Here is a 120068-nt window from a genome sequence, read left to right as displayed (position 1 = left end):
GCTGTTTCCTCAGCTAGTACGATAACAAATCCAAGTTGTGACGATAGATCTGAGTTGTTTGCAAATGATCCATCCGTAAAGATGTACATCTTCGCACGATGGAGATCAAGAGGGATATATGTAAGACCTCGTGTAGGGTTATCGATTTGCCACTGAAGTCGTACATTCAAAGCTTCAATATCCTTCTTATCAGGTTCCTTAGTTTGGGCTGCAGTTGACAGGTCGTATGATGCCTCTGGTTGACAGATAGATGCGAGGTATGCTCCTCTTGCCCTTTGGGAAACATACTGCTGATGTGCATCGTGCGCATCAGGATCAACGAGTTTCAGGTGCTTTGCCTGGCCTTTTTGAGTAAAGGTAATATGGTCATCGTGCGATTGAATCCTTCCCCCATTAAAGTCAATTTCACTGTTGGGCGATAAGGTGGTCTTTGGTTTCGCACGAAGTCCTTTCCTTCTCAGCTCTTCTTCTTCTCTCTGGGAGAAGGCAGGTGTAGCAAAGCTAAGTGTATCGTCTGTCTGTATAGCTGTAATCCCGAAGGTATCCGGTCCTTCTGTTGTATACAGCAAGCATGGATCGTACGTTGACTCTGTCATCTTCAGATCTTTCTTGTGATGCTCAGAATAGGTTTTGTACCAGTATAGGCCTGACTCTGCTAGGCCGTATAGTGGTTTCAAGATATGGAGAAGTGTGTTCTTAGGGTATTTGTCTTCTAACTCCTTGGGTAGTCGTGCGATAATCGTCCTGGTTAGACGATCGTCCGATTGTGTATATGCCTGGGTTATGTCTCTGAGTTCCCCTTTGCATTTGTAGTCTCGCACGAGGGTAGGTCCAATCGCAAGTATGAGCCTTTGGCTCATCCGTTGGATAGTAGGTGCCTGGGTTAAGAGTTCTTCTTTCTCCCAGTCCCCATACCCTTGTACGACAAGTCTTGACTTCTCGTACGGCTTAGATGACAAGTTCTTGATCTCTCGTACCATCCGTGTCTTGTAGATACGGAGGTGGTCATGCTCTTTTGGATTGTACGGTACAAAGGTAAAGACTCCCTGGTTAATAAGGTTGTCTATCTCTGTTTGGTCTGACTCTTCGTACGGAGCACCTGGTGTTGTAATCACATTGTCAAGCCGTAACTTTTCTGCTAACTCCTTGTGGTCTTTTTCTTTCTGAGATAGAAATGCCTGATTAGTACGTGGTGATTGTCGTACAGCCCTTCTCTGGCCTTTCTTTGGTCTTCCTCTCTTGTTTGGCTGTTTCTGAGGAATAGGTCGTGCGATATCTGAATCTGACTGTGCTGTGTCTTGATGGTATGGTTTGACATGTGTCGCACGAAACTGTGTAGGACCATTGACCATCTTGACTGTCACCGTATGGCCTTCTATAGCCTGGACTTTGTACGGTCCAGTCCATCCCTTGTTTTCTCTCCATACTAGAACCTCACTCTGGATCGGTAGTGATAGTATGCTCTGGAGGTTAGGGCCATTTCTGGTGTTGATCGCACGATTGATCTCTACTTCTGCACGAATGCTCTGAAGCATTTTCATTGCCTTTTGGATTGCTTCTGCCCTTTGGGTGATTTCGGGCGATGGAGGTGAGTCCTTGTTAATCCTTGGATATGTACCAAAGACAAGTAGTGTAGGTACGATGCCGTGCGGACCAGCTGTGTCGTTCAATGCCTTCACAGCCATCTGGAGGATGGTTTCCTCGTCCGTGTTGTGCCCAAGCTCAGCATACAAGATATCGTACGCACGCCTCAGAGGAGCGTGAGCTCTTTCTATCTTGCCTACTGCCCAGTGGGCTTCTACTGGCATTTCTTCGCACGATATGCCCATGATGTCGGCATAGTTCCTGAATTCTGCTGATGCGAAGTTTGTACCTGGGTCATGTACGATATGGTCTGGTGGACCAATGTACGTGCTGATCCAGCACTTGCAAAGTGCATTCCACGTATCTCGTGCAGATAAGGACTTCAGGAAGGTGGCTCCTTGGAAGCTTGTCTCTGTGTCGATAACGTGTAAGGCGTTCTTGTCTCTTAGTCGTACGACATCCACAACTATCTCATAGTTGAAGTAGCTTTCGTCTTTAAGTGTGAACTTAAACCTCTTCGGTGCTGAGTCGTGCGATTGACAATGATGACAAAACTTCTGGACCTTTTCTAGAATGTTGATGTCAATGTTGTGATGCCCAGCCTTCTTCAGGAGGTGGTAAAGACGGTCCGTACGAGGATGTCCAAATCGTCTGTGAAGCCTTCGGAGTTGTCCTTCTGTGAAGAACATGCTGGCCTCTGTGCGACTAAGGTTGAAGAATGGGTGACCCCATTTCCGTACGACTGGGATAGGTTTTCCATCCTGCCGTACAATCACGTTGTCGACGTTGTTGAAATATGCACCTAACCTGTCTGCATCGTACAATGAAAACAGGAACGGAGTAGGAGCATCAAGGATGTGATACGTAACCTTTCCAAGCTGATTCTCCATTTCCATAGTGCCAACCGATGTGATTGAGTCATTTGCCCCGAATCGTACGTTTGCTGATCCTGGTCCCCAGGATATTGCCGTACAAGGGTTCTCCCGTAGGTATGCAAGCACTTGAGGTTTCCCTACGGTAGAGAACTTCGCTGCTCCTGTATCCCATAGTTCCCCTTGGTACGATGAGATATAAGGATCGTGCAACAAGAATTGACAGGCCTTTGACGTCTTTGGTAATGAAAAAATATCCTCCCCTGTCGTGCGATGGAAGAATGAAGAAGACATTAGGAAAGCTGATGTCTCTTCATCTCCTGTGAATTCTCCCTCCTCATCGCACGATTCGTCCACTGGGTTTTCTCCTTCAAAGTCAAGAAGGTACGAGGCAAAATCTCTCTGTGGTTCTTGTTCAAGTATACCGCATGCCTGAAGGTATTGGTCTTTCGCACGATTACGTTCTTCGTCCGAATGATTCGTAGACCAACAACCCTCCTTCTTGCACACAAAACATCTTTTCTTAGATATTGCACGATTAAACCTAGGTCGTGATGAAGGTTGACCTTTCCAAGGTTGTCGAGAAGATCCTCTGTTGTCTGACGGTCTATTGTACGATGGTCGTGGGTAACTCTTGTTGTTAGAGTATCTTCTATCCACAAAGTTGATGTCGTGCGACATAGACTTCCTGTCTAAAGCGACCTGTAGTGATGCTCTTAGGCTAGAAAAGAATTGCTCGCATGTGTGATGTGCTTTAAGATTGCTTAGAGCAGTTTCTAGCTCTAGTACACCTCTGCACGCTTGGGTGACTTGCGTACGAAGCATAATCTCCCCCTGAAAACCTGGGCCAAGTGCCCGCTGTACGAGGGGTATCTTGTCTAAGAGTATCTCTAATACGTCCATCAGATTCTTGTCTGGATTGTCTTGTCTGACTCGTGCGAAGGATAGACTTGTCCAATCTGTCCAATAGAGAGTGTGGTTGATGTTAGTGTTAAAGTGCATTTCTAACATGTTGTACATCTCGTCCCATCTCCTTGTTGGTCCAATGTGATGGAGATAAAACTCTTCCGCACGATCAGCCAAGATATCAGGAAATACTGCATGGTATTGATCTTCAGTGATCCTGAGGCGTCGACAAAAACTGATAAAGACCTTTGCCTTGTCGTACAGGATATCGTACGGCTTGCCCGTATAATTCCTGTCCTTTCTCCATCCCTTCTGGAAGATTGAGATTGTAGTTGGCTCGCACAATCCATTCTGGACTATTCGTCTTGGTGGTAGGTCATAGATGCTGTCTCCTTGATGTAAAGGTGTTGTACGACCCTGGATTTGTGGGAAACTCTCAACCTCCTGTGTGAATCTTGTTCCAGGAGGCATGTTTCCTGAAGCTGATTGTGACTGCTCTCGTACAATTGATGTTTGAGTTGTCTGTGTATCGTACGGGGGCTTGATTGGCTCTGTTGTCGGTTCAGCTGTGTTTTGGGGTAAAGTTGATTCAGGGTTTCGAACAGGTGTTTGAGTTGTTGTAATCGTACGACTTGGTGTAAGTGCTGTACGAGTAGAAAGCTGTTCTTCTTGCTCATCAAACTTCCTCCCAATCTCCTTGATGAATTCAACTAGCTGTTGATTCACATTTCTTATTGGCGGTAATCGGAATCCCTTTAGCTCAATAAGTCGTATGAACTCTGCCCTGAACGCACGATAGACCTTTTCCCATTGAAAGGTAGACCATTCGTTAAAATCTTCGTACAGTGATATTGTCAGGTTTTCCTGTGATTGCCTAAGATGAAGCATTTCCATGTTGATGTACGCAATGTACGTAGTCATCTCTTCTTCGGACGGTGCCTGTGTAATATCGACTGGATTTCCCCAGCGTCTAGGATTCACAGTCTTCTTCCACGTGTGCAGTGGGACTTCGCTCCTTGCACTTATTTCTTCGTACGTTGGCAGGTATCCATCAATATTGTCATATTGGCTTTGACGATTGTCTTCTGGATCCTCTTGGGAAGCCATGTTGTGTTCGGTAGTCGTTTCGTATCGTACGACGTCAAAATTGGTTTGTTTGGTGCCGTGGCGCACACTTTGTACTCTACGTACAGTACAATAAAGATTCTCGTCCGGTTCAGCTTAGCAGGCGACAACGGGAATCTGTCTTGTACGATAGTAAAGCAAAAGTCGTCTTTATCCTATCTACCCGGTTCAGCTTAGCAGGCGACAATAGGTAGGATTAAGGCTTCTTAGCACAAGAGACTTTCTAGCGTGACCCCTTAGGTATCCCTGAGGATTTCTCGCCTCGCACGAAGTGCAAGACTACCCGGTAGCCCGGCCGTAAAGCCTAAGTCTTGTCTCTTCACTCTTGCTAATCTGTGATTGCACAAAGCAATCGCACGGATTGCCAAGCAACCACTGATCAGTGTTGAATGGATTCTCTCTTCCTGAGAGAACCCGTTTGTACGATCGTACTCGGGTTAAAGTTAGGGTGAACCAAAGATGTATTTTCCGTGATTATCTTCCTAACTACAAGACTTGGCTTTCGTACACAAGATATATGATCTCGTACGTCCCTGAGTCAGTTCGGCATGAATATACTTTTGATCCCCTCAATGGATAACCGAGAGCCGAATATCCAGTCTGTGCCCTCTGCCATGATGTGTGTCCCTGAGTCGTGCGTGTCGTACAACCAGCTGGTGCTGTTATTCCAACATTCCGCAAATATAACAGTTATATTTCACTTTCCTACCCGTAGTTCATATAACAAGTACCCAGGTCAGCATATAACAACAACAAAAAAAAACCCCCAAGAGTTAGGTATTGGTTTCTATAATATCCCGTATCATATTCAAATAGTCAGTTACCTTCCTCATTACTCTAAAGTCAGTAGTCTTTGAGTAGACTCATATCTGCGAGATTATCCTCGTACTTTTTCCGAGGCAAAGCGCGTGGTGTATCGAGCAAGTTCATAGTCTTGACATTGAATTAAAAAAACCCTCCGAGCCGAAATAATTAGTGTACTCGTCCTGCAAAGCGAAAAGAATCCAAACTCACCACCAAAGCTCTATGCATAATCTAAGATTCCCCTTACCTTAACTTACCTAAGCAATAGGTCTATAAAAGCTAGACAAGCCATCAAGATCATACGCCGCCTTCACTTCCTGCAGGCGAGTCATCCGCCACTTCTCATACCTATAACACTGCTCCGGCCCCGGCCCCTCATTTCCAAACGCATAGTTCAGATACACGGGAACAAAATCACGTCCTGTGCCTTCGTGGAGAAGCTGGCGGAACTCGTTCCCTAACCTCGCAATCTCCTTGTCCAGCGCTGCGTCCCCGGGCATGTACGGCAATAAAGACCCGACTAACACAAGCGCAGTGCCTATACGCACTCGAATCATCTGCATTAGCCTTAACCCCTTCTATGGGATAGTTATTAAAGGTGACTAATGAGATACTGAGCGCCGAGTTGGATGCTTCGGTGGAAGTCGGTGTAGGCGGGTGCACCGTACAGGCCCTCACCGAGCTACCGGCTCAAGATGCCTTCCGTATTATTTTGGTGAGGCTGGTGGCATTTGAATGTTGTGGCGCGACGGATGCTGTGATGGATCTCACAGCCCCACCACATTGCTGCACCTTTTGACCGGCCAGCGACAACTCGGCATCGTGCGGTGTCGCCGCCGCTGGTAGGGTGTCAGTCGGGGTTCCACACGTCGTCGGCCATCGGGCATTATTGAGGCTCGACCGTCATTTCGCAGAAGTCGAATTAGGGTTAATTGTGTATGTTGTTATGTCGTGTCTAGCTTCACGCCTACAAGGCGCCCAAAGCGCGTTAGAATAAAGGGAGGGGTCCCCTTGATGCCTTCGGCCCGGAATGAACCGAGGTTCCGCCGACCGCCCGTTCCACACGCTGCTTTTAAGCGCCCGTCAATCTGACAGATGCGCAGATTTGGTGGTTATGCGCAAATACTATTGGTTAATAACTCCAAGCTTTGGTAAAACCGGCGCGTTTATTAGGGAATTTAAAGACCAACCTCCCATTCGATAGAGCCTGAAAACAATGCCAATTACACAAGCAGGTCATCCCAAGTACAAAGTGTTGACATCGTATCTAACAAGTTTACATCGCCGCGCCAAGCTAGACCTAGGTACGTATGTCCCCGCAGGTGTTCCGTACAATTATGAGCCATCAGTTCTGACAAATCGCGATAGCGATAAGAGGGCCGACATCAGCACTAGAGGTAGCTGAACCTTAGTCCACTCTGTCAGACTCGTAGAAAAAGTGAAGCTTTTCTTTCCCAAAAAGACACCAAACCCAAAAAAAACCCCATCTTCCGACGACAGGTCAATTAATCTCTCACCTCGCCCTCACCATCATAAAATCAAACCACCTCACTCAAATGGAACAACTCATACCCTCCTTCACCCGAGTTCAACTCGGCCTGGACCAACCCTCTGACCTCATTGCCCGTTTCCCCCAGCTCGAGTCCGCCGTACTTTCCGGCGACATGAACATGTCCTCATCTGACCTTTTGCTCCTCCTCGACCGCCCCTCACCCGCCTCCATCGCCAGCTCCCTTGCCCAACTCCAATCCTCCTCCACCCCCGACAAAGCCACCCTCCTTCACCGCGCCGTGCACACACCCACCGCCCTATCCTCGGGCGAAATTGACCTCCTCCGCCGCCGGTTCTGGCCCTCCCATGAATATGACGGCTGTCTGGCGGCCTGGGCTGGCGCCCTTGCCAAACTCGAATCGGACACGTCAGAGGAATACATGGTCAGCACGGTAGAGCGGTTGCGCAAAGTGAGAGAGAAGTTGGCGGGAGAGGAGGAAAAGGCGTTTGAGGCGGCGCAGCAGGAGTGGGTTCGGCGGCTGATGTCGGGCACAAGCATGCCAAAGGCGTGTTGGGGATACGCAATCTATTACGATCCGGACGCAGGAGCGGACGATGAGGATTTCCAAGTCCGCGTCAGCGCGTCACTGCAATGGGCACGCGATGTTTCGGCTGCGGCGAAGAATGTGCAGGGGAATTGGACGTTGCATCGAATGGGGTGGCCTGCAGGGGCCACTGATAAGCACAAACGCGGCTTGCTCGAGAGGCTGCGGAGGGACTTCCAAACGGTTCGTGATGCACTGCCTGAAGGGATCCTTCAGAACGTCTTTCTGGTGGTGGACCGGGATTCTGTGCACTCAGTGTTGAACGGGCCGAAAGGGGGAAATGTCTGTGATGACATGTGGGTGTGGGCCGTGGATCCGGAGTATCGCGACGACAAGCAAGAGGGCCAGGACACGGTGCAAGAGCAAGAGGCAGCATACCCAGGCTACGTCCGCGTGCGGCTGCAACAGCTGGTCAACAATTTTTACGTCGCGCGGCGGTCCGACCAAGGCAACGTGGTGCCCCTGGAGACGCTCTGGGCATGCGCGCAGAAGAGCTACCAGAGGGCGTTTGTGTCGGTTCGAGAGGAGGACTTCCAGAAGTGGGTGCCCAATCGCGATGTAGGCAGTTGTTTGAGGCAATGAGAGGCATGGCAATGGGGAAAGCTGGGTCAGAGTTGGGAAAACATGGTTCGCCAGTCTAGATCTAGGTGTGATTAAAAATTACACTGATGATTTGGGCTTGGATCAAATCATGAACACGCACCCCCCTTCGTTCCCACACAATACGCATACCCCGGCCACAAACCCTGGCACTCGCCGGCATCCGTGTTCAGCGCCGGGTTCAGCTCGTACAGGCACGCCAGGCCGATGCCGGCGTTACTGGCCATGTCATAACAATACACACCGTCCTGCTGCAAGATCCACTTGTTGCAATCGGCCGGAATGCCAGCCTGCGTCGGGCCAGGCGGTGCTGGAGCGCCGCTGCTTGTGGTCGTTGCGCTGGTTGTCTTGGTGGTTGCCGTGGCTGTTGAGGCCGAACCATGCGAGACACAGACATAGACATCGAGCTGCAGGAACTGGCAGTTGTCGCCCACGTCGGGGTTCCAAGCGTAGAAGTCGGCAAAGGTGATGGCGAAGCCGTCCAGGATGGCCGCGCACGTTGTGCCGTCGACGACCTTGTAGAAGTCGGTGCAGCCGCTCGCCATCTGGGCCTGGTGCGGCGTGGGCGTCGGCTCGGCGGACTGGGTGACGGGATAGGTGGCGACGGGGGTCACGGGGATCGAAGTCCAGTTGCTGGCCGCCGCGGTGGTGGTGGCAGTGGTGTTGAGGACGGGGAACGTCCACGCATCCGTGGTTGCGTACGTGGTGGCATAACAGCTGGACGCTTCGGCCACAGTTGTGCCGCCCACACAGGGGTTCGTGGGGCCGCTGCCGCCGAGGTAGCCCGAGTAAGTGCTGATATCGCCCACGGCAGCCACGCAGTAGCTGTACCCCAGGAACAGGTTGCTGCACGACGTCGTGTTGAGCTCGGGGTTCAGGAAGTAAAAGTCTTGCAGCGCGATGCCCTGGTTGGTCGACACGGACGCGCACGTGTCGTCGAGCTTGACTTCGTAGTAGCGGCTGCAGCGCGTGTTGGTGCCGTCGACGACGTTGGTTGGGATGGGTGCCACGGTTGCCGACTGCGGCGGGCGTGTCGTGGTCGTGCTGGCTACGTCCCCTGGGAAGCTGACACAGATCCGCGCGCCCACGAGCAGTTCGAGGTTGTCGCAGCCGCGGCTGATGTCGACGTTCCACGCCACGAGTTGTGACTGGGTGAAGACGTATCCGAACTGCTGCACCAACCCCGCGCACGTGTCGTTTTGCTGCACCGTGTACGTCTCGCACGTGTGCGGCATACAGAGCTGCGTCCCGGCCGCGGTGGGGAAGTCGGCGCAGCCTGCCTGGAGGTTGTTGAAGTAGAGCATCTGGTTGAGGGATACGCCCTGGGCCACGGCGATGGAGTGGCAGTCGGCATCGCTGGCTTGGACAGTGTAGGTGCTGACGCAAGACTTCTCCGGCTCCGGACTTGTGCTTGTTGGAGTGGCCGTGCTTGTGGGATTGGCCGTCAGGTAGATGGCCGATGGCGACGTGACGGGATAGCCCGTAGCCCCGCAAGACGACGTCAGGGCACTAAAGCTCGCGGCCAGCTCCTCGTCGTAGCCGTACGCATATCCAAGCTGCAGCTGGTAGGTGCCAAGCACGCAGTCAGAGCAGCTGCTGCCGTCACTTGGCTCGCCTTCGCTGCTGGTGTCGCTGGCCCACGCGTCGAAGATGGGGGCGCAAAAGTCACCCGTTTGCGCGTCACGGCGGCACGTGTAGTTGTACACCCACATCATGGTGTCGACCGAGACGGTCACGAGCGCAGGCTGGCCGTCGACCACCAAGACGTCGTCGGCGCACTGGCTTGTTTGCGCTTGACGCAGCGACTCGAGCGCCTGAAGGCAGTCGGTTTGACACATGTGCGTCAGCTCCTCCGTGTCGGGGAAGTAGCCGCCGTAGGCCATGCGCGGCAGCGTCGTGTCGCATGTCAGGCGCGTGGAAAAGGTCGAGTTGCACTGACTTGAGATTTTCTCGGGCGCCGGGAGCGTGAGCGGAATGCTGCTCTCGTCACTGTTGCTGCCAATAAACACTTGGCCGAGCACCAAGTGGCTCAGCAGCAGTAGCGACGCCGGCCAAGCGCCGGCCAAGGTCTGTAAAGACATGATATCGTTGGCGGCCAGAGGGCTTCAAGAGCAGATGAGGAAGCGAGGGAGCGAGTGGAAGATGGAGCCAGATTGGGAGAGGGGAAGGACGGCGGCAAATATGGTAAGGGCCTTGGATCATGACCCGTGATGCATCAACGCTACTACGTCCTGTCCTATCCTGCCAAGGAGGCCATCAGGGGGTGAGCAGCAAGGCCTAGTTTATCCGTAGGATTGCTCACGACGCTAGATATACCACACCTGTCAGCCACTAGTAGTAGGTGCAAGCCTAGAATCTTATACAAGCTTGTGAGTGTAACCTTAATATCCCTGCTGCTAGCGTTTCATTGCAAAGCTTACGTTGGCTAAAGAGATTATTCTACGGCTTCTGCCTAGCACTTTAGCGCGTGATGATGAAAGCTTATAACACTAAATGTAACCCTACAAGCACTGCTACCAATATCGGTGCCCTGCACTGCATGCTCATGTCGGCTAGAGAAATTATTCCCCGGCTCCTGCCTATTACGGCGACATATCGTTGTACCTTTTGCCATACGGGGTAAGGTGGGCTGCATGGTATAACCCACATGTCAGCAAAGGAAATTATTCAAAGAATCCTTCCCAGGGGTCGGGCCGAACCATGACCACCACGAGACACGCGTCTTTCTTAAGGCTGACATTGAAGGGGCTAGGGGAGGGGAAAGATTACAGCACTACTGTTGGCAAGAAGAAAGGCTGTCAGTCAGTCGATCGCTGAACCAAGGGTCCGCCGTTGATGTGATGTCTCTCGCGCGCTCCCTCGCAGTATTCAAAAGTGCTTGTACTTGGAAGCCCCCTCCATCTTCTCACTCGTTTCTCCTCAGTCGTTCTTTCTTGTCCATCCAGGCCTTGCCTAGCTTCCTCGACACACGTGTGCACTTGATTTCCTCACCGAATCAACCATGGCTCGACCGCCGGCCAAGTCTGGTGGCTCAAGGGCTTGGTCTTGGATCTTGCTTCCACTCCTTGCCGCTGTGGTCATACTTGGCCTCCTGAACAAAAACCAGCGTCACTCTTTGTCGTCCCAGTCTTCTACTTCTTCGAATGGCCTACTCACACATCGACATCAACTTGATGCCGATTTGCTGCCGGTCCGTACCCACAACGGTCCCTCCCCCTCCCTTGGCAATGTCAGTCATCTCCATGCCTTCCAAAAAAGGGACGACTACACGTGCACCAAAGAAAAGCCTTGCAAGAATGGCGCCTGCTGCGGTTCCTTCTTTGGCGGAGACCAGGGCGTCTGCGGCTACGGTGAGACTTTCTGCGGCAGCGACTGCGTGTCCAACTGCGACGCCCACGCCGAGTGTGGGCAGTACGCCCAACCAGCCGGCAAGGAATGCCCGCTCAAGGTTTGCTGCAGTAAGTTTGGCTTCTGCGGCAGCACCGAGGAGTACTGCACAGGTGGCTGCGAGTCCAACTGCGTGGTCAACCCGCCAATCCCCGCCGGCGGAAGCGCCATCCCCGTGCTGGAGAACAAGGTGATCGGGTACTATGAGGCCTGGTCAGCCCGAAGATCGTGCCACTCGTTCCCGCCCGCAGGCCTCCCCGTTGAGGGCCTCACGCACGTCAACTTTGCCTTTGCCTACATCGACCCAGACTCGCTCGAGATCACCACCATGGATTCAGAGACGGACGCCGGGCTGTTCGCGCAAGTGACGGACATCAAGAACTCCAACGCGCTGGGCTCAGACCTGCAGGTCTTTGTGGCCATTGGCGGCTGGACCTTTTCAGACAACGACACCGCAACCCAGCCCGTCTTCCCGGACATTGCCGCCAGCGAAGAGAAGAGCAAGAAGTTCGCAAACAACCTGGTCAAGTTCATGACGCGCTACGGCTTTGACGGCGTCGACCTGGACTGGGAATATCCCGGCGCGCCAGACCGCGGCGGCAACGAGGAAGACGATCGACAAGGCTATGTCTCAATGCTCAAGATCCTGCGGGAGACCTTCCTGGCCTCGGCGCGGGGCAACTACGGCCTGACCTTCACCATTCCGACGTCTTACTGGTATCTGCGCTGGTTTGACGTGCCCGGCCTGCTGGAGTATGCCGACTGGATCAACATGATGTCGTACGATCTGCACGGCGTCTGGGACGAGCACAACCCCATTGGCAACATTGTGCAGGCACACACCAACCTGACAGAGATCAAGCTGGCCGCCGACCTCCTGTGGCGCAACAACGTCGAGCCAGGCAAAGTGGTGCTTGGCGTGGGTTTCTACGGCCGCTCGTTCCAGCTTAAAGACACCAGCTGCAAGACGCCCGGATGTGCGTTTAGCGGCGCGGCCGACAAGGGACCGTGTACCAACTCGGCCGGCACGCTCGGCTACTTTGAGATCATGGACATCATCGCCGACCAGGACCCGGAGGTGGTGCACGACAAAGAGGCCGCAGCCAAGTACATTGTGTTTGGCGACAAGAAGGACCAGTGGGTCAGCTTCGACGATGCCGACACGCTGCAGGCCAAGGTAGAATGGGCGGACAGCGTGGGGCTGGGCGGCGTCATGATCTGGGCAGTCGACCTTGACGACAACGACTTCTCGGCGCTGTCGGGCCTGACGGGCCAGAGCCTGGCGTCCTTCGAGCTCAACCTGAAGCGGACGGCGACGGCCGAGACGGCGCACTGGTCGACGGTCAACGGCCAACAGTGCATCATAAGCGACTGTCTGGAAAAGCCTGACGTCCCGGCCGGCTACGCCATCGCGCCCAACGGCAAGTTCCGGGACAAGTGTTGGTGGAGCAGCCCCGTGACGGGCAATGTGCCGCTGCACAAGTACATCTACTGCCCCGTCAACGCAATGCCGCAGTCGTGCGAGTGGCGCGGGTCAGGATCCTGCCACGGGCAGTGCCACGAGGGCGAAGTCACCGTCACCCACTCCCCGCACGGCAGCGAGTCCTGTCTCGCGCCGGGCCAGCAGGCCTTTTGCTGCAAGAGCAACACATGGAGCGCCCTGGTCGACAAGTGCGACTGGGCCACCAAGTGCGAGGAATGCCCGTCGGACGCGCCTCACGAGGTCAGCAGCCGATCCGTGTATAAGAGCTTCCTGTCGTCGTGCACGCAGCGCTTCTGCTGCCCCTATGCCTTTGAGAACTGCCACTGGATCGGCAAGGGCACGTGCGATGACAACGAGTGCTCGGCCACGGACGTCGAGGTCGGGCTGGACCCCAGCGGTGACACGGGTTCACTATGCGCCAGCGGCTTCAACTCGCGTCAAAAGGTGCTGTGCTGCAACTCGCCGTCGGACCTGAACCCGTTTCTGCCGGCGTCGTTGGAGGACTTGTTCCCGACCCTGCCGCCGGTTGAGGGCTACATGCCGGCCTTTGACCAGGATATCTTGTCCTACAACTCCACCCCGGGGCCCCAGGCCTTCTTCTCCGTCGTCGTGGACGGACCCAAGGGCACTGTATCCAATGTCGACAAGCGTGATGGGAGCCACCTCGAGTTCCTGACACGGGGGAACGATACGGAGCTGGAGGCAGGCCAGACTCATGTGACCCATCTGGTATGTATGGAGGACAATCCGGCCATCAGCAACTGCGATGACATGCACGAGGGCGGACTTGAGGGCACCATCCTCAAAATGCCAGCGGGATTGGGCTTCGCCAAGTATGTCGTCGCCCACTCACTCCATGAGACAAACTACTCGCTGCCTGGTCACGTGGTCAAGCGAGCGCCGCAAGGGGCCCGCATCTGGGAGCTCGCGTACAGCTACGACTTCAGCCGGGTCAAGAAGCGTGATGATGGCGACGTCTACTTCCGTGTCGACTATGCCAGCACCAACAAGTACTACACGGACATTGTGCAGGCCAAGCACCAGAGGAGGGATCTGCAGCCGCGCTTCTGGAGCAAGATCAGCTCCGTGTGGAAGACCATCATGGACAACATCCGCGGCAAGGACAGCGACGACAACGGCAAGACGGGCTCGACCTCGATCAGCAAAAACGACTTCTCCGTGCTCATCGTCGGCGATGACGGGTCCGACAAGGGTTGCGACGGGTCCGGCTTCCTGAAGCTGACGCTGGCCGGGTCCATGAGGAACGAGATGGACTTTGGCTTCACCCTGGTCGGCACGATCCAGCCTTACAAACTCGAGGAGGCCTTTGGCTACTTCGACTCGGACATGTTCATGTCGGCTCAGCTCGACTTTGACGGCCGTGGCGAGCTGGACGTGAGCACGGGCGCGAGCAAGAAGCTGTTCGCCAGCCCCATCACCGGCTACGAGGCCTCGCAGCCGGGCTTTGTATCCTTTAAGCCACAACTCAACGCCGAGGTCTCCCTCGTCGGTAAGGGCGAGATCGACGCCAAGTTCTCCGTCAGCTTTGAGTCGGGCACGTCCAGCACGGCCAAGACCAATGCACCTCCGGGCCTGGGCACTTTTGGCGGTGGCATCTTGACCAACATTGTCAATAATGCCGCCGATGGGGCCGTCTCAGTGGGCTCCTCCTCCTCTTCTTCTTCCAAGAGGGCCGCCACCTCGGACAGCGTGTTCGCCCTGAATGTGATCCTTGAGGCCGTTATGGAGCTCAAGGTATTTGGCTACTCCACGCCGCTGCAGGAGGCCGGTGCCAACTTCCAGGCCCTCGTCCCTCATGCTATCCGTATCGACGCCAACAGTGGCGACGTTATCGACGCCCACCAGGGCGGCCTTCTGGGCGTACTCCAAACCGGCAGCCTGATCCAGGACGGCTGGGAGGACGGCACCTCACACACGTTCGGATCTGTGCCGAGTCCCCGCGTCGTTCTTACGGGAGGCGATACCCCTGAGGACCGCGACGCGCCTGAGATCAACGGCTACGCCCTCTTCGGCGCCAATCAATTCATGAACTGCGGCAGCGGCGGCGGCAACAACACCGGCGAACTGGTGTGCTTCTACGACCTCGTGGCCTATGACGACGAGCTGGTGCAGCCCGACCCGCCCTACAAACTCAAGCGCGAGTACCTCGAGCCCCTCAGCGAGCAGGAGCTCCAACGTCTCGAGCCTCGCGCCGGCCCCTCGGACGGCAACGCGCAGAACTACCCTGCGTATGAATACCCCGCCAACCCCAACGGGCCCACCAACGCAGTCAACTTTCGCACGCCCACCTATCCTAACGGCGACGACGGCGACGCGCTCGACGACGAGACGGGCCGCAACGAGCGCTGGGCACGCGCTAACCCGGGCAACTGCGTCGACACCAGCGTCACCCAGAACGGCGTGCAAGGCGTGCACTGGACACACGTGCAGTCCGAGCACCCCGACGACCGCTCTATCACGCCCAACCACTTTCTCAACTTCGTGCAGAGCGGCACGCTCGACCTCGCCGACGGCAACGGCGGCACCTTCACCACACAGCTGCCACTCTTCACCTGGAACGAAGTTTACAATAACTTCTTCCACGACTACCGCACTTGGGTGCCCGCCACCGTCAACGTCCCCATCCCCGCCGGCTCCGGCGCCGACGACATGGCCGACGCCCTCGGCTCGACCGGCAACCCCACCGTCATGTACAACCTGGAGGAGAACCTCAACGTCATCAAGGGCCGCATCTACACCACCGAGGGCAACCCCATCTCGGACGACCGCATGCGTACCCTGATGCAGAACCCTACCCAGCAGAGCGCCGAGACCGTCCTCTCGGTCCTAGCCTCCACCATTGCCGTCTTCAACGTCATGAACAGCGCCCAAGTGTCGGGCCTGCGCACCCAGGTCAACGACGGGCGCGCCGCCGCCGCCGGCCAGTTCGACACCATGTTCGCTGCCACATTTCCCAACAATCCCGCCCGCATGCGTCCGCTGCTGGCTGAGTTTATCACCCAGTGGAACATTCGCGCCACCAACTTTGCGCGCCGGGCCGTTGACGTGAGGCTGAATGAGCTGCAGAATGCATATGGCCCACTGGCTGCGAATCCGGCGAATCCGGCGAGACAGGCTATGGCGCTGAATGTGCTTAATCAGGTGGCTACGCTGAGAGCGCTCGCTACAGGACAGATCACTTTGTAAAACAAATGAAACTAAATTTTGTATTATGTGGGTGAAGTTGGGTAAGGAGTTGAAATTCTTAGGGTACATTCAATATAGGTTATACAGTGGATACAGTAGGTAGCTGTAATACATAGTACTAGGAAGCTTTAGAATTCTATTAAATGTATGAATGTAACTTAGACAAATAATCATCTTTACGCTTGTACATAACTAGAAGCCTTTCATATGTTTCTTACTATTATATATAAACAAACCTATTCTCAACTACGTAACAACAGCTAAGCTAAGTATGAGATAACCTCAGTTATAGAAACCTGCTACATTATAAAATGATGTTTAAATCCTGAAGAGTATATTCATTTTCTATTTGTGTACACTATAGAGTAGTAAGAAGTCTTACTGTTTCTAAATAGATCTTTTGCGCTTGGGTTAGAGCTGGCGACTCGGTGAGTGATGGCTGAGTTTCAACATATACTCGTGGCGTGAACTTAAGTACCACCCAGCTACTAAACAAAACAAAGCTAAAGTAAGATGCCTCTCTAGGCCAGATATTAGAGGGGAGAAGCATTATACCAAGCACAACTGCAGTAAAGATCTCAAGAACAAAAATCACAAACAGCATCTGATGTCCAATTCGCGCCTCAGTGCTTTTAAGCTCTTGATAAATAGAAAAGAGTTCGTGTTTCCTTGTAATCGGTATGTTGTATGGGGTTGTAACAGTAGTAAACAGATACTTCTTAATGTCAACAAAACAGTAGTCGTAACTTTGTTGCGTCTGATGAAATTGCTCAGTGCCAACTGTATTATTCTCTCGAGAATCAATATTTGCTTCAATGTTACGCTGTTGTGTTTGTCCGGTATTGGTCAACTCTCTCCTGTATTCTTAGGTCTCTCTTAGCGCGCCTGATCTTCTTAACTCTTCCAGTTTGGCATTCTCTTCCTTACCTGTATAAGCTTCGCTACCGGCAAGAAAAGGTAGAAGAAGGAGGAAGACTGCCATGATTTGCCCGAAGCCCATTTCCAGAGATGCTTCAGTCATATCAGGGGCCCAAACCCACCGTCGAAGAATAATCTGTCCCAATCCATAGCAAAGACTGAAGATCAAGATTGGCATTCTGGCCAGAAAGCTCATACTATATCTCCAGTATGCGAAGCTTAATTTTCCAAGATAATTAAGCAAATAAGCAATTATCCTTGAGACTCCGACTGGGGATCCGCATTGTATGTGGTCATACGCCCTTTTAGACATTAAAAGTAAGTTACACCGAGAATGAGCGAGTGACATTGCACGTAGCTCGTCGTAATTCAAAGATGATGTACTTCGATGCCGATCCGAATTTAAAAGTATGCGTAAGAAGTTGGGAGCAACGGATACACCAACTTTCCTCAGGAGATTGTAGATGAGTGTATCCTGTAAGTTGTCGAAGAAAGTGAAAACAGAATGCCCTTGGTACCCCCACATTGTAAGCCACTCAGACCCTTCGAGCTCTGGGAAAGCACGGTAGAAAGCCATGAGAGCCCCAGTCCCACGGAACCAGATGTCATCCAGCCGAGTCATATAACCTTCCCAAATAAGGCCTAACGTCAAACAAAGCTTAGCGACCTCATAACCAGCGGCACAATCCCCGCTGCTAACACAAGCTACGGGTACTTTAGCAGTGGAGCCGGTACACGGAAACACAGTCGAGGTATAGGTGAGTAGGATGAGCAAACAATTCATGCCGAAAACTCTGCACTGCATTATCCAGCGGTTTTGAGATCTCAAAGTCGGTCGTAACACATCAAGTGTTGCTAGATGAGTTATCGAGGAGAACCAGGCTAAACTGTGTGCAACAGTGAACTCGAATCTGGATAGGTGGTCTCTGCCGGAGATCGCAGCCACTAGAATGGCTAGTCCTGTTACGAGCTGCTGATCGCTAAACGCGAGGACGAGGCGAGAAAAAGATTCTACTCGCATTGCGCGCCGTTGATCGTTGCGAGAGCAGTTTACTGATATATTTTGTCCTTCTGTCGCAGATGGCTTCCGTTCGCGAATCCACGCTAGGAACATGTAGTCGAAATCATCCAGGATATCAGTTTCAATAGCATCAAAAACGTATGCTAATAGAACGACAACAATAGTTATTGCCGCAGTGCCTAGAAACGCTACCAATATCTAGGAGATCTTGTGTCAGAGACTTCTAAACAAGCCATTTTCCCAAACAAGCAAACATGAGTGGTAAGTGCATCTTACACCGTAGCCCACAATATCTCCGGACGCATTGAGGCGTTCAGAATCCGGCCACTCCGCGCACTTAGAGTTTAGATTGGAGTTGTTGGTATCCATAGTAACGGGGTTCGGTTTAGCGCTGATGAAGCGTATGTTTATTGCGCGCAGGTAGCAATCCGGATGATAGCTTGATGGATGATAGCTAGCCGTGTGATGTTTTTTTATTTAACCATAAGAACCGCAGGTCCACCCAGAATTCATTTCAACGAATTGCCAATGCCTGGAAAATTGGGCTGGAAAGTTGTTGTTTAGCCATGGTTGGCTGATGTCATGATGAGGATAAGAGTATGCGCCTTAGACGTCGATCAGATTGGGATATAAAGACACCTCATTGGTGTAATCATTATGCAAGCTAATCAGCTTAGCCTAGAGCGAACGAATTTCTTCCTGAGAGCCTAAGAGATGTCTCGGGTGGTGGCTGAGCCATACATAATAGCCTACTCGCTAAATTATTAAGGCTGACAGTGAGGCGTACCCAGTCGTTTCCGCATGTTTCTTATCTCTCGTTTTTCATTGAACCATCCGCTGGAATACCAGTGTGCCAAAATGGTTTGGTGGACGATCTTTATCTTTTCACTCCGCCAAATCCTATCTACATTGTCACCCACGACAGAAACTTCGTCCTAAATCCACATTAGGTATAGGGACTGATCTATGGCCACTTTGACCTCAGCCAAAAGTGAGCAAAGGTAAGCAGAGTATAAGCCTAGGTAAGCTATCCTGAGCCCTACCCTCGGCATTGTTTCAGTCTGCAGATAATCTTGCCGTGAGCGTGGCCAATAGGAGGGACGGCTAAATTGTACTACCCCACAGGTAATTCTAGTCTGGGTAATGAATAGTGCTCTCATCGTGTCCTTCCCGATGTGCTGGGGAGTCTTCGTCAGCCTACAACCAAACTGCATTTTGCCATCTATAACTGGTTGGCCTCTGGATGCCGCAGTAGATCATCGTTCATCGAAAAACTTCTCTCGATTGACCAATTTTGCATCTTCTCCCAGTCTATGCAAATGTATGGCATATGGTCCACCGGCTTGGATTTCTCCTGAATTGACAACCAGCGAAAACGATAGAGCGACATGTCACCGTGGCACATGAGTGCTTGGCGTAGATTAATCACTTTAGTTTTCAATGTCCATCGTATTAAAGACTCTAAACATCCAAGTAGGTAGTCTTACTTGTCAATGCAATGATCCATGTGAGGGCTTATTCCTCCTGGGACGGAAGGCTTGAGAAACTCCCAATCTTCCGGGTAACTTTCTGGGAACAGATAATGCCGGATGGTCTTCTACTAAGACGTTAGGGAAATCATGGGAGCGCATCAGAGTGTCCTACCAGACAATGTAAATTATGAAAGACAGTAGGCATGGCATATACATCACCAGAGCCGTCATCAATTTCAATTGAAGTGAAATTCGCTTGCTTCGCCTCGACCGAACGCACCCGAGTATTCATGCCTAAAGGAGAGGAGTTTCAGTTTTCGAATGCTGTTGGTTTGTGTTTCCGAAATAAAAAAGAAACAACAAACCTCTCAAGAACCCATCCCATCCCTTATCCAGCTCCGGCCTTGGCAGCCCTTTGTATTTTTGGTTTGAAAGCTCTTGAACCTCGAACTCATCGTCAAGTGTTTGGAGTTTTAGTTGAAAGCCTTTAGCGGTAATGGCTAGTAGCATATAAGTGGATATCTGAGCTTACTGAGAAAGCAGGTTCTTACAGTGCGTTGGAAGCTGAGGCGTTTGCTGCAGGCCATGTTGATAGCCTATCCAGTACGTCGCCAAAGACAAAAACAGGCAAATTGTTAGCGCGGCCGCTTGAAGAAGGCAGAACGGGCTGCGAGGCTTATGAAAGTCTGCAAATTTCGGCAGTGGCCAGCTTTCTCTATCTTCGCTGTGTCGTGTGTTACGACCCAAATCCGGTTGGTGACTGGTGCAGCCTGAAGCGAACCCCTGGAACGACCAACAGGGCAGTCAGACTTGACTTGACTTGACTTGATTTCCTACTCGGTTTTGGCCGCTTTAGTCAGCAGCTATGCCCGGATAGCGGGGTTTGGCTAACAGCCGACGCGCTCCGGGTATTAATCCGTCGCGCCCCACTTCGCCAATGCAAAACATCGACCAGCTGTCTCCAAATTTCCCACTTTGCTCTCCAACCTCATCTACTCCTGGCCCCCACCAAGTGTAGTTCGCGGTTCTCTACTAACGTACATATATGCCTAGGCTCTGTCGAGGTTTTATGCCTCTTGCGATGGTTCCGTTTACCTACAGTCTCCCCCCAATGCTCAGCTTTGTCTGGGTTGCGACTCGATCCCATATTGCCCAAGGATCTCGGTCTGTTCTATGAACCTGATTGCCTTGGCGGCTGCTTTGCGCTCGTTCAGTATGACCCGGAGATTGTGTCGTCCTGGGAGGGCTCCGAGTTCCTGACGTCGGAGCTGTCGATACTTGCGGCATCGCAGCAGGATATGCGATACCGTTTGTCGTCCTTCCCGGCACGGGCAGTTGGCGTTGGTGATGCCCGGTACTCTTCGGCTGAAGAGGAAATCCTGGAGTCCGATCTTTTCGGTGCGCATCTGGACCAGAAGCGCGCTCTGTCGTTTGCTGAGCCCTTCGTGAGCTTGAAGGACCTTCTTTGTCGGCTTCGGCGTGAGACGGAACGACGTTCTTCCTCGCGTCTCAGCTTGCCAGTCGGTTTGCCATTTTTGGTGCGACTGCTTGTGTGACCAGGTCCTGATTGTGGACCTAAGCTTGAACAGGGCTCTCGGCTTGTCTGCCTTGGCGCCCGTCTGTCCGTTCTGTCTCCATCCTGTGGCTTCTTTAGCTGCGGCGTCTGCTGCTTCGTTGCCCTGGATGCCGATGTGGGCGGGGACCCATCGGAGCTCGACGTCGAGTCCTTGTTCGCGGAGGGCTTGTGTCTTGTCTGCGATGATCTCGAGGAGATATGCGCCAGACTTCCCTTTCGGTTTGGCTGACGACCTGATTGCGGCTTGGTTGTCGGTGTGGATAAAGACTTTGCTCCTGTGGTTTCCGTTTTCCTTGTCTGCCTGGGCCATTTCGAGGGCTAGGACGATCCCTTGCAACTCTCCCGCATAGACCGTTGATGTTGTGTCGTCTCCCATATATGATTTTCTGGTTTGCTCTGTAGTTGTGCAGACTGCGGCGGCTCCGACTTGGCCGTTAATGCCGCTGCCATCGGTATAGATGTGGACTGCATTGGTGTTCTGTTCTAGACATCGTTGGTGTGCTTTTTCGGCCTGCTCTGCTCCTCCAGCGATAAGGATGCGCGGGCCCTGCCACCATGGGGGTGTAACAAAGGGCGGTATATGCTCAGTCTCCTCGTTGGTTGCCTCTTGTCCGTCAAGCAGTCGTTTCGTTATTCTTTGTCTCGGGCTCCTTTTCGTTCCTCTGCGTGCGGGGGCTTCAGCTGTGCCTACCCTGCTGACGGTGTCGATATTGTGTTTCCATATCTGTTGTTCAACTGGCAGGAGATGCATCTCTACGTCTAGCGCTGGAAACGAGGTTGCTTTGTACGCCCCGCTCATTGCTCTGGCTGCTCTGGCTTGGAGTCTTCGCAATCTGTGAAGTGTCCTTTTGGTGTACCCCTTCTCTCCCCATCCACTGTTCGACCACAGCGAGCACGCGTACATCATCTGTGGTATGGCGACTCCCTTGTAGATTGTTCTCATCTCTCTAGTCCTTACGCCCCATGTGGAGTTGCCTAGGCTGCTGAGTGCTGTGATGGTGTTGGTTACCTTGCGTTCTGTCTCGTCGATGTGCTGCTTCCACTTGAGGGATGAGTCCATGATGAGGCCGAGGTATTTACAGGTTGTCTTGGGCCTGATTTCTCCCCATTGGCTCTGAAGCGTTGTGTCTGTGTTGATTCTGGTTTTCGCTCGTGTGAAGTGGGTGAGCTGGAACTTTTCGGGTGCGAAGACGGACGCGTGAGTGAAGGCCCACCTTTCGGCCTTCCGGAGCGCTTCTTGGAGTTTCTGGCAGGTGTCCTCGGTGTTGTCCCCTACTGCTAGGATCGCCACGTCATCAATGAAGCCGGTGGCTGTTGTGCCTTCAGCTTCGTTGCAGCTGTCTAGGAGGTCCGCATTGTAGAAGAGATAGAGTATGGGCGACAGGGGCGATCCTTGGGGGATGCCGGTGTTGATTCTGTATACTTCGGATCGAAATCCGTCCACGTGGATCTCTGTTTCTCGTGATTCAAGGAAGCTTGCGATCCATCGTACCGTTGCTTCGTCTATTCGTCTTTTTCTTAGGTTGTGCAGGAGTCGGCGATGTGAAACATTGTCGAAGGCACCCGACACATCCAGGAGGAGTAAGCTCGCTACCTTTCCCTTTCCTGAACCCCAGGCATCGTATATCTGGTCGACTATTCGGTGCAGTGCATTTTCCGTGGATCGTTGTTTTCTTCCTCCCATGTGGCTTTCTGGTAGTAATCTGTGTGCTTCAGCGAGGTAGCTTAGTCTTTTTGCGATGATGGCGTCCATGATCTTGCCAATCGTGTTTAGGAGGGCTATCGGTCTGTATGCTTTGGGTACTGTGTAGTTATCTTTGCCTGGTTTCCTTAGCACCACTGTGGTAGACTTTCTGAAGTGTTGCGGGCAGTGTCCGATTCGGAGGCTCTGATTGAATATGCGGGTGAGGTGTGGTGTGATCCACTGTCTCGCTATCTGAAGTGCCTTGTTGGTGACGCCGTCGGGGCCTGGAGCCTTTAGCGGCGCTGCTTCTTGAATGGCCTCTTCCACTTCACTTTCCGATATCAGCGGTAAAATGATCTGGTTGCTGTATGATGCGTTGTCGATATCTCCAAGGTTTGCCTCTGGAGGTGGAGGGAAGAAGGTTTCCTTGAATAGCGCCGCTTTCTCTCCGGGGGTGGTCGCGACCTGAGTCGTGTTGGGTTTCTTGATTTCTGGTGTGACGGTCGGTGACTGATCCTGTCTATACCGGGCCCATTTAGCGATTCTCCATAGCGATGCGGGAGAGCCAGCCGCTGTTTCCACCGCCTCGCGATGGGCTCGTTGTAGTGCTTTCCGTATGACACGGCCTTTTCTGTTTCTCGCCTCCTTATACGCTTCCCAGCTTTCTTCCGTCTGTTGCTCGCTGTATACCCTGCGGAGTCTTTTCGCCTCGGCCAGGGTATACGCGCATTCTTCAGTCCATCCGGTTCTGGATTTCGGCGATGGGGCCTTGGCTGGGACTGATGCCTCGATAGCGGTTGAGATGGCTTCAACCGTTGCCTCTACATACCCATCGAGTGCTGTCTTCGTTCTGGGCCTCTGCAGTTGTGGTAGTGAGGCCGGAATGTCTGAATAAATGTCTTCTCGTCGATGGCTTTCCAGTTCCGCTTCTTCTCCAGGTGTAGTTCTGCTACTGCTAGGTGCAGGGACGTCACTATAGGTAGGTGATCGGAGTCGTGGTTAATGTCGTGGTCTACTTCGCATCTGATTATCCTGTCAACGAGACCGACTGTAACGAGGCATAGGTCGATCGTCGTCCGGCGGTTCCCTTCCTCGTATGTGACAGTTCCCGGTTGTAGTTGGCTCGTAAGATTCATGTCGTCCATGAGGTCTAAGAGTTCTGTTGCTTCGCGGTCTCGCGCCCGGATATTACTGCCTCCCCATAGCTCGTGGTGAAGGTTGAAGTCGCCAGCAACAATTTGCTCGCCGTGTTGGTGTGTTTCTAGCGATTTCCGCAGTTGTTGCAGAACTTGTGGTCGATTGTCCTCCTGGAGTGAGGGGTTGTATATGTTGTGTATGACCGTTGGCGGTTCATTGCCCTCGCCTGTACCAATGCTGACGGTGCAGAGATCTCTGCTACTTTCCTTGAACTGCCATCGAGAGTGGTCGAGCTTTTTGTTAATAAAGAAGCACACCCTAGCCGGCCCTCTTTCCTCGTTGGATGGGTAGCATAGGTGAAAGCGGTCTTTAGCTGGGTGGTGTGTCGTTGCGTTGAATGGGTTCCTCCACGGTTCCTGGATGGCAATAATATCGTAATTGTCGATATTCGGGTCGCGAAGGAGTGTTGCCATGACTGTATCCTTTGATTTTCTTACGTTGTACTGTAGTATTGTAAGTGTGTGTTGTCCGTTCATTCGCTATCGTCGACTACGATCTCCATCGCTGTGCTGTCGTTTGCCATCTGTGTGTTTGGGTCGAGCGCCTCAAGCGCTCTTCGCGACCGTACGATAGTGCGCTTCGGGCGCGTATTCTCCGCAGCCACCGTAATCGTCTCCTCTGATTCCTGGGTATCCGTCGGGTTAGGCCTTTTCTGGACCTTCTTCGTCAGGGACCGGCTCCGGGTTGGTCGGTCTTCCTGAGATTGACGGTCCAGTGTTGGTCGTGTCGTCCTTGGGTTCGGCCGGGTCCGGGCTTCCGGTCCTAGGGCCGGCTGTGGGGCCGCTTGTTCCAGGTGATACCTTGACCGCTGGTTGTAGGCGGTCCTGATCTTGGCCTTTTCGCGTATCCTGGTAGGGCATCTGCCGTTCCAGGCCTCGTGTTCGCCGTGGCATGCAGCGCATTTCCTAGGCGTTTCCATGTCGCTTTTCGAGGGGCAGTCTCGGGTCATGTGTTCTTGCGCGCAGTAGCCGCATGTTGTCGTTGCCTTGCACTGGGTTCCTATGTGGCCGTATGTGTGGCACTTGAAGCATTGCCTCAGACGGCACTTTCTGTCATATCTTTCGCATTGGAATACCTGGCCTTGCCAGATGAGACCCTCATCAATGAGTTTATTGGCGTCTTCCGCTTTTGAGAATTCCACCACGATTGTTGATGCAGTCTTCTTGCTGGCTGATCGGGTCAGCCAGCCGATGTATTTGATCTCTGCGGTAGGAATGAACGCTTTGTTATCCTGCAGCATGTCATCTCTAATCTCGTTGAAACGATCCATATCCATTGAGCTGGTCCTTATGCCATGCGCTAGCACTCCATAGGTTGGGATCCGTACCGCGGCTCCGTTGCCGATGCGGTTTTCCCAGTCCTCGGCAAACTGGCGGAGGGCCTCCATGTCTTTTGTCGTGGCTGTCTTGATGCTGAGGTCGCCGCTCTTGAGCTGATTAGCAGATACTGCCTTGAGTTTGCGGATATGCTCATTACTGCTTTCTTCGATGGCGCGGTCTACGTGCGCCTTAAGGCTACGGGAGTTCATGGCTCTTATGCAGGCAATGGTGATGGGATCTCTAATGTTCACAATGATCTCACGCAGAGTCTGGGTCTGGGACGATCTCTGGTTACGGGGGTTATGCATGCTTCCTGTAAGTCCTCCTCGGGCGGCTACACTAGCATATGACTGTGCGGTGCTCCCCTGATTCATTGGTCCCAGTGCTTTGATGTCCTTTACGACCTTAGCCGCCAGCTCGCTGGCTTTCCAAGCCTCCTTCGCGGCTTCGTTAGCCGCGCGTGTTATGTTGGTGTTCTCCTTAAGTTCGGCTGTGTTCTGCTGTAGAGCGATCTTGATGGTTCTCGTTTCGCGGGTGGTATTCTCGTTGGCTGTTTTGGTTTCCGCTCGCAGGCTCTCGATAGCCTGGTGGAGGTGTCCGACCTCAGGTAGGTTCTGCAATTTAATGATCAGGGAGAGGGCCGCGATAAGCGTGGACCTCACAGCCTGTGGGTTGAGGGGGTTTCCGTTTGCGGTGTCGATAGACTTGACTGCTGTCTGGAGGTGTCTGCTAAGTTCGGTGGCATGCTCTCGGTGGTGCGTTGGCCATAGTTGCTCTGACGGCCATGGGGTTGCCATGGTGCCTACGTCGCTTTGGGCTTTACGACGGGCACCCGGCTATCCAATTGACCTTACAGAGTGTGTTGTGGCGCTGTTTTTGCTCAGATTTCAAAAATTTCGTTCTCGCTTTTGATGGTGTTCCAGGGCAGTCAGACATTCAAGTATGCAGGCCAACGGCACGAACCGGGCTCGGAACGGAAGAACTAGGGAAGGTCACGTGATGGATCATTATGGATCACAGGTGATCCAACATGATCGCTCAGCAAGGATCACTAACTAACAACGCTGATCCTATACCAAGGATCATAAATGGATAAAATAATCCCAACAGCACAACAATAGGATATAAGGACAACCACTTTAATCAAATAGAAACCTTCCATAGCTCTTCCGCAATCAACTTCGTGATTCACTCCACCATAAGTGACTCTCAGACTATCCTTCTGTTATAAAGCTATAAGCTATCTACGCCTAGAGACGCCTGACTGATCACTAGACGCTAACAGATCATCAAGATTACCAACAAGATTTACCTTACTGTTATTGAGTATCGACCTCAGCTATCTATTAGCAGAAAACACCACTGTCGGATATCTGACCGTTACATCGTGATACATTTGCCATGAGCGGCGAATCAGGCCTTGCGTGCATCTTGTAAACTTGGGACTCTTTCTGAGAGGACTTACGAAAGAATCGGTGACTATGACGCTACTTTGTATACAAAGGATCTTTGCACTAGACGTTCCGTAGCCACTTTAGCTTTCTTGTACCCCGTAACGCAGCGTGGGGTATGACGATAAGGTACCAATACAAGAGTCCACCAGTAGATTCTAGAGGGCTCGAACCCTATAGAGGCGGCCAAAGGGGACCAGTGATGTTCTGTCACTCCGGCGGTTTTTGGTATAGGTGATTACTCATGGTATCGGACGTCGGATCAGTGTCATGCTTGTATAGATTGATAAACTAATCAAGATTAGGTGGTCGGAATAACGGCACAAGAAGACGCAATTGGCTTTATCGACATCTCCGCTTTGCCAATACACGGCGGTTCGTAATACAACTAAATATAAAAGAGCTTTTTTAAGGTTCCAGTGGGGTGTCAAAAGTCTGGAGCCATTGCACAGTGCCTCACCTTAAAGCCCTCGAGACTTACAACTTTTGCAGCACTGTATTTACTCATCTTAATCTAAGAAACTTTCTAGTTATCGTTGATTACGCTTTCCGAATCCAGCTATCAGTCTTCAAGTCGTGGGATCCCAGTAGGAAATCATGCTTACAATTCAGTAATCATTCATCAGGTACTATTGCACAATAGACAACGAACTACAACCGCTAGAAAAAAGTAGCTCACGAGCCTGAGGAGAACAACGAGATCATTCAGCATGGACATAAATACAGCTATATCTTTTGGATTCATGAAGAGCCTGGTGTCATCCACATTGAATCTCAGCATTTTCTTTCCAGTTAATTACCTGCACATGCGATACATCTTTCGTCACAACAAGCCTATTGACACAAGCCTCAGTCTTTCACAATGAAATTCATCACCATCCCTTGGATGGCACTCGCGCTCGCCGATGCAGTTCTCGCACTTCCGACTCCAACATCCTCTTCGGAGAACAAATTCAATCGGTTGACCCGTAAGGCTGAAACCAACGCCGCCTATGAAGAAAAGATTTTTGGCGGCCTGTGGAAGAAGGAAGAGCGGATGCTGCCCATGAGGACAAGCTTCTTGGCGGCTTGTGGAAGAACTAACCGGATGGCACATACAAAAGTCTCACCAAAGGATTTCTAACAGTGAGGTCTTGTTCAGTAGGAACATGCAACCGGTTTCTTCGTCCCTTGATCGCAGAAATAAAGTTGCCTGCTGCATTAGCTACCGTCTTTATTGTTTTGATACCAGCCAACGACCACGTTGAAGACCTAGGCGAGGATGCTGGAGCCCTTCAAGTTAAACTTTAGCATTTGGTCGCAGGAGATGAATCTTTGGGGTTTATTGATAATCTTAAGGTTATTGTCATAAGGGCCTGTTAATCTTGTCTAGGGTCACACTTCCCAACTTTCGGATGCCGAGCCTGAGCGGCGTGTCTTGGCACGACACCCTCATCCTTCACAAGATGAAGCGGCCCAAATTGTCACTTCTCCTTATAATTTTGTCGTTCAATAGGAGAGGTCACAGATCCACCAAAGATCACGGAGAGTTTTTCAACAGCAAAGTAAATCAATCGTGTTTACTAACAGCTCTTCGGAGAAGGAAATTTAGCGTGATAAGTAGTGGCGTCCGACATGTTTCTAACTGTTGGATTCACAGGGCAAAGCTGCATACTCGAGTATTAATGTGGGCGACGAGTACTATTAAGGTGGTAATGTTGCTTGCTGGTTAGGTTGTTACATCTTGTCTGGTTGAAAGTAGGAAGTAGAAGATGGGCTGGGTGGTTAAGGGAATATCTTTAGAGCTGCCTGAAGCATCCTTGTCATCTTGTTCGCTACCCTGAAGCACGTCAAGTGGATATCATATGCCGTACCTCACTTACGGTGATCCGGATATCCCAAATCTTTAAGGCGCTCTCTCTGAACTATTGAATCTTTCTGGGTCAAACTGACAAAAAGCTAGAAATCATAGTACTCCTATAAAGGAAATTTGTATTCTTTGTAATTTACTACTTAGCTTAGCCTAGAAGTATTATAGCTGTTTTTATTACAAATCTTGTACTATAAAAGACTAAGGTTAAAGTCACTTTACTTAAATATGTTTTTATTTACTCTACTTGTTGAATGCATTCTCTCTTTCTGAGAGAACCCGAGTGTACGATCGTACTCGGGTTAAAATTAGAGGTGAACCAAAGATGTATTTTCCGTGATTATCTTCCTAACTACATGACTTGGCTTTCGTACACGAGATATATGATCTCGTACGTCGCTGAGTCAGTTCGGCATGAATATACTTTGATTCCCTCAATGGATAACCGAGGGCCGAATATCCAGTCAGTGCCCTCTGCCATGGTGTGTGTCCTTGAGTCTTGCGTGTCGTACAACCAGCCGGTGCTGTTATCCCAACACTATTCTAGTACTTAGTGATAGAACGCGTTAAGATCTGCCTATCTATGTATAACTATTCGGTATGAGCTTTTCTTGCCTTACTTTATCTAACTTCGCTTACTTAGGAAATCTTAACGCGTTCCTTGAGGATACATTATTTATAATCTTTACTGCTCTACTTTATTAGGATGTAAAACCTTGATGCGTTCCTTAGGCTTCTCTTATTGACCTTAACCCCGTTACCTCTATTATTCTCAGTTTAGTACTATAACAGAAAGTCAGAGAAAGTAAGCAAATTACTTAGGCACTAAACTGTTATTATCTTCGATGTTTGCTGCCGGGATTTCCTTAAGAAACAAACACCGTTGCTTCTTTTTGCCACGTGGTTCATGAATGAAGATAAAGAGCTGTATCCACTAGTGTCTGGCAGCTGATCCTCGCTCTTCGTCTGTTGGACCCTGTTGGCGTTGACTTTCTGTGATAGTCCCTAATGTCGAAGGTGTGGAGTTTATCCAACCGAGAATAGAGGCGTGTTGAACAGCCCTCTGTCTTCTACCAGCCGTAATCCCGCTTCCTCGCATACTGTTTATTATTCCTAGGCTTCTAGGTTGTGGCTGATGATGCCAATGCCAGAACCTGCGGGAAAATAGGGGACGTAGTGATGGAGCATTTGTGGCTATGAGACCAACGCCCAGTTCTCGGGTGCCCCAAAGGTTTACTACAAGCGTCGAGCGCTCTGAGCGCAGAGTAACAACTACTCGCATTATTGCAGCCGTTATGAAGTAAATACCTGAGCAGACGAGAAGTATAATGAGTATCCTTTTGTACACAGGCACTCGTATCTTTCCTAACGGCAGCATGGGAAGGCTCAGAATTGCCACGTCAGTAAGAATATCTAAGAACCCATTAGTTATGTGCTTGTGACTGGACTGCACCTGGCTTACTGAGGAAGGTTGTAGCCAGTAAGTTCTGGGTTTTGTTAACGCATCTCTCGCTTGGAAGAGGCCGCACGCCCCAGTTGTGGTGGTACCTGAATCATGAGTTAGCAACCCCCGGTCAATCTGCTTGTAAGCTTCGCTGCGTCAAGCACTCACGGAAGGCAGCCGAAACTTATTGTGCCCACCACTGTCAAGTATGATAGAACCGTGAACAATGTAAGATATGTGAGGTACCGAGAATTACGCCATAGATCAAGTTTTAAACGCTTACTGCAACCAACATTAGTATGATCAAAATGTACAAAATTTTATACAAACCTACTAAAAAAGCAGCACGCCGCCTTTCAAAGACCACAGCATTGATGCATACAAGTACCACGCTGCTAGCTGAAATTGTGAGCCATGAACCACACGTGCGACCTCTTCATCGGGTAACTCTCTGATCTGATCCACTGTGAGGTCCACGTTGGTGCCGTAATGATCTGCGAATAGTCAGCCAGATGGCCAGGGCCTTCATCCTTTAACATGCCTTTCAAGTAGACTGGATCCGCACACCTCCAGTAAGACTGAGGCTCTTATACTTACAAATTGTATGTAGTACCACAAAGGAGCCCGAGTACATGAGAAATGTCTGCATAAGAAGTTAAGTTGGAACATGTTGCCGTTTTTGAAACAGTTTCTTCTTACTGCAATCATAGCGTAGTCATCACCCTTGAAACCCGCAAACCCATCCATTCTGATTCTCACAGTAAACCGCAAAAAGACCACGGCAATTCCGATGATAAGCCATGCCCATATTTCCCTCTCGTAGCTAGGGTTACGCCCCAGTATGTCATCCAACGGGCTAACAGCCATACCTGCGGTACTCGTGCCACACTGGTAACTCTCAAGCCATAAAGCAATAACAAAGCTCTGGAACCGTCACTCCTTTACACAACGAAAAATCATAAACGGATACAGTCAGGCGACGGTAGGCGATGAATCACGTAGTAGCTTTAGTAAGTATTTGCCAAGCCAGCGCATGCAAAGCGCAGCAAAGCAAGTCGTCAGAATTGAAAACGCTCTAGAATTTAATAGATTTTTCTGGATTTGAAGGGGTCCTGGGGGTCTAGGTATTGTTATATTTGTAAGAGGTGTTAGGTGGCAGAAACCGTTTGCACTATTCAGGGAAATGACGCGAACCTTTCATGCGTCCTCCTATGACCCGCGAAAGTATAATAGCTATTACTTCAACTGAAATTGATTTTATTCCGGCATAGTAGGAACCTTATGCGCCTGCTGTGAGTTTCGGCATATGTATTCCTGATTCACATTTACTCTAAATGCGGAAAAGACTAGGCCACTTGGGCTGTGTTCTATAGGTAGTGTGCGGGCGTGGCAACCCCTCACGGCGAAGGATGGGTAGTAGCCAACCTGTAAGCTATAGCAGCCGTTTAGTGCTATTGGAATATAATCACGAGGTGGTGCCCTGGTCTCGTAAACGATAGCCTTTTCCCCTCTAGGTAGCGGTTCAAACTTTCTCTCCTGGGTTTATTCTGCCCGGCGGGGACGCGGTTAGGCCATTGAGTGGTAACTCATCGGCAACTAATTCAAGTGCCGTGAAACAGACTGGAAACTATGATGTAGTTTAGAAGTTTACTTTGGTAAATGGATATGACCTTTTTTCAATGTTTTGCATTGGGGAAGTGGGGCGCTACGGATTGACAACCGGAGCGCGTCAGCCGTTGGCTAAACCTTGCTATCTAGGCATAGCTACTGACATAAGAGTGGCTGATAACCGTGTAGAATAAATTAAATAATATGAGCCAGGCGTTGCGTTTTGCGCTCTACGAAGTAATGACATAGAAAGGATAATAGTAGAAGAAGTATATTCCTAAGAAAGTTAGATATTAAACTAGATAGTAACATCTTTGTACTATTTTCCTAATTTGTAAGGTTTACATCAGCATTTTTGTTCACAAGTGCTTTAGTAGTGTTATAGTAAGATATCTAACAGTGCTGTTTTCTACTAACAGGTAGCTAAGGTTGCTACTTAATATTCGTAAAGTAGATCTTATTAGTAATTCTACAGGCTTATTTATATTTTGTAATTAGTTGAGTATTCCAAGGTATAATTAGCTTATAGCTTTGTAATAAAAAGTAAAACCTAAGTTACTTTTAAAAATTTATTATAAAGTTACTTAACAAAAGCTATAAAAGGTTTCCGTTTATTTAAAATACATAATTTTATAACTATAGTTACTAGTTATAATATTTTAATCAACAACCTTTTTCTTAAATACTTTGAAAACATCAAGCTGATAGCTAAGATTTAGCATAACTATAAATTCTATTCTAACCGAGGCTACCTTTCCTAATGTAAGCATGTTGAACGTCATAATACTAAAAGTAGGCCTTAACTATAATTAAGTTTATTTTTCTTCAATTACTTAACTCTAAGTAAAAGCCTAATAGTTATAAATCTTACCCTAGGCTAAAATCTGGCCGTAAGTGCTCTATATCTCTAGTTTTGTGAAAAACGAAAAGTTAGAGTAAGAAGACCTGATACAGCTAAGTTCCTCAAGTGGCGGGGTTCTGTCTTGTGTCTACCTAGTCTCACCGGTTTTTACAGATTACAATAACGTAGATAAGCCAGTGTTGACTGCCTTTTATCCGGCACAGGCATCAATCTAACACACTAAACATCCACATTAGCCACAGTTTCACAGATTCTCTAACTCCTATACCGGGCACTCTCGCTGAATGCATGCACTTACAAGAGGTACATTAAGGCTGATATATCAGGGCCATTCCTAAGTAAATGATATATATTGAAGTAAGTAATGCCACAGCTCTACTCAGATGAAAGTAGAATAGTCTTGAGGATTGTTGATTGGATACCTGAAACGCATTTGCCAGCCAAAAGTACGAAACTGATGGCATAATATACATTTAGCTCCGAGCCAAAGATAGAAAAAGGGTATCCTGAATGCACATAGACACTATGCGCATAATAAGGATATCCTGTTAGATGTGCAGCCGACATCCCCCTGGGCAGCACTTTAATCTGGGTTAGGCTACCGCATTTCTTGCTTCATAAACACGATCCCGTGACATTTGACAGCATACGCGACTTGTGCCCATCAGTACTCAGGGTCGCGGGGTAGGTAACAATCAATCCACCGTCCTGATTACGTGGCTTTAGACTGTTCGACTCCTGTCATTCTCGTTCACGCCGCCCGCTGAGAAACTGGCCGCAGCGTGCCTGGCCTCAGTGGTCTGGACTCACCATCGGCCAGCTTTGACAAGTCCGGCGCTCATGACGACCACAGCCAGTCTTCGCAACGCCAAATTACTCCTAAGACAGCGGCATTAGCAACCAACAATCTAGACGGTAATCACATACAGTCGCTAGAGAAGGATGTTACAATCAGATATCCAACAGTAGTGTTTTCTGCTAATAGGTAGCTAAGGTCAATATTTAATAACAGTAAGGTAAGTCTTATTAGTAATCTCGCTGGTCTATTGGCGTCTAGTAATCAGTCAAGCGTCTCTAGGCGTAAGTAGCTTATAGTTTTTATAATAAAAAGACAATCTAAAAGTCACTTAGTTATAATAAAGTAAATCATAAAGTTAATTACTAAAAAGCTGTAGGAGTCTATCTTAGAGCCTATTTAGGCTATCTTATATATAAGTCCGCCTATTCTTTTAATATGCCTATAATTAGTCCTTATTAGTAGTAAGCGCTTACTATTAATCATAAGCGCTCATTGCCAAAGATAAGCGCTTACAGTTTGAGAGGTAGTGCTCATTATCTTATCTTATCTATACGTGACTTGTTCTATAGTTTTTCTGTTCCGGGTGGTCTGACGTGTTCCCCGCGTGTCCTGCATATATCCTGTCTTGTAACCGCTGGGCGTTAGTGGGTCAGCCCTGGTTATGTTATGCTTCTTGTTGGGTCGTAACAAAGGACTTGGCTGCATTATCGCTGGCCCCAAATAACCTACAAGGCCTCAGCCCAGCCGCCGAGCCAGTCCGTCGGAGCCCGCGAGATCAATTACATGCCGCGCGTGGGCCCCTTGAATCATGTCAGCATGCCCTCTCACATGGTGGAAGAGAATGCGAAACAAGGCTGGGGTATGAGCCCTTCTGGCCCCGTCCAGACCACCAAAGTCCCGTACCGGCTCCCATCGCCCCCTCCGGCCTTTTAGAAAGTGTCAATTTTGCCGAAGACCTCTTATACTACCACCACCTCCGTGACAGCTCGGCTAACGGGCTACTCTCCACCCTATTCCTGAACGACGTATTTCAGGCCGAATACCTCGACGGCGCCTTCTTTCCTGCTTCACAGGCCCTCTCGGCCCTTAGCGTCTGGATTTCCAACGCGCCAGAACCAGTGGTTGCCAAGGCTTCTCTCCACGCCCTCGATCATGTCGTTACGACCTTAGGCTCCATCCGCAGCCCCCAACTGGACGACAGTGATATCCAGCCCGCTCAGGCGAAAGCCTTTGTCTTGCCCCAGAGCCGGTACATGAAGATTTTTTGGCTTGCCACTATCATCTTCCTGGCCTGCTTTGAGCTGCAGAAAGGACAGCTGAAACTATGGTACATACACTGCCGCGCCGCCCTGGCTTTCCTTTCACAAAATTTAAATAGCGTCTATGCCTCGGCTGCGGATAAATCCCTAACCCGTTCGTTTACCGGAATCGTCTCCCTGCTAAAGATTTACGAAATTACGTACTTGTATACTTCCAGGATCGCGTCTACATATGTTTCCGAGTCGCTGGTCAACTCACCGTAGCATTCCGACCGTCTTCTCTGCATTCTGCCGCGCGTGATTTAGCTGGAAGAGAAGTGGCGGGTAATCCCCAGCAATACACGCTTTGGCGACAGCAGGCCGAGAATCTCATCGGCGAGCTCAACAAGTGGCGCGAGAGCATGCCTGATGCCGAGGCGCCGCTGGCGCAAGACGAAAACAAAGGCAAATCTTCCAGCATAGTGGAAGGGTCCGACTTCTCAGTCACTCCGCTCACCCTCGTCCACGACTGAGTCCCTTTCATAGCAGACACAAGCTTTATGCATTATCTTGTCTCCCTCCTCCCACTCCAGATCATCTACTATCCCAAATCGGATCGGGAGTTCCCCCCCGAACGCGGCAGCAACGGCACACTTCATCTAACGCCTAGCAGCAGGCATATCATTCGCGTCATGTGCGACAGTCAACGCATACGGGCACGGAATGCTCCCCGCCATGATAAACGCTTACTACATGACGGATAGTGCTGGTTGCAGAGAGTGTATTCGGGGCTGGATAAGCCGATTCCCGTAGGAGAGGGTGACTCAGAAAAGTCCAACGCGCAGAGCCAAAGGAACTCCCGAGGGGTTGCATTAGGGGTGTCGGCAGCCCGTAAAGGTCTTTTGGTAGTGTTGCGAGTGTCAGAGGTCATCTCCGTATGTGCGGGTTGGCCCAATGGTGGAGAGATTGCATCAGAATGTCTTAGGTTGGAAGAGAGAGGTTCTGTTGCCACTGTAGATGGAACTGATTCGGGCCTGACATGGTCAGTGGTGAGAGCCGTGGTCCACGACGGTGACGTCAAGTCGCTGGCCATCACGGTACCATAAGGCGGGTTCTGCTGTGTCTCCATTGTAGAGAGACGTACGAGGAAAGTGGTGAAAAGAGGTAAGAGACAGAACCATGGACATGCTATGGGAGCAGGGTATTTGATTATTGGGCATTGATCTGGACCCGTGCCTATCAAAGGCAACCTAAGGCCCGACTCACGTAGCGTCCCGTGTTAGACAGTGCTGTTAGCGTTATGCTGTCTACGTGCTACTTGTAACACGTGTGAGAGCTGCAGACCCATCGCAGATGCTAGAAAATGTATAAAGACCGGCTTTCGCCTTACCCCGCAAAAAACTTGTTAGCGGTAACGCACAGACTAGCCCTCGCCTTTTGCAGGCAACCCTAGACCCTAACCCTGGTAATCAGCTAGATTACTGCCCCTAATGGCGGTTAGTAGACAAGGGCACAAGCTCAGCAAAGAACGAATAATCATTTTAGCTATCTTTCGGCTTTGCCACCGGGCATAGTAAAATGTGTGTGTACTCGCTTCACGTGTTACTACTGACTTGCACTAGTTACTGCTTTCTTTCCCCTAAGTAGTAATGCAAGCAATACGCAGCATCGTTTAACCACTATAAACCTCATCGCAGCTGAACCAAGTGTTCTGGTATTGCTGGCATCCATTTCCGGTCGGGCCTGAAATCTGCTTCCAGTAGCCACACCTTCCGTTGTTCCCTCTGTCCCAAGCGACATCGCAGACGCTGCCCTGCCCTGCTCCTCCCTTCACCGTCATCTGGCCTCTAGTCATGCCTGTGCCATACGCGAAATCGCCTTCAAGATACTGGCGCGGTGAGTTGGCATTCTGTCCGGGAACCCACCTGAGAAGCATGTTAATTAAGTGAAAGATATTGGGCCACTTGAGTAGCAGTCGAGTATCAGCCGTGGGGGGGACGTACATTTTGCAATTGCAATGATCAAGAAAGGTGCATCTCTTATCGATGGCATTATCCTCACGCTTGCAACGGAAAGATGATGATGGATGGGCAAACGCCAACATTGTGGTAGACAGGAGAAACGTTATAGTAAGATTAAGCTTCATAGCGAAGGCGGGGTAATTGTAAAGAATTGTCCTAGTATGGTGAACTGAGTGGTAATTAGAGGCAGATGTCCCTGAATGACCGCATACCTTCGCCAACCTAAGCGAAATCCCAATTTTTATAGATGGTGGCCACGGAGTTAGCCGATGTTAAGTTTTTCAGCTACTTTGTCAAACATACCACAGTAATAATAATCGTCAACGGCATAATTAGATGCAATGAGAAAATCGATACTCCAGTACGATCAATGATAGTACCATCCAAGGTTATGCTGTACGGACGATCCGATTAACATAACGCGAAATTAAGATTTACATCTTGGGCAACGCGACAACTGAGACGATCCTTGCACTAACACCGATAAGTGCTCTCGTGTCACTATCCAAGTTGGTTGACAACCCTGGAGGCCCCACTAGCCTACTTGACATGACTCGAGCAAGTCGAGAATAGTTCTGGAATGACGGTTGGATTTGCGCCCGTCCTCAGGAGGCAGCTGAAACAACTGACCGCTTGAGTACTATTGGGGTTGGGAGCACTTGGCTTGGCGCCACGCGTCTCGATACCGCCCCTTTCGCAAAACAACCAAGTGGCCCTCACCAGCAACAACAAATGAAATAAGAAGCTGATTTCAGTGACACTCAGTGAGCAACCCCTTAGGGGGGGAACAGGTGTAAACCTCCACGGTAATCGGCCGGAAAACCAGTTGGCAAAAAAAGCACCGGAGAGTCGTCGCTTTTTGCGGGCAAAATCGGCCAGAATACTAACCCCAATGACGGTTAGGTTAGCTTATGGGAAATCTATGTAGCTTCTTTAATTATAATTGAAACGAGCCTTTAGCAGTTGAAGCACCCACTTTTGTTCGTCCAAACTTCTCTTGTCCCGTTCCCACACCTCTTTCTTATAGTGGAGATAATCATCCTCTTCTGAATCCCCTTCGTTTGGATAGGTGTCTGTTGACACCTCTTGCAATTAATCACATATTCAAAAAGTCGAATATCCTATCCGGCACGATCTCTTAGTACCAGGAAAGAAGCTACTTGACCGGCTAATTCGCCTATCTCATCCCCTGTTTCAGTCCTTGGTTGAGCTAGGACTTTGAGGGCATGAGGAAGACATTGCCTCCGCAGATAAAGACTTAGCTGTTCACCTTCCTTGAAAACATTGACGAGGTATTAGTTGCTTCTTATAATGTCTCTTCCAGATTGCCCCCTTTCCTCATAAACAACCTCATCATCATCTGCAGCAAAGGGTTTACATCAAAAATGTTGCTACCGCCTCGCCTACTTAGAAACCTGTAACTGCAAAGTAGATCAACTGCTTTTGTTATCCTCTCCTCCGACTCTACGTAAAGTAACATTGGCCGAGATATCGAGTATGGCTCGATCCATGCCATAAAATAAAGCAATTTCACTACTTCCTCGCTGGTTAAGAGAATCATAGAAAAAGATAAGAGAGATATCTACATCAAATCTTTCCCTAAGTCTGTGTGCGTAACATCCGATGCTTCTTTCATCTGGCCACCAAAGGCTTAGAGAACGCCAACATATTCCGCAATCAAAATCGCATTAACATTAAGAAATGCTACCGCTAGGGCAAGCACCAAAGGTATACAGGTGAAATTATCGATTAGCTCCTGAATCAAGGCATAATATTGCAGCGTCTAGAGTTTCGTCAGCGTTAAGTTACAGAAAATACGTGCTTCCTCTCTACTAAACTGACTCAATTCTAGCACTCCATCAGTTACGACCTCAACAACAATGTCAAGTAAGCAGGTAGTGAGTAAAATGGAGCGGTAGTTATTATACGGAAGAAAGCCGTAGATGCCACAGGGGCTGGCTAAAGTCCCATGAAGGATACCCGCGTCATCAATATTGTCGATTACAATAAGACAAGAACCTGCTTTCTTTGAGCTAAATTAGTCTCACATGACCTGTCCTGGATTCTTGTTCTAGAAGCCTTGGATGCCTAATTTTACTATAATATCAAAGCATGCCCACTTAAAGATCAAATCACTAAGCGCTACGAACTAGAAGACAGAGTAATCTGGACAGTTCTCTCTTTCCAAGTACACTAACTGAAGTACTATTTGTGTTCTACCTACGCTACTCTTTCTGGTCAGCGCGATTCGTCAGCATCTTCCTTACGTGAACAGCTTTTCCGTGAGCGTTTTTATAGGACTTTCTCGCCTAATAAACTGTCATGTTTTTTTTAGAAAAAGAACGATGAAATGCATATACCCTTTTAACAAAGCCACAAATATTCTTGAAAATCGCCCTTACTAACAAGGTGTTACTTTAACAACATCCCCAAAAGGCAAGGCGCTTTCAGTATCACTTGAGCTCGTCTGTCCTTCGCCACGACTACCACGAGCGCCAGGCTTTTCTGACCTGGTGTATTGTTCTAGCAGCGCCTTTGTTGTGGCTGCTGCGGTTACTACAGAGAACCTGTGCCACCTATTGTTCTTATAACTATCTGCGTAGTCATAAACGCCCTTAGTAACAATAGACGGTACTTCATCCCACAGGCCTACGCCCTCTGTTTCAAAACCTAGAATCTTGTGTTGCTGGATAAGTCTGTCACGGTCTTGGCTAGATTTCACTACCATATCACTCGATCCTACACGTCCTACAAAACTCCATGGGGCTTGTGCATCATGTTTCTGACCTTTCTCTTTTAGTTGGCGACTCTCTTCAAGCCGATCGCGTTTGATGAGGTACAAGTCGCTGCACCCAGTCTTTTCGCATGGAAGACCGCGGGAAGTCTCACAGACAGGATCAGGAGCTACCCGATGATGCGTACAAACACAGGTGTCAAGGTTATTGTGCCGGTGTTGGTAATTCATAATAACTAAACGGTCTTGGTTCGTTCCAAGATATGCATAATTGGGCCCACGTCGTCTAGAACTGGCGGCCAAGGCCCGTCACTTGCATCGCTTGCTGCAGAGTTCTGAAACAACCCGAAGCCGCCGACGATAATGACGACGCGGATCGAGTGGTGGTGGAGACCCTGGACTGTCATAGGCAGGACAATGGCGTCGACTGCGGCGTTGCCGTCATTGTCGACGTCTGCCACCTCGTCGCCGGCCAGGACAGATTCGACGTCCCAACAGACTATAGCCTGTGGCGCCGCATCATCGCCGCTCTCATAGACCCGACCGAGTACGGCGAAATCGTTGACGAAACGGCCTTTGCCCCCCTGGCCGAGATCAGGCCCAACGCGCAGCCCCTCGATGCGCCTCTCGACGTTCTGAACCACCCAATGTCGCTCGTGGAATGTAGCCAATGGTAAAAGGCCTAGACAACCCGCTTGGAGGCATTCAGAGTCTCCGTCACCCAACAGGCCGGGTTACATAGTCGCCAAGTGCAGGGCGTGTCTCATCGCACTGCGAGACGCGGAAGAGGTCTTGTCAGGCATGCACAACGCCGGGGGTCACAACTAGCAGCTAGGAAGTGGCCGCATGAGCGGGCTGCAGCGTCGCTCTGACCTTTTCTCAGGCGAGGTCTCAGAAGTCGTCGCCTCCTATCGCAGTATCATCGGGGAGATTGACCGGCTTCCGTTCCAGGACCCCGACAGCCTAGCCAGTCTCAATAAGAAGATGGCGTGACTGATCCGGCTGCAAGAGTCGCGGTGGATGTCTCAGAACCGGCTCCTTCGGGTTCTGGAATCGGTTAGACAGGGACGAACCTGGTTGGAAAAGATGGAGAGATCTGGGGCTGTGATGATGCCTCGGGAGTGAGGTCGGGCTGGGGGAGGTTCATGGTAAACTTGATTTTAAGCCGGCGTTGGGGTTTGAGCAGAGATACACCATTGTAGCGTCTATCACGTAGACGGAAGTAATTGTTGTCCCAAGTCTGGGCAATTCGAGTCTCTTTCTCCAACAACGTTACACCTGCAAAGTGAGCTTGATGTCCCTCATGCTTTCACCAGGCTTTCTCAGGGCGACCATGCCGGTGCATAACAACATACTGTAATCTCAGCTCTGAGGTGCTTATCTGACGCCAACAGCCAACGCCATGCACAGGTTTCCACGGCTAGATTATACCAACTGCCTTCCCAACGCTTCAACCCCCCGTTAACGTCTTTGACGCTTATGTAACCGTCGTCTCACAACAGTATACAATAATTATCCTTTCCTCAAGACATCGCACCGTCTTAAACATGGCATCGAGTAGCCTCTTGGTAAAGGCGGCCCTGTTTGGCATTGTAGGTGGCCGCAAGGTGTGTCGTCGGATCGGGTGCCGTGTTGACGAGAGCGTAGATGCGTTTCTTGGAGACCTGGTGGACGGTGCTCCGGATCTCGTAAGAGGAGTTGCTCAAGACGATCAAGTCACGATGCAATCGCGCCGCCTTGTCCTGCGTGTACACAAGCAGCTCAGACATCGCCCAACATGGTGGAAAGCTGCCAGTGCAGCTGGTTGGCGGAGCTATTGGCTGGTCAACTGGTGCAAAACACGTTGTGGCGTCAAGCTCGCCATCTCATCGACTCCAGTGATGATGTTTTCTCTCGGGTACTCGATCCTCCCGCCGCCGCCGCCGCCATCTTTGTTCCTCTGTTTCTAGCTACTCAAGCTTTGTCTGGCACTTCTCTCCATTTGATAGGCGCGTGTCACCTTGCTACTTTGGGAACTGCTGTGATACTCTTTGACGTTGGCTAGCTCGTGTGACGGTGCCAAAGGAGGCGCCAAGCGCTTTTGTTCTTTTTCTTTTTTTGGATGATATGTGGAAGGGCTCTTGATCGGATTTCGCCTTTAGGGCAGCAGGCGGAGTGCAGCCGCGCGTTGTGTGCGGGTCGACCGGTGCGAGACATGACATTTTCCTCTAGAAGCTGCCGAGGGACTAGTTTGCGGCTTTACTGCTGTCGAGGGTCCGGCATGACGCCCGCCTGGTAACCACCAGTGCACGCTGGGAAGAACCTTGGGAAGACCTGCAGCCCGTCTGTCAGCAATATATGCCTTGGCGGCGATGGCGGGAGGGAAATTTGCGGAATTCCGGTGTCGGCGATGGCGCTGCGTGGGAGCCAAAGATGGATTTTCCTCATTGAAACATGACCCGAGGCGGTAGGCAAAGCCAAGGACGACGGTGATATAGTTCGATGGGGAGGTTCCAGGAGCGACACGTCATATGCACTCACCAATGTTGTTGAATCGTGCCAGTTGACCAAGCATGACAGAGTCCGGGACACGGAAACTTGGGTTGACACGGGGTGTGGAGCATCAGTGGGACGACGCCGGGAAACAAATAGTCTGACGGTGCGAGAACTGCCCGGGTGGGCAGACCCTTCCATGTTACCTCGTCCACTCCAGAGGCCATTGCTTAATTCGACAACAACCCAAAAGGAGGCGGAATTCAACAAACTTCATTCGAAGCAAAACTCGTCCAATGCCTGTTTAGGCATGTCTTCTGCTTTGTTCCATGTCTCCAGCTCGCCCATACTTTTCTGGGCGGGTGGAGAGGCGCAGGTTGATGATAAACCTGGAAGGCCGTACATCTCGCGGAGGAAATCAAACAGGTTGCTGATCTGCTTTGAATGTTTACTGTTTTGGTTTGGTCTGTTATAGACAGATAGACAGTCTTGTACTTATTTTCCCAAGCAAATTAGGACAAAGACCAAAAAAACATACAACACCAGGTATTCGCTGGTCGTCACCGACCCAACTACTAATCCGGCCCTCACTGGCTTATCTATGGGAGAGCGGACGGGATCCCGAGTTCTCCAGTGGGTATGGTCGTATGTGCTAGCAGGACGTCCAGGGAACAGCTATAGTGGTATGGCTGGTGACGACCTCACAAGCATAGGCATACCTCCTCCCAGGAAGGCGTCATGTCTTGAAACGCGTGACATCTAGGGGTTCATCGGGGCCGTGCAACCACGCAGCTGCGCATCGCTGCCATGCCATCAGCTCGAGACATTTTGGTCACCGCATATCAAGGTACGCGTGCGTCTATGCGCAGTTGTCCGTCCTCACGCCCGTGCTAACTCCTACTTGCAGGACCGCGATTTGCATCTTCCGCGGACAAGCACTTAGCGAGCCTATTGGCCAGCACTGCACGCCGAGTCCTGGCGGCACGCATCCGACAATCTCCCTCCATCTGTCACTCTGTGGAAGACTCGACTCCAATCCCTCCCATTCCAGTCAATCAAACACAGAGACAAGGAGGATTTTGAGCCATGCAGACTCGTCTGGAGTTGTTAGCCCAAACATCATGTACTACACATACTCCTCGGAACTGACTTACACGCCGCAGACAGCAGGCTTGAGCATTTGGCCTGCATCGTCATGATCTACTCCAAAGACCAGTATGGAGACTTGGCTGGCCCAGAGCACCGTCCGAATAGACCCCCAATCCTTGAGATCAAGTGTAACGGTCTCTATCTGTGCCTGTTTTCGTTCGCTCATCGTGTCCAGCTTGCTGTTGACGGCTGTAAATGTCGTGCTCCCTTGCTGCACTGGTAGGCCGACCTCAATATGAAGAAACAATGCACTGGGAGCAAGGGCGTCATAGGCTGCTTGGTGCAAGGGCCTGAGATCCAGGACCTCAGAAGACGAGGTCAGAAGATGGATGCCGCTAGCTGAACCGGGATCGAGGGCCGGGGTTCCATGGGTGTTGGTCGTCCAAATCAAGTCAATGGACTCTGGGGTGCTGTGGAATGCTCATCAGAGCCATGATAACTATCAAGGCTACAGTGACATCTTACTAGCTGGCATCCTTTATGGAACTTTGCAGGCCAGTGATTGCGCTGACTGGCGAACATATTCTTCAAGCCCCAACGTGTCAGGAAAGCCCTTGCAGGACAGAACAGGACAGGACAGGACAGGACACGACTGAACCCAGGCACTTACGTCCAAGGTTTGTGCATGAAACCTCGCATGTGCAGGCAGTCCTGAATGCAGAATGAGTGCCGAGTACTCTGCTACGTTCGAAATGCTCATCCTAGCAGTCGGTCAATACTGGCTGGGCTGCTTAGGGCAGTATAGTGGCAGGTGAACCCTCAAGTGAATGAACTATGATGCATCAAATACCTTGTAAATCGATTTGATCGATGCCCATATCCGTTCAACGTAGTAGTTCCGGTTGGAGGCGCGCGGAGCGAGTCTCTTCGCTGTCGGTTTCCACGCACGCCGGCGAACCCAAGACCCAGGCAGAGCAGAGCTCGGCAATACCATGTGCCACATCAGTATCAGCGGCGGCAGTGGGTAAAACTTCGGTGTTTACCTGATTAGGCATCATGACAGCTCCGCGATCTGTGTACCGAGGGACGGAGGAGACGGTGATGAAAAATCCCGAATCAAGGAGCCATTCAATGAAAAAAAGTTTTCTCTTCGCAACCAGTCCACCCCCCAATGCCACGTCATACAAGCAAACATGTCTATTAGAAATTGAAGCAAACAAATCGCAGAGCCAACAGCAGCAGACTATTGGATCAACAGGTTGGCATGCAGGGGTGGAGATGCAGCCACAGAGCGTGGGATGGGTTGCTTCTATTTTGGTTGGACGGACAGTGTATCTAAAGATTACTAAACTTGCCAAGAATCGTCAAGGAAAATTCAATGAGAGCTTCAGAACCTGCGCTCCGAACCGGCAAAAGCTCATCACAAGCAATCAATGGGAAAAAGTTTGGTGAATGGTATGCAGTGAACGGGCGGAGGGGCTCAAGTCCAGCAATAAAAGTCAGGGCTAAGGGCCCGTTTAATGCTGACATGATCCTACTTGGGTTCAGCGAGAGACGGAGAGAAAGAGCGTGTAACCGAAAGAGCCATTTTCACTTGTCGAGCGTTTCCACCAGCCTGACGACCATCTTGGCAAAAGCCGGACTCCCTCTGCACGAATTCCACAATCCAAAGCCGATACGACCCTTACTGGAGCAAACATGACCAAAAGAAGAACCCAAACACACGCAGCCTGACGCGGCACCCATATTTCGCCCTTCAGCATGAACCTGACACGGGTGAGATGGATGGGTGAGATGGACAGGTGAGCATTGGATTATGAGCACCAAACACGGAAGCCGACAAGGCCACATTGCCTACTTTGACAGTAGTGTAATTCCCTCGCGAACCAGCTCTCGCCGCGAGCAAAAGGAGCACTGCTAAACCTACTTGGAGGAGCATCTCTGTGTGTTGGCACCTGGCCCGTAACCACTGCACCTCCCACTGAGCCTTACTACCTGAGCCGCCGGGTCTAACCGTCTCGGGATTGCCTCGTAGACGCTAGACTGCCTGCGTAACCTGCTTTGCGCGTGTCAGAGGTTAGGATCGTATTGAGTAATGAAGTCAACGAAGACAGTTACTGTTGGAACAGGGTAATCGGAGGCAGCACAAGGATTAGAAGGCACAGGCCAGTCAGCCACACTTGGCAAGGTAGGGTCAGCCACTCAGCCACAACGAGGGGCATATCACGTCATGTTTTTGCCAAGGAGATAATGGCGACGGAGTGGCATTCGCGACTCCCAAACCCACCTGTTCCATCTTTTGAACCTGTTCTACACTACACATATGGTCAAATCAAACCCGTTTCCCCGCTGTACGAGTTGTGGCTATGCGTTGGTCTGTAACCATTACGATCGCCTTAAGCTCGTCTTGTGCGACGGTCCGAGGTGCATTGGTGAACTGTGGATGGGTGATGTTCATGATGGTTTTTACAGCCATATAATTATCTTCTCTGTGATCGAGGACAATAGGTCGGTTTTCTTGAGCCTCTACCCATCTGCTGACTACTGGACCGCTGTCTGTGCCAAGATTATAAACTCAGTAAGGCTTCCGATCATGAGCCACCGTGCGTCAGGGGTTTGTTTCCATGGCAAGAGAAGGAAGACTACTCGGTTTGTCATTGCCGTCCACGTGACGCCCTATCTTGATGTTTTTTGTCCAGAGTGCAATAAACCAAAAACAAGCATCCAACGGCTTACAAGGCAACCATACGTTGATTCATTCCCGTCACCACTCTTCCCACTCCCACTCCCAAAAGGTGCACAAGGCGTGTAGCAGCGCAGCCCTCACAATGAACATTCACAATCACAATCAATCGCATGCGCAACGAAAACCACCCCGGCTGGTCTTTCCTGGTGCTGCTCATGTGGTTAGCGCCATTGCCACGCTTCTCTCCAATACGGCCCTCCTCACCGAACAAGCCTTCAAACGAATCAATATCCACTTGGAGGATGGAATCAAACCCTGTGCCATCTCCCGCGACTGCACCTTAACGCCATCTTAGCCTTGATCTCACGTTCTAGGTAGGTGTGGTGAAAAGACAGATCAGAGCAGACTAGGTATCTTGTCGTGTGATGTAGAAGTGGAAAAGCCGGAGGAACACGGGTATTTTGCTGACCTCAGAGTGAGTCAAGTGAGACTTACGACTGATCTGCGGCGGGGGCAGATACACGAGGTTGCTCAAGTAAGATCGGAGGCGCCAAGGTGCCTCGGGAGGGAGACGAGTATGTTAGCTAACGCGATGGATAGATAGTCGGTACCCGGGAAGTGAACACGGTCCGGCGAATGTACCTGCCAGTGGACACAACACCTGAAAGATGAGCATTGCGTCATACGATGTCTTGAAAATTACTCGATGTGGTATTTTCTGCTGGAATGCCGAGCACCCACAGAGGCCGGCCCAACTACCTAGAGGACCAAAAGAAGACGATGTCCAATCGCGCAAGTCACACATTTCGCCCAGAGTGTGGTCATTGCTTTCCACGTCCTGTAAAGGGCTAGTGCGGGCAGTTCCTGATCACCGTACCGAAAGGGGCCCACCCAACCAATTCCCAGCTCCCAGATTCTTGCCCCACCTATTCCACCCAACCAGTCCGTCTGACAAGTCCATCCGACAAGTCCACCCAACCAGTTCGTCCGACAGTCTACCCACCCAGATCGTGACCTGCACCACTGGCACAGCTGAGGTACCGCAGCCACCCGCCCCACCCGTGCGGAAACAGACAACAGTACCCCACGTGGTTCTTGCCAGATCAGATTTGATATCAGACAAAACTACCCACCGATCGACCAACCATGCATTGAGTACGTACCTGTGCCCCTAGACACCTACCTATTCTCGACATCATCACAACATCTCATCGCCATCCATCGTTTACCAAAACTGACAAGCATCAATCGGTCCATCCCCACCGGTCCTCTTCTTCCAACCTTTTGGAACCAATGCTTCAGACATGGCCGCATTCTATTCCTCTGTTTTCAACTCAGTCTCCATCTCCTTCACCCCGACCACATCCTCCATCAAATAAGAATAACCGAACAACGGAAAAGAGAGACATTCTGCTATCGTCCCAGTTCGACGTCATCACGCTCTATCCCGGTCTTCGCCCTGCTCATTGCCCTTGTCCTGCGCCTGCTCCTGCTCCTGCTCCTACTCTTGCTGCTCGATCTGGTTCTGCAGCTCCATCATCCTGACCGACGACTTAATCAGCTCCGCTAGGTGCGCCTCTCCCTCCCGCGCCGCCACCTGATATCGCTTCTCGTCCTCCTCATAGTCCATCAGCTCCGTTGCGAACTTACTCCGCAGCCGTCGCAGCTCCCTTCTCGCGTCGTTGTCGTACTCGATCGGTCGTTCGTGCCTGTTTCCGTCGTCGTCGTCGTCGCCGTCGTTGTCAGAAAACATCTTGTCCGCTCGCCGTGCAAGCCGAAACTGGGTTGCGGGGGCCGCCTGCTGCTGTTGATGCTGCTGCTGATTCCTGTTGAGAATCAATTGCCGCGCCTGGTTGATCGCCTCCTTCTGCCGCTTGTATTCCACGTACGGTTCTTGGAGCGTATTGGCCAGCTCCTCGATGAGCTCTGGCGGCACCCGTCCCTGGCTTGACTGCGACATTGACGGGAACCGCCGCTGAGGAATCGGTCGAGGCGACGCGGCCTTAGACAATGGTGTGCCCTGCGTCGACAAGCTTATGACGCTGCTCACGCAATTGCGTGTGTTCAAGTCCCCACACCGCTCCAAGTACTTGGCCTGGAGCACCTCCGGTAGTCTGTGGTACGTCTTATCGACCGTTATCTTGGTGAAGAGGGCCTCCAACTTAGAATCGTGCATAGTTGTTACGGTCAGATATCCGACAGTGGTGTTTTCTGCTAATAGGCAGCTGAGGTCAATACTCAGTAACAGTAAGGTAAGTCTTGTTGGTAATCTTGCTGGTCTATTGGTGTCTGGTGATCAGTTAAGCACGTCTAGGCGTAGATAGCTTTATAGCTTCATAATAGAAGGATAATCTAAGAGTCACTTATAAGAGAGTGAATCATGAAGTTAATTGCTGAAGAGCTATGGAAGGTATCTAGTCTAGTTAGAACGATTATCCTTATATCTTATTGTTGCCTTATTAAGACTGATCTCTTAAAGTTAGTCCTTAATAAGGACTAATCCTTAGTATATTGGTCCTAGGTCATAGACTACTTATTTATTATTAGTTTTTCTTATTTTTATATAATTTTCCTTAGTTTTTTTGTTCCAAAAGGGGATTAACGTGTTCTTATATTATCCTATATATAACCTTATCTTATAACCGCTAAGCGCCTATAAGATAACCCTAGTTATATTATACTTATTAAGTTATAACATCAAGTCTCCTCTCTAAAGGTCTTACCTCTAAAACCTTATAAATAAGTTATTTCTCCTAAGTTAAGGAGTTATTAAACTTACTTTTTTATTTATTTATAATACTAATATTATATTAAGTTATATAAAAAAATTAAAACTAAAAGTAAAATCTTAGAAGATAAAGATAAAAGATTATAAGTACCTTATACTTTTAGAGTTTATTAAAGCTTATTTTATTATTACTAATATGCCTTATACTTATTGTTTTTATATAAAAACTACTTATCGTTTTAGTAAAGGTTCTTCTTATTATTAAAGCTATATTAAGGCTAAGAAGCCTTATAATAGTGTTTTAGTAGCTTCTACTTATAAGTATCCTTTAATTAAATATAGTCTTTTTTATTTTAACTTTTATTTATAATATAAAAATTAAATACTTAGTAAAAAAAGTAAAAAAAAAAAAAAAAGATAATAAGTAAAAAGCTTTTAAGGCTTTACAAAGAGCTTACTTAATTATAATCTTTAATAGCTACTATAGCTAGCTATTTATTTAGGATTTAAAAAACTTAGAAACTTGTTTATAAGCGTTAAGCTAAAACTTTTTGTTGTAATATATAAGAAATTAATAAGTTTAATGCCTTAGAGTTAGTATTAGATGCTTATAAATAGGGAATAGTAGAGGAGTTGTAGTTTATGTAGGTGCCTAATAACGTGGACTGGTCCTTGTATAGGCTTAGTGATAAGTTCTTAGACTTGGGGTTGTTGGTGTAGGTGTCTGGTTCTAAAGTGTCTGTGAGTTATGATAGTTCTGGAGTAGCTGTTAGGAGTACTAGAGGTTCTTGATTAGTTCTTATAAGTTATTCTTATATCTATACCCTTTTTATTTAATAAGATATTATACTTTTTTATTTTCTTCTTATTTATTAATAATTTGTTTAACTTTATATTTTAGTTTATTTAGTTCTATAATAATATAGTTGTTAGTATTTAATTCTTATAGTATTAGTTTAAGTAGTGTAATATAAAAAACTAGATGGATTTTTATTATGTTTAGTAAGTTAAGTTTAAAGTTAACGTTTAAGATTTTCTAAATGATTTTAAAAGATCTAAGTTTTTTATAGTTTAATTTATTACTTAGTTGTTTTGTTTTAATGTTATATTATAAAAGATATATATTATCTTCTTTTTTAAAGGTTAGTCCCTTAACTCTTAATATGTTAACGTATTTCTTTATTTGTGTTTTAATAAATTTAAGATCTTTAGTAGCGTTTTCTTAGATTTCTTGTAATTTATTGTAATCTATTATAGCCTTTAGTGCTTATAGTTTTTGTTAAGGTTCTTTATATACTATAGGCTTAAATTTGTAATTTAGGTAGAATAAGGAGTTTAGTGTATTTTCTTTTATAGTATTATTATAAGCGAATTAGGCTATTAGTAGTAGTAGGACCTAATTGTTTTAGTTATAGTTAATATAATATTATAGATATTGTTCTAGTATTTAGTTAATTTGTTTGGTTTGTTTATTGGTTTATAGGTAAAAAGCGGTTAATAGCTTGTAGTTAGCTCCTAGTTATAAAATCAGAGATTTCTAAAATTTGGATATGAATAGTTTGTTTTTATTAGATATAATTTCTTTAGGTAATCTATGGTTATTAATAATGTATTTTAAAAATATATATACTAGGTTTTTTGTTATATTTGACTTTAAGTATAGGATAAAGTATATGTATTTTGTGAGTTAGTTAATAATAACTAATATACTATTATAATAGGTTTTTGTAAGTAGTTCTTTTAACTTAGGGAGTTTAATAATAAAGTCTAAAGAGATTAAGTACTAGGCTTCTAGTAGTACTAGTAGTAGTTATAATTATCTGTATAGTTTATAGGGACTATTTTTGCTTTTCTTATATATATTGTAATCCTTAATTGCTAAAGCTACTTTTATTTAAGTAACTTATACGTTATAATATTATTAAATTTATTTAAATGTCTTAGTAATTCCTTAGTGTCTATAGGCCTTAGTACTATGAATCTCTATGATCTGTTTAGGTGTTATCTTATTAGTTGTGCTGGTATTAACATAGGTGTTAATTATAATAAGTTTTTGTGCTAGGATAAGGTTATTGTTCTTGTTCTCCTTAAGGATAACTTAGGTTTTTTTTAGTACTAGGGTTTTATAGTCTAGTCTTTAGCTTAAGGTATTAGCTCTTTTGTTCTTAGATCCTTTAATATAGATAATTCTAAAGTTAAATTTTAATAGGAATTCAGACTATCTGATCTATTGTTTATTAAGGACTTTAGAGGTAATAAAGTAAGTAAGGTTCTTATAGTTAGTATAGACCTTGACTTTATATTTAGTTCTAGATAACTAAGGTTTTTATTCTTAGAAAGCTTTAATAATTACTATAAGTTTTTTGTTATAGATTTAGTAATTAAGCTTAGCTCTACTAAGTTTTTAAGAGAAGAAAACATAAAGGTGTAGTTTTCTTTTATTATTGCGTTAGCTAAGTTGTCTACTAATAGCGTAGTCTAAAGTATTAGTTTCTAGTTTAAAGGGTTTTCTTAGGTCTAGGATTATTAAAACTAGTTTAAAATAAACTTATTACTTAACTTCTTTAAAGGCTTTTTCTTATTCTTTGGTCTATTTAAAGGGTATATTTTTTCTAGTAAGCTTAATAAGAGAGTTAATTTTATTAGAATATTTTTTAAGAAATTATTAGTAAAAGTTAATAAATCTTAAAAAGGATTATATATCTTTAATATTCTAAGGTTAAGGCTAGTCCTTAATGGCTATAATTTTTCTATTTTTTATTTAGATTTCTTTTAGTGTAATAATAAATCTTAAGAAGTTGACTTGTTGATTATAGAATATGCTCTTTTTAGGTTTAACTAGTAGTTTAGCTTTTTATAGTTATTAAAGTATAGTATAAATATGCTTCTTATGTTTCTTAGGGGTATAAGAGTAGATAAGTATATTGTTTAGGTAAATAATAACAAATATATCTAGAAACTCTCTTAAGATGTAGTTAATTATTATTTAGAAGGTAGCAGGTGTGTTAGTGAGTTTGAAAGGTATAACTAGATACTTAAAGTTGCCTTTCCTGGTACAGAAACACGTCTTCTATTCTTTGCCTTCCTTTATCCTGATTAGGTTGTAGGCTCCTTTGAGGTTAATGGCTGTAAACTATTTAGTATGGTATAGCTGGTCTTGTAACTCTGAGATAAGAGGTAGTAGATAGTAGTTCTTAATTGTAATATTATTAAGTTATTAGTAATTTATATAAAGTCATAGTTTGTTATTCTTCTTTAGTATAAATAATATTAAGTATTTTATAGGGGATATTAATGGTTAAATATAACCTTTGTGTAGGTTTTCTTTAAGGTATTTATTAAGTACTTTACGTTCTATTTTATTAAGTCTATAGATTTTATGAAACTTTAGGTATACTTTTTTTTTAAGTAGGATTTTATAATTATATAAGTTATGTTTAGGTAAGCTGGTTTCTAATTCTTTAGTAAAGAGTTTAGTGTACTTATAGTATTATTCTAGGATTAGAGAAAAGCGTTCTTCTTCTTGTTAATTATTAATAAATTATTTAAATTATTTATCCTTTATAGGCTTAATTCTTTTAATATATATAATATATCTATATTACTTTAATTTACTTAGAGGTTATAGCTTATAATGTTGCCTTATAGTTAAATCTTTCTATTAGAGTTAGCCTGTTCTCTAATCTATACTCAGGTTATGTTATTATAACCATAGGATTCCAAGGATAACATTTATGTCTCTTATTTATACTATATTAAAAATCAGATGTTCTTAATAGTTATAAGTAACCATAGAGAGTTATATGGTTTCTTTGTTAATAGTACCTTTATTATACTTAACTGTTTCTTCTTTTATGTTTTATAAGGTATAAGGATCCTCCTTGAATCTCTATGTGATTCCTCATTAATTTACTAGTCGTAGTAACATTAGGTTTACTTATACTCTACTGTTAATCACGACTTAAGTAGGCTATCCTTTAATATAGACGCTTAGAACAAGGTGTAAAGCGTTTATTGTTATAGCTAAACATAGGGACTTCCTTAGTATTACTGCCTGTTATCCTAGTACAGTTAGTGTCCCTAGTTTTTTAAGTAGTGTTAGTAGTTTGATTTTCTTTTTGCGTCTACTGGTTTTACTTTAAGGGGTATTTGTTCTCTAATCTAGGTTCTCTAAGCTTTTGTTTTACCTATGTAATACATTATATATTTGTTATATATACATTTAGACCAGTATTTAATTAGTCTATTATAGTATAGAACTAGGTATTCTGGACTAGGTTGTATGTGTAACTAGCTTGCTTTGAATTCCTTGATTATCCATGTACTAAGTTAGTGATAGAGGTAGATCATAGGGGTTAGTTACTGCTTTTTTTACTAAGAAAAGAAGTCGTTAAGTTCCTTGTCCTAGAGGTAGAACTAGCATTTATTGTAAATATAATTGGCCTAGAATACTTTGGTGTAGTGTATGTGTTTTAGGTCAAGGTACTTATAGTCTTTAAATACAGGTTCCTTTAGGATAAATACTATTAGTTTTTTGTTAATTCTGGTATTATCTATTCTATAGAACTAGACTTCTTAATTGTTCTTATTTTTTTTGTACTATAATTAATACTTAAAGTAGTTATTTTTAGTAGGCTAAGCCTTTTTAACTATTAGGTTATTACTAAAGTTAATATTTGCTTATATAGTTATTGGTTTGTTTAGGTTATAATAAGTTAAGCTTTAGTTAGCCTTATAAAGCTATACTTCCTTTTTATAAAAGGCTTTTTATTTAGAGTTTAATTTATTAAAGGATTCTTTTTCTTCTAAGAATAGTATAAATATAATTGTTCTAGTTTTTTTCTTAATATCCTAATAAGGTGTTAATTATATAGAAGTTTAGCTTAATCTTTTGAGATCTATAAGTTACTTAGTAGCCTTTCTTTTAAGCTTATTTAAGGGTTTAAACTTATTAAGTAATTCCTTATGTTCTTCTCTAAAGCTTATTTTTTTGCTAAGTACTTTAATTAACTCCTAGGATATAGGTTCTTTGAACCTAAGTCTTGGAGGAGAAAATCTAGGTTGTTGTGGTTGCTTTTGTTCTATAGCTACTATCTTAGTAGGCTTCCTAGGTTTAATGCTCTTTTTCTCTTTAAGAGTATTCTTAAAGTTCTTCTTAAGTACTTATTGTTTCTAGAAGTTTCTTTAGGCTTATATATATAGTTAAAGTTATTCCTTAATAACTTTTAATATGTTAAGTATATAAGGGTTATCTTCTTTGCTTTATATAGCTTTCTTAGCTTAAATAAGCTTAGTGATTAGCTATTAGTTTTATTGCTTTAGTAGCTAAACTATAGTTTATTCTAGGTGGTCTCCTTTCTAGGTTTATTAAGAAATTACCATAGTTCTATGTTTAGGCTATTATAAGTACTATTCTACTTATTCTTTTTATTCTTAATAAACTAAATAGTTATTATTAAAGCAAGTAGTCTAGTTTCTTTATTTATAAGGAATTTCTTTTTTTATTATATTAGTTTTCTTAATGCCTTTAAGTATAGATTAGTTCTAAAGTTATTTAAGCTACTTATAGTCTTTAGCTATATAGTTAGATTTCTTATAGTTATAGTATTTAAAGTCCTTTAGATCCTAGTAGTTCTAGTAAAGCTTTCTAGTTATAGTACTAATATTTATAGGTTTACTGTATTACTTATAAGAGGTACTTAGCTTATTATGCTATTAGTTATTCTACTAGTATAAGTTAAGCTATAAGTTCTTAGGTCCTTATAGCATATACTTCTTACTAATATTTAGCTAAGAGTAGTATATTTCTCCTTTTTCTTTCTATTATTTATATAGTCTAATATTAATTCTAATTATAATTTTCATATATTATAGGAAGTTATTTAATTAATTAAGCTTAAATAGCTTATCTTTTACTTCTTCTTTAAGTCCTTAGTAAAACATAAAGATCTTAGTGTTATTAGTATAATTAAATTATATATAAATTCTTTAGAACTTTATAGCATAGTTAGTAGCTAACTTGGTTTATTTAAGATTTATTAAGTCTTATTTAGCTTATTATTTTTTATTTAGGTCCTAGAACAAGAATTTCAAGGTATACTTAAATCCTATGAAGCTCTTAAAGATTTACTAGGTCTCTAAGTTATAGTGTTTTAGCGTTTTACTGTCTAAATAGTTTTCTAAGTAAAGTTTAAACTAAGAGAAGACTTATCCTTTAAAGAAGGTACTTATATAGATAATTCTCTTTGTTTCTATATAAAAATTGTTAAAGTAAAACGTCTAGTAGGTCTTAACCTATATCAAGAATCCTTTAAGCGTTCTAAGGGTCTTATTATAAGTAGTAGGGGAGTTAAGCTTAAGTTTTTTTTGTTTATTTACTAGGGTTAAGATAATGTTAGTAGTAGCTTAAAGAGTGTAAACTTTTTTTTTGAGGTTATTAGTTTACTGGACTTTAGCTTAAAGTTAGTTAAGGAGTGTTATGTTATTATTAAATATCTGTTATATATTTGTAATGTCTTTGTGGGCCTTTTTGAGTTGTTTAGCTATTTTAGTATTATTATTCTTATTATTAGAGGACTTAGTGCCCTTTATTTCTTAGTCTAAGCTTATAGGTTTAAGAGGTGTAATTACCTTTCTCTTAGATTTACTAAAAGATAAAGTTAAGGTAGCTTTAGAGGATATTATTACTGTTTAGTAAGTATTAAGGTTAACTTACTAAACAGGAGCAATTAAAGTATTATAGTTAAATATCTAATAATAGTATTTTCTGCTAATAGGTAGCTAAAATTAATACTTGGTAATAGTAAGGTAAGTCTTATTAGTAATCTTACTGGTCTATTAGTGTCTAGTGATTAGTTAGGTATATCTAGGCATAAATAGCTTTATAGCTTTATAATAAAAAGATAATCTAAAAGTTACTTATAAGAAAATAAATCACAAAGTTAATTACTAAAGAGCTATAGAAAGTATCTAGTCTAGTTAAAATAATTGTCCTTATATCTTATTGTTGCCTTATTAGGACTAATCTCTTGAAGTTAGTCCTTAATAAGGATTAATCCTTGGTATGTTGGTCCTGGGTCATGGACTGCTTATCTATTGTCGGTCCTTCTTATCTTTACGTAACCTTCCTTAGTTCTTCCGTTCCAAGAGGGGATTGACGTGTTCCTGTGCTATCCCGTATATAACCTTGTCTTGTAACCGCTAGGCGCCTGTGGGGCGACCCTGGTTATGTTATGCTTGTTGGGTCGTAACAATAGTGTTACAGCGGGACACGAGCTCGTCGTCTTTGGGATTTGCGCTCGTGGCTTAGTGCTTGCTAACGATAGCTCCAACGAGGAAAGGGCTGTTTGTGTGTGTCGTGGAGGCAAACGGGCTGCAGTGCAGCATGGAGAATGTCTGAAAGAGAAGCAGAGAGATATCTTGACTTCTCGAGCAAGCAGGGAAATCAGACTGAGGCCATTCTGCTCGAGGCCGGCAACGACTGGCGATAAACGGAATCAATCACCTGCAGCTATTAGATATCTGGCCCGGGACGCACGGTCAAAATATCTATCGGTCCTCTAAGTGCTCTATGCCATCCCCCCCCCCTTTTCTCTCTTCCCCCTCATCACCTCTCCCATGTTCTCTCCACTGACCATCTCCTCTCCCATTTATCCTTTGCCATCTCCACTACCACCATGTCTGATCCCGGCGACGACCATCTTATGACGAGTCATCCATAAGGCTTGACAGTTCTCCGTCACACTTCCCCTATCTCTCTTCAAAAAATGCCTGTGTTTGCTGAACACTTCTCCCGAGCCAGGACAGACCCTCATCCATCTTCCGCACCCGTATTCTTGCCGAGCTCCTCTCCGTCTCCCGCGACAAGAAGGTCATATGGCGGCCATCTGACAACATCTTGATCAAGTCGTTCCTCGCCTTCTACCGCCTCAGCCCGTCCGACATCAAGCGCCTCAAGGAACCTCCCTCTATCAAGTGCATACGCTGTCGATTCGGTGCTGCTGGCCCGAGATAACGCCCTCGCAAGGGTCCTGGCCATCCTGACCTCCACCAGCTTGTTGCCTGGATGAATATTGACCTTCCCTCCTTGACTAACGACGATTGGGCCGCTATCGGCGCAGAAATGATATCCAGCCTTGAGTACACCGTTGGCAAGGTCGCGAGGGAGCATAATCTTACAACATACTGGGATGCCGAACACGAGGACCACCGTTTGCGCTGACCCAACGAGCTGCGCCGCACCTGGCTGCACCCGCACTGGAAAGGCGACTTAGATTCATGTCTGCCTAGGTCAGCGCTGGCGCCTGCACCAAGAAGCGGCCCGCCACCAGCGCAGATGGCGCCGCCGCAATCGCGAGAATGACTGGCCCAGGCTCGAGGCCTGCGTTGCGTCCCGGAAATGGTTCACCGCCGCCACCGGCACAACCGATGTTACGGCAAGGACAAGGCCCTCCGACGTCATCGCCAGATCCTCTTCGCTCATGGCCGGCAGTGGTGGCGGCACGTCGTCGTCGCCGCCGTCCTCTGCGCCCACCTCTTGTTGTCCGAGTCAGTCGGCGGGGGTTGTCATGGTGGTGGTCGAGGCTGCTCGGGATCGCGCGGCGGCGGCCGCGTCGAGCTCGCGGGACGCGAGGGGTCGCGTCGTTGCGGTGGACTTCACGGCCGCGACCGCGGATTGGCTCTCGGCGAGGCGTTCGGCCGACTCGGCGCGGAGGGCTGAAGCCTCGGCAGCCATGTCGGTAGTAAAAAGGGTGCGGGCAACATGGACGACGACAGTATCAGTGCTCGACGAGACCCCGGCGGCACCCTTTTTGTTGTTGTCCTCATCTTCCTCGCCGCCGCCACCAACAGTGTAGGCTGCTTCACGGTGCCAGCCACGACTTGCAGCGAGGCGACGCATCCTGGGACGCTGCTTGTCGGCCTCGACGCAAGCAACGACTATGGAGGCTGAGGGAGCGGACGAGCGGGGCGAGCAGGTCATTTTGCAGCTCGTCAATGGCCTTGGCCGTTGGGGTGCTGGTTATTCGAGTACAGCGAGGTGTCGTCGACATCAAGCATGGAGCTGCGCAGGGCAGCAAAGCGGCGGTCGGACTGCTGCTTGCTCCGGGACTTGAAGTAGTTGTTGACGGCAGCGGCCGGACGGGAAGCCAATGAGGCCGAAAGGTTGAGGAAGGACGCTTCGCACGCAAAGTGCCAGTCGGCGACGGCGACGGCGGCCGCAACGTCGACGTCGACGGACGGCGGGCTACTACAGAAGCGACACTGTTACCACACCTCGCGGTCGGGGTCCAGGAGGCCTTTGGCGTGGGCCCGGGGGAGGGGGGCGAAGCGCCGTAGCCGGCTTCGACGGCGGTTTCGAGCATCCAGGCGGTGAAGGACAGCTTGGTATCCATCATAAAGTCTTGATGCGGGCTTGTGGTCTTGAGAGCGCAGAGTGGCCTGTGTAATTTCAAGAGGCAATGGAAGATGTGCTGGCAGGTGAGCTTGATGCCGGCATGGAGGTCCGCCGGCGTTGGGGACGGGACGGGATCGTTGTCCATCTCGGTGGGATGAGAGAAATCGGAGTCGGTATCGGTGTGAAGCTCGCGGATGGGCGCCGCATTACGGGATACGTCTTGGTCCAAGACGACGTTTGTTTGTTTCGCCTGCTTCAACCTTTTGTTCCATCAAGATCTTATCTTGGGGATCAGATTCGGCCACCGCTGATAAGAACGTTGACGGTGACTATGACGATGCCAGCTGATAATAGCGCTGCAGTGTCGTGGGGATTCGATCGGGTTTGATGTAAGAGCATTCGCCTGCATTGTTTCGCAGGCAGCCCCATCAACATTAACGTCAACATCAACAGAGCATCACGCGCCTAACGCGAGCGGACCCATCCATGATTCATTCCATACTAAGACTAAGGCCCACGATGCACCCCTTTCACCATCCCTACGTTCCTTCTTCGACACATAAGCAAACCTCTATGATCAGCGCGCTGTCAATCTCGTAACGTTTGCATGCGCGCTTTAAGATCTTGCCTCCGAGGGATGCGCACAGCATCGACGCGTCGCTAGGCTACTGCAGTCTGTCTGATGGGTTTTTTCCCTTTCCATCATCGTTATGGCCGCCAACCGGGCAAGGTTGGAGGGAGGTGCCCGACCTCGAGGGTGAAGAAAGGTGGGATGAGTGGTACGCTGCTCTTCACCTCACTCTCGAGACCCTCGACTATGAGAAATGCGTCTATCACACTGTCCCATACCCATGAGGAAGAATCATGATGCACTCGTCGCCCGGCGCGGGCCGAAAGGTCTGCTGCACTCGCTGATGATGCAGCAACGAGGCCGTCTTGATCCACGCAACAACTAGGCCCATCGCTTCCCTGGACCCGTCATCTACCTCATCATCGGCCGTCTTTGATGCGCCTGCAAATACCCCGATACCTGATGTGACGGAATCAAGGATTGATGATGGATTGTACAGTTGGTTGGGAGGCGGCGCAGGACGTTAGCACGGCCTTACGGATGGGATACAGATGCGTGGGATTCTTCGGCTACGGATCAGGCTATAACCGCGCGAATTGCTCCAGTCTGTTCTTTCCAAGCTCCACTTGGAGGCTTCTTCAAGCTCGCCTGCGATGCCTTCCTGCGTCTCGCTCGAGAACTTCTCCGACCTGAGCCACATCCAGATCATCAAGAAGGCTGGCGGGCAAGCTGGGCGACTCGTACCTTGACGGAGGGCTTCATCCTGGACAAGGAGATTGGCGTCAACCAGCCCAAGCGTCTGGAGAAGGCCAAGATACTGGTGGCTGACGCGTCGAGAGACAAAGACAAGACCAATATCTTTGGCGCCTGCGTCAAGGTGGGGACGAGCAGCAAGCTGGCCGACCTCGAGAAGGCGGGGGAGAAGATGAATATCAAGGTGGAGAAGATTAAGGCGCACGGCATCAACAGCTTCATAAACAGGCGGCCCACGGAAATACGGTTCCAATGCGGTCCGGGCGGTGACGGAAAGCATCGATGGAAAGAGTCGGCCAGGGCGATGATAATGTCTTGCTATCAAGAAACAGAGAAACGACAGAACCCAAGCATGACGGCCCATTACAACTCAAACTGCACCCAAATCAAGTCAAGCTTGCCCGCAGCAACACCGTGCGCCTTCTCGCTCTGTCCTTCATCCTCTCCTGCGGCAGAAACACCTTGCAATATCAGTTCAGCCACTCCTGTCGCTCTCGTGACGTTACTCGCGGGCCCAAAGAATGAATGCGTACCAGACGACTAAGCTCGGCAGTAGAGGGTCAGGAGGGGGACTTATCTTTCGGCTGGAAGCTGCTGCGAGAAGCCTGCTCGCTCTTGCATTGTTCTGTCTGCAGTTCTTCCCCCCTTCGGCAGGGTAGTTGCACTAGCAAGTTGGCGCCTCGCCGCCTCCTACTTGCTAGCCGTCAGCCGGTTCCTCGCCCTCTTTCGCCTTGGCCCCGTCGTCATCCCTACGATCCTGACCCTCTATTTCGCGCCAAGCGGCGAGGTGGCTGGTGATCCATATCTTCATAACCCCCTTCTTATTCCAACGACGTCGACGCTGGGATGGCGATGCCGTTTGCACGAGCAGCGAGCTGGTTGGGGGCTGGCCCACGTTCTCCACCACTTTATCTAAGCTTAGATTAGCTTAGTTTGGGCCCCTTGGTAAGTGCTTGCTTTCACCTGGTGCCGGGCCGGCAACCATGCCTGCCCTACCTACTACCTACGCGTCTGCTTTCTGAAAAATAAACCAGATACTGCCGTTCTTGTACTTGGCACTCACGCCCGAGATTCTCACAGCCATCGCGCGCAAGCTAGCTCGCGGCTCCAGCGGCCGCACTCGCCTTGGCGACCTTACTCGACTGGCCGCCACCTCGCGACTCCGGAACAAGATCGTTAACCCGCTCTTACACGGTCTGGCCGTCCAGTCCGACTTGGAGTGCTTCACCCCATTGCGTCACTGTTTGCCTGGCCCATCGCAACACTCTCGTCAACCAGTAACGTCAGCCGTACGCCCCTCGCTTACTTTCTCTCTCTCTGGCTATATTGGCTGACGTTGAAACTGTGGAACAGGAACTCTAGACTGATCAAACGTAACAACGACGACCCGACCCTGATCTCAGCGGCACAGTCGGGCAACCAGCCACTCCTGCAACGCCTCGCAAAGCAGCTTTTCACCGCCGCCCCGGGAATGACATTCGCAGCTTGCAAACACCATTCGGAATGATACGCCAGTCCGTCTTCATCTCGAACCAACCGGCCATCCACCCATCCCCAAGAGCAACCAAAGCATTACTTCGTTGCGATCTTACCTTGCTTGAATCTACCCTGGCCGGCCATTTCCCTCTGTTGTGCATCCCGCAACTCTCCCGTCGAGCTCGAAACCTTATCGCCGCCGCACGAATGAACCCGCTGTAGCCACACTTGACTTCCTCTCCCCCGACGCAATCTCTGTTCTGACGTCCTCTACCTCCTCCGCCTCTCACCTCGGCAGGTAAAAAACAACAACAATGAAGGCTGCCGATCTGGACGAATCTCTCCCTCTACCAAGATATCCTTCGCCATACCGCTCGCTCGCTCAACCACCGCTGCCCCAGCGCAACCTCGATAGCTATGGCGACGCCAGGCCCTGCGGGTGCTGCGAGCGTGAGCTTCGGCTGAGACCACGAGGTCAAGAAGCGCGTTGGCAAGAAGCTTCAGAAGAAGCGATTCGAGCCAAACACACCAATTATGGAACTTCCCCAAAGGCTAAAGGAGGGCGACAACAGGAGAGAAGGGGATCCGGTCCCGAACCAGGGCCCGTCCGTGTTTATGGAAATGAACCAGTCCATCTTCGGCCTCATCGCCGCCGCCGGCGGCTCCCGTGTCGGCTTCCAGGATCTCTTCGAGTCCAGCGATGATGAGAGCGCCGACGATCACGGCAGCCACGACCGACACCTCAGCGCCGGCGAGGATAGGACCCACGGCCTCGGTTGAGCTTTAGAGCTCTTCGTGGTCTTGGTGGTTCGGGTGGTTGCTGTGAGGACATCGTCGTGCCAGGGCAGTAGGGACGGTTTAGAGGCGGAGTAAGAGCCTTGCCATCGTGGTGGAAAAGACGACGGAGAACCGTGAGGCCACGTTGACGTCTCTAGGTGGTGACGAGATCCTCTCCGCCTTCGGCTCAATCCGCAGCACGGGGTGTTCGTGGGGCTAAAGTCTGGCCGAGTACAGGCACACAATGGGGCGGCAGCAATGTTAAGGATGATCAGGTGCGTGGGGAAGAGGACCTAGAGGGAACGATTCTGGAATGAAAGAGGATGAAAAACGGGGGTGGCGGTAGATGAACTAACCTTGTGAAGGAGAACGGCAATGGAAAGGAGATCTTTGCCCTTTTTCCCCTCATTTCTTCTAAACCTTTCTAACTCCGCCCACTCGCCCGTCCATCCTTGCTCGACTTCCATTCCACTAGGTGGCGGATGGCGAGGAGACGCTTCAACTCCAGCTCAATGTCGGCCATCTGCTTCTTCGCACCCCGTTGTCGGAAAAGGAGATCTGGAAGTGCGGCTCCTCTGTCGTCGAGAGAGCGATAGGGAGTGTCTCGAAGCAGGTCTCGCAGCGCTTCGGACGACGCAGCATCCAGACGGCGGCGGCAGAAGGGGCGTAGGAGTGGGAGGGAAGAGTGAGAGCTGCGCCGAGTGATGATGTTAGACAAGGACACGAACCTGCAACACGGATAAATGAGAAAACGTGACTGGAGTGAAGAGAAAGGGGAGGGTGGAACGAACTCTCCCGGCGAACCTGGTACCTGGGTCTGTTCATGGTCCGGTTCAAGACATCATCATCATGCCAAACGACCCTGCCATAACCTATGTTGCGGTGGCGGAGGCGGTCCGTAACCATATACTTATTTAAGCTTATACTAACATAAACTATAACGCACCTCTTTACTCGTTAGAAATTGCATTGATAGCCTAGTGCATTAAACCTAAAACAGTCCTAAATATACTTAGTTATTGTCTATAAACAAATAAGGCCCTGTTAATAACTTTAGACTTAGACTTAACTCTATTCGTCTCTAGCTTAGGGTATTTTACTAACAGATATAAGCTGCTGTTAGCTAAGTACTTAAAGATTGGCTATAAGTATAGACTTAAATTAAAGTAACGACTATAGAGTGTAGCAAATGCTAAGAGATTCCGTTCATCATGAACTGGCTATGCTACATATGTATCTGGAGCCTAGATAGTTCGACCCAGCAAATAGAGTCCCGGGCTGATTAGGTTCAAACCAGGGAAACCGTGCGTACCACCCTTTGAGTTAAACGTGAAGTCGAACAAAAGTCCCTGTTATTATGCTTGGGTGGGACGTATCCTTTAGGAGGGGTACGATTTGGGGGGGTCTGGACTTGGTGGCCCGCGCCTGGACTCTGTTGATAAGGAAGCTGGATCTTCTTTGGTTTGAAGTTTCCTGGCACCACTCTCTTATGTTTCAAGGCTGCTTGATTGGAGTTTTCCATCGTGCCGGTGAATTTGGGAGTGACGCATTCCTGGCCGGAAGAACCACCTAGGTCTTGGCAAGGCGGTGCGCAACCCCATTCCTCGTAGATCGTGTAGCCAAAGGCGTCGCCACAGGAGTACTTGATAGTTTTGCAACTACTGCGTGTACCTAAGCACACGTTGCTGGCTGGGCATGGTCCATATGTGGGCGGAGCTCTTGGGTCGTGCGATGCAAATGGCTCGGCGGCCGGAAGGCCGTTGTCCGTGGTCAGCTCGTAATCAACAGTGAAAGTCGACGCAGATAGCGGTGCTGGGGCCTCAACCGCGGGCGGCTCCGGTGCCATCTGTTCCCTGTCCGAGGCGTATTCTGTGGAGCCTTCAACGCAGATGCTTGGGTCCTCAAACGTGGCGCGAGCGACGTCATGCCAGAGAGCCGTCATGTTGTAAACGTTATCGACGGTGAAATAGAGCCTGCAATTTGCCGGGACGTAACGGAACTGGAGGGGCGTGGAGGTATCATCCGCACGCAACTGGTCACGGAGATTGAAGGCAGCATGGTTGATGTATATGCCCGTCTCGTTTCGGTTGGGGGTGGAAAGGGACCGGACAGTCTCGTTTCGCTCGCCGATCCAGTCTAGGTCATGGTCGAGAAGCTTACCGGTGTAGACGAGTGCGCCGCGACTCCCGCTTGCGGCTTGCATTGGTCCTGGTTTTGGAGTGCCACCCATAACGACCGTACGGGCGCCAGCTTGGGCTGCAAGTTCGACGAACAAGGCGCATGCAGAGGAGCAGGTTCCGTCCGTGAGCTGTAGTAGGTGTAATGTTAGATCACGAGGCTGTAGTAATGAATACATAGAGGTTTCGTTCTTTTGTGTACTTACGATAACAATATCTTCAGGCTTCCACTTAAGCCTATCATCCTCCGCATCATCGTTGAGGTAGCGGTTGAGAAGCCATCCATCAAATGCTGCCGCATGAAACTGTGGGTTATCAAGATCGTATTGTTCCTAGGGACAGAAAGGTCAGTGGGGGCCTTTGCTTTGGCGAATGCTTATAACTTACAACAAGCGAGAAATCGTCCTCGTTCTGCCGTCTGGGTCCCGCATATTCCTCCCATGAAGTGAAGTTTCGCCCAGTCTCAGCGTTGATCCGCGTCGTAATTATCCACTCAGCCGCCAGAAGCTTCAGGCGCTCCTCCGAATCTGCCGCAAGGTTCTGCCAGTATTGTGTGGCAGCCGAGCCCAGAATGTTCCCCAACTCATGGCTGCGTCGCTGGCTCCCTGCGAACGGGTCGATTCCGGGGAAGAATTCTCGGAAAAGCATCAGCGCAATACCCGTCGATCCACCGTAGTTCTTTTGCAGGTCGATAATGATGTGGGGGATGCTCTTTTCCTTGGCCTTTTCCATGAATCCCGTAAGGCCGTCTCCGAAGCTGCCCACGTGCAATCCAAACTGGCTGAAATGGGGGATGCTGATAACCCCAGTGGATATGGCCTCATAGAAGTATCCTGTTAGAATCGTCTCATTGTTAAGGCCCAGGGTCTCCTGCGTAAAATCGACCTTTTTTGGAAAGGCGCCATAGCTCCTTATGTACCAGTCGCTGAGCTCTTCCTCAATCGTATCGTCAATAGGCGCGTCTCCGATACCTGGCAGGACTTCGGTTGTAGGTGCGTTTTCATCCGGGGGTCCTCCAAAGGCTTCCGGGAGCTGGACATTGTAGTATGATGCAGGTAGTAGGCCGAGAACAAAGAAGTTATAAAAATCGCCAGGGGTTTCCAAAGGACCAGTGAACTCGGCATTGTTATAAATGGCAAGCCAATTTGTTTCCACATCATCAATACTTGTATCTTCGAATGAAAAGGTAAGGGAATTGCCTGGGTAAAATGTGCTTGAGCCAGAGAAGATGCTGTAAATCCCCTGGACATCTTGGACAGGGTGGTCCATAAGCTCATTCCAGTCGGCATGGGGCTCAAGCATACCGACTGACTGGCGGGCCCCGAACCGGGTGAGATACTCTATGGCTGGCTCGCCATTGATACGTGATACCGCCGAAATTGGGTTCTCCATGCCCCTGGCCATGTCCTCCCGGCGGCTGATGATGTCGTCTGCATGTTTCCAGTCAGCAAACAGAAGCGCATTTGCAGTAGTTGATCGTGGGATGTACCTGCGAAATAGATTTTAGGTGCCTTCTTGCCATCAATCGATGCCGCAACAAGCGGAACGGGGCTGGCATATGAGAAGACAGATAAAATGCCCGCATACAAATCGACATGGGCATCATGGACCGAGTAAACCAGGTATTGTAGGGCGACCTCGAAGTCGTACTGGCTCTTGAATACCCCGACCGTAACGTTATGCTTTAACTTTTCCAATTCCCCCATAAAGTCGAAAGCAGGCTGTTGGTAGCCCGGCGGCGGGTTCTTGACGTACGATAGAGTGCTTTGGAACTGCATCGTCGTGTTATAGTATTCGATAAAGCGAAGAGCGGGGGCTTGATGGAACGGGACGCTCATCAAGCATTCATAGGCATCGGCCGCATAGAAGACGAGAAACCCTATGCTTGTTAGACTCGCATACGAAATTCGCGTTGACAGTTTGGTCCTACCCCTGTTGACTTCGTCGATGATGCGTCCGCACATTGGCCTTTCTGCGACAGGCACCTCTTGACGGCGTGGAAGCTTCTTTGGCGAACGAAGAGACGGCCGCGCGAGAGCCAAGCCACAGCACAGGCTCAGCAGCACGATAAATTGTCTGAACATCATCGTAGACGTCGTAAGGCGCTCAATGTGAGCGAATGAGTGGCTAAGGTCAGTATTCAAACGAGTGACTGATGTGGGTGATTAAATGAATGGCTGAGGTGAGGATGGATCACGATGTAAAAGACACGACAACCTCTCTCCGCAACTCAAACTAGTGGCATCTTTTTAAATACATTCTGCTTTTTCTCGCTGGCTGATGGAAAAGCAGTATCGAACGCGGCTTTGCGAATGATGGGTACTATACCCGATCCAATATTAGACTTGGGCTTACCGTCTGGGCTGGCTCCCTTGACTGTGCGCTTATTAGCTAGAAAGGTCGAGCCTTGGCGACAAATAGCTAATCTCTGGGCCCTGGTTGCGGTTGCACTCCGGCCTACGTGGCTCAGCCTGATTTTGTATGTGTGGTGAAACTGGTCAAACGGACAACACTCTCGCCACACGCCACTAACAGTTTTGAGTTAAGAAAGTCTCCCGTTATCTGACCAAATACTACATTTTGTAGCAACGCGTCTTAATAATATCAAATATATTCTCATTATACCAAATCGATGCGTCGCACTTCAGAGTTGACGTACGAAGGTGACAGAGTCACCCACTCACGTCGGGACACAACAGACAAAACGATGAGATTTCGCGGCGGGTCCAGACTGCCTGCCCCCAGGGCACAGCCCCATAGGTGCATTAGTATATCCCACCACCCACTCAGCAGCCGGGCGTCGTATCTGACAGATGACCTCCCAGTGACGGAACAACCAGGAAATTATCCATACCCATGGTCGACTGTCGCCTGTGATCCACACCTGATCAATACCCGCTACGCCACCAGCGCTTCAAGTTGCGCCCAGTCTCCCAGCCTTTTACTGTGCCCTGAGATCTTGCTGCCGTTCTTAGGGCAGGATGCGTGCCGGCGGTTTTGATTGGATGGAGTTGCCGCTGACGGTGATAGTAGTTGTCTTTCCCATGTTTCCGAAACCCAACCCCTGATTCCTTCATGCCGGCATGCCTTGTGCAACCTTTTAAACAAGGGCGTTTCCTTTTTACTTCCGCCTAGTCCGCTGGCCCTGGGCACCAAGACTTGTTAGCGCTGTTTTGACGAGCCTTCTGTCCATTTCGACATCTTCTCCAGACCGCCACATTCCAAACATGAGCTACATTGAGGAGGGAGCGCGGCCCTCTCTGGGAATGCTGTTCGAGCAGCGTCAAGGAATCAATCCTGCATTGAGCGAACGGCATGATTCGAGCGCAGATATATGGCCGCCATTGTGTGACTTCATCCTCGGCAGCGACGAGTTTGAGTGTTGGCACCAACTAAAGGACGAGCATTGGATGATGCGCTGTATTGGTGCACCAGGCTCAGGCAAGGTGAGAATGCCCTCCTAGTTCTTTACCTGCTTGTCTGGCAGGTTGAAGCTTGCTTGAACAGGACGGTTGAAACCCCAGATCGTCGCTTGGTTGCTCGGATACCGAGGCATTCATTGGAGATGATCGCGGCCTGGTAAACCGGAGATTCATGTGCTAATTACAAAACCTCTTCTGCCTTATTCAGACTACATTGTCCGCTGTAGTAGCTAAGAAACTCAAAGAAAAGTATAGTGCCACGACAGAACATGTCGCCTCGATCTTTCTCCAAACGGATGTAGTCGAGCATGATGATACATTCGTCGAGGACTTTCTTCACAGCATATTCCATCAGCTCTGCAACAAATATACCAAGGCGGATCCAAACGATGAATGCATTACAAAATATCAACTTTACCTTGATGCTAGGAAGTATCGTGGCCATGACAACAATCTTCACATCCAGCGTCTACTAGACGCACTCTACTTACGTCTTAGCAAGCTTGATCGCGCCTTTTTAATCATAGATGATTTTGACAGATGTAGCGTCGAGGCCGACATGTTCCTTGAACAGCAACTGCCAATTATGGCGTCCCAAGGACTGAAGGTGTTTCTCACATCACGTGTCCCCTGCTTCAAGAAGCTTCCCCGGACTCCGAGCTGTGACTCCAAGTCGTGTCCCAAAGCCAAAACGGTTCTCTCTGTGTACTGGAAGTGCAAGAGTTGCGAAGACAGAGGCCGAGGGCCCGAAGCCCATGTGCTCTGTAGACCGTGCAGAAACGAAGGCAAGACTTGTGACAAGTGGTGAGTTAACGTGGACCCCACCCTTGTTTCCGTTGAATTCTGCTTCATATCATGGCATATGCCTATTTTGAGATTCTATACTTGCAATAAGTCTGCATTCTAGCCTTTACGTGCAATTAGGCCTGACGGTTGTAAAGCAGTGATTACGAAAATTTCGTCCAACCTTTCGACAGCATCGAAAAGAACCTTGATCACAACACCCAGATCCTTCGATTTGTTGACTGGGACCTCGAAAGAGAGCACGGGAACCTCGGCTTACAAAGCGCCAACGAAGACTTGCCTCCACATTCCGACTTGGGCATATTGCTTACAGAAGCCGGGAACCAAGAAACCCTCGAGAACTTACGAGGGACGATTCAATATCGGGCTGAGGCAAACGTCACTCTCGCTCGTTTACGTCTCGATGACGTTCACCGAGCCCAGGCTGTGGATGTTGTACACGCGCCTGTGGCAGACGTCCTGCCCTCCAACATTGTAGCCCTTTTTGATGCCGGCATGCGCTGTATTGAGAACCAGCCACCGGCCCAGCGGGAACTAGGTTTCAATCTCATCGCGGCAGTAACGAAATACGACTTCGACCAGTATGGCTTATGGTATGAGGTCTTGGATAGAATTATCTCAAACACGGCGACAACATTCAGGGAACATCAGCCGAATAGAGTGCAGGCTATATCGGTCACTTCGACGAAGAAAGTCTCCAAGATAGGGGCACCACCACTTGAGGTCCGCGAATACCACCAACGACTTAAAGAAATGCTCCGTGCTGCACGCGGTTTTATCGTGGTTGATTCCGTCCTCAGCTATCCGATGAAGACTTACTGCAAGACGTTCCATACGTACGCAAACGAGAACTACTGTGAATCTCTGATGCGGGCTCGGTCAAGTCTCGACTTTACAAGCATTGTGTTGGATGACTACGGTTTGAGGGTCTTGGTGTAGTTTGACAGGCAGCTGGGCCGTGTACGTGACCTCGGAGCTTGAGAATGAACTCGAAGCGGCTACGCAGAACCTTTTCCTTCGAAGAAATACTAGACATCCCCCATGAGAAAATCAGGACTTGAAGTAAAAGCAGCCAGCTGGATCACTGGACAAGGTCCTGCTGTGTATCCTCAGTCCTCTTTCATCTGTTCTGTCAGCCTAGTGATTGATCTTAGAGGGCCAAAACAGCTTTGTGGACGCTTACAAGTCTGCAAAGATGGGAGGCAGTACGTAACTACGAGCTAGTAATCAGGCTGCAGGCTACAGGCTCCAGCCAGTTTCGAATTTCAGATCCTCACGTGGACACGAATAATTCCTGGTACCTCGCACGGTGTGAAGGCGCCTAAATCAAACCCCTGCATGCTACCCAGATAACCCTGCCACCCCCTCTGAGCATTCATAGGCCCTGCTCGCCCCTGGTGGACAGTTAATAATAACCCCCTGGATGGAATCCTCGGTCTGACACCTCCGCATCCAGGAGCTAGAGCCTCGTCTGTTAACTTCTCCATCTTCATCGTGTCTGACATTTGCAGCGACGCTTAACGTAAGGGACCATGGAAATCTGCGACTTTTGCCAACAGAACGTCCTAGAGTCTGACAAGTCATGGGGCTATCATGACACTGATCCTGTCAAGTTCAAGAATGCCGCCGAATCAGGCTGCGTCTTCTGTCGTAAGCTACTTGCATCTATTGGGACCATCGATTACAATGGTGGCTTCATGCCAGTCTATCGTTGGAGCATACGTGGGACTACTCAGATCAGGGAGTCCAGGAGCTACGTCTACATCACATTCCGTCCCGTCTTCAGCCAGGGGCACAAGGCGAAGGAGAGTAAAAAGCTCCCAGAAATCTTCTTTGACCTGTACCCCAAAGTTGGTGGGTTATTTTTCTTCTATTCCTCAAGTCGAGACACTAATGCGTGTCCAAGATTTTGGCGCGATTCCTGAAGAGGGGTCTTTCGGACTACGAACCGATTCCGAAACATCTCAAAAGCAGATGGAGGCTTGGCTGAAGAACTGCGTTAACAACCATCCTAAATGCAAGGCGCGGCATGCCAGCAGTGACTTCGTACCGACCCGCGTTCTAGATCTGGGCGCCCCGGACGGCCCGTGGCCACCATTACATATCCGCATCGTCCAGACCGATGGGAAGACGGTTGGAGGTCAAAGGACGCGATACATGACGTTGAGTCACTGCTGGGGCAAGGAGAAGTTTGTAAAGCTTACAGCCGCAAAACTTACTGACTTCGTCATCAACGGGATCCCATGGAAGAGCCCAGATGATCACAATGGTGATGAAGCCTCACCTAATAATACCATCCACAGCAACAAAAACTTTTTGGATGCCATCGAAATCACGCGGAAACTTGGGATACGATACATCTGGATTGACTCTATTTGTATCATCCAAGACAATAAGGAAGACTGGGACGTCGAGGCAAAGCTCATGCATAAGGTGTATCGAAACTCCTATTGCAACCTCGCGGCTGCTGATTCGGAAAATTGCCACGGTGGACTATATCGAAATCGCACATCGGACGCGTTACCCGTCAAATACTCGCCGAACACTTCGTCCCTCAGATTCAGCGGCCGCGACTGGCTAGTCCTCTCCTCCGACCTTTGGGATAAAGTCCTCCTCGGTAGCCCCCTTTACACTCGCGGCTGGGTTTTTCAAGGTAAAGACCCCAGTCAACTCCCCAAAAACCGTCTTAACAAGTATCAGAACGCATGTTATCGCCACGTCTGCTCCAATTCGGTCGGGACCAGATGTTCTGGGACTGCGCTACCGTTTCCGCTTGCGAGGCCCTCCCCGCCGGTCTCCCACAATCCCTTGACAGCAAAGCTGCTACAGATCGCCACTGGCGCCAACGCCTACAAGAGGCTGACATTACCGTGCGCTCACTGGTCAAGACCTCCGAAGATTCCCTCGAGAAGCTATGGGAGAGGGTCGTCCGCACCTACACCTCCTGTATTCTCACCAAGCATGTTGATAAAGACAACGCCATTTGGGGTATAGCGAAACTCATGCGCGACATGCTAGATCAGGAGTATGCACATGGACTATGGTCTGGCCGCCTCGAGGAACAACTTGCATGGCAGGTAGTGTGCCGGCCTAAGGGGTTGGACGCAAAGAAAGAGGGCCCGAGCCCAACGGAAGCAAAGGAGGAGAATCCCTTTCCGCACTGGTCGTGGACTTACTTGGATGTGCCAATCCAGGTTGTCCCAAGGTTCCGAGGTAACCCCCGGTTTTACGTGGCGACTAATCATGAAGGAGGTAAGGTCGGATTCCAGTTTAAAGAGCCATTTCAATGGCGCTTGAAGAGAGAGAATGTCCTTGTGGAGAAGCAGGAGCTTGAACGCATTGCGCCGAAGCTTGAAAATCCCGAGGGCAGTGGGAAAGCTCAGGAGACAGTCGTTGTTGGGGGACCCACTAATAATCCAGCAGGCAACGCGTGGCCGCCAGACGAACGCTCCGAGCTTGGTAATCAGGAGATTGAAATACAGGCACATATCTGCAAAGGTACGCTTCGGTTTGTAGCCGAAAAGGAACGGTGGATGGTTGTGGTTGATGGAATTCAGAGTGATGCTGTGATTGAGGCCTTTCCGGATACTGAACCAGCCCAAGATGAGGCTCAATGTGAGTTTCTTTTGCTTGCGGCATCGAGGGTGTTTATAGACAAACTTGGACACGAGATCAAGGACTGTGACGAGGAAGATGACATTCAGTATGGCGAAATCGAGGAGAATACTGTCGAGGAGGGTAATGACGGAGAGGATGCAGTTGAGGACGACGGATACGAGGATATAAAATATTCGGGAGTCGGAATTCTGGTGGAGCGGAATGATTATCGGCTAAAGAGGACTGGCGCCGTAACATTCCGGCAAATATGCTTCAATGATTGGCGGCATTTCCGTTCAGCCTGCGGTGAGAAAGAGTTCATCAATGATGAGCTCCGAGTTAAGAGGGGCCAGATGGTGACGCTCATTTGAGTCTTGAAAGAACCTGTACTTGTTTTTGAAAAGGAGTGTCGCAGCATGTTAAGGATCGTTGAGTTCCGAATACAGGTATCCGCGTCTGTGGGGGTCTTCCTAAGGCAATTGACATACGGGCGCCGCTTTCTGCTTCTGTGATTGGTCCAAAAAATATTATTAGTGCAATTGAATCTGCCAACCTGTCATAACGTATTACCTTATCCTGCTTCTACCTATTTTTGGTAAAATCAATGTTACCCTTTGAATCTCCAAATCAAGCAACACCCATTATGTCTTCGCGTCGCCGAACTAGAAGCAGTAGCGCTGCTAATAAGCTCGACGTCCAAAACGCCAACGTCAACAAAATAACAATATACCATTATCGCCTGCTTCCGACAGCAGTCTTCCTAGAGTTAGCGAGTTCTATGGTACAAATGACGAGCAATGCGACCTTATCGGCGGCCTTCCACCAGGTCTAATACGTGAAACCTATTTCGTTGCGTATCATCAACCATACTATCCAGCAATTGAGCCTAGACTCTACCTAGGACGCCGTATTACAAAGGGCCAGCGCTGCATATAGCCTACTGATTTACCTCTGCTCTCGCTAGATCAGAACGCCCTTACCTCAACAAGAAGAACCTACCCTCTACCTTGCGCGTAGATTTCCACGAGGCGCACCTGGGATTTCTGCAGTCAAGACAGCTGCAAATGAACATCTATATAAGCCCAGCCGAGTTCATGCTTGAACACTCGTATCTACCTTTCTCATCAGCATCTGCGACTTCTCATTTTAATAAGCTACCCTTCATATCATCAAACTCTCTTCTCTTATACTTCACAAATCACAGCTATGTCTGCCTCCGACAAGATCAACAAGATCTTCAGGCTAGACTATGCTCAGGCTGTCAAGGACAAGATTGGCGCCGATGGTGGCAGTGCCAGTGCCTTCTTCCTTGGCAGCGAGGCCCAGAAGGGACCTGTTGGTGGCGATGGTATCCCTAATGAGTACACCAATCAGGGTATCCACAACATTGGTAACATCTGCTAGCCTCGGACGACCTGTTCTTCGACCCTGGGCACTCTCGCGGTTATAACGATGCTCTTCAGAGGTACGTGAAGTATCCCGCCGAAGCTTTCTGGTTGTATGGCTGACTTAATTTGCAAGTGTTCTCAACTGGGCTGACACTGTAAGGACCCTCATATTCATCGCTTCTTGTATGCATAGTCTAATCCAGGAGCAATGATCAGGGAGCAAAACCTGGCCCTGTCGAGAGCCAGAACCTCTACAACGCCCGCGAAGATCTCTAGGCCGCCCAAGCCGCAGTCGACATTCAACAAGACAAGGCATTCGAAAAATTCACCAAGGAAGAGAAGAAAGGGCTCACCAATAGCCTGAACTTCCGAGAGTAGATCAACAACGGCCACGCCAACGAGTATGTGACAGCCCTCAATGCTTTGGATGTGGCCACCAGCACGATCGAGCAGATCCGGCTGAAGATCGGTGGACCGATGACCGTGACCATCCAAAAAACGCGAGTAAAGTTGGCCCGCGGTCTAAACATTGAGAAGGCCTATGAAGGGTGAGCCAGCAGACTCACAACTGTCCCTAATCCTTTTACTGCAAATAGTTTCTTCCTGCCCAGTAACATAGCATGCGTGCTAACATAGTGGAACTCCAACATAGCTATAACATGCCAGCTGCCATGGGCAATGTGATGAGCCCTCAAGAGCTTGTGCGCAACCAACAGATGGTCAAGGGAATTCCCAAGCCGTCGACTCACTTGATGCCCGCTTACACGGCGCTGCAATACAAAAAGTTCATCCAGGAAGTTCGAGCAAGGTAGGGTGGCCACTACGAACCAGCCAATAGTATTAAGTTCGTCATTGGCACCAAGGATGATATCTCCAAGTACAACTTTGGGCAGACTACCGTTGGTGTGAATGCTGATTTCAGCTATGGAGGATGGTTCCGCTTCAATGCTTTTGGCAACCATTCAGAGAGCTCGTCCACTCTCGATACGAGCAGTGATGCTTTCTCCGTCAAGATTAAGATCGTGTACGACAAGACCGGAAGATCCCCGTCGAACCTGATTCTTGGTCAGTAGTCATCTGCCTCAAAATGATGAGTTGCCTCCTGCAAATACTAACGTGCCATTTCTCATCTTTTTAGGGCTTTCTCTCTTTCCATGTTCCAGCTTCGCTCTGATGCACCAAAGGATGGGCAAACGATGGTGTTTCTCCAAATGCAATGGTTACCATTTCACGTCTCGGGTAGGAGGTGAGCTTCAACGATAGCATCGCGCGCAGTCTCGATACCAAGCTCAAGGAGACGACTAGCGCCAGTGGCAGCCTCGGTATTTTTGGTCTCCCTATTAGCTTGGGCGGTAGCGGCAGCCACAAGAGCGAAAAGATCAACCATACTGCCCACCGGGATGCTGCAGCCAAGACTCTCAAGGTCGTTCCCAGCGAAGACGTTGGTACCGCCCCTCTCATCGGCCTCCTTGGCGAGAAAGTCAAATTCGCGTAAAAAGGTCCAGCTCGCGATTTGTAAGTGCTAGAATTTCCACACAGATCTTCCAGATGCTTCGAGCTATCTCAACACGGGTGTGGTCTAGGCAGTATATGTGATGTCTTGGCCGCGTGGAATGTGTGTTGTCGTTTTTAAGCCGAGCTTTCAATCGAACATGCCAAGTGTCCGTATGATGCTCAATCACGCGCTTTAGTCACATGCAATACTTCATTATTACATACACATTAGTTCTGCCGCCACACCGATGTGAACTCATCGCACCGCTAGTTGCCAGGGAAAGAGATTAACATCACCAATGCAATGATAGTCATGCAACTGTGAAACCCATGCGCCCACCTGCACGCCCGTTCAGCTGGCTTCCTGAACGCCACGTCGATTATTACGTACACTCTCGCCGTTGAAAGCAACGTCAGTCTGTTGCAGCTCTTGTGCTATGTCGATTGAACTGTTTTGAATTCAAGCACTCCCTCGGCTTCAATTCATGATCATCCTTTGGAACATTCCATTTAATGCTTCATCAGAAAAAATTATATTGCTTGCAGAATGCCAGAAGTTCTGACCTATCATGTCCAGCGCCAATACCGTCCCGTTCTCCTCGACCAAAATTGACGCTTTAGTGTCATTGGGTCTTCTAGTCAAGCCTCAGAAGTTCTAAGTGTTCTCTCTGGCACACGATGAGATACCGGACCAAGTTGCACTGCTCAATCAAACGAGTCGGCTTGCAGGGCCAGCCATTAAACCCAAAAAGCAGCCATCGATGTTCTGGGAAGCTTTCGGCTTCGCTCTCCAGAGCAGGTTCACCATTTCAGGCAGACTGTACGACGATGGGCATGTGTTGTTTCTGGCAGAGCCAGGTGAGGTCGCCATACCGATCAATAATCCATATCCCAAGGAGGTGACTGATTACAAGGTTTTCGTGAAGGCCGATGCCATGCAAAGGCCGAATAAACCTGTCTTTTCACCAAGTGGGGCTTCTTTCTTAGTTTTTGAACTCGTGGGTCTCTTTTGTTCTATTTTTAATCAAATCCTCCCTCAAAAGCTCTGTGTGATTTCTCAATTGTGTCCTTGGCGCTGACAATTTTCGAGTTGGGTATAGGGGGTATGAAAGTTGAGGATTTTGAGTCGCGTCAGCCGCTCGAGCGTGAATATACCGTTGTTTTTGGACGTGTGAGCTGTGCAATTGCAAGCTGAAAGCTCTCTTCTGCCGGAAAACTCGGAAGTTGTGCCACCCCTCCCCCCTCCTTCCATTTTTGGCTTCTTGCTTTCTGCCACTTGTTCTTCTTTTGCTGCGTCAGGCCATCCTTAACATTTTACACTTGACGTCGACAGCTCTCGAATGAATAGAAATCGAGGAAAACGACAAGCACAAGAAGGAGAGCACAAACCCCACGACACGCATCCACCATACAGCGCCTGCAAAGCACACAGCTCGTCTTTCCACCAAAATGAGCACGCTTGACAGCTTCTGCACCATACCTCTCTCCCCCATGTCATCGAAACGCTCCTCCGAAGCGACCCACGAAGAACCACCCGATTGGCTTCTCGTCGAACATGACATGCGGCCGTATACTCACCAGCCCGACCCGACCATGCCGACCAGACTCGCCGTATATGTGGGCACCACGGCCTAGAACGCCCTACGACGTCTCGCCTATAACATTAGATCCTTTGCTGCGGCATTCCCTGATAAGCTCCGTCGCGCGGTTGACCGTGGATGGCGGCCCGCGAACAACTTCACCGACAAGGAATACGCGCGCATGGTGGAGGTCCGAGACGCTGACGCGTGGGATTGGGAGGAGGGTGTTTCTCTGGTGACTGAGGCAGCTGTCTGGCTCACTCACCGGACATTGGGCGCATATGGCGGTCGGGGAGGTCAGTGACGGACACAACAAACCCAATATGGACCAAGGAGGGGTCACGACGCTGCCATGCCTAGTGCAGAAACTCTCCTTGACGTCGGTGCTCCCATCTTCTCTACCCTCTCTCCTATCATCCTCCAGCTAACAGGAACACAGCCCTCTGAACTCCCAGAGGCAGTTATCATGTGATAGAATGTGTCTCCAAAACATAAGACGAAGCCCCAAGGCGAACAAGAATTCATCAACCGACATAACTTGGAAGTAGCTTCCAAATGAGCAGCGCAGCCACTCTCAGGTTGGCTACAAGGGTCCAAGCTAGCCATTGTTGGGGATTCCAAGTCTAATAGTAGTAGAGTACCAGAAAACTCGCAGGTCGTGTCTGGATTTGCCCCAGTGCAGCAATCGACACCCCTATCTTCTTGTGAAATTATGCTGTAGAATACTGTTGATGTAGAGACCACGCGATAAGGGTCTTGTAGTTCTGGACAGAGAATAGGCCTTGCCACTATGACTCAGCCATGATCTCAGTACCAAGATCGCTAACACGGACTGTGCAGGCAACACGACCGGCCCACTGTGGGCTTCTTGCCATTCTTAGCTAGTCCGGCGGTCTTGACAAACTTGTCTCGTCGATTTAGGGCTTAGGAAAGGGAACACAAGACGTTGACACATGAGCAGATTAGGTTGAAAAGGTCTGTTGATATTATTGCTGCTGGCCTGGTTAATGTGCTTAAAATCTCGGACAAGAAGTCCAAACCCCCGAGGTCAGATGGCCGTTCGGCCCTAGGAGGCACGTGGTGTCGTTTGTCCTACGCGCGCCCAGCAGATGAAGAATTTCAGGGGAACGAATACGGAACGCGACATAATAAAAGCCCAGGCAGTTGATGTACAGGCGTTAGCAGAAGCACTGCATACTAGAGGGCGTACGTGAAAATCGCTTTGTGATCATGCTCTTCTCTTCTCTCTCTCTCCTCCTCGGTTTACGGTCTGTGTGATGTAAAAAGACAAGGTCGAGGAGAATGACCAGCATCGCATTCAGTGTGCCGGCCCCTGCCGCCCTCTTGCATGAATTGACACATGGTGGCTTTTCCAAGACACTCAAGGCAGATTTCCTGCCCGAGTCCAAGACCATGCCCGCCCACCAAGAGACGTCGATGGACCCCGCAAACACCGTACTTGCAGACTCGAGACTTTCTCGATCCTACGCCAAGAAACGTCACACTTCTCCTGCAGAAGCTGACAGTTCAAGTCACGATGAAAGAATAAGGGCAAGTTACATCAGTCATGGCCGGCAGGAGTTCTCCACAGGCTTTCGCGGTGGGGAGGACTTGTAATTCATACTTGCAGCAAGTTCATGCCGCCTCAGCTGGAGGCCGTTGAGGCATGGTTCGAACGACGCAAATCCCTAGCCAACGGCGATGTCTGAGGATGGATAAATGGTTGGCAAGAAAGTCATTGGCCAACCGAATGGCTCCCGGGAGCAACTGCAAAAAAATATTTGCAGGCGCAAGTTGTTCGGTGTGTGGGTGGCTGTGGCTGTGGCTGTGGCTATGGCTGTGGTTAGAGCCACCACTGCGCGTGCCATTGTTGAATCACGAACCGGGAACCAAATAGCCTGCCATGGCAACGACGCGCAATTGCGAACAATTACATTGTAAATCACTTGGAACCTTCCGCCCGTAGGATTCCGTCGCTGCAAGTTGTCCTATTTCCTTTCCAATTCTTTCCAATTCTTTCCATTATTTTCATTATTTTCAGGAATACATCAAGGGTCCAACAAAAAAGACTGGCCTGGCAGCCACGGGAGTGATGGCCTCAACGGCTGTGTGGTCTTGTGATCCGTTTTGCTGCTTCGCTGATCACGACTGGACTGTTGTCAAGAATTGCATCACTGCATGGGTTTGCTATGACGCGCGCGCGCATGGGTTGCTGTCAATCCTTCAACAGTCACGATGCTGGTGATGGGAAAGGGTGGGCTTGAACCCGATCGGCTGCATGCATGAGGGTGAGTGCTGTAATAAAGTTTCAATTAAGCGTATGTCTACTAACACTTGATGGGAGGATGAATTAGCGGCAGAGCACAGTGCTTAGGTCACTTTTGGCCCATCACTGTCTTCGGTTGAGATCGGTGCTCCGGTCATGCCGAATCGTTCTATACCCAGGCTCATGTGTATTTTCGGCTGTGATTACTGATCTAAATCCTCAGCTGAACGATCATCATTGCGAGTCACGCACTCTTGGTGGTGAACCGTCTTTTCATACATGGATCTAGGTCTTCGATCCCTATACCTTGTGTACCAGAAAGATTACATTCTAATCATCAAATGCTGCTATTGCTTAGGGTCCTCACACAGTCTGTTATTGCGTATGTATTCGATCAGTGATCCGGTTGACAGGTTCGCTGTGCACTTCCTCTCTGGATTTCAACCAACTATTATCTCCCTGGTCACTTGTAGCCTTGACTAAGACATCGGTATTGGTTTGATGTGGTGTACCTAGCTTCAGAGCTTTCGATAGAGTTGAAGAGATGTCTAATTGCAAGAGGAGATGATGTTGAACTGAGCAGGCATGAACAGCTCGCCGTCTTATTCGTCAATGAGCTACCTAGGTACGACTGAGGTAGGAAGGACTGCCACACATCACTACCGTGACTTCGTGGAGGCATTATGAAACACTCGGCTCGGAATGTGTGTTGATGGCGCAAAACTATACCCACAAGCAGCCTCATGTAGAAGGAATATGCCCATCAGGACAGAATGTTAGTAGACATACGCTTAATTAGACTACAGCTCCTCGTCTCGGCTGGCTGCTTCAAAACGGAGGGGCGGCGCAAAATGAGACCCGGCGGAATGATCCAATGCCGTTCATGAGCCATGGGACCCCATTCGCGGCTCCACACACCGTCATCTTTGTGAGCTAAATTGATTTGTCAAGTAGATGAGACAGTGAGAGGGGCGCTGACCCCAAGCACTCAATTGCACCACAACACTTGGTCCTCCTCATATTTAGACCGTTGGCGTCGTCTCATTGAATCTCATAGGGATTTACCACAGAACCCCATCATACTACGGAATTCATCATCATGGCGGATACCAAACTTATTGTTATCATTGGTATTACAGGTAACCAAGGATCATCTGTCGCGAACATATTTTTGAGCCTCCCAGGATGGCGAATTCGCGGCATTACTCGCGATCCATCATCTGCGGCCGCTCTTGCATGGAAATCCAAAAACGTTGAGCTTGTGCAAGGCGACGTCGACGATATTCCCTCCTTGAAACGCGCCTTCTCAGGCGCATCCTCTATCTTCGCGGTCACCAACTTTTGGGGCCACATGTTCGACCCCTCAAACTATCCCAAGGCTCAGCAGGCCGGTTTGTCCATCAACGAGTTCGCCTACCAGCGTGAGATTTCACAGGGCATGAACATGGCCGTCGCCGCCAGCGCCCCAGAGATTCTGTCCACCCTAACGCACTTTGTCTTCAGCAGCTTAAGCAACGCCAAGAAATGGTCAAGAGGAAAATACACGCAAAACTGGCACTTCGACGGCAAGGCGGTCGTGACAGACCGAATACGCGCAGAACTGCCAGGGCTCGCTGCCAAGTTGAGCATCGTGCAGGTTGGAACCTACGCCTCGAACTGGAAGAACGTTGTAGGGCGACCACTGAAGCAAGACGACGGTTCGTTTCTCATCTCTATCCCTGCCGGACAGAGCTCGCCAATCCCGTGGATCGTTGTGGATCAAGATACCGGCATCTTTGTTAAGGCGCTCGTTGAGCAGCCGGCCGGGAAGACTGTTCTGGCGTTGTCAGAGTGGGCGACATGGACGGGTTTCTGGACACTTTGGTCCGAGGTCTTGGGGCTCAAAACCGAGTTCAAGGAGGTTTCACCTTCCGAGTACGTCGAATCCCTACCGGAGCCGGCGAGGGCGGAGTTTTTGGAATCAATGCTTTACAGCAACGAGTTTGGCTATACTGGGGGAGACCCAGATGTCCTATCTCTTCCGGACCTCGACTCCCAGGCGAAGCCTACAGGCTTGAGGGAGTACATGGAGACGGAGGATTGGTCGCCCCTTATGGAGTAGAAAACGGTGGGAATTTTTGTGCCACTGCCAGTAGACACGAAAGGCGCGAACATCCAGTTGTGTAAAGAGTCTTCTGCAATTCCTCTTGAAAAAAGAGTTCCGGTTATGGAAACGCAATGGGGCTAATAGTACTCAGCCATCGTGTTTTCTGCATCGTCCTTAAGACCAACTTTAGATGTCTTGTGGTTGACCTCCTTTCCAGAAAACAAAGTACCTTTCAATAGTAATGAATGGGGTTCCAAAGTTTCTTTTCGAACTGCATTATGGATTTTGAGGGTGAGATTAGTATCCTGATATGGAGTCGCTGCGTGTGACGGTGTGGCTGAGTCCGGGGGGGGGGGTTCATTTTCTTCCACAAATAAGACTGGTAGTTTCCCAGGCACTTGATGAATATCGCCCGTTAACTTTGGGACTGACGTTAGTTGTGCATGTGTTTGTCGGGAAGGTGGAACGTTGTATTGGGGGTTGCGTGAAATGTTCGGGGAAGAACAACCGGCTTTTGGCCACTTGGGCATCAAGGAAGAATCGCCAGTTCACTGCTATCAGACCTGTGACTTGTACCGTTGAGCCATGTAGAAAAGAGAGGTTCCCTTCATGCATTTAGGCATGTTGGGTACATAGTGTTGGATTGACGCCTGTCTCCGGATAAAAGGTAGCTGAAACTTGCTTATACGCATAACTGCAATATGCAAGAACCTGTGAGAACTAGTAGATTATTACAAGACAGAACCCCGCTTCGACCGGGATGGGAAGAATCCACTCTTTGATCAAAGAGCCCCGGTGTTGCTGCATCGAATCGACATCGATCATCTAACAGAGTGGCTTCATGACGAATATCCAAGCTGCTAGCGAAACAACACAGGCAATGGGGACGTGTGTCCCAGTCTCGTGGCTTGATCATAACGATGACGTTGTCGACACATATGAGATGAGCCATGTGACCTTGACGGGTCGTGTCCTGGATAGTATTTGGTGTACGATGTCGCAAGCCACACACAGAGGCCTGTCTCCTGGGTGTACTGCGCGAGCTGGCGTACGTTCTTAAAAAGCTTAATCGCTCAACCCCTATTCATGGCGTCAAGAAACTACTTGATGTTCATATAAATCTTACCTAGAGTTAAATGGATTCTCTCTTCCTGAGAGAACCCATGTGTACGATCGTACTCGGGTTAAAATTAGAGGTGAACCAAAGATGTATTTTCCATGATTATCTTCCTAACTACAAGACTTGGCTTTCGTACACGAGATATATGATCTCGTACGTCCCTGAGTCAGTTCGGCATGAATATACTTTGATCCCCTCAATAGATAACCGAGGGCCGAATATCCAGTCTGTGCCCTCTGCTATGGTGTGTGTCCTTGAGTCTTGCGTGTCGTACAACCAGCTGGTGCTGTTATTCCAACACACACCATGAGACAAGAGCCAGGTAAACTTGTTGATCTAGCGATCATGGCAAGGGCCGAGACTGAGTTTGAGGTAATCTGCAGTCTTACTTCAGGCCCCCAACGCTGTCTGTCACTACTCCCATTGCTCCGGGCCACTACATCGCCGCAGCCGTCTTACAAAAGCTGGGTTCCGATCTGGAACGATAGTCCCAGGGATGACGCTTCAAAGGATGTATGTGGGGCGCGATAGGAAGATGATTTAGACGGCAGCAGTGCTGAGCTTTGCTGGTTGGCAAAGAGTCGACATCATTCTTTTTTGTCAGTTTCCTCTCATCATCTGATGGCACGGCCATCGTAGTCTCCAGTCTCAATCGCATACTAGTGAGTTTTCAATCCTAGAGCTTGCCGTCCAACTGTGGCCGCCAGCATGCCGTGCAAGGAAGCTTGAGATGTATGTACAGAGTTTCCGCGACAAACCCGCACTGTTACTCTTCAGCCACGGTGTCAACGCAGGCCCGCCATCCGCCAGCATTTGGGCGCTTCAAGAGCACAGGTATACTCATAAGGAAAGATTATGAAGTTTTTAGTCCGGTGGCACATTTCCCGACCCACCACAGCCAGCTTCTTGAGCGCGAACGGAGCTGTGTGTCCGGGTTAGCACAGCAAGCCCGTTCACCTCGCCAGGATGCCCTCTGCTCAAGCTTCATCTACCTGATTTACACTAAAGTCCAATGCCTGCGCCAAGGGAGACTAGTAAGAGTTTTGGCGGCTCAAAGTTCGACATAGTCGAGGTTACAAGGATTCGAAAGACTCTGAAGAGCCACGTGCAGTCTGTTTGAGGACTCCTTATCCCCTAAATCAACAAGCCACGAGAAGTGGATACGTACCATACATTCGCGTACAATAAGCACCCTTCAACCGTCCCTACTATCTGAACTCCGCCAGCGTCGAGACAACCGCAGTATCAGTGGACAGGGAACCGACCGATTCTGGGTATTTTGCCTGTTTCGGTGACTGATAAGCCGTGGATTCAACGGGACTACCTCGGTCAAATCAGGCACGCTGGACTGAACTTCCACAGGCTCCGTTTGGTTTGGGAGCACTCCCAGCCAGGTTCCAACGAGCGCGACTGATTCCTAAGTCACCGCAAGCGACAGAGATACTCGACTCTCGAACGAGGCGTCTGAATGACAACCTACTTGTCCCGTTGTGATGAGTCTATACTGATCGTACTTAGATTGACTCATTTGCATCTAACAAGCCCACCTAGGCCCAGGACCTGCGATACCATATAAGAAGCCTAACGCGGTACCAAAAAGTTTGTTTTTTCTAGGTTCTATCCTTTTTCCGAATCACATTCCACTCAAGGCGTCCTCGATATATGCAATAGCATGACAGAGCTTCTCCGAGACACACTTTACTTTGGTTACGGACTGCAGTGTGTAGACTTCGCCAAGCGTCTGACTTGTACTCTTGGTTGCAGGTCCTTGCGTCCCGTCTGTTCCTAGTGAAACGGCAGCCCTGATGCTGAGAGCGCAGCTATGAAACGGAATGGCACTGTACAGAGTTGAATCGACAAAACACTGGTCCACGGCGTCGTAGGTGTCAAGCACAGCGATGAAGCAGGCGCAGAGCGTCTGTGTAGCCCGGACGAGAAACCTAGACAGGTGTTTCTCTTTTCTCTCTTTTCGCAGTATCCCCATCATGTGCGCCGGGTCCCTCTCGTACTTGCCAACAACCTGGGCGTCGGCTAAGAGAGTAAGGGTCAGCCGCGCTGAGCACCAGCGCAGCTCTGTGGCGGCGTCAAGAATCCGGATCACCAGGGACTTCTGAAGGACAAGGCCCTGCTCGCGGTTTCGTTGAAGAAGTCCCGAGAGGTTGTCAACGTCTTGATGGAGGGCGTAGATCGTTGTCTGTCGAGTGGACAGGAAGCGCTGTATGACTGGGGCCGAGTCGGAGCATTCACCGAGGAGAACCTGTATTGTGTCGTCATTCTGTCAGAGAACCCCGCACGTCCGAGGGCATGAGAGCTGCTGCATATGTGCGCAAGGGGTTAGTTCTGACCCACGCTTGATCCTGCGTCGTCATGTGGTCATACAAGTCGGCCCATCCTCTGACCGAGGGGACTTTGCGCCGGCGCGTTGCTGGGTCCATGTCCATCTCTTGGGCTCGAGGGACCTGGGGCGTTGTGGACTGTTCATCTCCCGCCTGTAGCAGCCTGCTACGCTTTGCAGCACCTGGCGAGAATGCAACAACTGGAAACATGATGGACAGCGGCGGTGGTAGCGACAGCGACTGGTTGAGATGAGGTCCTGGGCAATGATGGCTGGCAAGGCGCGGAGGGACGGAGCGAGGTAAAAGAGGGCGCGGTCTCCTAGAAGAGGGTCGATATTTTGTTGTCAACCAGCGCGGCGTGCTGTTGGTTGGTTGTCGGCTTAGCAAATTTGGTCTAGCCGGTGCATGAGCTAATGAAGCAAACAATCGCGACCAGTGTGTATGTGTGTGTGTGTGTGTGTGTGTTATAGGGACGAGTCGTCATCGTCATTGCCATCATTGGGCGTTCTCGTCGTCGTCGTCGTCGTCGTCGTAGAAGGCATTGTGTCCTTGTGTCTGTGTGCTTGGAAGTCTGCTGAGAACCATCCATTGCGCACCGGCCTCGGTTTTTGTATAGCTCCATGTGTATAGCAACGCCTCGATGAACAGTTGAGAGAGTTGCTGCCATGTATACAGAAGTACGCCTTGCGTGTTGGGAGGTATGCTTCAGTCAGTACACAGTAGATAGGCCACAAAGCCAGGGCACAAGGTGAACGAACCCGTGGTTGCAAATAGATGCAGACGAGATTCAAACATTGAGATTGTTGCATGATACTCTTCCGATTGCCCTGGCCATCGCGGCGGCTCCAGTATTTTTGTGCCGCTTTCCTATTTTATGGATCCACTGTTGACCGGAGCGGAGCCGATGGCGCCGTGAGTACCGCCATGGAAAGAGGCAACCCTAAGGCGACGTGCAGTGGACGATGGATCACGAGTGCTGAGCTCGTCTTTGAACAGCAGTCGACAGACGGTGGTGAGAAGCCCTGGGGTGACGCGGTGGTAGACTCAGAGGCTGAAAGACTCGGCCCTTGCATCCGGGACCGACTCCTTGTCGAAGATGTCATCGAGAGTCCGCCAGCGGGCGAGAACCGTCGCGTATATGTTGTCCAAGTCGAGCGATAATTGGTTAACGAGTGCGAGGCCATCTTGTAAGTTGTGGGCGGGCATGGGAAGAGATGTGACAGTGCAGTGGATGGGAATTTGGTCACGGTCGTGCGAGGTGGAGGCTGTGATGATGGTGCATAACTAAGAGGGAGATGGGGGCTATGGACAGAAGTGCGGCATTATGAGAGACTGAATTCCCATTGCAATTTCCACGGGATGCACTGATATCTGATATCCTGCGCCCCAGCCAGCTGCCTGTCGTGACGAGCATGGTAACAAAACATGAAGCCGAGCCTGACCGAACAACCGCTGCCTGTAGACTTGAACCCAAAAGCCCAAGCCCAATGACCACGCTCTCCATCTCTACCAGCACAAGAGCCTCCAGCACCCATGGCCTTGTTTGCAAACGTCAGGAACTGCTGCCCGCGTCATTGTCTCCCCAGGAGTCGGCAAGAAACCTTGCAGTGCGCGGGCTTCAAAGGTTTGTGTGATGCCCTCGGGCTGAATGTTTACATGACTTATGGGTGCTTGCTAGCCCAGCAGGGCTTGCTGGAGTCGACGACGGGAGTAAGGTGGCTTATAGCTACAAGGGGTTGCAGGGGCAGACATGGATTTCCAAGGGTTAACGGGTCCAATTCGGCGAAACGAGAGGCAACGGCAGCGGCGGTAATAAGGCGAGCGTGTGAAGTGACAGAGCTTGTCGAGGCACACAGGCCAAGGAGATATTTGGGGAGGTGGAAGAAGCGCTTCCGCCAAGATCAAATTCAGTGGCTGGTTCCAAGTCTTCATCGTCCACCTACGTTGGCGCTGGCTCATGGGCCTACGCTGCCGTGTGTTTGTGGTTCCACAGGCGCTGCCCAGTGTCGTGGGCCCTCGACTCGACGTCCCTGGAAAGCCATCCATCCATCTTGTTGCATCGGTCTTTCCGTTATCGCCGGACAGCTCGTCGGAGGCGAGCACGTTGTGGCAGTCGCGGGGACAATGCAGCAAGGCCATCTTTCTGGGTTTAACCTCGTCATGTCTTATCTGGAGTAGGCCCACGTCGGCGGAGAGCTCATCGTCGCTCGAGAGTGCATCGCGTGTGTCTGCCTCGACCTGCGCCTTGTACTTCATGATGCACCGTTAGTGCCACTGGTTCATCCATTTTGCCCTGCAGTGCAGTTTTGCATCAGCTGCACGGGTGTCTGGGGACTTACCTTACGGGAGGTCACAGCAACTCGACTCTCTTGAACGGCTGCAATCTCGATGGGCAGAGCAAGGTCCAATGCCCGGTAGGTTCCAGGTCTCGGGTCGTGGGGAGGCTCGACGGCTTCTTTAGTATCTCTGGCAAACGACACCACCCGCTTCATTCTGGTGATGGACGTAGCAAGCCCGCCAGTGGTCGACTACTTTGTTGTTTTGATCAACTGGCAGCTTAGGGTGCACAGCGTTGCGGGAGTAGGCAAGCTTGACATCGCGCGGGATGGGGGAACCGCGCAGACGACGATTGAGTCCTCATTGCGATGGAGCGCGCAGAGGGCGGGAAGGAGAGTGTTGCTTGCACTAACAAAGAAGGAAGGAAACGCTGTAAGACAATTGGTTCAAACGTTAGGGTGGTGGGGCAGATGCCGCGGCAGGTGGCAAGGCCCGTGCGCTTCTTGGCAGGCTTCTGTTGAAGTGGGCAATGTGGCTGCGCGCCCGGCGAAAGTGGGGCGGTCCGGGAAAATGACGGATAAACACCATTATTCGAAGGGTCCAGTTTGAGGAATCTTAATTCCATGAGGTACCCGTTGATGTTGACTGGAAATAAGTTTAGGGGCGGTAGTGGCTGGTTCCTGGCTCTATCGTGAGAGTGGATCATAAAGAAAATCCAACCAAAAATAAACTTAAACATACAACACCAGGTATTCGCTGGTCGTCACCGACCCAACTACTAATCCGGCCCTCACTGGCTTATCTATGGGAGAGCGGACGGGATCCCGAGTTTTCCAGTGGGTATGGTCGTATGTGCTGGTAATAGGAGCAAAAGATGATTATCATCCTCTTGCGTAGAGGGTCGACCGCACCGCCCCGATTTATCCAACCCTCTCTAGCTGTGAAATAATATGAATTTTACAAGCTTGGACGGATTTCGGCACCCAAAAATACGCAAAAATCCGATGACACGTGCATTTGGCACTTAGCAAAAAGGGGGCCTAGCAGAAGAGGGGATTCCCCCAAACAGATGATCAGACCCACGAGCAATAGTCACAACAGGGATATCTTATCAATTGACGTACTTCGACAGCTTCTGGGGAAAAACTGCCGACGTTCGTCCACCCAGCAACTCATCACCTGACCTGGCACGGGGTTTCGCTCTTGTTCATCAACAATCAACGTCACGCCAGACACAGCGCGTCACCAACATCATCCATGTGCACCACATCACACCCAAGCCTCGTCCGCCCCCCCCAGTGACCGCAGTCGTGGGGCCGTTCGGATGTCGTCACTTCCTTTTGTCTCTCTGTATCCGTGCTGATCCGGGTCTTTGCCAGAGAGCACTCACCGGAAGCGTCGCCGACCGACGCCGGTTGATTTGTGGACCCCGTAAGACGGAGACGGATGGTGGCCAGCTTTGTAGTAGCAATGCTTGGGCTGCCGGTTACCGTCGGGCACCGCTGCGGCTTCATCTTTGCCAAGTCTCCAGGGTTGAGCGTTGGGATGGTGCTGTGCCGGTTGTCCTAGAGGTCTCTCCGCCCCCGTCTCCGACGACATGGTCTTGGCGCCACTTGTTCAGATTATTCGATACCTAAGCCTTGAACTAGCCATTGTTTGTCCACAAGAAAGGCCAGGCTTCCCCCCCGCTGAGCCCCTTGTCTCTCTGTCCACAGTGTTTAAGCACCTTGTACCCAGGGTCTGCCTCATCGACGTGCTTGAGTAGCCCTTTGGCTTTGTAGGTGAGCGTATGCGCAGCACAGCAACGTTAAGATCTGGCAGCAGCAGCGCCTGCGGTCAACCTACGTGCCAAAGTCAACGAACACCGTGCCATGGTCGCGTAGAGCAATCAATGTTGTGCAGCCAGTATGTAGGCAAAGGTTTTGCCGATAGACCTTTTCTTCCTTTCATTTCCAATCTAGAGAATGAGCATGGTTGTGATCATTGTAGGGACAGATCTCGAGACAATAGAACCATGGCAAGACGCTAACAAGTCTGACTATGGTTCATCCTTCGAGTTACATTTGTTCCTTGGTATGGAAAGTACCCAGTACAGAGAACGGCCAAAGCCACAGCGATGTTCCATCGTATTAGTACCAGGAGATAAACATGGCACCTCTTTGTAATGCCGGTAAACCTCACTCTCTGTTCAAGACTCGCCCACCAGCTCGTCTGCTTCCACAGAGGCCTGCAGAAGCCCCCCACAACCGCAGCCCCGTATTCCCACGGTGTCCTGGGCCCGAGTCCGGGCTGCACGCAGCAGAGGAGTTCGCCCCCCGCGCCGCGTCATCGAGCAGCGTGTCGGTCAGGAGGAAGCTGGCCCGGATGAGGCCCGCTGGCTTCGGCATCTTCGCGCCTCAAGTGGCCCCAGAGAGGCGGCACCCGCACCGTCTCGCCAGTCACCAGGGCCGCATCGTAGACGCTCTCCTCCAGAGCGGTCACCGCGCAGCCAGACCACAAGGCTTCCGCGTTGGTGTGGTTCAGTCCAAGGGGCGTGGGCGCCATACCTGTGTGATCAACCTTGATGTGGCGGAGGCTAAGGATGGTGCCACAGATCTTGTCGGCAGAGAGGTCCATTGGCGGGCAGAGCTGGAGGGCTGGTATATAAACGGTCCGAAAGGTGGCGGGGACAAGTTCGGCGCCCGCGGGCGCGGCGAGGACCAAAAGGAGGCTTGCGATATGAGACGACGCCGGCGACGACGACCGTATGGGTTGGCGAGATTCCATTTTTGCATGCACAGTCGAGAAGCGCGGCTTGAGAGAAAGAGAGAGAGAAGACTTGGCAAGCTTTAGTTGCTTTGTGGTTCCTCCACTTCACCAGGGTGCAGGAAGCTCTCGATCGATAAGCAGTCAGAAAGGCCAAGTCATTAGACGGAGGGGATGATGAGGAGAAACTAGCAGGAGGAAGAGGGAAAGAAGATGGAAGAGCAAGGTCGTCATGGATAGAAAAGTAAGCAAAGAATACGACACGTTATCTTTCGATTGTGACCAGACATAGGCTCGCTCTTTGCTCTTCCAACACCAAAGAGATCGAAACGCGCCCAGGCTAAAGCCACGGGCTGGCCGACGATAGATGAACCTGTTTCAGGACACGGTCTTAAGTGACAAGTCGCGATGCTTGATCATTTTTAAGCACCACACACCTTGAACCTGGTCCAGGCTGGGAGAGGCCATATCGTGGCGTTGATCCTCATACATATGCGGTGCGTTGGCTTCGCTTCAGTCCAAGGTTCCCGAATAGAAGAATGTATGCAACTCCATTTCCCTCTTCCCTCAAAGTGCCGTCACCACCATCACCACCGTCTCACCAGGACAAAACATACTATTAATTATCACTAGAACACCGACAACAATGACCCCCACAAAGAGGACGATGAGAAATACCAGAGATCCATCGTCATGCCCCAGCAGGGCTCCAGGAGCAGGCTGATTAAGAGGCGCGGCGGAAGGCGAGACGGAAAGAGAGGCGAAGACAAGTAGAGTTAAAAATCCCCAACCCATAGGGGCCCATGGGGACCCAGATGAATGGGTTGGGTGAATGGGTCAACCCATGAAATATGTTTTTTGGGTTTTATGTATTTAGGTATTATTATTTTTTTGGGTATAGGTATTAAAAATCCCCATACCTAAATGATAAGATAAGTATAGGTTTATAGGTTGAGAATATTTGCTGTGTTTTCTGCCTATTACGTGACGGATACCCATAATACCCATATCCAGAAAACAGAAATCCCCAATTAGGTATAACCCAAAAACCCATACCCATAATCTTAAAAATAACCCTTAACCCATTTCAACCCATAACCCATATGGGCCCCAAAAGAATCCCCATGGGTCAAATGGGTTAGAACCCAAATGGGTACCCATAGGGATTTTTAACCCTAAAGGCAACCGAAGCATCGCCACCCTGTTACCCTCGGGGGATGGGTTGCATGCCTGCTAGACCAAGGATATCCCTGCAGATCGAATCCGTCTCGCGGGGCATCCTCAGGTCCCGGGCATCGTCGTCGTACGCCAGGTCGCCGACGGCAACAGCAATCGAGCGCATCTCCGACTTGAGCCGAATCTTCGCTTCCAGCAGGCGTAACAGACGCCGCGGCGGCCCGCACATTCATCTGGAGCCGGAACGACGGCTGGGGTGCCCGGAAAATTGTCGGCATTAGTGAGGCTACGTAAAACAGTCGCTGTGCACGCCAATTGTAGTTTCTCGGTCAAAGGACGATGATAGTGGTTGTTGTCATTGATATCCCTTGAATAGAGCAGGGCTTGGACAGCGTAGCGGGCGCTGCTCTTTTTGCATAGGGACACGAACTAGGTGGCTACGCGGTCCAGGTCACGAACCAGGTCAAGGGTGTCTGTGCTGTTAATACACAACGCAGGTAGAGAGGCAACGGGACGGCAATAATACGATGTGTCAGGTACGTTATCTATACCTGTAGTTCCTAGTGGTTTAGCGTCTAGATTTCAAAATGGGCAAGGGGGTAGGAAAGCTTGCGAGGAGGTAAAGGAAGATAAAGCAGGGGGTGAAGGGGGAGAAGACGGAAGAGGAGGAAGAGGAGGAGGAGAGGGGAGAAAAGAAAACTTAGACACGGGCGGCTTCGACAGATCATCTCGCCATGGTTCGCATTGACTAGACGGCTAAGCCGACCGAGAGGAAACTGTCGTTGACGGCCTGTCGAGTCAACAAGGGAGGATTTCGATGAGCATGGCGATATTACAATGCAACAAGGAGTTCGTAGGACAGCGGCTGAGATGGGAGATGGCATGAGGGAAAAGCTAGGAAGCCTGGACGCGTCCCACGGGACGAAGCGAATGTAAATCGATCCAAGTCACGGCAACTGGGATACCAGGAGAGATGTGGCTATATTGCCGGAGGCAGGTGGAAGTGACACTAGACACGCCACGGAATAGTAGGGAGCCTATGCGGCAGCAGCGAATACATTATCCGTCAACGTGGCGATGCTGCTGATGGTGCAAGTAACGGCGAGGAGAGAAACTCACGGGCGCACGTCTTGCACCTCCTGTCTCGGAAGACCAAGATACAGTGAGCGTGGGCCGGCAGGTCAACACTGCTTATATACCCTTGTGACGTACAACCATCTGGCTAGGGGAGTTGTGCTGTTACAACTAGATTATTTTACTCTTATATATTACAAAAAGATATAATACTAGGCTATTAGCTAAGATATACTTAATAATAAATACCTCGGCTTATAATCTAAGCTGTTTTTTATATATAGACTTTATTTTTACTTTACCTAGTACTAGCCTATTTACCCCTTAACCCTTAAGGATACTAGTCTTATTTATATTATATCTATAAGCTAGCTAAATAGCTAATATTACTAAGATTATAAAATACTTAAACTAGTCTTTAATAATCTTAATAAATGCTTTATTAATACGGCTAGAATTAATAAATTAACTTCTTTAGACCTTAATAGATAGGTTTCTTTATATAAAGGTATCTAACTATCTCTTTTTTAAAGGCTAAGTATTTTCTATAGTATTTAAGATACGCTAAATAAATTCCTTAACTTACTAGTATATTAACGTAAACCTAAGGTTAGCCTAGATTTATACCTAGCTAGCTAGCTTAGCCTCTTAACTAATAGAGAGCCTCTAGAGGTCTTTAAATGCTACTGCTCTAGGTTAAGTACCCTTTAATTAGCTCTAGAGTATTAATTGTAGTACTTCTTATTGCTTAGAGGTATTATAAGTAGATACCTTATCTAAGATATTAGTAAGCGCTTAATAGACTTTAAATTCTGTAAACTAGGGCATTAGGCTATAAAGAATAGATGCTAAAAAAATGAGATTATTTAGTGACGAATAGAAAATATTATAATAGTTAGAAGTTAGAGGGCATCTAGAAAATAGGTAGCTAGGTGGCATTTTCTGGTGGCCGAAATGCAGGGGTGGCCGAAAAGTGGGTGCTTTGACTTACCAATACTCATTAAACGGAAATCCCCATTTGGGTATGACCCAAAAACTCAAAAACCCATAACCCTAAAAACCCCATAACCCATGTGGGTACCCAACAAATACGTACTCATGGGTCAAATCGGTTAGAACCCAAATGTGTACCCACGGTGATTTTTATCCCTAAACCAGCCTGCCCCCAGTCAGCCCCGCCGTTCTCTGAATGCTGCTATCATGGGCAAAGTGTCAAGTCGGAAAAATAGCACAAACCAGAATCACGATAGACTCCGATCTTTTAGGAGTCTTATAAAGACATAAACAGATACAACCCATATTTCTAGATTATGCTTATATCGCATTCGTTAACTTCAAGAAAGAAGCTCCTCCCACGCCCTTCCCGTGGCAGGCTATGGTAAAGAAGGATAGGTTGTACTGTGAGGCAGAAAAAAACCGGGAGAGGAAAGCAAAGCGCTGTCACTTGACTATCGGCTTGGACGCTGTAAAGGGGCAAATGCAAATAAACGGGTTCTTGTATATAAGAGAAACTAACAATCTGTAGTAGCTATCCCACCCGATTGGCTTATTATACGCAACCCGTAGCCGCCTCTCCATCAACCCATCTCCAAGACCTGTACTCCCCAAATACAACATTTCAGACATGTTTAGTGTCGTGTAAAAGGATAAAGGGACATAAGAACACTGTTTTATAGTCCCACCAAACCCCAACGTTTCCAAAACTCGTCGTTCTACTGACGTTAAAGCCTGTCTTAATTTGGTAAGATTATGCCATACCTTCTGTCTCAATTCGTTCTCAACGAGGCTGCCATCTGTAGATTTGGTCCAGTCGACTTCAGAATCGAACTCTTCCTGGGGAGATACATGAGATACAACCAAACACGCGGACTGAGTAATAGGACAATTTTCACTCCCGATTGTCATGTCGCCTTGTGCGAATCTCAAGCTAACCCGAATGTCATGCGTATCGAGCTCATCTTGGAAGCCAGGGTTGTAATACACCTTAAATCGATTGATAGGAATCCCACAGCCTAAGACACCATTAAAAACTATCAAAACATGCTAGCATGACTTCGTGTCAGCGCGCGTCTCCTCAACACCAGAGATAACACATGGTAGCAGCCTGGCTTGCAATACATTAATGAGCTCTTGACAGCCATTGAGATGGCTACCCTGGTATGAGACAAGAGCCATGGCCGCTCCATGTGTGCACTGGACGCATTTCCTACGAACATGGCTATCCTGAGTCAGTATGTATCCAGCCACTCGGTATTGGTGATCCCCATCCAGTTCGTCTCCAAGGACTGCCTCACAACCAAACATCGCCGCGAGATCTCCTGTCGTAATGACAAAGGGCTGAGCCCTCACGTTACTTCGTTATCCATACTTGACATGTTAGCATCTGGTTCTAAGAAAGTCTTCCTTTGCTTAGTGGTGTAGTATATTGCCTGTTGTTAAGAACCCTCTAACCATCCACTCAGGTGTGCGTGTATGAACAGCCGTGCGTCTCTTGATGCCCCCACTCTTCGCTCTGTTAAGGTTAGGGCCCGCACTGTTTCCTCGTATGGCTACCACAATGAGCCTTCTACCCGGGGGTGTTAGTCAACGCCGCGCAAAGCTAAACACCCCCTCCGTGAGTAAGGGGTTTTTAGCGCAGCAGACTTGATGACTAAACCCCCTGGGAACGTCTGTCTCCAACTCTCGCTGCAAACCAAAAAGAGAATACCCTACAAATTTCTCTGGTCCCTTGTTTTCGGTGGCCGTGTGATGAAAGAGAACACCATGCCTGCCTGTGTCTTTCTGTTTTGAGGGCATAGTGCCTTTGCTTTTATCACCCCGTGAGTTGGTGAGGCCGCCGCTCCACCAATCATTTCCCTGTTCCAGTGCGATTACTTCAGCAAGTCGAACCACACAGCAGGGGAGCCAGTGGGTCTGGCAGCCAATGAGCCACGCAGGCGGTGTGTGAGTGACACGGAGGGGAAGGTTCAGTTGGAATGGACGGGAGTAGGTTGATGTCCTTTGTGCCTCAGGTTTTCGAGAAGGCTAGGACACGTCTTACAGCGCCGGGTCATAAGTCTGGGCACCCCAAAAAGGATAATCCAATCAACAGCTACAGTAATATGGGGAGACACAGGACTTCTGGTGGTGCACTGTAAAGTGACTCCAAGCTGATGGGTCCTCTTTTTAACTGTTGATTGGATTATCCTTTTTGGTGTGCCCAGACTTATGACCCGGCACTGTAGGTGATGGCTGCACCCATTGGGATCGGCGGCATGCATAAAGTGGACGTTGGCCGTCCCGCCCGTCCCGGCGACGACGCTTTGGCCGTGCAGCGGGCCGTTGAACGCCATCTGTAGGTCTTATTCCTTCTGAGAGAAACAATCCTTGACGCCAGACAACATGGAAGCTCGCCATGTACGGTGCTCCATTAATGCCAACCCGCCAACCCGCGGCCTAAAGTTGCGCCGACTCTCTTTCGCTCAGGCCCCCCCCCTATATAACGCCAACAAATCTGCTATTATAGGGTTTTTTTCTTCAGCTAAGTGCTGCTATGTCTTAAATCCCTTAGGGTCGCGTATAACTAGGCTAGATATAGGTAAGCTGGATATAGGCTAGCCTAGGAGAAAAGGAGTATAGATACTGTGGCCCTGGCTATTAACGTCTATTATCTTTATGCTTTTATCTGAAGATATCTGTATATATAGCTAGAGAAGAATAGTTATAGTAATAATAAATATATATTATTTAGGTTAATAGAGTTATAAATGCCTTTATAAGGCTAGCTTATTATTACCCCTGCTAATAGACACGGGAGGTCTACCACTATATAAGGTAGACCTCCTACAGGGTCATTAAGGGAATCAACTTCTTTCACCTCCATCTTCTAGATCCTATCTTTAGTGAAGCAGGTTCACTATATTGACTATAAGGTCTGTCAGACTACATAATAGATCTGACTGCTCCTCTAAAGGACTTGCCTTACTAGAGGGGTAACAAGTAGTAGCATAACCTTCTACTTTATTCCTTAGCTCTTATTAAGAAACAAATTCGCTGAACGAATCTTGTCTTTTGTTAAGGTAAATAACTAAAAAGTAAACTTTAGCTTAATAAAGGTAATAATATAATAATTTACTTTATATACTATTATATTAATACTAATATTAGGTATAGCTAATAATAAGACTTAAGGGACTAAAGTATTATAGTTAAATCTAGAACCTTATAGATATACTTAAATACCTCTTATTAATTAAGCTAATTATACTATTACTACTATAATAATAGTAGTAAATACTTAGCTAAATAAATTAAAAAGTAAAATTTTTAAATTAACTTTATATTATAAAGTATAATTAACTTATACTTATATTTAAGATATTTATTATATATAGCGTTTTATTAAATAAAAGCTAAATAAACTATTAGTTTATAGTCTCTTAAATAGCTTTTAATAGAACTATACTTAACTATTTATAATATCTTAGTATATTAACCTTAATAATAAATAATATAAGATCCTTTTTTTTAATAATAAAGACTATATTTTACTATTATACCTTTTTAAGTAGAATCTTAAAAGAGAAATTAAGAGGTACTTATAAATAATAAGGTAAATTATTTAGCTTATAAACTAAAATAAGCTCTTTAGAAACAAAGATATAGTTAATAATATATCTTTAATCTTAAAAGACTAAGGTAGTCTAAGTAACTAGCCTAGGACTATTATTATAGCTATAAATTATAAGGTAAACAACTTACTATAAGGATAACACTAAACCCCCTTTTAGCTAAAAGACTTAGCCCTATTACTATTTCTAATAACTAGAGGTATATTAAGATTATTAGAGGACAAAGTAAGGTCTTTACTATATTTAATACCTTTAATTAATATTAACCTTATATAAGAACTAATAGGTAAAACAAAAGATTACTAGACCTTTATTTGCCTAAGTAGTCTCTTGCTAGTAATAACAAAGGAACCCTAGGATACACTAAGGTTAACCTATATAGTCTAGTAAACTAAGACCTTAGACGCTATACTTATATAGCTTATTAGTAAGTTTACTAATATTCTTTATAATATATAATTAAATATATTAATCTTAGTAGTAATAATAATATTATTTTTATAAGTAATTACTTAAGTATAAAGATTAATAGAGTATAAAATCTTTTAGCTTAATATATTATATAATAAATTCCTTAAAAAAGAGGTATTCTTTAATAAAAAATAGGTTTATTACTATAACATAAACCTCTAGATATAGTTAGTTATAATAAAGACTATAATAGAATTTATAAAAAACATTTTATATTAAAGGCTATTTAAACTTTTGTAGAGAGCTATTATTATCTAGTATTAAGAATAACTTTTTATTATTAAGTAAGTTATATTTACTTTTAGTCTTAATAACTAGTTTATAGCTTTAAAGAAAGTCTTTAGTTTATATCTAAGTACTATTAAAGATTAGTTTAATATATACTTATATATAGCTTAGGATAACTTTAATAAGAAACTAATTAAGATTTTTACTATAATAGCTTTTGTTTATACTAAAGCATAAAGAGATATTATTAACTTTTAACTACTTATTTATTTTAAATTAATATTATATTTACGTTTATGCCTACTATGCCTAGAGCTATAAGAAAGTAACATAATTAACGTGTATTTTGTTAAGGCTAAGAAAAAACAATAGGTACTTTAAGATATACTTAAAGAGAAAACAAAGCTAATAACCTACTTTTTAGACCTAGGCCTAGTAGGTTAAAAAGAAGATAATAAAGGAGATAATAAAAGTATATATTATAAAAATAAGGCTAGATATTAACTATATAACTATAAGATATAGTTATAAAGATAATAAGTAAAGCTATAAAAAAGGTAAGAATACTTATAGTAATAAGGATTTAAAAAGGATTATAGTTTACTTTAATACTAAGAATACTTGTTACTAAGTATATAGAATTAGCTATTATACTAACTTATACGCTAAGAGTAATAATTTAGTAACTAGGACTAGTAGTAACCTTTTTCTTATTACCTTTACTAAATATAATAGCTATAGAAACTATATATTAAGAATATAAGTATAGACGTTAATACTTACTAAGTTAAAAGTATAATTTATAAGAATAACCTAGACGCTAAAAAGGTTACTAGTAACCTAATAAGTTAAGGATACTAAATTAAAGATAAAGGTAAGGACAAAAAAGATAATAATAACCCTTTAAAATCAGTAATAAACTTTATTAAATTATACACTATAAAAAATAAACTAACAAGTCTAATATATATAACTCCTCTACTAATAACGCCTTTAGTATTAAAAAAAGCCTTATTTTACTATTAAACGCTAAAAGTAGTAGAAGTATTTATTATATAACCTAAGATTATTTAATTATAAAGACTAACTTATAACTAAATATCCTTAATAACCTAATAGTAGTAATATATATAAGGCTTAGTATTATATTAGACCTAGAAAAAGAAACAATAAAAGTATACCTTAATATAAGGAGTATAGTAACTCTTATAGACTACGCTTAGATTACTACGTTTATATAGAACCTAAAGTAGAATTATAATTACTAGTATACACTAAACAAAGTTAAAGCAAATATCTAAGTTAAAGGAAAAGTCTCTTTTAATTTTTATATCCTTAGTACTATAGCTAATAATTCTATAGATAAATACTTCTATATAAAAGCTAAGGTTATTAACTACTTAGCTCTAAGACTATTGTTAAGCGTACTATTCTATATTAAACACAGAGTTAAGATTAACTTTATACTTTTATAAGTTATTTTCTAATCTATATATAACCTTATAGTACTAGTTTAGATTATATAATAGTTAATACTAGTTAAACGTTAAGTCTAAGCTATATACTAGGTTACTATACTACTAAGTTAAAAAGTCTTTTTTATAGTTAACTTTAATAACCTCTTATTATTATAAACAAAAGAACTATAGGATCCTAAAGACATATACTACTTTTACTCTATAAAACCTAGTATACTAAACGCTATATTATTATAAGATATACTAAAACGCCTTATTATAAGAAACAATAGCCTTAGTACTCTTATTATTTACCTAAAAGAACACTTAAAGACTATTACTAATAGAGAAGTATAAGTTAACGTATACTATGTTAAATAAGCTAAGGTAATATACTTACTATAAGACTTATTAAGGAACCTACTAAGTATCCTTAAACTAGGTAAATAAGTAAGAAGTAATTCCCTAGAAGCTTAACTAATAACAAAGAGACCTAACCTATATATAATTCCTAACTATAAAGTATTAAAACTAGTAAATATTTTATATTAAACGTCTAGCTAAAAAGTCTCTATTACAGTAAGTAGCCTTTAATAAGTAAAAGTATATACTAGAATCCTAGATAAATTTAACGTATAGTAAAATAAGAGTATTATCTTAATAATAGATAAGAACTAAATATAAGTTAACTTAATAAAAGAATAATAAAATCAAAAGACGCTAATATAGCTATACCCCTTAAGGTATATAAATAAGGCTTTTTTTAATAACTATTATAATAAACTTTATAAGGCTAGAAAAATAAGCTAAATAAGATAACTAGCCTTAATTACTTACTTAACTTTTGTTATAAATTACGTAGTAGACAGTAAGCCTAAAGCATAACTAGTTATAAACCTTAGGCTACTTAATAAGGTTACTATACTTAACGTATACCTTTTTCTAGACTAAGACAATATTATTAGTACTATATAAAGTAAATCTAGAATTATAGTCCTAGACGCTATAGGTTTTTTCTATTAATTACCTATCTATTTAGCTTACTAAGACAAAATAGTTATTATCTCTCTTAAAAAGCTTAAGAAGTTCTACGTTATTCTTATAGGCTTTAAGAATATATTTACGTTTATATAAAGATATATAAACTAATTATTCTATAAGTATTAAGAGTTTATAAAAGTATATATTAATAATATTATTATTTTTAGTAATAATAATAAAGATTATACTAAGTATCTTAAGATTATTCTTAAAATTGTTAAAAAAGACTACTTTTACTTATTAGTAAAAAAGTTATTTATAGAATACCTTAGCGTTAAACTCTTTAGTTATATTATTAATAGTAATAGAATTACTTATATAAATAACTATATTATAGTATTTAAGAGAATTAAGTTCTTATTATTAGTAATAGCCTTAGAAACCTACTTAAGTATAATAGGTTAGCTTAAGAAAAGTATTTCTTAGTTTAATATTATATTTACTTTACTATAAAATAAAAAGAAACTTCTTTTTACTAGAATAAGGTTAAAAGGAAAACTTTAAGCTACTTTTAACTAAACTACTTAATAAAAACAGGTATAAAAAGCTATGTTTAAAGGCATTAACGCTAAATACGCTACATTTAATATACTTTAAGATAACTTTTACTACTAAGCTTTTAAATTCTACTATAACCTATATTAAGTCTTCTTTTTTAAGATTAATGCTTATTAAAGTACCTTTAGCCTTTTCATTTTTTAGCTAAATATTAACTAAGACAAGACTAAGATCCTTAGCTATAATATTCCTATTAAGTATATTTATTTTATTCTCTTCTTATCTAGAGTTACCTTAAAGGCTAAAAAGGCCTATAAGGCTATAGAAGTAGAAGTTATAGTAGTTATCTAAGCTGTTTATAAGCTTTATAAAATAGTCTAGTTTAATAGCTTACTAGTTAATATCCTTATAAACTATATAGTAATAATAGGTATAGTAATATATACTTTACTTAAAATAATAAACTTTAATAAAGTTAACTTAAAACTTATAGTAGTAGTAATTTACTTATTATAATTTAAATTTTATATTATTTATATTTTAAATAAACTTAATATTATATTAGATATATTATTATAGTTATTTATATTTAAAGGTAATTACTTTAAGGCTAAAACTAGTATAAAAAATAAATTAATAAATATTATAGTAGTAATATACTATATAAAGAATAAGATAGTTATTAACTAAGGGACTAAGGTTATTATACTAGGAATTATAAACGATTTTAGAAGTAAGCTTAGATAAGAATACTAATAAAACAAAAAATACTAAAAGATTTTATTATAACAATAAATAGTAGCTTAAAAAAACAAGAAATATGTTACTCTTAATATAGCTTAATACAGAGACAAGGTCTTACTATAGGCTATTAACCATAGTCTTTTTTATTATATAGAAATAATAGAATAATAATAACTTTATATCCTAATTAGCTATAAGCAGAAAGTACTATAACTTACCTATAATAATAAACACTACTTTAAGGAAAATAGAATAACTAATAAGCTTAAAGGCCTTTTTATTAAATAAAAGCAGATAAAAGTTTTTAGTTATATTAAATATTATTTTACTTAACGTATATACATAGTAAGTAGCCTATTATAACAAGTAGCCTACCTTTACTTACTCTCTAGCTATTTATATAAGTTAATTAAGTAGTATTATATAAAATTAATTAAAACTACTTATTATTCTCTTCTTTAAAGGTCTCCTATACTACCTAACATGTTTATACGTTATATCTAGTCTTTCTATAATTACTATATTACTAACCACATAATTCACTCCCCTTTATATAAGCCTCCTTTTAATACATATTTTTGCTTTTAGTATTAATAACCCTCTTCTTTACCTAGATTACCTTTACTTTAGCTATATTAAAAGATCCTCTAAGACATAGTTAAGTTTTTTTAGCCCTTTAACGTTTACTTAGTATCTTATTTACTATATAAAGCCTATAGTACTTAGCTTTAATAAAAGCTAGTTTATATACTAATTTACTAATACTTTTAGCTTATAAGTTAACTACTTTATATAAATAAATTAGTAAACTATTTTAATAACTAGTAATCCTTTTTTTAAGTAATATAAAGCTTTATATAGCGTTATATACTATAGTTAGTGTCTTTAGGTCCTAGGAGCTTTAGCTGCTTAGGTATAAGTTAAATAGTGTTAGCGTCTTTAGCTTAAAATCTAGGCAAGAAATAACTACTTCTAGGTTAAAAGGAACAAGGCTAGCTTATTTAAAGCTAGCTTATATGTTTTTTTTACCTATTAAAGTAAAAAAGGTTACCTTAAAAGCAAGAAAGAAGTTATCTTTAGTAATATACGTAATTTATATTTATATTATTTTCTTAATTTCTTTACTATATAACGCTTTTAGTAGACTAAAACAGTTAATATTAAAAGGCTAAAGCTTATATAATAAATAGGAAAGTATATAAAGAGTAATAATACTATATTCTTTATAGTAATTATTAAACTTAGTAGACTTATAGCTATTATAGCTATTAAGGATTAAGAGCTACTTAATACTTTTTATATAAGACTTTATATACTTTTTAAAATACTATAACTAATTTAAGCTAATTTTATTTATAGTTTATTTATTTTTACTAAAGTAAATATACTATTAAGGTAAAAATTAGCTGTTAGTATACTATAAGAAAAAGTATTAGAATAACAGTACTAGCTGGTTATATAATACGCATAACTCAGGGACACACATCATAGCAGAAGGCACAGACTAGATATTTAGCCCTTAGTTATCTATTAAAGGGATCAAAAGTATATTCATACTAAATTAACTTAAGGACGTATAAGATTATATATCTTATATATAAAAGCTAAGTCTTATAGTTAAAAAGATAATTATAGAAAATATATCTTTAGTTTACCTTAACTTTAACCTAAGTATAATTATATAAATAGGTTCTCTTAGAAAAAAAGAATCTATTTAATACTAATTAGTAGTTACTTAGTAATTTATATAATTGTTTTATATAATTATAGATTAGTAAAAGTAAAGAGATAAGACTTAGGCTTTATGGCTAGGTTACTAGGTAGTCTTATACTTTGTGTAAGGTAAGAAATCCTTAGGGATACTTAAGGGGTTATACTAGAAAGTCTCTTGTGCTAAGAAGCTTTAATTCTACCTATTATTACCTACTAAGCTAAACTAGGTAAATAGGATAAAGATGACTTTTATTTTATTATTATATAAGATAAATTTCTATTATTACTTACTAAGCTAAACTAAACAAGAATCTTTATTATACTATATATAGAGTATAAAGTATATACTATAGTACTAAATAAAACTAATTTTAATGTTATATAATATAAAACAACTACTAAACATAATATAGCTTTCTAAGAGGATTTAGAAGATAATTATTAAAGCTAATATAACAATATTAATAGATATCTACTAATATATAAAGAAATAAGTATAAGGAATAAAGTCTTACTATATATATAAAAAAAGACTATAAATCCTAGACGCTAAGGAAATCCAGTTAATATTATATAGGTACTATTTAAAGAAGAAATGATTATGTATATTATATATATTAACATAGAAATACTTTATTTTAAGTAATTAAAGGAAAACCTAATAATATTATTATATAAAGATTTTAATAAATAGTTTACCTTTTAATAAAAAAAAGTCTATTATACGTTTAGGGTAAAGTTTATATAACTTATTAAGCTAAAGGGATTCTGATTACTACTAATAAGAAATATAAATTAATAGCTAATTAAATTCATTAAAGAGATTAAGAAGAAGTTTAATAAGTAAGAAGAACAGCTTTCTACTTATATAGTATTTACACTAAGTTATATAATTATAATAACTTAAATACCTATTTAAAACCTTGAATTAACTTTACCTTAAAATATAGCTGAACTAATAACAGAGCTAATTAAACCCTTATATAATATATAGATAACTTAAATATTAATTGTATAAGAGTAGTTATAATTAGCTTTAGGAAATATGCCTCCTAGAACAAGATTTATATAAGAGGTTAAGAGTTTTTTATAAATCTAAGGTTATATAACACCTTTATATTAAAGAGATAGTATTTATAACCTATTACTAAGACAAATAGTCTAGAATGGATTATATAAGTTAACTATAATCTTAATCTTTTAGAAGGAATAGAGAAAGGACAGGAATTATATAGGTAAGCTGTATAATATTTTGTATAATAAGGTAAAAGTCTTTATTAGTTTTTGTTAACGCCTTAGGATCACTAAAGACTAATACTATATAGTATTTCCTAATATTTTAGCTGATTATATAGAAGAGTTTTATCTCTATTATATTAGACTAATAAGGAAATAGGATAAGATGTATAATATGTTAGAAATGTACTTTAACACTAACATTAACTACACTTTCTATTAAATAGATTAGACAAGTTTATTCTTTGTATAAGTTAGATAAGATAATTTAAATAAGAATCTGATAGATGTATTAGAGATACTCTTAGACAAGATACCCCTTATATAATAGGCACTTAGCCCAGGTTTTCAAAAGAAGATTATACTTTATACATAAGTTACCTAAGCGTATAGAGGTGTACCAGAGCTAAAAACTGCTCTAAGTAATCTTAAAGCATATTACACATATAAGTAATTCTTTTCTAGCCTAAGAGTATTACTATAAGTTACTTTAAACAAGAAGTCTATGTTATATAACATTAACTTTATAGATAGAAGATACTTTAATAATAAGAGTTACTTATAACTATTATATAATAGACTATTAAATAATAAAGGATCTTCTTAATAACCTTAGAAAGGTTAACCTTTATTATAACCTAGGTTTAATTATATAATATCTAAAAAGAAATATTTTGTGTATAAGAAGAAAAGTTATTAGTCTATGAATTATTTAGACAAAGAACATAATTGTATAAAAGACTAATACCTTTAGGTATATAGTATACTTAAATAAGAACTATAAAGAGATTTTGCTTTATACCTTCTTAACTTTAAAAGAAAAAACCTAGTAAATAAATTGTGTAATAAAAAGAAAGAATTTATAAGAGATAAAGAAACATCAGCTTTCTTAATATCTTCTTTATTCTTCTATCACATAATAAAAAAGGATATTTTTTTATTACTAAAGATGTTAAAGGCCTATTAATTCTTGTTATATAATCCTTATATCTTATTATACTAAGGGGAACTATAGGATATAAGAGTAGCAAAGTTCTTTACTATAAAGAAACCTTAAGTCCTTATATACTTATAAGAGAACCCTTATATAGTAATATTTTAAGGACCAGGATTAGTAAACGTATAATTTAAGGCAAGTAACTTAATTACATTAGTTAGTACTATAAAAATAGAGAATTAGCTTGGAAAGGTTATGTATTATATCCTTAATGCTTCTACTCTGTTCCTGTTTTTATTATATAATATAGACAGGTTAGGTATATATTTTAATAATATTAATAATGTGATTATATAGCAGGATAAAAAACCTATCCTAGTTATATAAAAATAAAGTCACTTATTCTTTAACCTTAGTTATATAAAGGCTAGTATATTCTTTATAGAAGAACAACTCTAAAGGCTTTATAAACAATTTAAACATTCTTATATAGACCATCTTTACTACCTCTTAAAAAAGGCTAGGTATTATAATATTAATATTAATATTCTAGAAAAAGTCTAGAAGTTTTATTATTATTATTAATTATATAACTTAGCACTAAAGAGGTTTAAGTTTATACTTAAAGATAAAAGCTACTTTAATTATAAGATAGTTATAAATATTATATAACTAAGAGACAAAAACGCTTTATATATTATTAATATAGAGATAAGCTTCTAAAAAGCTACCTTTCTAAAGTCCTTATTTATATAAAATATATAGAATATACTTTATAAGTACTAGATCAGTATATATATTAGTTTACTAGACTATATTATACATAACCTAAGTATAAACTTTATATTAGTAGAATTTAAAAACTATGCTAATATTATAGGTATATTATATAAAAAAATACTAGTAGAAGCTTACTAAGTAATAAGCAAAATAGAAAGAGCTTATACTTCTCTAAGGTATATATATAATATCTTATATACTAAGCTTAGGTACAACATAAACAAAGAAACCATCCTCTAAATAACTATAAAGGCATTAAACGACATAGCTAGTTTATATAGCATTATACCTACACTACTTGTCTTTAATATATATCTAAGGATTAACAAGGACTTACCTCTATTACCTAAGATTACTTAAAAGGTAGAAGTAATCTAGAAGGTAATGAAAATGCTTTAAAGCATTTATATAGAAGTAGAGATCAATTATATAATCAATACCAGAAATAGCCTTAACCTCTAGAGTATACTATTACTACTAATTTAAAGTAAGGTTCTAGTATAGAGAGAAAATAAGGGATAGACTAAACTATATAAAGTCTAGGCTATAAAAGGCTATATAGTAATAGTTAAGATAATTAATAGTTCTATATAGTTTTATATAACACATATTAAACTATACTATTAAGATATAGTATAGTTAGATTTAAATATTATATAACTTATTCCTTAGAAACAGCTAAATAAGAAAAGAAGACTAAAGAAAAGCTAAAAAAGGGCTATATAATAATTATTATATACTAATTAAGTATTTCTATTTTAAAAAGAAAAAGACTATAAGGAGTTAATAGAAAAGTTATAGCTTAATAATATAATTATAATACTAGGTACTTTATATAAAAAGTTAAACTAAATAGAGATAAATAACCTTATTAACTAAGAAGTCTTTACCTTTATACTATATAATTTAAAAGAGTATAATTATCTCTATATCTATAAGATATAGATAATATAAGAGATTAAGAACTTATTATTTAAGTTATATAAGAAGTTAAGACTTGTTATATAAGGGTATAGGGACTAGGAGAAAGAAGAACTCTTAACCTAAGCACTTATTATTTAATGGATAAGCTAAAGGCTTATACTTATAATTAGACTTACCCTTATATAAGACTATAAATACAAAGGGGAACTTAGAGATATAACCTAAGTATATATATAATTAGATAATTATTTAACTAGGATAATTATTACATAACTACCTAAGGAATTAAAAGATAAATACCCTAAGAACATACTTCTTTATATCTTGAAACCACTATATAGCCTAGTAGAGTTAAGCCTATACTAGTATAAAACCTATTCTAAGTATTACAAGAAAGATCTAAAGATAACAGAGTTAATATATGATTTATGCTTACTATATATAATAAAAGGACTAAATACTTTTAGGATTATAGTTATATAAATAGATAATATACTTAGCTTTACTATACCTGTCTTCTCCTAGAGAGAAGAAGAAGAGCTAAGAAAAAAAGGACTTTATATAAAACTAAAGACTACTTTATTACTTAATAATAAAATTAACTTTAATAAGAGAAAAATTTAATTATATAATAACTATATTACTTTTACTTAAAAAGGCTAAGTAAAGTACTTAAAACTTATTAATCTTAATATATATAATATATATTAGTAGTATGTTTCCTAAAGGATAAAAGGAGTATACCTTATATTTATTTGTTAACTAGAGGTATTATATAACCTATTAACTATAGCCTAAACTAAGGAACTTAATAAGAAGAATATTAAAGCTTTAAATATATAACTTTAGTAGTAAATCAATAACTTTACATAAGGTCTTATATATATTTCTTTTAATCTTTATTATATAAAAATATATATTTTTATAAATAAATTATTTATAAATAACTTAGATCTATTATTATAACTTAGATTTATTATTATACTAGCTAAGGAAATAGCTTATATAATAATAGACTTCTAGATTAAAAAAAACATTATATACTAGAGTTTAATAAAGTATAAGAGAGTTATATAAAGTATACTTATAAGTAAGTTATATAGAATAACTATAGGATTTAATAGTAAGATATCTCTTAGTATAATACTTACTAAGATCCTTTATATATTATAACTTTTAAGGATTCTAGTTATTATCTATTTAGACTTATAATCTTTATATAAGTACCTTATATAACTAGGTATAACAGATAAAAAGAGGCTTATAATTAATATTATAAGTCTATATAAGTTATATAAAAAGAAAGAGATCTTAGAAGTAAGATAGATTAATAGAAAAGATAACCTTATTAATACCTTTACTAAGAAATTACTAAACTTAGTACTTAGATAATTAATTATAATAAATATATTAAGGATTTAAATTAAGGCGTATATTAAAAGATTAAGAGAAAATACTTAATAATTAATTTATATAACCTTATTACTATATATTACTAACTATTTAAAAATAAAGTATAACTTTAAAAAGATATTTAATATACTTAATTACTACTAATTCTAATCTTAATATTAAATTATACCTCTACTATATCTATAACTTTTCTAAATTACTATATTATATAATCTATTTAATTATTATATAAGATTTTAAGGAAAAGAAGTTGTGTAATTACTTCTTGTTAATAACTATAGGGCTAATAGAAGTGCTAAGAAAGTAACTGCCCTTGCTGATGTTCTTGCTAAGCTTGTTGCTAGGCATATAAGGCTTATAAGTATTAGTGACGTTAAGAGCCTTATAGTTACTAAGGCTATTGTTGTTATTATCGTTATTATTATTGCCTAGGTTGTTAGACAAATTAATATCTTGACTGTAGTAGGTGTAGTAAGCGTTATATAACTGCTAGACGCACTTAGCGTAGGCGCTACCCTGAAAGGTGGGAATATAGGTACACTAATAGAAGCACAAAGAGTTAGTAGTTACGCATTTATTGCTACAGGTAATAGCTATATAACTACAAGACTAAACTAAGACTATAAGGAAGTAGCCTTAGTAGCAGATGATACTAGTAATAAACTACTAGACAGAAGTGTTACTAGTAATACAGATCTTAATATTACATAATAGTATATTAATAATAAGATACTTCTTATTCTATAGTTAAGGTTAATATATAAAGATAAAGTGAGAATAAAAGTAATATATATTAATAGCTAGAGCTAGTAGAAGAGCGTAATTATTAATGTTGTTAGTTAGAAGATAAAGCTAATAACTACTAGACATATTAGTATATATACTAATATTACTAAAGATTAAACTACTAGGGGTAGTGAGAGATATGATAGATTAATTATGTAAGGTATTATTAAAGAATTAGTAAAAGGAAATATATAAGAGGAAATCTTATGTATAAGTAGTTATTATTAAAGTTAATTAAGGAAAAAAAAGAAGATTATTATTAATTAATTATATAGGAAAATAATATATATAAAGGGTAAAAAAGAAAAGAAAAAGAGAAAAAAAAAATAAATAAGAAGGGTTTTAAATAGTTAAGGTTATTATATAAAAGAAGAAAGGTATATTAATAGTAGGAGTAGAAGTAAAGTTAACAAGGGAAAAAGGAACTTTATTAACATATAACTTATCTACTTAACTAAGTAAGAAGAAAATAGATAGTTGCTTAGAGTTTTAATATTAGTAATTTATTATATAACATAAGTAGCTTAACTTATAAGGTTATATAATAAGGTTATTAATGTTATAATTAGTGTAACCTAATTAGACACTGTAAGGAGTTATATAATTATAAAAGAAAAGTTATAAGTATTAGAATAATAGTACTAGCTAGTTATATAACATGTATAACTTAAGGACATACATTATAGTAGAGGGTATAAACTAGATATTTAACCCTTAGTTATTTATTAAAGGGATTAAAAGTATATTTATACTGAACTAACTTAGGGATATATAAGATCATATATCTTATATATAAAAGCTAAGTCTTATAGTTAGGAAGATAATCACAGAAAATACATCTTTGGTTCACCTTAACTTTAACCCGAGTATAATCATACAAACAGGTTCTCTTAAGAAGAGAGAATCTATTTAACAAAAAGTAATATTTACTCTTAATGATAATGTACAAAGATAACGCTTAGCTATCTATATATACGCTTTAAATAATAGAAACCTATTTGTAATTACTAGGCTACTTTATATAAGGCCTTTTATAGTAATTAAAGGTTATAATAACCTTTATATATAATAGTATTCTTATTAAGAAGCTTTTTTTATTAAAATTATAGATATTATTATTATAAATTCTATACTTTATAATTATATTTTATATAAAAGTAAACTAAGCCTATATAATTATAAGATTCTTAGCTAATACCTTTTAATAGTTAATTCTATATTAAAAACATATCTTTAGTTATAGTTAACGTTATATAAAGTTTTCTACTTATTAAAGTTTAATATGTGTTATATTATGTTTATTAAAGAAGTAATTAGCTATATCTTATATATTATTAAGTTATAATAGAAATCCTTAATTAATTAGGTTAATAACTTATTTAAGAATTACTATTTCTTTTAGCTTAGTTATCTTTATTAATTTTATATAAGTCTTATAGTATAGTAATTATTTAGCGTATTAATATTAAAGTATTATTCTTAGGATATTATAAATAAAGGCTATTTTTTATATAGATAGTTTTAGGTCTTTTTTAATAGCTTTAATTATAAGGATAATATGACTTTTGTTTAAAGAAGAACTTATTATTATATATAAAGGAATATTAATATAAAATTAAAGTTTAAAGAGAAAAAAGAAAGTAAACTACTTACTATAATAGGCTACTTACTATATATATACGTTATTAAAAATACTAGAAATTAAAAAAAAAAACGCTAAGAGAATTATAACTTATTTTAGTCTATATAACCTCTTTTTATATTATTACTATTAACTTTATTACTAATATACTTAATATACTATTAATAAGTACTTTTTAGTTAATACTAAATTAACCTAAGCTAAACATATTATATATAGTCTTTTATTTATTTAGTAAATAGATACTACTAATTATAAGGCATATAATATATATAGTAATAAATTAAGTAGTAGTTTTAGCTTAGATATTTCTTCTTATAAACTAAGAATTACTATAATAAATTATATCTAACTAAAATCTAAAATTTACTTTTATTATTTAGTAAAACATATTTACTACTTTAAACGTTAAACTTTTCTTTTCTATATTATATTATATATAAACTAATAACATACATACATAGCAAGTAGCCTATTATAACAAGTAACCTACCTCTACTTACCCTCTAGCTATTTATATAAGTTAATTAAGTAGTATTATACAAAATTAATTAAAACTACTTATTATCCTTTTCTTCAAAGGTCTCTTATACTACCTAACATATTTATACGTTATATCTAGTCTTTCTATAATTACTATATTACTAACCACGTAATTTACCCCCCTCTATATAAGCCCTCTTTTAACGTATATTTTTGCCTTTAGTATTAATAACCCTTTTCTTTACTTAGATTACCTCTGCTTTAGCTATATTAAGGGATCCTTTAAAACGCAGTTAACTTTTTTTAGTTCTCTAATACTTACTTAGTATCTTATTTACTATATAAAGCCTATAGCACTTAGCTTTAATAAAAGCTAGTTTATATACTAATTTATTAATACCTTTAGCTTATAAATTAACTACTTTATATAAATAAGTTAATAAGCTATTTTAATAACTAGTAATCCTTTTTTTAAGTAATATAAAGCTTTATATAACGTTATATACTATAATTAGTGTCTTTAGGTCCTAGGAGCCCTAGCTACTTAGGTATAAGTTAAATAGTGTTAGCGTCTTTAGCTTAAAATCTAAGCAAGAAATAACTACTTTTAGGTTAAAAGGGATAAAACTAGCTTATTTAAAGCTAACTTATATATTTTCTTTACTTATTAAAGTAAAAAAAGCTACTTTAAAAACAAAAAAAAAGTTATTCTTAGTAATATATATAATCTATATCTATATCATTTTCTTAATTTCTTTACTATATAATGCTTTTAGTAAACTAAAATAGTTAATATTAAAAGGCTAAAGCTTATATAATAAATAGAGAAGTATATAAAGAATAATAATACTATATTCCTTATAGTAATTATTAAACTTAGTAAACTTATAGCTATTATAGCTATTAAGGATTAAAAGCTACTTAATATCCTTTATATAAGACTTTATATACTTTTTAAAATACTATAGCTAATCTAAGCTAATCTTGTTTATAGTTTATTTATTTTTATTAAAGTAAATATACTATTAAAGTAAAAATTAGCTATTAGTATACTATAAGAAGAGGTAATATTTACTTTTAACAATAATATATAAAGGTAGCGCCTAGCTATCTACATATATGCCCTAAATAATAGAAACCTATTTACAATTACTAGGCTACTTTTTACAAGGCCTTCTACAGCAATCAAAGGTTATAACAACCTTTATATATAACAGTATTCCTATTAAAAAGCCTATCTTATTAAAATTATAGATATTATTATTATAAATTCTATACTTTATAATTATATTTCATATAAAGGCAAACCAGGCCTGTATAATTATAGGACCTTTAGCTAATACTCTCTAATAGTTAATTTTACATTAAAAATACGTCTTTAGTTATAGTTAGCATTATATAAAGTTCTCTGCTTATTAAGGTCTAACACACATTACGTTACATTTATTAAGGAAGCAATCAGCTATATCTTATATATTATTAAGTTGTAATAAAAATCCTTAATTAATTAAGTTAATAACTTATTTAAGAATCACCATTTCTTTTAGCTTAGTTATCTTTATTAATTTTATATAAGTCTTATAGTATAGTAATTATTTAGCGTATTAGTATTAAAGTATTATTCTTAGAACGTTATAAATAAAAGCTACTTTTTATATAGATAGTTTTAAGTCTTTTTTAATAGCTTTAATTATAAAGATAATATAACTTTTATTTAAAAAAGAACTTATTATTATATATAAAGGAATATTAATATAAAATTAAAGTTTAAGGAGAAAGGAGAAAGTAGGCTACTTACTATAATAAGCTACTTACTATGTATATATGTTAGTATAAAAAAAAAAAAAAACTAGATAATAGAAATTATAATCTAATTTTATATTACTATAACGCTAGATATACCTTAAACAAAAATACTCTTAGCTTTATAATTTAACCTTAATAATACTCTAGTATCCTTTATAAGATACTTACTTAATAAGGTAGTATTAGGATTTAAGCTAAGATTAGTAATTATACTAGTTACTAGTATAAAAGATAAGAGCACCTAGGCTAGTATTAAAGTCCTTTATTATTAATACTAAAAAAAGGCTATTAGGTTAATTAATATTATAAGAGTAATAGTAAAAGATAAATATAATAAAAAGTATAATCTAGTTAATTTTTAATAAAAAGATATAGTTTACTTTTACCTAGAAAAGAAATACTATTTACCTAGGTATTCTAAACAGAAATAGTTAGTAAAGTAAACTAGTCCCTTTAAGATAATTAAGATAAAAGGCGTTTTAGTTACTAAACTTAACTTCTTAGCTATATAGCAGGTTTACCTAGTAGTCTTAGTAGCGTAACTCTAGAAACTAGCCTAGGGAAAAGATCCTTTTTAACAAGAAAGTACTTAGCTATAGCTAGTAGTAGTTAATAGTATAAGTAGAAAAGATATCTAGGAACTAAATAGGATTATTATATAATATATCTATTAGCTATATAACTAACTTTATATTAAATTCTTTATTAAATAAAAAGGCTTTACTACTAAGAATAATAGCTAGGTCTTATGCCTAGAACTAATTAAAACGGTCTAAGAACTTATAAATAAGTTTAAATTAGCTTATCTAATTAACTAAATAGCTAAATATAATAAAAGAAATATCTTAAGGCTTAATAAGGAAATTATTACTAATATACTTATAAAATCTTAGATTAAAGTAATTATCTTTAAGTAAATAATTTATAAGTTACTTTAAGATATCTAGAAATAGTAGTAAGCTTTATAAGACTAATAAATACTAATAAACCTCTTATATAGTAAAAAAAGAAATCTTTAGATATACTTACCTTATTAAAGGGGTAAAGTAAAAAAGGAAAGCGTAATAGGTATAAGTATAAACTACTAGTACTTATATTAGTTAACAGAATATTACTTACCTTAACTTTACTTTTTCTTTTCTTTTTAGCCTTATAAACTTTTTATTTATTTTTTTTATTTTTTAAATAGCTATTATCCTTATTAGATCTATTAATAGTACTATTACCTTATATAATAGCTTTAATAATAACCTTTTCTTCACCTTTTTATTTTAATATTTTTACTTTAATAATAATAGACTTACTTTTCTCTTTAATATATCTATTACTAAACCTAATAATAATTACCTAAACTAAGAATAGCAGTAACGCTATTATTAAGCCTTTCTCTTCTACGCCTATTACTAATACCCTTAGTAATAAGGCTACTTAGCTAACACTTAACAAAAACAATAACCTAACTAGTATCTTGATTTTTAGTGACCTTACTACTAGTAGAAAAGGTAATATCATAGACACTAATAAAAGTCATAATATAAATAAACTTTTTAAAAGTACTAATACTCTCTTTAGCCTAAAAGAGAGCTCTATTAGCCTTAGTAATAAAGATAATAACAAAGCTAATAATATAGCTTTATTAAACAATAAGAATAATAGCTTTAATAATAATAAAGACAATAACTCTAACTAGAAGAACAGTAACAATAAGTCTATCTAGATAGTTAACACTTTTACTCTTACTTATAGTAAAGCTAATAAAAGTAATTACTATAGTAGAGCTAGTAATTATTATTGTTCTTTTAAGGATACTATTTTTACCCTTAATAAAGAGATAACTATTACTTTTAATAATAAGCTTTATAAAAAAATACTTATTATTTTTAATAAGTTCTTTAAAAAAATATCTAAATAAAAAAATAATAATACCTTATTTATTATAAATAGTATTATCTATAGTATTAAAGAAGCCTATTAAAGAGCCTAGAAAACTAAGATAACTAGTATATTAGGTTAGTTAATAAAGCTACTATTTTATACATAGGTTTTAATAGTACATATATTATATAAGAATAGATATTTCGTTAAGTCTATTAGTAGATACCTTACTAAACTATAAAGGTTAAGCCTAGCACAAATTAAGGACACTAGATTCACTAGTAAAGCTACTAGCAACACACTTACTATTAAGACACTTCTCTAATAAAAAGAAGAAATTACTACCTAGTAAAATAAAGTTAAAGCTAAATTTAAAGACCTTACTATAACTTATAATAAGACTATTAATTAGTTTTATATTAAAATTAAGACTAAAAGAAATAATAATATTACTTAGAATAATATAATTAACTAGTTATATAATAAACTTACTACTAAAGTTTATTATAAAGTCTTAATTTTTACTAAGCTTACTATAAAATTTAAAGAGTTTAACATAATATTTAATAAGCTTAACGCTATTAACTATAAGACTAATATAATAATAAACTAGCTTTTAATTTAAGAGAATTAAAATAACTATACTACTAACCTTATTAACTTTTATAATAAGGCTACTACTAAGAGTAATAAGTTAAATAAAAACGTAACTAATAGTTATAGTAATAATAACCATTATTTATTAAACATTAAACCTTATACCTTTAATACTAAAGGTATTACTAAAGCCTAAAAGGCTATTAACTTTTACGCTAAGGCTACTAAGAAACATAATACTCTTAGTACTATAACTAGTACCTCTACTAAGAAAATATATACTAATAAAAAAAAAAAAATAAATAGGCTACTAAGAGATATAAATCTATAAAGAATAATAAAAGAAATAAAAAATATAACAGATTATATAAGAAAGCTAATACTAAGTAAAGTCTAGGACTTATAATCTTTATTAGAATTTATAGTATTAAGGTTATAATAATAAATAAAAAATAAAAACAAATTTACTAATAGGATTAGTAAAAAAAAAAGCAAAAATAGTAACATTTTAGCTAAACTATATAAATAATAACTTTATAAAATATTACTAGTATAGTAATATCTTAAAGTAAGAAAGGCATATATTACCTTTACTAATAGACACAAGAGGTCTACTACTATATAAGGTAAACCTTTTACAAGGTTATTAAAGGAATTAACTTCTTTTACCTTTATCTTTTAGATCTTATCTTTAGTAAAGCAGGTTTACTATATTAACTGTAAGGTCTATTAGACTACATAATAGATTTAACTGCTTCTCTAAAGGACTTACCTTACCAGAGGGGTAACACTTATACTTTTATTATAAAGAACTAAAGTATTTTAAAGGACTTAGTATAAACGTTAAATATAACTAGAAAAAAAAATCTAGTATTTACAAGCTATTAGTATATTATATACTAAATAATAATATAAAATTTATAATAATATTAATTAAGTAATAATAATAATATTACTAAAAACTATTATTATATTTATTATTTTTTATTATTAATTACTATAACATAATTTATATTAGTTTCCTAAAAATAATTAATTATATTAAATTTAACTTATTAAGCTTTATTTCTAAGTATATTTTATTTTTTATATTTTTAGTATAAGTAAATAAGCTTTTACTTTATAAAAGATTAAATATATAATAGCTAAGTAAACTAAAGCAAAAATCAAAGAGTATATATACTTAGATATATAAAAAAAGGAATAATATTCTTTTTAATACTTTTTATTATTACTTTAATTTTTTTATTTTTTATTTTTCTTATTATTATTATAGCTTATTTTATAGATTAACTGATTTACTTATTTGTAAAAAAAATTAAAGATTATAAATATAAGTAGCTTAAAAGTAAATTTAAAAAGGATTATTATCTTTTTTATAATAAGCTATAGCTTATATTAATTACTCTTAATAATTCCTTTAGTAATAATTTACCTTATAAAGTACTAGCCTAATTAGTTAATATCTTTACTTATTAACTATTCTACTTATATAATAAGGCTTTTAGTAATATAAGCTATATAACCTTTATCTAAGCTATCTCTTATATTTAAGTCTAAGATAAGATAATTAACCTTAAGAATAGTAGCAGTAATAGAAATAAGATTAAGAGAAGGTTAAAGATATTACAAGAAGCACTAAGTAAAAAGAAAAAGTAGGTTAATAATTTTAATAATATAGGTTTTATTAATATATCTATAAATATTTAGATAATTAGCTATAAATTATATAAAGGTCTTTATATCTATAAAACTATTAAGTTACTTTATAAATCTCTTATACTATTAGATTTTATTTTCTATTTCTTATTTCTTATATATAATAAAGAAGCTAGGTATTACCTTATTTATCTAGACTAATATTACTAATACTACTAAGTTAAACTAAGTTAATTAATATATTTACTTAATTATTACACTAGCTATATAACTCCTATTTAATTAATAATAAGACTTTAAATTATACTTTAATTATACTACTTATAATAATAGCTTTAGTTTATTTTTGCTTTATAAGGGTAAGACTATAAAGGACCTCTTTTAAGATTTTAAGATAAAAAGAGTAAAGAAGAGCAAAAAGGGTATTACTATATACCTTTACTTCTTTTCTCCTAATATTAATAAAAAAGTAAGCTCTATTTATAGCTAACAAAAATCTACTATATTATATATTAAGAGATTATTATTAATATCTTTATTTATACTTATTAAAAAAAAGTAAAAGATTAACGTAAAGTTAAGTTTATTTAACTATTTTAATAATAAAGACTAATACTAATAAAAGTATAAACGTCTTAGTATAATTACAGAGATAATTACATAAAAAGAGAAAAAGGTTAATAAAGAGATTATTATTAGTAATAAAGATAGTAATATAGATAATAACTTAGATATACTTAAAGATTAATAGTAATAAAGTAAAGATATTTAGAGTAGTAGTAAGTTTAGCTTTACTTATTATACTTATAAAGCTACTTACTAGACTACCTCTTAGTTAGACTTGTTAGTCTTAGCCTAATTAGGTAATACTATCTTAGTATATATAGTATTTATCCTAGCTAACTTATTCTTAGGTATTTACTCTCTAATAAGGTTATTATATTAGGGGTTAGTAAGGTAGTTCTTTATAAAGAGGTCTAGCTATACGTTATTTAATTAGTTTATTAGTTATTATTACTATTATATTTAGATTACTTATATATCTTTATTAACCTCTTTTTAGCTATAAGATAAGTATAAGAGTAAGCTACTAGTTACTAGCCTTAATATACACTATTATCCTTACCTTTAATTATAAGTATACCTTTATATAAGGTTACCTATAATTATCTTTAGTATAGAGCTTTAGATTCTTAAGTAAAATACTTATATTAGCTAATTACTTTATATACTACTACTTTATCTTCTTTGTTATAAATTCATTAATCTTTACCTCCTTAAGTAGTACAAGTATATTACTAACAAGCTTATAGGTAGTTAAGGTTATTATAATAAAAATCCCTTAGTTAGGTTTATACTTATAAAGATTAGCTAGTATACTAGAGACTATATAAAGACAATTCTTTTATAAGTAAATCTTATAGCTATTTTAAAGCTCTATAAAGTTAATAATCTCTTCTTAAATTATATTACTATATATTATATATATAGTAATAAGGTATATAGTATCCTTTAGTATAAAGTACTTTATTATAATTAGCTTATTAATATAAGACTAGATATATTAAAAATACTAATATAATAGTAGATATTAAAAGAATACTTATAATCTAGTAATTACTTTAGCTTATATAAAGAAGCTTTTATTAGCTTTTAATTTTTATATTACTAGTAGATAAGGCTTATATATAGTATAACTAGATATTATTCTCTTAGTAGAAAGTAGTAGTAATACTCTTTAAGTTAGTATAGCTAACTATTATTTAAGTATCTTTTACTATTACCTTTTAGGCTTTTACTTATAAAGGAGTCTTTACTTTATAGTTTAACCTTATTAAGTATAGCCTTATTTTTACTATTAGTATTATATAAAGGAACTGCTTTAGTATACTAATTACTATAGTTATTAACCTTTTAACATAGATCTAGATAATCTTATATAAATAAGTATTAATATAAGTATATATTTAGAAGCTGAATTTCTTTAGCTTTTTATATCTATTAAGTAACTAAAGGAAGTTAAGGCCTAGTACTTTAAAGTTAATTTAATACTATTAATAACTAATTTGTTATTAATATATAAGGTTGTTATAGTAGTAAATTCTAGGTTAGTTAACATATAACTATATTACCTATTTATAAAAACTTAAAGGTAAAAAAGAGAGAAATCTATAGCTACGCTAAGCTAATTACCTAAGCCTTTAAAGGCATTAGCTAATCCCTTTATTATATAACTAAAACCTTTCTTTTAGCTACTATAGCTACACGCACAAGCTATATTTATTCTTAGGGGTTATAATAGGTAGTAGCTATAGTACTAGCTAGTTACGCTATAATATTACTTTTTTCTTTTAATTAAGTACTATTATCTATAATAATCTTTTTATATATTTCTTTTATAAGTTAATTTTTTTTTTATTTTTTTTTTAAATAATAAGTTAAGAAATGTTTTTTTAGGTAAAAATATAGTAAAGTAAGGTTAAGCTTATTAACTAGGTAATAGGTCTATAGGTTATATAACTACTAGTTTAGCTAAGGCGTTATTGTTAAGATAGCTTAGGGGTTTATTATTAATAGTAGCTAATAGTAACTACTAAGTAAGGTTCTTTAAGAGGCTTATAGTTATTAGGTTAGCCTTATAAAAGGCTTAAAGTATAATAAGAGAATAATAAAAACCTTTTATATTATACTAAATAAGGTCTTTATTATAGTTTATTTAGTTAGCTTTATCTTAAAGTTTCTTTTTATAAATATAAGACTTTAATATCTTTAATATTTTATATTTAAGCTTATTAGTATTAAAGATAACCAGAGGTAATAGTTCTTAGTATTACCTTAATAAAGGGTTATTAAAGGCTTTTCTTAGCTTACTAAGGTAAAAGATAAGATAAGTATATATACCCTTAAGGAGCTTAACTTTCTAGGTTCTTCTTAGCCTAGCTTTAATAATAAGCTAAAGTTTAGCTTAGGGGTTTTATAGCTTATTAAGGTTATTATATTTCTAATAGAATATATTAATAAAGATATTATTTTTAATAGTAACTATTTTTAAGAGACTTTATATTTAGTTTAAGGTAAAAGAGTTTAGTAAAATTATAACGTTTTTATTATTATAGTTAATATCTTTTCCTTTTTTAAGCGTTTATTTTTATAGTTAAAGTATAAAAAGTTCTATATTTTAGTTAAAATAACTAGTATTTCTTAGTACTAATTTAGTTTAGTTTTATATACCCTTTTAGTTTATCTTTTAGTCTTTTTAGTCTTTTTCTTATAGTTAAATACTACTTTTCTTATATTCTTTATATCTTCTTTATTAACCTAAAAGTTATACTTTAATAGCTAGCTAGCTTATTTAACTAAATAATATATCTTATTTTTAGTATTTTAATAATTAAATACTTAATCTAACTCTTATTTCTTATTACTATCCTTTAAGTTAAGAGTTAATAGTAGTTTATTATCCCTTATATTAGTTTTCTAGGGTTCTAGTAGGTTAACATAAAATATATTATATAGTCTTATGTATTTTTCTAGTAATACTAGCTAATATTGTAAAAGAACCGTAGTTAAAAATAGTATAATTGCAAAACGTAGGTCTTGTATTAAACAAAAGCTAGATCTTAGCCTACTAATCTCTAGCCTTTTACCTATTAAATAGGCCCTACACCCTAAGACAGTATTATAAACTTTATAATCCTATAGCTATTCTTTGTAGCTATACTACCTTATACTACAATACCTATAAGTAAGCTACTCTATTATCCTTTAATAATTATATCTCTTTTTAGCTAGTTATCCTTAACTAGCTTACTTGTCTTTTTTAGGTTTAAGTAGAGTTACACTAAGGTATTAGCGCTTATTAGCTTACTTATCTTACTAATAAAAACTCTTCTTTACTATTATCTATTGTTTATATAGTCTATATATAATTATTATTTTTTTTATAAAAAGAAATTTAATTATCTACTTTTTTAAATTTTTTTTTTATTTTTGTTTTTTACTACTAAGAATCTTTTACCTTTTTACTCTTATAATATTCTATAAATCTTAACTATTTATTTACGTTTTGCTAACTATACTTACAATTAACGCAGATTATTTCTTCTTTTAGTTATTACCTATATTTCTTTTATTTCTTAGTTATTTTTCTGCTATAACGCTATAGCTAGTTCTTTATATACTAAAGCTAAAAAGCCTACTGCTATATAGCTATCTACCTACGCAAAGAAAGCTGCTACTATGTATACACGCAATTATTGTTACAAAGCTTATTATAATACTAGCTTTTCCTCTAATATAAAAAAGAGTAATAGCAAGGTTTAGAGTTTTACTTAGGTTTTATTAACGTTACTAACTTCTTTTTATAACACAATAGTAATAATTAGTTAGCTACATTTAACCTATTCTCCTAGTTATTACTATC

General features: G+C 43.2%; 26 protein-coding genes and 2 non-coding genes across 28 annotated transcripts; 14 read left to right on the top strand and 14 right to left on the bottom strand.

Moving 5' to 3' along the window:
- Positions 1-6847: 6847 nt before the first annotated feature.
- On the top strand, positions 6848-7969 carry ColSpa_11254 (uncharacterized protein; the record flags this gene model as incomplete). Its single annotated transcript, XM_049277466.1, has 1 exon — positions 6848-7969. One exon carries the CDS (start codon positions 6848-6850, stop codon positions 7967-7969), a length of 1122 nt encoding a protein of 373 aa, XP_049133423.1.
- A 107-nt stretch (positions 7970-8076) lies between these two features.
- ColSpa_11253 (lysM domain-containing protein) lies at positions 8077-10068 on the bottom strand (the record flags this gene model as incomplete). Its single annotated transcript, XM_049277465.1, has 1 exon — positions 8077-10068. One exon carries the CDS (start codon positions 10066-10068, stop codon positions 8077-8079), a length of 1992 nt encoding a protein of 663 aa, XP_049133422.1.
- A 920-nt stretch (positions 10069-10988) lies between these two features.
- ColSpa_11252 (killer toxin subunits alpha/beta) lies at positions 10989-16064 on the top strand (the record flags this gene model as incomplete). The annotated part of the gene is made up of 1 exon (XM_049277464.1): positions 10989-16064. The coding sequence occupies one exon, from the start codon at positions 10989-10991 to the stop codon at positions 16062-16064; it is 5076 nt and encodes a 1691-aa protein (XP_049133421.1).
- An 8509-nt stretch (positions 16065-24573) lies between these two features.
- On the bottom strand, positions 24574-24792 carry ColSpa_11251 (uncharacterized protein; the record flags this gene model as incomplete). The annotated part of the gene is made up of 1 exon (XM_049277463.1): positions 24574-24792. The coding sequence occupies one exon, from the start codon at positions 24790-24792 to the stop codon at positions 24574-24576; it is 219 nt and encodes a 72-aa protein (XP_049133420.1).
- A 427-nt stretch (positions 24793-25219) lies between these two features.
- On the bottom strand, positions 25220-26048 carry ColSpa_11250 (uncharacterized protein; the record flags this gene model as incomplete). Its single annotated transcript, XM_049277462.1, has 2 exons — positions 25220-25231; positions 25260-26048. The coding sequence occupies 2 exons, from the start codon at positions 26046-26048 to the stop codon at positions 25220-25222; spliced, it is 801 nt and encodes a 266-aa protein (XP_049133419.1).
- An 8032-nt stretch (positions 26049-34080) lies between these two features.
- On the top strand, positions 34081-35035 carry ColSpa_11249 (uncharacterized protein; the record flags this gene model as incomplete). Its single annotated transcript, XM_049277461.1, has 3 exons — positions 34081-34123; positions 34150-34677; positions 34788-35035. The coding sequence occupies 3 exons, from the start codon at positions 34081-34083 to the stop codon at positions 35033-35035; spliced, it is 819 nt and encodes a 272-aa protein (XP_049133418.1).
- Positions 35036-39437: 4402 nt separating this feature from the next.
- Positions 39438-39934, top strand: ColSpa_11248 (uncharacterized protein; the record flags this gene model as incomplete). Its single annotated transcript, XM_049277460.1, has 2 exons — positions 39438-39479; positions 39548-39934. 2 exons carry the CDS (start codon positions 39438-39440, stop codon positions 39932-39934), a joined length of 429 nt encoding a protein of 142 aa, XP_049133417.1.
- A 2328-nt stretch (positions 39935-42262) lies between these two features.
- ColSpa_rRNA_047 lies at positions 42263-42378 on the bottom strand. The gene has a single exon (XR_007414278.1). It is a non-coding gene; the product is annotated as a 5S ribosomal RNA (ribosomal RNA).
- A 501-nt stretch (positions 42379-42879) lies between these two features.
- Positions 42880-43353, bottom strand: ColSpa_11247 (uncharacterized protein; the record flags this gene model as incomplete). Its single annotated transcript, XM_049277459.1, has 2 exons — positions 42880-43280; positions 43344-43353. 2 exons carry the CDS (start codon positions 43351-43353, stop codon positions 42880-42882), a joined length of 411 nt encoding a protein of 136 aa, XP_049133416.1.
- A 3652-nt stretch (positions 43354-47005) lies between these two features.
- On the bottom strand, positions 47006-47680 carry ColSpa_11246 (uncharacterized protein; the record flags this gene model as incomplete). The annotated part of the gene is made up of 1 exon (XM_049277458.1): positions 47006-47680. One exon carries the CDS (start codon positions 47678-47680, stop codon positions 47006-47008), a length of 675 nt encoding a protein of 224 aa, XP_049133415.1.
- Positions 47681-55998: 8318 nt separating this feature from the next.
- ColSpa_11245 (uncharacterized protein) lies at positions 55999-56246 on the top strand (the record flags this gene model as incomplete). The annotated part of the gene is made up of 2 exons (XM_049277457.1): positions 55999-56006; positions 56039-56246. The coding sequence occupies 2 exons, from the start codon at positions 55999-56001 to the stop codon at positions 56244-56246; spliced, it is 216 nt and encodes a 71-aa protein (XP_049133414.1).
- A 534-nt stretch (positions 56247-56780) lies between these two features.
- On the bottom strand, positions 56781-57212 carry ColSpa_11244 (uncharacterized protein; the record flags this gene model as incomplete). The annotated part of the gene is made up of 1 exon (XM_049277456.1): positions 56781-57212. The coding sequence occupies one exon, from the start codon at positions 57210-57212 to the stop codon at positions 56781-56783; it is 432 nt and encodes a 143-aa protein (XP_049133413.1).
- Positions 57213-57223: 11 nt separating this feature from the next.
- ColSpa_11243 (uncharacterized protein) lies at positions 57224-57771 on the bottom strand (the record flags this gene model as incomplete). The annotated part of the gene is made up of 2 exons (XM_049277455.1): positions 57224-57476; positions 57506-57771. 2 exons carry the CDS (start codon positions 57769-57771, stop codon positions 57224-57226), a joined length of 519 nt encoding a protein of 172 aa, XP_049133412.1.
- Positions 57772-58850: 1079 nt separating this feature from the next.
- ColSpa_11242 (putative T-complex protein 1 subunit eta) lies at positions 58851-59494 on the top strand (the record flags this gene model as incomplete). Its single annotated transcript, XM_049277454.1, is given in 2 exon segments — positions 58851-58937; positions 58952-59494. 2 exon segments carry the CDS (start codon positions 58851-58853, stop codon positions 59492-59494), a joined length of 630 nt encoding a protein of 209 aa, XP_049133411.1.
- Positions 59495-60740: 1246 nt separating this feature from the next.
- Positions 60741-61206, top strand: ColSpa_11241 (sterol 3-beta-glucosyltransferase UGT80A2; the record flags this gene model as incomplete). The annotated part of the gene is given in 2 exon segments (XM_049277453.1): positions 60741-60876; positions 60893-61206. The coding sequence occupies 2 exon segments, from the start codon at positions 60741-60743 to the stop codon at positions 61204-61206; spliced, it is 450 nt and encodes a 149-aa protein (XP_049133410.1).
- A 1566-nt stretch (positions 61207-62772) lies between these two features.
- ColSpa_11240 (peptidase S41 family protein ustP) lies at positions 62773-65158 on the bottom strand (the record flags this gene model as incomplete). Its single annotated transcript, XM_049277452.1, is given in 5 exon segments — positions 62773-62874; positions 62885-63511; positions 63587-63685; positions 63768-64810; positions 64870-65158. Coding segments are annotated over 5 exon segments (2160 nt in total).
- A 5192-nt stretch (positions 65159-70350) lies between these two features.
- On the top strand, positions 70351-71574 carry ColSpa_11239 (uncharacterized protein; the record flags this gene model as incomplete). The annotated part of the gene is made up of 1 exon (XM_049277451.1): positions 70351-71574. One exon carries the CDS (start codon positions 70351-70353, stop codon positions 71572-71574), a length of 1224 nt encoding a protein of 407 aa, XP_049133408.1.
- An 835-nt stretch (positions 71575-72409) lies between these two features.
- Positions 72410-72867, top strand: ColSpa_11238 (uncharacterized protein; the record flags this gene model as incomplete). Its single annotated transcript, XM_049277450.1, is given in 3 exon segments — positions 72410-72593; positions 72608-72668; positions 72795-72867. The coding sequence occupies 3 exon segments, from the start codon at positions 72410-72412 to the stop codon at positions 72865-72867; spliced, it is 318 nt and encodes a 105-aa protein (XP_049133407.1).
- Positions 72868-73068: 201 nt separating this feature from the next.
- ColSpa_11237 (uncharacterized protein) lies at positions 73069-73664 on the top strand (the record flags this gene model as incomplete). Its single annotated transcript, XM_049277449.1, has 3 exons — positions 73069-73139; positions 73244-73399; positions 73430-73664. 3 exons carry the CDS (start codon positions 73069-73071, stop codon positions 73662-73664), a joined length of 462 nt encoding a protein of 153 aa, XP_049133406.1.
- A 143-nt stretch (positions 73665-73807) lies between these two features.
- ColSpa_11236 (uncharacterized protein) lies at positions 73808-74086 on the top strand (the record flags this gene model as incomplete). The annotated part of the gene is made up of 2 exons (XM_049277448.1): positions 73808-73830; positions 73867-74086. 2 exons carry the CDS (start codon positions 73808-73810, stop codon positions 74084-74086), a joined length of 243 nt encoding a protein of 80 aa, XP_049133405.1.
- A 1448-nt stretch (positions 74087-75534) lies between these two features.
- Positions 75535-75969, top strand: ColSpa_11235 (uncharacterized protein; the record flags this gene model as incomplete). Its single annotated transcript, XM_049277447.1, is given in 2 exon segments — positions 75535-75702; positions 75721-75969. 2 exon segments carry the CDS (start codon positions 75535-75537, stop codon positions 75967-75969), a joined length of 417 nt encoding a protein of 138 aa, XP_049133404.1.
- Positions 75970-79030: 3061 nt separating this feature from the next.
- On the top strand, positions 79031-80032 carry ColSpa_11234 (NmrA-like family domain-containing protein 1; the record flags this gene model as incomplete). Its single annotated transcript, XM_049277446.1, has 1 exon — positions 79031-80032. One exon carries the CDS (start codon positions 79031-79033, stop codon positions 80030-80032), a length of 1002 nt encoding a protein of 333 aa, XP_049133403.1.
- A 2738-nt stretch (positions 80033-82770) lies between these two features.
- ColSpa_11233 (uncharacterized protein) lies at positions 82771-83683 on the bottom strand (the record flags this gene model as incomplete). Its single annotated transcript, XM_049277445.1, has 2 exons — positions 82771-83394; positions 83483-83683. 2 exons carry the CDS (start codon positions 83681-83683, stop codon positions 82771-82773), a joined length of 825 nt encoding a protein of 274 aa, XP_049133402.1.
- A 714-nt stretch (positions 83684-84397) lies between these two features.
- ColSpa_11232 (uncharacterized protein) lies at positions 84398-84634 on the top strand (the record flags this gene model as incomplete). The annotated part of the gene is made up of 1 exon (XM_049277444.1): positions 84398-84634. One exon carries the CDS (start codon positions 84398-84400, stop codon positions 84632-84634), a length of 237 nt encoding a protein of 78 aa, XP_049133401.1.
- Positions 84635-85752: 1118 nt separating this feature from the next.
- ColSpa_11231 (uncharacterized protein) lies at positions 85753-85965 on the bottom strand (the record flags this gene model as incomplete). The annotated part of the gene is made up of 2 exons (XM_049277443.1): positions 85753-85788; positions 85813-85965. 2 exons carry the CDS (start codon positions 85963-85965, stop codon positions 85753-85755), a joined length of 189 nt encoding a protein of 62 aa, XP_049133400.1.
- A 521-nt stretch (positions 85966-86486) lies between these two features.
- On the bottom strand, positions 86487-86602 carry ColSpa_rRNA_046. Its single transcript, XR_007414277.1, has one exon. It is a non-coding gene; the product is annotated as a 5S ribosomal RNA (ribosomal RNA).
- Positions 86603-88075: 1473 nt separating this feature from the next.
- ColSpa_11230 (uncharacterized protein) lies at positions 88076-88516 on the bottom strand (the record flags this gene model as incomplete). Its single annotated transcript, XM_049277442.1, has 1 exon — positions 88076-88516. One exon carries the CDS (start codon positions 88514-88516, stop codon positions 88076-88078), a length of 441 nt encoding a protein of 146 aa, XP_049133399.1.
- A 1183-nt stretch (positions 88517-89699) lies between these two features.
- ColSpa_11229 (uncharacterized protein) lies at positions 89700-89900 on the bottom strand (the record flags this gene model as incomplete). The annotated part of the gene is made up of 1 exon (XM_049277441.1): positions 89700-89900. One exon carries the CDS (start codon positions 89898-89900, stop codon positions 89700-89702), a length of 201 nt encoding a protein of 66 aa, XP_049133398.1.
- Positions 89901-120068: the final 30168 nt, after the last annotated feature.

Source organism: Colletotrichum spaethianum, assembly GCF_022836535.1.
Source record: "Colletotrichum spaethianum MAFF 239500 DNA, contig44, whole genome shotgun sequence".
In the NCBI taxonomy this organism is placed as follows: domain Eukaryota; kingdom Fungi; phylum Ascomycota; class Sordariomycetes; order Glomerellales; family Glomerellaceae; genus Colletotrichum; species Colletotrichum spaethianum.
The sequence above is the reverse complement of the archived record's forward strand: the minus strand, read 5'-3'. Positions and strand labels throughout refer to the sequence as shown.